The 144,179-nt window shown below is 39.3% G+C and overlaps 1 protein-coding gene across 5 annotated transcripts in view; it reads right to left on the reverse strand.

Moving 5' to 3' along the window:
- Positions 1-135,605: 135,605 nt before the first annotated feature.
- Positions 135,606-144,179, reverse strand: part of LOC106091855 (uncharacterized) — an 18,211-nt gene continuing 9,637 nt past the window's right edge. For 3 of the 5 annotated variants that reach the window (XM_013258539.2, XM_013258537.2, XM_013258538.2), the window contains exons 3-11: positions 142,458-143,136; positions 142,281-142,388; positions 138,311-138,517; positions 138,056-138,242; positions 137,822-137,992; positions 137,634-137,758; positions 136,649-137,532; positions 135,901-136,299; positions 135,606-135,809 (exon numbers count right to left, since the gene is read on the reverse strand). In XM_013258539.2, the coding sequence (XP_013113993.2) occupies positions 135,753-135,809; positions 135,901-136,299; positions 136,649-137,532; positions 137,634-137,758; positions 137,822-137,992; positions 138,056-138,242; positions 138,311-138,517; positions 142,281-142,388; positions 142,458-143,136 (2,817 nt within the window). In that variant the 3' untranslated portion in view covers positions 135,606-135,752. The remainder of the gene's footprint in view (positions 135,810-135,900; positions 136,300-136,648; positions 137,533-137,633; positions 137,759-137,821; positions 137,993-138,055; positions 138,243-138,310; positions 138,518-142,280; positions 142,389-142,457; positions 143,137-144,179) is intronic. The other 2 variants (XM_013258541.2, XM_013258540.2) reach the window with 2 other exon arrangements.

Raw genomic sequence — 144,179 nt, forward strand, 5'->3', positions numbered from 1 at the left:
ATCGGTTCCTAACCTTATATAGCTGTCATATAAACCGATCTTGGGTCTTGACTTCTTGAGCCTCTAGAGGGCGCAATTCTTATCCAATTTGAATGAATTTTGGCACGTAGTATTTTGTTATGATATCCAACATCTGTGCAAAATATGGTTCAAATCGGTTCATAACCTGATATAGCTGTTATATAAACAGATCTGGGGACTTGACTTCTTGAGCTTCTAGAGGGCTCAATTTCTATCCGATTTGGCTGAAATTTCGCAAGACGTTTCTTATTGTTACTTTCAACAACTATGTCAAATAAAGTACAAGTCGGTTCATAACCTGATATAGCTACCATATAAACCGATCTGGGATCTTGACTTCTTGAGCCTCTAGAGGTCGCAATTATTATCCGATTTGCCTGAAATTTTGTACGACAGATCCTCTCATGACTATCAACATACGTGTTAATGATGGTCTGAATATGTCTATAGCCCTATACAGCTCCCATATAAATCGATCTCTCTATTTTACTTCTTGAGCCCACAAAGGGCGCAATTCTTATTCGAATTGGCTGACATTTTACACAGGTCTCCAACATATAATTTAATTGTGGTCCAAACCGAACCATGTCTTGATATCGCTCTAATAGCAGAGGAAATCTTTTCTCATTTCCTTTTTTGCCTAAGAAGAGATGCCGGGAAAAGAACTCGACAAATGCGGTCCATGGTGGAGGGTATATAAGATTCGGCCCGGCCGAACTTAGCACGCTTTTACTTGTTAAAGACTGAAGCGTGATTTCAACAGACAGACGGACGGATCGGACTGTTCGGTCGGAAATGGATATTTCGATGTGTTGCAAACGAAATGGCAAACGAATATACCGCCATCCTTCGGTGGTGGGTATAAAAATAGCTTTGTTGAGGAAACGTGTTGGGTCAAATTGGCCAACCTTCGTCTTCCTCTTGAACAGGCATATTTTAGTCTTCTCTGGGTTAACATTGAGACCCCTGGGTCTAGCCCTGTCATATGCCATATGCAAGACCATTTCGGCCCTTCTGCATAGCTGGTTCGGATCCTTATCCCTTAGAAGTATTATAACATCGTCTGCATAGCAGACGAGTTCAAAGCCCACCTCAGTCAGCATTCGTAAGGCCTCATTTATGGTGGTCACCCAAAGGAGTGGCCCCCCTGTGGTGTGTCTTGTGCCACTTATATCCCTTATATTTATGTCGAAGGATCAGATCCACCCGGTACTGGACCGGGTCCTTCAAAAATTTAATTTTAACAAAATTTTCTAAGAAAAATTTATTTTGACACACATTTCTGAGAAAATTTAATTTTTACAAAATGTTCTCACGACAATGGAATTCGTTTATCACAACCCATCTCTACCCACTTCAATTCTACGCCATTGCCAATCTCATACAGCTCCCCATAAAATTTTTAAAACGCCTCCCCCTCAACAACAGTGCTTTTTTGACATGAGTAGCACATAGAGAGAACAGCCACAACAGCATCAAAAGCAACCCCAAACAAGGATAGTCACAACAAACAAATAACAGGATGTACAGGATGCGCCATATAATAACAAAAGACAGCCTCGACTAAAATTCAATGAAAACAGGCCCACATTCAGACTAAAAGACAAACGAAGCTCCCCGAAAATAAAACAATGGGATTTTATGCAAATATAATTAAATGAAGCACAAATAAAAAGGATCCCCATACGAACGAATGAGCAACGTATATCCTTTGTGTTCAGCTCAACCACTCAATAGAGGGGAAGGGGAAGAGGGGCGCGAAACACCAGCAAAGATTAGCAATTACTAAGAGCTCTTAAACGGAGATGGCACCATCCAATACAAGTGCTGCTACATACAGAAACAATGATTTTGAAAGCGTGCGTTTCAGTGTGTGTGTGTGTGTGTGAGTGTTTAATTGTCCTTTTATTATTGTGAAAAATTTACAATTTGTTTGGATCCAATTTCCGAACATGTGTTAACTTTGACATGTGTTCCTTCTTCGAAAAAAAAAATACTCCAATAGAATTGTAGCCTGAGTGATATTCGAGCAGCCTCGCATAGAGCCGGAATAGGAAAATTGGGCAGGGGTTTGCTTGTTATGTATCTCATAATTATACAATTACAGCACATTTAATATGATTTACTTCGAAAAACGGAAACGGAAATTCAATTTGAATTGGGCTGTTAGCTAGCAACTTCACTGAAGCAGCCTAAAATTTTTGCTGCCGCTACCATGTACTTCCTACTGCCTGCAGCATATCCTCCAAGGACTTGTCTAAAGTATTTATGGGGGTTTTGCACCATATTCTCCATAGAGTGTTTATAATTTGCCTGGCTAAGTGTTTGGTAAACAGCCTTCATTTTGTGCTCTTGGGCGCTAAAGGAAGTGACAAAGTTTTATTAGCATTTAAACGCCGTAACCATTTCATCAGCCAACATGCCCTGCTCGCATCACTCATCCATCCATCCATCCATCCATGCCACATTTGACAAAGTGATAATTGATAATTATAGGGGAGACACGAAGAGCAACATCTAGATAAGCAAATGGCACTCAAACAGCCAGAAAGTCAGTTAGTCAGCGAGCCTGCGAGCCAGCCAGCTAACCATTTTGCCACCATAGTCATTCAGGCCATTCAGTCGGCCGTAAAGCATGAAAGTAAAGTTGCATGGTTTGCTGAAAGCCAAATGTAATTTCATCAAGCGATGTAGCACAGAGATATGAGTATGTGGTAAGGTGGTACTTTAGAAATTAGAAACTTCCCGGGGGAAAGAACGATTTGGGCTAGCAATGAGAAGAAAGTACGCCGTAGTAGCCATTTGAAACAATATAATGTACAATATTCTGAGAATATCGATTGTAAAATGCCGTGATAAAGTGGTAGAAGTCTAAATCTTTTGATTATTTATTGGCAGGTTGACAAATGCTTTTGCATTGGTTTCACCAGTGAAAATCGGGTGTTACATTTCGTCTGAATATCGGTTGATATTTTTCCTATCGATACTATCGGCAAAGTTATTATACCCACCACCGTAGGATAGGGGGGTATATTCATTTAGTCACTCCGTTTGCAACACATCGAAATACCAAATTCCGACACTAGAAAGTATATATATTTCGGATCGTCGTAAAATTCTAAGACGACTTAACGATCACCGTGTGTCTCTCCGTCTGTCCGTCTATCCGTCCGTCAGTCGTTATCACTCTATAGGCTTCAAAAATTGATATATTGAGCTGAAATTTGGCACAGATACGTCTTTTTGATACTCGTTGGTGAAGTTCTTGAACGGGCCAAATCGGACCATATTTGGATATAGTTGCTATATAGACCGATTTCCCATAAAAACTTAATTTTTCATCCGATTTTGCTGAAATTTTAAACAGTGAGCGTTTTAGGCCTCCTGACATCTGAACCAAATATGGTTCAGATCGGACTATATTTAGATATAGCTGGCATATAGACCGATCTGCCGATAAAGGGTCTGAAGCCCATAAAAGCTTTATTTATTGCCCAATATCGCTAAAATTTGAAACAGTGGGTTATTTTAAGCCTCCCGACATCAGACCTAAGTGTGGTTCAGATCGGACTATACTTATATATAGCTGCCATATAGACTGATCTCCCGATAAAGTGTCTGAAGCTTTATTTTTTAACCGGTTTCGCTGAAATTTGAAACAGTGAGTAGTTTTAGGCCTACTTATATAGGACCAAAATAAGCTTCAGATCGGACTATATTTAGATATAGCTGTCATATAGACCGATCGCTCGATAAAGGGTCTGAAGCCCATAAAAGCGCTATTTATTACCCGATTTCGCTGAAATAGTGGGTGGTTTTAGGTCTCCCGACATCCACCTCAAATATGGTTTGGATCGGACTATATTTAGATATAGCTGCCCATAAAAGCATTATTTTTTATCCAATTTCACGGAAATTTGAAACAGTGAGTAGTTTTAGGCCACCCACCATCCGACCCAAATATGATAAAAATAGGACGGTATTTAGATATAGCTGTAATATAGACCGATATGCCGGTTTAGGATCTGAAGCTCATAAAAGCTTTATTCATTATCTGATATTTTGAAATCTGAAATACAAAATTCAAGAGTGACTTATATTTATAAGAACACTCAATGTCCGTTCGAATTTGGGTGAATAAATTATCCAATTTTCATCGGATTGTGACGAAAGGGTGTTTACATACATACCCGAGGTGGTGGGTATCCAAAGTTTCGCCCGACCAAACTTAATGCCTTTTTACTTGTTTTTTTTTTTTTTTTTTGCAAAATATAACCAAAATAAGCGATCCCCCACAGAATGTATCCTATAAGATACATTATGCCTGTAGAGGGCTTAATTTTCATCCGATTGGGCTACAATTTTGTACAATGATTTCCCTCATTACTTCCAAAGACTAATTAAATTTGAATTTAATAGGACTGTGCATTAATATTGCTTTTATCAGACCTATAATGCTATATAGTGTTGTGGTCTGGTGGACGGTGCTTCAAAAGTCCACCTAAAGTCATTACTCAACAGGATCCAAAGGATGACTTGTTTGTGCATCACAGCCGCACTCAGGACTACACCATCTGATGCACTGAATTTAATGCTATATCTTATGCCTTTGGACTTTATGGCTAGTGGGGTTAAGGGAGCTTTCTCTTTGGTCAAGTGGTTATCCTTTATATAATATCCTATGTTCCAGGCAGTGTGGATTACACCTAACCTGAGCCGCTTTTTGATAAAAGGACTGTACCACTATTCCTGATAGAACCGATTGGAACTACGATATCCCTGGTAACAGAAGTTACATAGACTTCTATACGGATGGTTCCAAACATGGCGACAAGGTGGGCTTTGGGGTGTACACTAAAGATCTAGAACTGGTCATATCGAAAAGGCTACCCGACCATATCAGTGTGTATCTAGTGGAGATCCTTGCAATTAAGGAAGTGGTGGAATGGCTAATATATAATGTCATTACAACGATTAGCATATATATCTTCTCAGACAGCCAGGCAGCCATTAAATCACTGGAGAACATACTTCTGAACACAAAAACCGCCCTCGACTATCACAGATCTCTTAATGAGATCGATGAACCATTCAAAATTCACCTGTTCTGGGAGCTGGGCCGCAGGGATATCCCAGGGAATTGTAAAGCGGACGAGCTTGCGATACTAGGAACTTCTCAACACATTCCAGGGATACTGGAATCTGTGGGTATGCCTCTAGCGACATGTAATCTAAGTTTTTAGAACTGGGCCCGAAGTACAACGAATGATAGATGATCACAAAGAGGAGAATATGTGGCCTAATTTAGACTTGAAGAGATATACCGCTTTGCTGTCACTGGCTAGAGCCTAAGTCTCAGTCATTGTATCCGTCATGACAGGTCACTGTCTAATCGTAAAACATGCTGACACACTGAAGGTTGCCAGCAACGACTATTGCAGAAGCTGTGAGGACATCGAAGAAGAAGAGACTATAGAACACCTTCTGTGTGTGTGTCCCGCACTAGCAGTCAGAAGGAGTTCCATTTTAGGTTCTCATTTCTTTGAGAACCTGTCTGATTTAGCGGATGTGAACATTCGTTATTGGGCTATTTAAAGCGATCTGGATGGTTCAACGGTAGGAACTAGAATGCCTCTTACTTCTTCTGTTCCTGTAATATCACAATGGACGAAAATGTGTAAGTGAGTCTAGTGGCAGGGTGCCACTTAAACCTAACCTAAGTGTTAAAATCGGTCTACAAGCTGATATAGCTCCGATATAAACCGATCTCCCTATTAAACTTCATAAGCGCCTGGAAGCCGTAATTTTTGTCCGATTTGGCTGAAATTTTGCACATAGTGCTCTGTTGTAACTTCCAACAACAGTTCTGAGTACGGTCCGAATCGGTCTATAACCTGATATAGCTCCCATATAAACCAATCTCCCGGTTTGAATTTTTGAGCCCCTGGAAGTCGTATTTTTTTGTCCGATTTAGCTCAAACTTTGCACGTAACGCTCTGTAATGACTTCCAACAACTGAGCCAAGTAAGGTCCAATTCGCTCATATAAACCGATATCCCGATTTAACTTCTTGAGCCCCTACATGCCGCAATCTCTGTCCGATTTGGCTGAAATATTGGAAGTGGTGTTCCGTTATGACTACCAACAATTTTGCCAAGTACGGTCCAAATCGGTCTAAAACCTGATATAGCACTCGTATAAACCGATCTTCCGATTTAATTTCTTGAGCCTCTGGAGGCCGCAATTTTTGTCCGATTTGCTTAACTTAACTTAATTTATTTGGTATAAATTTTTAACAGAATCCATGGTGGTGGGTTCCCAAGATGCGACCCGGACGAACTTAGCACACTTTTACTTGTTAATAATAATATCTCAGAATGCTCCAACAGTGCCAAGATTTGTACTAAATATTAGGAGTGGGCAAAGACTAACAAGGTTTGGGAATTAGGATTATTCATCACTAACAAGAGAGATATTAGATTAGGACAGAAAAAAACCCGCCTCGAGGCCCTATATACCCATTTTTCTGGAACTGGAACAGATGTGTAATAATGGAAAAAGGAGAGAGACCTCAGATTATCCAAACCAGTAACGATTTTACAAAATTGGAATTTGAAGCCTTAAGAATTAAATGTCGATGAATCTACATCGCTATGATCAGGCTTAGAAACTACTTCTGCTGTGGAATTGGTTTGGATGGGATTGCTTCTTTATATTCATATTCATCTTTCCCAATCGAACCAATATTGCTCCGTGGTCTAGCATTTCTGAAATGGTCATTAGGTGGTCAAATACGTAACTCCAGACTTTTTTGATTGCCAGAAAGATGGGAACATGGTTTCTTACAAGCGACGGAAATACTTTGAACAATGAACTTGTAGCTTGTATTGAAGGAGGGGCGAAGATTATTCTCAGTTTCCCCGTTAAAACCGATAATATTGCTTATTATACCCTTCACCATAGGATAAGTGTATACTAGTTTCGTCATTCTGTTTGTAACTACTGGAAATATTCGTCTGACACCCTATAAAGTATATATATTCTTGATCGTCGTGACAGATCGCCATGCTCTAACCATGTCCGTCCGTCAGTCTGTCTGTCGAAAGCACGCTAACTTTCGAAGGAGTAAAGCTAGCCGCTTGAAATTTCGCACAAATACTTTTTATTAGTGTAGGTCGGTTGGGATTGTAAATGGGCCATATCAGTCCATGTTTCGATATAGCTACCATATAAACCGATCTGAGATCTTGATTTCTTGAGCCGCCAGAGGGCACAAATCTTATCCGATTGGCACGACGTGTTTTGTTATGATATCCAACAACTGTGCCAAGTATGGTTCAAATAGGTCCATAACATGATATAGCTGCCATATAAACCGGTCTTGGGTCTTGACTTCTTAGTCCACTAGAGGGCGCAATTCTTATCCGATTTGAATGAAATTTTGCACGAAGAAGTTTGTTATAATATCCAACAACAATATCAAATCGGTTCATAACCTGGTATAGCTGTCATACAAACCGATCTGGGGTCTTGACTTCTTGAGCCTCTAGAGGGCGTAATTCTTATCTGATTGGAATGAAATTTTGCACGACGTGTTTTGTTATGATATCCAACAACTGTGCCAAGAAAGGTTCCAATCGGTCCATAACCTGATATAGCTGCCATATAAACCGATCTTGGGTCTTGACTTCTTGAGCCTCTAGAGGGCGTAATTTTTATCCGATGGAGTGAAATTTTGCACGAAGTATTTTGTTGTGATATCCAACAACTTTGCCAAGTATGGTTCAAATAGGTCCATAACATGATATAGCTGCCACATAAACCGGTCTTGGGTCTTGACTTCTTAGTCCACTAGAGGGCGTAATTCTTATCCGATTTGAATGAAATTTTGCACGAAGAAGTTTGTTGTAATATCCAACAACAATATCAAATCGGTCCATAACCTGGTATAGCTGTCATACAAACCGATCTGGGGTATTGACTTCTTGAGCCTCTAGAGGGCGTAATTCTTATCTGATTGGAATGAAATTTTGCACGACGTGTTTTGTTATGATATCCAACAACTGTGCCAAGCATGGTTCAAATCGGTCCATAACCTGATATAGCTGCCATATAAACCGATCTTGGGTCTTGACTTCTTGAGCCTCTAGAGGGCGTAATTTTTATCCGATGGAGTGAAATTTTGCACGAAGTATTTTGTTGTGATATCCAACTACTTTGTCAAGTATGGTTCAAATAGGTCCATAACATGATATAGCTGCCACATAAACCGGTTTGGGTCTTGACTTCTTAGTCCACTAGAGGGCGTAATTCTTATCCGATTTGAATGAAATTTTGTACGACGGATCCTCTCATGACCATCAACATATGTGTTTATTATGGTATGCATCGGTATATAGCCTATTTCACTTCTTGAGCTCCCAAAGGGCGCAATTATTATTCGAATTGGCCGACATTTTTCACAGGTCTCCAACATATCATTTAATTGTGGGCCGAACCGGAATATTTCTTGATATAGCTCTAATAGCAGAGCAAATCTTTTTTTTATCCTTTTCTTGCCTAAGAGGAGATGCCGGGAAAAGAACTCAACAAATGCGATCCACGGTGGGGGTATATAAGATTCCGCCCGGCCGAACTTAGCACGCTTTTACTCATTTTTATATTAAAAATGCCCTTTGCAACCCCTCCTATATTTTTGTTTATCTTTCTTAAGCTTTCCTTCAGTATCGATTTCATATTCATAAATTTATCAAGGACATACCAATAATCCACAATACTATCCATATCATATTTTCCTCATCAAAAAATCCCCCAATTATAAAACACGAAAGTGTTTATTCTCCCTTTCTGCCATTGCAAGAAATCAATGAAAATTAGAATTGGAAAGGGGGCAAAATTTTGGTTGGTTTCATGAGATTAAAAGTTTAACACTTATGTGTCATGTTTATATTATACACATTTAATGAAGCATGAGTAGCCACTATCAACTTGCTCAGGAGTCAAGGGAGTTGTAGTGTCATTATGTTACCCATATTTATGCCACACATATCTTTTGGCAACCAATGCACAAGGAACGCACAGAACAGAAGCAACATCATTAAGTCCTAAGAAACTCAACAACGACATCTACGACTCAAGTCAGTCAACAGCAAATGTGAAGAATTTGAGAATGCTTGAGGTTACAACAGTAGAAATAGCAAACAAGCCTCAGGAGTAGCAATGAAATTCCAAGAGTAACCCACGACAACTGCTAAGGGCCAAGGAGCATTATGAACAGTTTGAACATATGCACGATGTGCTGAAATGGGACTCTTGAAGTCAAATTGAGTGTCAACTAACAATTTGAAGGAACTACAGAAGGACAGACATCTCTTTCTCCATGAGGCCAGATCAAACCCATTGCCACCAACCAACCAACCAAAGAGAGAGAGAGAGAGAGAGGCCAACCATTTGTTTGCCTTTAACCATGTTAACGAACACTCTTCAAGATTTGGGCTAAACACCAAGGCAGACGACAAAATTGAAACGGCCAACTTTGACACTCGAGCCGTTTGCAGTGTCATATTTGGTTGCCAATAAATGATGGACTGGTTGCAAGTCTGCCTGCCTCTTGTTGGGTGACTGACTGCCTGTATGGTTGAATGAATGAATCAATGAATCAATGGGAGTGGAATATAAGCCTATTAGAGATTCTGGCAAAATGAAATGGCCAAATGGAAAATTATATTGTCATAGCCAATACCATCAACAGAAGCAGCACCACCTTCAATGCTGGCGCACAGTGTTTGGATTAAACAAATGCTTGTACAAAAAATAAAACTGAGTTGAAATAAATTTTTTTCCTATCTTTCTTCGTTTGAAGAAAAAAAGTGAACAACTGCAGATTTTAATTGTTGCACAGTGTAATGAATTTGAACACTGAATTTGGAGGCCACCGTAGCGCAGAGGTTAGCATGTCCCCCTATGCCGCTGAACGCCTGGGTTCGAATCCTGGCGCGACAAATCAGAAAAAATTTTCTGGGTGGTTTTCCCTTCCTAATGCTAGCAACATTTGTGAGGTACTATGCAATGTACAACTTCTCTCCAAAGAGGTGTCGCACTGCGGCACGCCGTTCGGATAAAAGGAGGCCACTTATCATTGAGCTTAAACTTAAATCGGACTGCACTCATTGATATGTGAGAAGTCAGACCATACTGAACATGCATGTGGAAGGTCATGGCTGAAGCCATTGTACAAAATTTCTGCCAAATTCGATTAGAATTTCGCCCTCTAGAGGCTCAAGAAGTCAATAACCCAGATCGGTTTATATCGCACCAACATTAGGTTATGTACCGGTTTGCTCCATACTTAACACAGTTGTTGGAAGTCACAACAAACCACCTAAAGCAAAATGTCAGCCAAATCGGATGAGAATTGCGCCCTCTAGCGGCTCAATAACTCAAGATCCAAGATCGGTTAGTATGGCAACTATACCAGGTTATAAACCGATTTGAAGCAAAATCGGGAGATCGGTTCATATGGGAGCTGTATCAAGCTATAGATCGATTCAGACCATATTGAACACGCATGTTGAAGGTCGTGGGAGAAGCCATTGTACAAAAGTTCTGCCAAATCGGATTAAAATTTCGCCCTTTAGGGGCTCCAGAAGTCAATAACCCAGATCGGTTTATATGACAGCAATATTAGATCAGATGAGAACTGCGCCCTCTAGCGGCTCAAGAACTCATGATCCAAGATCGGTTAATACGGAAGCTATACCAGGTTATGAACCGATTTGAATCATACTTACCACAGTTAATGGAAGTGACACTAGAACACCTCACGCATGATAGCAGCGCCCTCTAGCGGCTCAAAAACTCAAGATCCAAGATCGATTTATATGGCAGCTATATCAGATTATGAACCTATTTCAACCATACTTAGAACAGTTATTGGAAGTGGTACCAAAACACCACGTGCAAAATTACAGCCAAATCGGATAAAAATTGCGCCATCTAATCTGAAGAAGTCAATATCCCAGATCGTTTTATATGGCAGCAATATTAGGTTATATAAAGATTTGCGCCATACTTAACATAGTTGTTGGATGTCATAACAAAACACCTCATGCAAAATTTCAACCAAATCGGATGAGAACTGCGCCCTCTAGCGGCTCAAGAACTCATGATCCAAGATCGGTTAATACGGCAGCTATACCAGATTATGAACAGATTTGAATCATACTTACCAAAGTCATTGGAATCCGTACTTGGGTTTTTGGAAGTGATACCAAAACACTACATGCTAAATTTTTGTCAAATCGGACAAAAATTGCGCCCTCTAGAGGCTTAAGAAGTCAAGACACAAGATCGGTTTATATGGCAGCTATATCAAAGTTATACCAAAACACCACTTGCAAAATTTCAGTTCAATCGAACGAGAATTGCGCCCTCTAGAGGCTGAAGAAGTCAAGACCCGCAATCGGTTAATATGGCAGCTATACAAAAACATGGACCGATTTGGCCCATTTACAATCCCTACCGACCTACACTAATGAAAAGTATTTGTGCAAAATTTCAAGCGGCTAGCTTTACTCCTCCGAAAATTAGCGTGCTTTCGACAGACAGACGGACGGACGGATGGACAGACGGACGGACAGACGGACGGACAGACGGACGGAGAGACGGATGGACAGACGGACGGGCATGGCTAGATCAACTTAAAATGTCATGACGATCAAGAAGATAAATACTTTATAGGGTCTTAGATGCCCATTTCGAGGTGTTACAAACAGAAAGACGAAACTAGTATACTCCCATCCTATGGTGGAGGTTATAAAAATGGAAAATAATTCAAAATATTGAAAGATTTCGAAAAGTTTTTACATTCTTATTTCGGTGGTCAAGAATCGAATTAAAAATCAGAAACTGAATATATCTCTGATTTTTGCATTGTGGGATGAAAACGGGAAAAAAAGGAAACAAATAAAAGCGTGTTAAGTTCGGCGAATCTTGGAAACCCATCACCATGGATTCTGCTAAAATATGGGAGCTATATCTGGTTATAGACCGATTTGGAACGTGGCACAATCGTTGAGAGTCATAACATTACACTATAGGCAAAATTTCAGCCAAATCGTATAAAAATCGCGGCCTGTAAGGACCGAAGGAAGTAACAGAACACTATGTGCAAAATTTCAGCCAAATCAGATGAAAATTGAGGCTTTTAAGGGCTCAAGAAGTCAAATCGAGCGATCGGTTTATATCGGAGCTATATCAGGTTATAAACCGATTTGAACCGTACTTGGCAAAGTTGCACCTAGTAACAGAATACTAACACCTAGTAACAGAATACTAGGTGCAAACATTTCAGTTAAATCGGATGAAAAATGAAGCTTTCAAGGACTCAAGATGTCAAATCGGGAAATCGGTTTATAAGAGAACACCATGTGCAAAATTTCAGCCAAATAGGACAAAAATTGCAGCTTCCAGGTGCCCAAAAGTCAAATCGGGAGATCGGTATATATGGGAGCTATATCAGGTTATAGACCGATTTGAATCATACTTAGCTCAGTTATTGGAAATCATAAGAGAACACCATGTGCTCAATTTCAGCCAAATCGGATGAAAATTGCGGCTTCCAGGGGCTCAAGAAGTCAAATCGGGAAATCGGTTTATATGGGAGATATATCAAAATCTGATCCAACATGGTCCATTTGCAATCCCTAACGACCTACATCAATATTAAGTGCAAAATTTCAAGCGGATACCTTTACGCGTTCGACCGCTATAGTGATTTCGACAGACGGACGGACATGGATAGTTCGACTCAGAACGTCGAGACGATCAAGAATATAAATACTTTATAGGGTCCTACATCAATATATCGAGGTGTAACAATCGGAATGACTAGATTAGTATACCCCCATCCTATGGTGGTGGGTATAAAAATAGGAAATATAACTGGAATTTTTAATTACATAGGGTGGGGGTTACACTCTTGTTTTCTTTTTCAAGCATGAGAGGAAAAGTTAGACGATGTTTGTTAATGTTTTACAGTGGGTTGATATTTAAAAAATAGTTAACAAATCTTTTAATTTTGTATGCCAAAACTCAACACTCAGTATATATATTTTTCGAACTATTGCAAAGTGGAATGAGAAAGGCAATATTCCCTGGCATACATATTTTGAAGGGCATAGAGTGGGTGCTTCTTTCCTACCATTGGTTATCAAAGCTTTAACATCATAGGGTTCACATTTTTGGACTCTTGCATAATGGGGTGGAACCAAAAAATTAGAAATAAGAGAGTAATTTTTGAATGGTATAGTGCTTAGGTCAACTTTTTCTGTTTGGTTGCCAAGAATCATAGTTTAAATCAGAGGTTCCATATTTTAGTGATCGTTGCACAGTGGGTTGAAACTGAATAAAGAGGAAATAGTTCAGGTATTATGAATGCTATAAGGTAGTGATTAGCTTTTAAATGTTGGTTATCCAAGAACAGAATAAAAATCGATATAAAACTTCTAAGCTAATTTTTTTTGATCACCGCACAGTGGGACACTAAATAAACTGAAATTTTTAATGGTATAATGGTGAAGTTACATTCTTGATAATGTCTTTATAAATTAAATCATAAAACAGAGGCTGCATATTTTTGTGTGGTACAGTGGCACAGTGGTACAAAAAATAAAAAGTTGCACAGTGGTACAAAAAATATTTAAGTGCAATATTTTTTAATGGAATAAGATAAGGGCTATTTTCCATATTTTGGTTGACAAGAATTATGTTTAATATTTTTGTCATTGGCCATATGAAAGCCTTTATAAGAATTTTTTTGTATTATTTTACTTTTCTTATTTGAGTATTCTTATTTTATATTATTTTTTATTTTTTGCCGCACTGTGTACTCCCACCATGACCAACAGCAGCCAGCTATGCAGTTAGTCAGCCACCAATAATGGTTTGACTTTTTGTGGGTGAAATACGAGGAGATATGCGGATGGCTATTTCAATTCATGTTTAAAAGGAAACCTTTTCTGTTTATCTCTGTCTCGGTGCTGTTGTTTTTTTTTCTCCCTTTTGTTATTTGAACGGCTGTCTATGCAATGGCCAGCTTACTTATTTGGTGTTAATTTTATGCAAAATTGTTCAATTCGTTGTTACAATCGAACGACCCATCAAACATCTGCATTTGTTATGGCACAAAGGCAAAAGGCTAATATTTCGCTTTAAGAAGGAGATTATGAAAGGCAAAAGAGTCCTGGCCAGCACAGGAGGCATGTTTTCCAATTGTTTCCAAAATACGGATGCAACGATAACAATACGACTAACCGACTGACTGTTGGGTGATGAGTTTATTTGGTACTCCTCTCAAACCATGGCAATTGTACATCATGGCTTTGGTATGGTTGGCTCAAATGGCCAGTTTGCGATTTACAGAAATATTGGCATTTGTAAGTTTGTTGCTATTGGCCTTAGCCTGCCCGTTTGTCTGCCTATATATCTCTGTTAGTGTTTATTTGTCTGCTTGTGTTTTTTTTTTTTTTTTTTAATTTTATGGTCCAGGAAACTGGCAGCAGGCAGGCCCAGTAGCAGCATTTCATTTTCAATGATTGTGGTTGGGCGTATCACATTTCAAAGCCTTCTAATTTAACAATATTCTCATTATTCCATGATATTACGACGCATTGTTTTTGTACTAACCGCGTCGTTATAAGCAGCCTAATTCCATAAAGCAACAACAGAACATAAAACTTTTCCCATTTCTATGGCATTGTTGTTGCACGTAGAGGGGGGTGAACAGTGGTATGAAAAGGCTGTAAAAAAAAAATTCATACGAGAAGAAGACAGGCAAATACACGACTTCTGCATGGTGTGACTATCTCTTATAGATACTTAATACCCCTAAGGTCCAATTATTCAGGCTGGAAGTTACCCTCCCCAAGGAAAGGGGTACTAAAACTAAACCTTTAACAAGGGAACCTTTATTAAAACAAAAACTTTACCCAAGGGAAATGGTACTAAAACAAAACCTTTTCTGAAGGTGCAAAACTACCATTTCCATAGAGAAAATGTACAAAAACCCTTTCCTTGAGATAAAGGGTACTAAAACAACCCTTGCTTGGGGAAAATGGTACTAAAACTACCCATCCTTGAGAGAAAGGGTACTAAAACTACCCTTCCCCAAGGGCAAGGGTATAAAAACTATTCTTCCCCAATCAGAAGTGTACAAAAACTACCGTTCCCCAAAGGAAAGCGTGTAAAAACTACCCTTCCCCAAGGAAAAGGCTCTAAATACTATCCTTCCCCAAGGGAAAGGGCATAAAAACTGAACTTCCCCAAGGCAAAGGGTATAAAAACAAACCTTCCCTAAGGAAAAGCGTATAAAAACTATACCCTACCCTTTCCCAAGGGCAAGGGTACTAAAACTACCCTTTCCCAAGGGAAAGGCTCTAAAAACTATCCTTCACCAAGGGAAAGGGCATAAAAACTACACTTCCCCAAGGGAAAGGGTATAAAAGGCAAAGGGTATAAAAACTACCCTTCCTTTAGAGAAACGGTACTTAAACTATCTTTTCCTTACAAAAAAGGTATAAAAACTAACATTCCACAAGGGAAAGTGAACTAAAACAAAACTACCCTTCCCCAAGGGAAAGGGTACTAACACTACCCTTCCCCAAGGGAGAGGGCACTAAACCTACCCGTTCCTAAAAGAAAGGGTATTAAAACGTCCCTTCCTCAAGGGAATGGTACTAAAACTACTCTTCCCTTAGGAAATGGTACTAAAACTACACTTTCCCAAGGGAAAGAGTACTAACACTACCCTTCCCCAAGGGAAAGGGTACTAAAACTACACTTCCCCAAGGGAGAGGGCACTAAACCTACCCGTTCCTAAAAGAAAGGGTACTAAAACTTCCCTTCCCCAAGGGAAAGGGTACTAAAACTACCCTTCTCAAAGAGAATGGTACTAAAACTACACTTTCCCAAGGAAGATGGTACTAAAACTACCCTTCCTCAAGGGAATGGTACTAAAACTACCCTTCCTCAAGGGCATGGACACTAAACCTACCCAAGGGAAAGGGTGTTAAAATTACCCCTTCTTAAGGGCAAGAGAATTAAAACTACACTTCCTTTTGGGATAGGAAGAAAGTAAAACTACCCTTCATTTAGGACAAGTGTACAAAACCACCCCTGCTTTAGGCAAAGCGTGCTTGTTTTAGGGAAAAGATACTAAAATTACCCTTCCTTTTGGGAAAGGTTACTAAAACGAATATTCCTTTACGGAAAGGATACTAAAACGAACTTTCCTTTAGGGAAAGGATACTAAAACTAACATCTCTTAAAGAAAAGTTTACTAAAACTCCCTTTCCATTAAGGAAAGGGTACTAAAACTACACTTCCTTGAGGAAAATGGTACTAAAACTACGCTTACTTTAGTGAAAGGATTCTTAAACTACCCTTCCTTAAGAAAAGGGGTACAAAAACTAACCTTCTATTAGGGAAATGGTGCAAAAACTGGCCTTCCTTCAGAGAAGGTTTAATAAAACTTTGTTACCTGTGGGGAAATGGTAATAAAAATTCTCCCTATAGGGAAAGGGCACTATAACTCAGATCCTTTAGGGAAAGGCTACTAAAACTACCCTTCCTTTAGGGAAAGGGTACTAAGGACTATGTATGCCATAAATGCAATGTAAATGATGGTGTTAACAGTGCTACAGTTACAGAGCAACTGCTGAGAATGGAAGCGAAACTCAACAAGCTTGATCAGCTGACTGAATCTATGAATTTTTTATCATCTAAGTTCGATGATTTAATGAATGGCATAAGTGCTAATAAGAAAAAAATTGATAACGTTGAAAAAGAAAATTTTAAGTTGAAAAACGAAATAAAAACATTGAAAGACTCCGTTAAAATGCTAAACGATCAACGAGTAAAAAACGACTGTATTGTAAATGGTATAAAAACTGATGAAGGAGTAACTGCTGTGAACGCTGTTTTAAAACTATCAGAAGCCGTCGGTGTTTCAATGAATGAAGCTAACATTGAAGAAGCATATTTCCTAAAAAAAAGAAACACAACAAATCCACACCAGTCGTTAGTTGTTAAATTTAGCTCAAAAACTTCTAAAAATAAGCTAATGGAAGCAAAATCCAAACTAAAAGATAATGATAATACCAAAAATTTCTATATTAATGATTTTTTGAGTAAAGAATCGATGGAGTTATTCAATTATGCGAAAACACTAAAAACTGTTGGATACAATTTTGTTTATACAAACGGTAACAGAATTTACGTGAAGAAAAGTTCTATTACACGGCCAAAGCTCATACAGAGAAAGGAAGATGTTGATGAAATCTTGCTACAGGCTACAACAAATACATTTCAATCTCGTAGGTCATTGAGGAAACTACCGCCTCCTGTTGATGATTCAGATGACAATGAAGCTGATGCACAAGGCGAATTTTTATCTCCCAATCAACTATAAATATGTATTAATAAATTATATTGTTTTTATTTGATATATTTCTTAATTATGAACACAAACAATAATTATTTTATAAACATTGAATCTTTTTCGGATCACTTCTTGAGTTTGAATGGAAATTTCTTTAATATCATGTCTGTAAACATTAGAAGCATATCTTCAGTTGTAAAATTTAATGCATTCAAGTCTTTAGTGGCACAATTACCAATCCTACCTAATGTTATTGCAATTCAAGAAACGTGGTTTCAATCTGATTTAACACAAATATATAAAATCCCTGGATACAACGCTGTACATTGTTGCAGATTTGATGGCTATGGAGGCACAACCCTTTATATACGTGAAAACATTTTATATACAACAGAATTGTGTGAGAGTAAGCATTTCATAGAAGCCATACGGATTACTTTGGACAACTTTTATGTAAATGGAAAACCATTAAGAATTGCAACATTTTATCGTTCCCAGCGTTGTGATTCAAGTCATTTCCTACAATTCTTGGAAGATATCTTAAGTAGTCGATGCAATGGTGCAACGATTTTATTTGGGGATGCTAATATTGATTTACTTGACCCTAACTATTCATTGGATCTTTGTACCACCCTGTCATGCTTAAACTTCGAACCTTGCCACACATTAATCACTAGACCAAACAGCGCTAAATGTCTGGATCATGTTTACAGTAATGTAGGAAGTTGTTTATCAAGCGACTCCTTTGAATGTTCATTATCTGACCACAACATCATTTGGACTAAGCTTCAAAGTGAGTTTCCATGCAACAATTATACTACAAAAAGTTACAAATATAGTGATATCGAATCGATTGCCCAAGAATTTGAAAGTTTTGCTAATAGCTTGAATCACTGTGGGAACCCGTCAATTGATACAGCTGCCTTTGTCAATAGATTTTCTGATATAATTGAACAGAATACAGTTGTAAAAGAAACCAGAGTTTTAGCCAAATCATTGCTTACACCGTGGATTAACAAAAATTTGCAATCTTTAATGAGATATAAAGAAAAATTGTTAGCAAAACGAAGAAAATGCGGGCGGAACAGCAGAAATGATTTTTTATTAAAAAATATAAGTAGAATAATTAAAGTAGCTGAAAGAAAATGCATGAATAAATACATTCATGGGAACATTGAAGCATTAAATGCAAATACTCAAAAAACATGGAAGTTCTTGAATGAATGTTTGGGAAGAAAAGAGAAAGCACAATGTATGCTTAGAGACGCAAATGACCAACTAATAACTGATGAAAAGACTAAATGTGACATGTTTAATAACTACTTTCTGAGTGTTCCAATTTTGTTGAAGCGACAAATAAGTCGTCTCCAAGATGATAGTTGTAACAAACTGTGTACGCTTACGCAGTGCAATTCTACTTTTTCGTTCGATTACACCAACAATGATGAAGTTTTGGATATCATTAACAATTTACAGAGTGATAAAAGTCCAGGTCATGACAATATTTCGATCAAAGCAATTAAACGATGCAAAGATACAGCAAGTGAACACATATGCAAAATTTTCAATACCATGGTTAATACATCCATATTCCCTGAAGTTCTTAAGGTTTCAAAAGTAGTACCTATACCAAAAAAATCTTGCTCTCAAACGATTAATGAATTCAGACCGATTGCTTTGCTATCGTGTATTGACAAAATTCTTGAAAAACTTATGCATACCAGAATCTATGGATATTTAACTGAATCTCAACAGTTATACGCAAATCAATTCGGATTTAAGAATGGAAGTGGAACACAAGATGCAGTCGTAAATGTTGTGAACTTTATATGTAAGGGTTTGGATGACAAATTTGGTGGTGTTGGAGCAATTTTCTACGACTTGTCGAAGGCATTTGATTTAATTGATCACGACATTTTGCTAGCTAAACTTCCTTTTTATGGGTTTCAAAATGGTTCTTTGCAGCTATTGGAGAGCTACATTAGAAATAGAAGACAGTATGTAGAAATCAATGGAGTTAAAAGTGATACTTGTTTTGTTCAACATGGAGTACCCCAGGGTAGTGTATTGGGACCTTTGTTATTTACTATATATATGAATGATATACCTAAACTAAAACTATACGGCAAACTTTTTTTATACGCCGATGATATCCTGCTCTTGTATCCCTATCACCATGAGGTAATTCTAAAATCACAAATGGAACATGATGCAGCAATTATAGCAGAATTTTGTCGAATTAGCAGACTTGTTTTGAATTCTAATAAAACAAAAATCATACGTTTTCGACCGCACTGCACAATTGATGATAATTTTCACATAAGAATTGGAAACAGTCTTTTATATGAATCACGGTCAGTAAAGTACCTGGGTATACACTTGCAAAGTAATCTGTCGTGGGATCTGCATATACAAAACATCAAATCTAAAGTAGCACCTGCAATTGGAATTTTATATAAATACAAAAACAAGTTTGATATAAAGACAAATTTTTTGATTTACAACTCATTGATTCACAGTCACCTTAACTACATGTCAATAATGTACGGTTACAAAAAGAGTGGTCAACTAAAGTCATTGCAGCGAATACAGAACAAGGCATTGAGAAATGTTTATAATCTACCACGGACTTATTCAACGATTTCCTTGTATGAAGACTTTGCTAAAGGTATATTGCCAATACATGGACTATATAAAATGCAGATGCTTATATTTATGTTTAAATCAGTACGAAACCTCGTGGCTCTATCAATTATATTTCATAGAAATCAATCAACTTTTAATACAAGAAACAGCTCAAATTTGGAAGTTGCACGATGCCGTCTTGAATTGACAAAACAGAGAATTGAACATAGTGGATGTTCTGAGTTTAACCACCTCCCTCAACAACTAAAAAACATCTTAAGAATTTCAAAGTTTAAAACAGAGCTAAAAGCATATTTATTGAATAATGTGAGAATGCTTCTTATGTAATCAAATTTCTTTTATACAAAAAAATTTTTTTTTCCTTCTTTGCATTTAAATTGTGCGTTTTATTTCAATGGTACTAGACTTGCCAACTCGCCCCAATTATGTCTTTAAGGCGCTGGGGCACATTTTCTACTATTGTAAACACTTTTATTGAATAAATATGAATTACTTAAAAAAAAAAAAAAAAAAAAAAGAATACCCTTCCTTTACGAAAGGAGTACTAAAACTACCCTTCCTTTAGGCAAAGAGTACTAAAACTATCCTTCCTTTAGGTACTAACTACCCTTACTTCAGTGAAAGGATTCTTAAACTAGCCTTTCTTAAGGGAAAAGGAACTTAACTAGCCTTCCTAAAGGGAAAGCGTACTAAAACTACACTTCCTTTAGGAAAAGGGAACTTAAACTACCCTTCCTAAAGGGGAAGGGTACTAAAACTACCCTTCCTTTAGGGAAAGTGTACTAAAACTACCCGTCGTTAAGGAAAATGGTTCTTAAACTATCCTTCATTTAAGAAAAAAGTATTAAGACTACCTTTCCTTAAGGGAAAGAATTCCAAAACTACCCTTTTTAGGGATATGGTACTAAAACTACTCTTCCCCAAGGGAAAGGGTTCTAAAACTACCCTTCCCCAAGGGAAAGGATACTAAAACTACCCTTACTTTAGGGAAAGGGTACCTTAACTCAGTTCCGTTAGGAAATGGGTACTAAATCTGCTTTTTTAGGGAAAAGGTACTAAAACTCAGTTCCCTTAGGGAAAGGTACTAAAACTCCGTTTCTTTAAGGTAAGAGTACTTAAACTACCATTCATTTAAGCAAAGGGTAATTAATCTACCCTTCCTTTAGGGAAGGGGTAATGCAACTACCCTTCTTTTAGGAAAAGAGTACTAAAACTACACTTCTTTTAAGGAAAGGTTCTGAAACTTCCTCGCTTCAGGCGAAGGGTACTATAACTACTCTTCTTTCAGGGAAAGGATACTTAAACTATTCTTCTTTAAGAGAAAGGATACTAAAACCTCCCTTCCTTTAGGGAAAGGGTACTAAAACTACCCTACCTTAAGGGAAAGGGTTCTTGAACTACCCTTCCTTTACGAAAAGAGTATTTAAACACAGTTCCTTTAGAGAAAGGGTACTAAGACTAACCTTCCTTTATGAAAAGAGTACTAAAAGTACCCTTCCTTTAGGCAAAGCGTATTAAAACTACTCTTCCTTTAGGGAAATGGTCCTAAAACTAGCCTTCCTTTAGGGAATGGGTACTAAAACTTACCTTCCTTTAGGGAAAGGGTACTAAAACTACCCTTACTTTAGTGAAAGGATTCTAAAACTAGCCTTCCTTGAGGGAAATGGTACTTAAACTACCCCTACTAAAGGGAAAGGGTACTTGAACTATATATCCTTTAGGGAAAGTGTACTAAAACTACCCGTCGTTAAGGGGAAGGGTTCTAAAACTACCCTTCCCCAAGGGAAAGGATATTACAACTCAGTTCCTTTAGAGAAGGGGTACTAAAACTCCATTCCTTTGGGGAAATAGTACTCAGTTCCTTTAGGGAAAGGTTACTCAAACTCAGTTTCTATAGGGAAAGGGTACTAAAACTCAGTTCCCTTAAAAAAATGTACTGAAACTCTGTCCTTTATGGAAAGAGTACCAAAATTACCTTTCCTTTAAGCAAAGGTTAATACAACTACCCTTCCTTTGGAGAAAGGGTACTAAACTTACCCTTCCTTTAAGAAAAGGTTCCTAAAACTATCCTTCTCCAAAACGGAGAGTACTTTATATGGGACTTTATTCCTTTTCCATAAAAAAACTTAGGTAACACTAACCTTTTATCGCCACTGTGCTCTATTGCTAAGCTCAAATTTATGTTGTGCCACAACCCTGTCTGACATTATCATTCGTAACTCGCAAATCCCAAAATAAAACAAGATAAAGACTTGTTTTACATCTCTGATGTTTTTGGTAACAATTTCCCCCGTTGTGGTTGTTGTAGTTCTTGCTCAAAGATACCAATCAATGTTTGCTGATTGAGTGAATAACTGACTGTGTACAAAAGGAAACAAATGGGCAGCCTCAACGTCCTTGGCCAAAGGGGGTTGAAATTAGAAAATCGTTACAAATTTATTTAATACTCGTTTTTCAAACTCCGCTTTTATTTGCTGTTATGCTTTTTGCCCTAATGCTCAGCTAACGAAGAACGAATGAATGAATGGATGGATGGATGGATGGATGGGCTCCTATTTATTGTTATTGTTATTATTTATGATTATTTGTCCATGGCGTTTGTTGCATGCTTTAGAGCATTCTACTCATGTTTCCCAAAAAACCCAAAAACAGAAAAAAATTTAAACTCAGTTCCTGACTAAATCCGTGGCCGGGTGGCAGTCAGGCTGGTTGGCTGTTTGGCCTTATAATTTGCCATCTTTTGCATGGCAATATTTGTACAGCTTATCTTTGATTGTAACCCAATACGATTTGGCTTGTTTTGAAGGCAACAAAAAATAAATTCCATAGACACACCAGCACCCATGAATGAATGAGAGAAAGGAATTACAATACAAACGGTATGTATGCGCAACATTGGCTGGATTGTTGATTTTAGCCCAAAAACAACAAAACAATATTTAGCTGTGATCGTTATCAGTCAATACTCTTGTGTCCTCTCCTCTACTCTGCACACACTGTGGCAATGTCCTTTTCAATTTGCCTTCAACAACTAACTTGCGTGGATGGCCATGTGATGACCTAATCATCAGCCTAATGATGACAATCATCATTGTCATCGCTCTCCCCGCCTCTAGAATAAGGCATACATGGTAGTTGACTTGGTAGTTTTATTAGCCGATTATGATGTCGAAGATACTCTCAACAAACATTGTTCAGTTGTTGTTGTTCTCCCCCCTTCCCACAACAGAGTTGAAAGAATCGCGCAGATGTTCTTTGGCTCGCAGGCCAAGAATCAAATGTGAATATAAAACTGCTCTTGAAAAGACATCTTAAAGTGTCTTTTGCTGCCATGCCAGAGGAGTAACGTACGACTGACTTTATCTAAAGTGACACCATAACGAGGCTGTTAAAATGCATCATCATAAGCACATTTCGCAGTTTTATGCTAACTGGATTATGAATTCATTTCGTGATTGGCCTAAACAACCCATGATTGTCCTTTCATTTTTATGTCACTACTTTTATGGACTCAAGAAGTGTTTCATCGTAAAAACTCCATTTATGCTAGCCTATAATGGGGGGGGGGGGAAATGGGTTGAGCATGCGCATAAGTTTAACAGTGTTATAAGAAGTGACGCAGGAACAGGTAAAGAACAGAGATCATTAGGTAAAAAGTTTAGGAGAGCGAATGCGGCAGAGGTCTAAGATGAATACCGTGGGTTGAAGAAGTACCCAAGAAACACAGAATGGATAATTTTCACTCGGCGAAGGAGGTAATCGAAGTGAAATACCTTAGGCTAGTCTAGGCTTCCTTAGGCTAGTCTTCGATTCGACATTGTACTGAAAAAAGTATGGCATTGTGAGTCTTTTACTCCTCCTGAAGGATGTTTGTTAAAAATGGGGAAGTAGACCAACAGATGATTTATTTGTTAACCAATACGGCCAAAATGAGGCCAGTGCTGACATTGGTATATCCTAAGGCTATAGAAAGAAGTACTCATACTACAATGTTCAAAAAGTCACAAAGACTGATCTGCTTCAGTATCACAGCGGCAACTGAAGAAAAACGGACAAAATGCTTGCTTATGGCAAAAGGTCATTAAGTACACAGGAACGTAAAGAACAGATTCGGCCGGGCCGAATCTTATATACCCTCCACCATGGATCGCATTTGTCGAGTTCTTTTTCCGGCATCTCTTCTTAGGCAAAAAAAAAAGGATATAAGAAAAGATTTGCTCTGCTATTAGAGCGATACCAAGATATGGTCCGGTTTGGACCACAATTAAAATTATATGTTGGAGACCTGTGTAAAATGTCAGCCAATTCGAATAAGAATTGCGCCCTTTGTCGGCTCAAGAAGTAAAATAGAGAGATCGATTTATATGGGAGCTGTAGCGGGCTATAGACCGATTCAGACAATAATAAACACGTTTGTTAATGGTCATGAGAGAATCCGTCGTACAAAATTTCAGGCAAATCGGATAATAATTGCGACCTCTAGAGGCTCAAGAAGTCAAGATCCCAGATCGGTTTATATGACAGCTATATCAGGTTATGAACCGACTTGTACTTTATTTGACATAGTTGTTGAAAGTAACAATAAATAAAGTCTTGCGAAATTTTAGCCAAATCGGATAGGAATTGCGCCCTCAAAAAATTAAGTCCCCAGATCTGTTTATATGACAGCTATATCAGGTTATGAACCGATTTGAACCATATTTGGCACAGTTGTTGGACATCATAACAAAATACTACGTGCCAAAATTCATTCAAATTGGATAAGAATTGCGCACTCTAAAAGCTGAAGAAGTCAAGACCCAAGATCGGTTTATATGACACCTATACCAGATTATGAACCGATTTTAATCATACTTAGCACAGTTGTTGGAAGTGATACCAAAACAATACGTGCAAAATTTCAGTTAAATCGGTTGAGAATTGAGCTCTCTAGAAGCTCAAGAAGTCAAGACCCTAGATCGCTTTATATGGCAGCTATATCAAAACATGGACCGATATAAACCATACTTAGCGTTGTTGTTGAAAGTGATACCAAAACACTACGTGAAAAATTTCAGTAAAATCAGACGAGAATTACGCCCTCCAGAGGCTCAAGAAGTCAAGACCCAAGATCGGTTTATATGGCAGCTATATCAAAACAAGGACCGATGTAAACCATACTTAGCGTTGTTGTTGATGGTAATATCAAAACACTACGTGCAAAATTTCAAAAAAATCGGATAAGAATTGCGCCCTCCAGAGGCTCAAGAAGTCAAGACCCATGATCGGTTTATATGGCAGCTTTATCAAAACTTGGACCGATTTGGTCCATTTGCAATACCAACCGACCTACACTAATAAAAAGTATTTGTGCATAATTTCAAGCGGCTAGCTTTACTCCTTCGAAAGTTAGCGTGCTTTCGACAGACAGACGGACGGACATGGCTAGATCGACTTAAAATGACATGACGATTCAGAATATATATACTTTATGGGGTCTTAGACGCATGTTGCGAGGTATTACAAACAGAATGACGAAATTAGTATTCCCCCATCCTATGGTGGAGGGTATAAAAATTAATTTGTGTTTGTTTGTCGGTTTGTTTGTTTGTTTGTTCCGTATAGACTCAAAAACGGCTCAACCGATTACCTTAAAATTTTCACCGATTATGTAGGTTTCCCTGGAAGGAAACATAGGCTATATAGTTTTTTGATATCCGCAGGGGGACCGACCCTACCCCTTACCCCAAAAGTACTACCCAAAAATAAGAGTAAACCGATCGGGACAATTTGGAATACAAATGAAAGGTATTCAAGAGTAGAGTACAAATTTCATAATAAAAGTTGGGTCCAAGTACCTGGGGGGCCGCCCCAGCCCCAAAAACCCCTTAAAATAGGTTTATTTGACTATCATGACAATATGGGACTCAAATGAAAGCTTTTCGGGAGTAGATTACGAATATGGTCAGGAAGTAGGAATAGGCTTTATAATTTGTCGATAACGGAAGGGGGCGGACCCTCCCCCTTACCACAAAAACACCATCCAAAATCAAAAGTGGACTGATAAGGACAATATGGGTATCAAATGAAATGTATGCGGGAGTAGATAACGAATCTGGCATAGAAATTCATGTCGAAGTATAGGGGCTCACCCCACCCCCAAAAAAACCCCAAAATGAGCACATTAGCCAATCTCGGATATATGGGACTCGGTTTGTTTGTTCCGTATAGACTGAAAAACGGCAGAACCAATTTTCTCGAAATTTTCGCATATTGTTTAGGTTGGTCTGGCAGCGAAAACATAGGCTATATTATTTGTCAGTATCGCAAGGGGGACAGCCTTCCCCCTTATGCCAAAAACACAACCCAAAATCAAAAGTGGACCGATCGGGGCAATATAGGTATCAAATAAAAGGTATTGGAGAGTAGAATACGAATGTGTTTTAAAACTTGAGTCTAAGTACCCATCGGGCCGCCCCAACCCCAAAACTCCCCCAAACAGACATATTGGAGGTTCATTTCAATATGGGACTCAAATAAAAGGTATTTGGGAGTCTAAGTACCCATTAGGGCGCCCCAATCCCAAAACTCCCCCTAACAGACATATTGGACGTTCATTTCAATATGGGGCTCAAATAAAAGGTATTTTGGAGTAGATTTCGAATCTGGCACACAAAATCAGATCGAAATATAGTGGGTCACGCCACCCCTCAAAATTATACCCATTATGACTATACGATACTTGGCTGAACCGATTTTCTTAAAATTTTCAAAGATTGTGTACGGTTGTCTGGAAGGAAACATAGATATCGGGCGGAGGCGGACCCCTTACCCCAAAAACGCCACCCATATCCAAAAGTGGTCCGATGGGCACAATAAGAGTTTCAAATGAAAGGTATTGGGGACCAGGAAACGAATATCGTATTAAAATTTGGGTCCAATTACCCAGCGGAGGGGATAAACAACGCTTTGTTCGATGTTCTCGCCAGGATTCAAACGCGTTCAGAGTCATAGGCTAAAATGGCACGAATTTAATATCCGCATTCAGGGCGAAGTGTTCCCACCCTAAACAGATATTGGAGAGTTATAGAAGGGACAGCGGAGCGAGCGCGGTTAGGCTAGTTTTCTATAAAATTAAAATTTTTAAGAATTTTTTTATGGAAATCAAAATTTCAAAAAAATAATCTTCAAATATCTAATCAATTCTGGCCAAATTTTTTATGAAATCCAATTTCGACGAAAAGTTCTCCATGTCTTTTGAAATGGCAATTATTTTCTAAGAATTATAACGTTTTCATAAACTTTGTATTGAAGCTCTAATTTAACTTGGACCAAAATATCTACTCGTAGCAATGATATGCTAAATTGATGACAATTGGTATAACCCTCCAAAGAAATCATGAATAATTAGCCAAAATTTCAGCAATCTCAGTAGCTATGGCAACAAAAGCACAGGATGCCCGAAAAGGCTACAAAATTAAACTCTTCTGGGAATTGAGATGAAAGCCATATTCCATACAAGAGGCCAGGAAAACAACCAAAAAAAAAATAACAACACAAAAAGCCAAACGAGATGCCCTAAAAGGATAAAAGAAAGATGTATGCCTTGGCAGTGACGACAACATCAATGTCAGATGAAAACGAGAGACGACTGACTAAAAACCGACCACAATCAAACGCAATTAAAATGAAAGACAAAAAGCCACATGGAAAAATAATCAGGAAAAGCAGCAACAAACGCTGGGGAATACATTCGGAAGCCGTACTACGACGGTTTTGGGCCGTTGGGGATTTACAAGTCGCCTGGCTGTGGTTGTATGTAGCAGGTCTATGGCTGGTGAGGGTGCATGGGCGTATGCCAGGGTGGTTGGACGCCAGCACGACGGACAGACAGACAGACAGACCGACAACATTTTAGCGGTAATTTGTACTTACTTATGCATGTTATTTATTGTTGATTACTAATTATACGAGTATGGCGAGTAAATGACGTACTAACAGAGTGGCCATACGCCGCTTTGACTGTCTGCTGCTGGTGGTCTATGCCACTGCCTCTGCCACCCCCTTTCAAAAATTTTCTATTTTGTATCTTCCTAATGCGTAAGCTTTTGTTTTCAACAAAACCGCTTAAATTGAGGGTTGAACATCGATAACAACAGAACGCACGCAGAGAATGTGTTTGCCAAAGGGTTTCGCCCCCATTTGGTGGGTAGGTGGGTGGCTGGGCCATGCAATCGCACAACAAAAGTCACAAAATGTAATCAATATTCGACAACTTTGCTGTGCTCAGAGACTGTTTCGGGAAAACTTTGCACTGCACACAGTGAGCCAGGGGAATAGATAAATCTTGATGCTTGAAGTTGTCGACCAGACCAAAGCAGTGTGGGGGGTTAGGTAATGAGACCACAATAACAAGGCGATTATGGGATTAAGAAGCGAATAACTTGGCGTGAGACAAATAATTAAATCATAAAGACAAGTCATGTCCAAATAAAGATGTAAGCTTTGCAACAGGGGTATATGATTATGATAGATGAGATGGATGGAGAGCAATGCCAATAGAGAGAGACGAACACAATCGAAAAGCAAGCAAAATTTGTAGGCATACTTACATGGTTCATGGAGACAATATTAAATGAATTAAATTTTTAAATGCTAGTACAGTAAGATCTTCAAATAGTGGACACTATATCCAGCGGGCACCCCAATGAGAAAAAAGTTGACTTTTCTTTTTTATCGCCAATCCAATGGGTGACCACCATAAATGACCTATTACGGATGCTGACTGAGAAGGGATTTGAACCCATCTGCAACTCAGACGATGTTATAATGCTTCTAAAAGGTTAGGATCCGAATTAGCTATGCAGAAGATCCGAAAGGGTCTTGCAGATGGCATACATCTAGGCTATATCCAGGGATCTCAATGTTAACCCAGCGAAGACTGAAAACTGCCTGCTCACGAAGAAGACTAAGATGGGCCATTTTGACGCACCACGTTTCCTTAATAGAACGATTTCGATATCTGACAAGGTCAAATACTTAGAAGTGATATTGGACAGGAAATTGAATTGGAAGTGTCATATTCGAGAACATACTGAGAAGGCTCACAGATGTTGGACTCTATGTAGGTTCTGAGAACATGTTGTCTTGACATAGGCGAAGCAATGAGGACCTCGCCCACTAGGGCATTGGAGACTATTCTAGATATCTGACCAATTGACATACAGATTAAGTGAGAGATAGCCATTGCGGCTATGAGACTTAAGGCGATGGGAGAATAAATAAAAGATAGGAGCCGCTCATATAATCGCGGTATAATCGAGGCATAGAAGACTATTCTAGATATCCGTCCCATTGACACACAGATTAAGTGTGAGACAGCCATTGCGGCTATGAGACTTAAGGCGATGGGAGAATAAATTGAAGATAGGAGCAGCTCGTATCATCGCGGTATAATCGAGGAGGCTGTAGGAAACACGGATGGTTTAGAAGAGATTTTCGATCGAATACCTGAGATGACACTTGAGATCGAGTGTGAAACACTGCTGCCAGAGGCACAGCCTTGGATTGACTGAACTCTGGTATTGCCATCTGGGCGATCATGCTATACAGATGGATCAAACCTCGAGGACAGGGTGGGCCTGGAGGTTTACATTGAGAACCCAGGAACTGAGATCTTTTTTCGACTGACAAACCATTATACGGTCCTGTAGGCGGAGATCTAGGTGATCACGAAATGCGAGAGGTGGTGGGGTGTGAACGCATCAAGGACATCGAGCATGATCATCTTTACGGACAGTAAAATTGCCATAAGGGCAATAACAACCAGGACGCTAAAATCACTTCAGTGATAAAATCGCTTCAGCATAAAATCACCTAAACGATAAAATGGCTTGACATAAAAATCACCTCAGCGATAAAATAGCTCAAGCAATAGAAACACTCCAGCGATAAAATCACTGCAATGCATAGCACAAGCTTTAAAGTCACTCTAATGATAAAATCGCTTCATCTTAAAATTATCTCAGCGATAAAATCGCTTCAGCATAAAATCAATTCAAGGGTTAAAATTGTTTCAGCGATTAAATCCCTCCAGTGATAACATAGCTCAAGCGATAAAATCACTCTAATAATAAAATCGCTACAGCAATAAAATTGCTATAGCGAGAAAATCGCCTCAGCAATAAAATAGCTTCTGCGATAAAATCGTTCCAGAGATAGAATCGCTCCAGCAATAAAATTACTTTAGCGATTAAGTCGCCTAAGCCATAAAATCGCTCCAGAGTTAAAATCGAGCAAGCAAAAAAATCGTTTCAGTGATCAAATCGCTCCAGCGATAGAATCGCTCAATCGACAGAAACACTTCAGCGATAAAATAGATCAAACGATAGAATCACTCCAGTGATAAAATCGGTTCACATTAAAATCACCTCAACGATAAAATAGCTCAAGCGACAGAAACACTTCAGCGATAAAATCATTCCAGCGATAAAATCGCTCCAATGATAAAATAGCTCAAGCTATAAAATCACTCTAGTGATAAAATCGCCTCACTATAAAATTAACGCAGCGATAAAATCGCTTCTGCATAAGATCACTTTAGCGATAGAATCGCTCAAGCGTAAAAATTGTTTCAGCGATAAAATCGGTCCAACGATAAAATAGCTTAAGCGATAAAATCACTCTAGCATCCATAAAATCATACTAGCAATAAAATCGCTACAGCAATAAAATTACTCCAGCGAGAAAATCGACTCATTAATAAAATAGCTCCACTGATAAAATCACTCCAGCCATAGGACCGCTCAAGATATAAAATCACTAAAGCAATAAAATCTCTCCAACAGCAAAATAGCTCAAGCTATAAAATCACTCCAGCGGTAAAATAGCTCAAATCACCTCAGCGATAGAATTGCTCAAGCGATAAAATTGTTTAAGCCATAAAATCGCTCAAGCGATAAAATCGTTCCAACGATAAAATCGTTCCAATGATAAAATCGTTCCAAGGATAAAAAACTCAAGCGAAAAATCATTAAAACGATAAAATTGCTGTAATCATAATATAGCTCAAGCTATAAAATCCCTCTAACGATAAATTCGCTTCCGCATAAAACCACCTCAGTGAAAAAATCTGATCAGCTCAAAGATAGAATCGGTCAAGCCATTAAATAGCAAGCGATAAAATCGCTACAACGATAAAATTGCTCCAGCGATGAAATCGCTCCAGGGATAAAACAGCTCAAGATATAAAATCACTCTCGCGATAAAATCGCTACAGCGATAAAATTGCTCCAGCGATAAAATCGCCACAGCAATAAAATTGTTCCAGCGATAAAATTGCTCCAGCGATAAAATCACACCAGTGATAAAATCGCTCCAGCAATAAAATCCCTCCGGCAAAAAAATTCCACCGGCAAAAAAATTGCTCCAGCGATAAAATTGCTCCAGCGATAAACTTGCTCCATTGAAAAAATCGCTCAAGCGGTAAGAACGTCCCATCAAGTTCAATTCCGTGATGATTTTGCACCTGCAACAAAATCGCTTTGACGATAAGTTTGTTCTCGCAGAACGCTTTCTGTGATCTTTCAAATTTCAACCTGCAGGATAGTGTTTCGATAAGATTATCGAGAGCAAAACTCGGTCCTCTGCCTAGAGATTTACTTTTCTCGGTTTTATGCCGACAGGATCCATATTTGGTTAAAACCGTTTATTTTATATGTATATGTCCAAATCAATATGAAGTGCAGGAAAATAAAAAGCATAATTTGTTCACTAACATCGTGAAGATAGAAAACACTGAAGCACCTTTCGAATTCTATATAAATGATAAGAAAATATTTCGTAACGTCAAAAATTAATGAGGTATCTCCTAAATCTTCACTCTCACCGCTTCCATTGACCTCAGAGTTTGATTTATTAAAACTTTAAGATACAAGTCCTTAAGGTTGGTTAAGATAATCGAGAAAGTCAAAACTCAATGAGAAATCTGCATGGTTCCCCATGGGTTCTATCAACCTTTTCCATTATTCCAACCAGTAGTTTAAAGATTGGTATTACAGTCCCTTATTCTTAAAAGTTTGGTTATGGAAACCAAAGGATTTTTGGAAGGTTTGCAGATGTTATTGGTCGACATAGTATTCCCTTTTTGCGGTAAGCCAGTGGTGCCCCTGGGATAAATCTTACCTTATTAAGTACCACTTACTTACATGCGTCCGTTGTGGCTAAAATAACATTTCCAAACCATTTTGCTTGATAAGTGTTAATCTATATGTTTTCATTCAATAGACAACTCATTAACCCTTGTTCCACAGCAAATCCCCCTTAACTCTTTCCAGCTGCCCAAAAAAGTATTTCTTTAAAATAAAACATTGGTTAAGTAATAACGATTGCAACAAAACCTCAAACATAAACTCAAAAGAGTTGCACCTGGATGGATGGAGTTTTTTTACGGGAAAAATTTCGATGACAAGACATTGTCCCAATGTCATCATTGTCACAAAAGACTCATCATAATCATTTTGACATTATCCCCCAAGTGCCATTATGAAAAATCAAAGAGAGACAAAAGCATGATGACATGGTTGCTTTTCTTGCTTCTCTCCATTTGCTTGGTTTCATCACAAACTAAACAATTACCTACTTATTTATTTTTTTTCTTATGTTATAATACTTTTTTCAGGTATCTATTTGATGATATTATTTGAACAATTAATGATGGTTACATACTTTCTTTTGTTTGTCTCTCTGTGACAGGGAGCCGAAACAATCGGAGAATTAATGAGTGTGTATTTAGGTGTTAGTAGTAGCACTGTAGAGGAGACTACTAAATGCATTTACATGGTATTTGCGCATTACAGTTGGTTGTTCTCCACATACGTGAGAAACTCAAAAAGTTACAGCTTATGCACCCACTCCGTATGCTTCTTGAATCTAACAGAGTACTCTTTCTCGATTTCAAGTATTGCTTCTGCACACAACAAGGAAGAGTTGATAAACATACGAGTATGTTGAACAAATTATAAAGGGATCCACAAATTGGTTGTCAGACAATACGCAAATGTATAATAGAGTCACAAAGATAAAGATTTTCCCATTACCCTTTAGGACAAATAAATTAGGATGTACAAACATTTGAAGCTCTTAAACGAAAAAAGACCTTAACGCAATGTTTCCCTCTGGGACGCATAGTTAAGGAGATACAGCCGTTTTAAGTTTTCCAAGTGAAATTTAGATTTTTAATGGATTTTCAATGAAATTTCGAATTTTTGGATGGTGTCACGAGTTAAGGCCCATTTTCCTCTAGGACGCAAAGTTAAGGAGATACAGCCATTTTAAGTTTTCCAAGTGAAATTTCGATTTTTAGTAGATTTTCAATGAAATTTCGAATTTTAGAATGGTGACACGAATTAAGGCCCATTTCCCTCTAGGACGCATAGTTAAGGAGATACAGCCATTTTAAGTTTTCCAAGTGAAATTTCGATTTTTGATGGGTTTTCAATGAAATTTGGAATTTTTGGATGGTGTCACGAATTAAGGCCCATTTCCCTCTAGGACGCATAGTTAAGGAGATACAGCCATTTTAAGTTTTCCAAGTGAAATTTCGATTTTTGATGGGTTTTCAATGAAATTTGGAATTTTTGGATGGTGTCACGAATTAAGGCCCATTTCCCTCTAGGACGCATAGTTAAGGAGATACAGCCATTTTAAGTTTTCCAAGTGAAATCTGGAATTTTTAATGGATTTTCAATGAAATTTCGAATTTTAGAATGGTGACACGAATTAAGGCCCATTTCCCTCTAGGACGGTTAGTTAAGGAGATACAGCCATTTTAAGTTTTCCAAGTGAAATCTGGAATTTTAATGAATTTGCAATAAAATTTCGAATTTTAGAATGGTGACACGAATTAAGGCCCGTTTCCCTCTAGGACGCATAGTTAAGGAGATACTGCCAATTTAAGTTTTCCAAGTGAAATTTCGATTTTTAATGGATTTTCAATGAAATTTCCAATTTGTGGATGGTGTCACGAATTAAGGCCCATTTCCCTCTAGGACGCATAGTTAAGGAGATACAGCCATTTTAAGTTTTCCAAGTGAAATTTCGATTTTTAATGGATTTTCCATGAAATTTCGAATCTTTGGATGGTGTCACGAATTAAGGCCCATTTCCCTCTAGGACGCATAGTTAAGGAGATACAGCCATTTTAAGTTTTCCAATGAAATTTCGATTTTTAATGGATTTTCAATGAAATTTCCAATTTTTGGATGGTGTCACGAAGGCCCATTTCCCTCTAGGACGCAAAGTTAAGGAGATACAGCCATTTTAAGTTTTCCAACTGAAATTTAGATTTTTAATGGATTTTCAATGATATTTCGAATTTTTGGATGGTGTCACGAATTAAGGCCCATTTCCCTCTAGGACGCATAGTTAAGGAGATACAGCCATTTTAAGTTTTCCAAGTGAAATTTCGATTTTAATGGATTTTCAATGAAATTTCCAATTTTTGTATGGTGTTACGAATTAAGGCCCATTTCTCTCTAGGACGCATAGTTAAGGAGATACAGCCATTTTAAGTTTTCCAACTGAAATTTTGATTTTTAATGGATTTTCAATGAAATTTCGAATTTTTGGATTGTGTCACGAATTTAGGCCTATTTCCGTCTAGGACGCATAGTTACGGAGATACAGCCATTTTAAGTTTTCTAAGTGAAATTCCAATTTTAATGGATTTTCAATGAAATTTCGAATTTTTGGATGGTGTCACGAATTAAGTCCCATTTCCCTCTAGGACACATAGTTAAGGAGATACAGCCATTTTAAGTTTTAAAAGAGAAATTTCGATTTTTAATGGATTTTCAATAAAATTTAGAATTTTTGGATGGTGTCACGAATTAAGGCCCATTTCCTTCTAGGACGCATAGTTAAGGAGATAGAGCCATTTTAAGTTTTCCAAGTGAAATTTCGATTTTTAATGGATTTTCAATAATATTTCCAATTTTTTGATGGTGTCACGAATTAAGGCCCATTTCCCTCTAGGACGCATAGTTAAGGAGATACAGCCATTTTAAGTGTTCCAAGTGAAATCTGCTATTGTTAATGGATTTTCAATGAAATTTCGAATTTTAGAATGGTGACACGAATTAAGGCCCATTTCCCTCTAGGACGCATAGTTAAGGAGATACAGTCATTTTAAGTTTTCCAAGTGAAATCTCGATTTTTAATGGATTTTCAATGAAATTTCGAATTTTTGGATGGTGTCACCAATTAAGGCCCATTTCCTCTAGGACGCATAGTTAAGGAGATACAGCCATTTTAAGTTTTCCAAGTGAAATCTCGATATTTAATGAATTTTCAATGAAATTTCAAATTTTTGAATGGACTTTCAATGAAATTTTGGATGGTGTCACGAATTACGGCCCATTTCCCTCTAGGACGCATAATTCAGGAGATACAGCCATTTTAAGTTTTCCTAGTGAAATCTCGATTTTTAATGGATTTTCAATGAAATTTCGAATTTTTGGATGGTGTCACCAATTAAGGCCCATTTCCTCTAGGACGCATAGTTAAGGAGATACAGCCATTTTAAGTTTTCCAAGTGAAATTTCGATTTTTAATGGATTGTCAATGAAATTTCGATTTTTTGGATAGTGTCACGAATTAAGGCCCATTTCCCTCTAGGACGCATAGTTAAGGAGATACAGCCATTTTAAGTTTTCCAAGTAAAATTCTAATTTTAATGGATTTTCAATGAAATTTCGAAACTTTGGATGGGGTCACGATTTTTAGTGGACTTTCATTGAAATTTCCAATTTTTGGATGGTGTCACGAATAAAGGCACATTTCCCTCTAGGACGCATAGTTTAGGAGATACAGCCATTTTAAGTTTTCAAAGTGAAATTTAGATTTTTAATGGATTTTCAATGAAATTTCCAATTTTTGGATGGTGTCACGAATTTAGGCCTATTTCCGTCTAGGACACATAGTTACGGAGATACAGCCATTTTAAGTTTTCCAAGTGAAATTTCGATTTTTATTGGATTTTCAATGAAATTTCGAATCTTTGGATGGTGTCACGAACTAAGGCCCATTTCCCTCTAGGACGCATAGTTAAGGAGATACAGCCATTTTAAGTTTCCAAGTGATATTTAGATTTTTAATGAATTTTCAATGAAATTTCGGAATTTTGGATGGGGTCACGAATTGAGGCCCATTTCCCTCTAGGACGCATAGTTAAGGAGATACAACCATTTGAAGTTTTCCAAGTGAAATTTCGATTTTTAATGGATTTTCAATGAAATTTCGAAATTTTGGATGGGGTCACGAATTGAGGCCCATTTCCCTCTAGGACGCATAGTTAAGGAGATACAACCATTTTAAGTTTTCCAAGTGAAATTTCGATTTTTAATGGATTTTCAATGAAATTTTGAATTTTTGGATAGTGTCACGAATTAAAGCCCGTTTACCTCTAGGACGCATAGTTAAGGAGATACAGCCATTTTAAGTTTCCAAGTGAAATTTCGATTTTAAATGAATTTTCAATGAAATTTCCAATTTTTGGATGGTGTCTCGAATTAAGGCCAATTTCCTTCTAGAACGCATAGTTAAGGAGATACAGCCATTTTAAGTTTTCCAAGTGAAATTTCGATTTTTAATGGATTTTCAATGAAATTTCCAATTTTTGGATGGTGTCACGAATTAAAGGCCGTTTACCTCTAGGACGCATAGTTAAGGAGATACAGCCATTTTAAGTTTTCCAAGTGAAATTTCGATTTTAAATGAATTTTCAATGAAATTTCCAATTTTTGGATGGTGTCTCGAATTAAGGCCAATTTCCTTCTAGAACGCATAGTTAAGGAGATACAGCCATTTTAAGTTTTCCAAGTGAAATCTCGATTTTTAATGGATTTTCAATGAAATTTCGAATTTTTGGATGGTGTCACGAATTAAGGCCCATTTCCCTCTAGGACGCATAGTTAAGGAGATACAGCCATTTTAAGTTTTCCAAGTGAAAATTCGATTTTTAATAAATTTTCAATGAAATTTCGAAACTTTGGATGGGGTCACGATTTTCAATGGACTTTCAATGAAATTTCAAATTTTTGGATGGTGTCACGAATTAAGGCCCGTTTCCCTCTAGGACGCATAGTTAAGGAGATACAGCGATTTTAAGTTTTCCAACTGAAATTTCGATTTTTAATGGATTTTCAATGAAATTTCCAATTTTTTGATGGTGTTACTAATTTAGGCCCATTTCCCTCTAGGACGCATAGTTAAGGAGATACAGACATTTTAAGTTCTCCAAGTGAAATTTCGATTTTTAATAGATTTTCAATGAAATTTCGAATTTTTGGATGGTGTTACGAATTTAGGCCCATTTCCCTCTAGGACGCATAATTCAGGAGATACAGCCATTTTATATTTTCCAAGTGAAATCTCGATTTTTAATGGATTTTCAATGAAATTTCGAATTTTTGGATGGTGTCACCAATTAAGGCCCATTTCCTCTAGGACGCATAGTTAAGGAGATACAGCCATTTTAAGTTTTCCAAGTGAAATTTCGATTTTTAATGGATTTTCAATGAAATTTCGAATTTTTGGATGGTGTCACGAATTAAGGCCCATTTCCCTCTAGGACGCATAGTTTAGGAGATACAGCCATTTTAAATTTTCCAAGTGAAATTTCGATTTTTAATGGATTTTCAATGAAATTTCGAATTTTTGGATGGTGTCACGAATTAAGGCCCATTTCCCTCTAGGACGCATAGTTAAGGAGATACAGCCATTTTAAATTTTCCAAGTGAAATTTCGATTTTTAATGGTTTTTCAATGAAATTTCGAATGATGTCACTAATTAAGGCCCATTTCCCTCTAGGAAATTTCAATTTTTAATGGATTTTCAATGAAATTTCGAATTTTTGGATAGTGTCACGAATTAAGGCCCATTTCCCTCTAGGACGCATAGTTTAGGAGATACATCCATTTTAAGTTTTCCAAGTGAAATTTCGATTTTTAATGGATTTTCAATGAAATTTCGAATTTTTGGATGGTGTCACGAATTAAGGCCCATTTCCCTCTAGGACGCATAGTTAAGGAGATACAGCCATTTTAAATTTTCCAAGTGAAATTTCGATTTTTAATGGTTTTTCAATAAAATTTCGAATGATGTCACTAATTAAGGCCCATTTCCCTCTACGACGCATAGTTTAGGAGATACAGCCATTTTAAGTTATCCATGTGAAATTTCGATTTGTAATGGATTTTCAATGAAATTTTGAATTTTTGGATAGTGTCACGAATTAAGGCCCGTTTACCTCTAGGACGCATAGTTAAGGAGATACAGCCATTTTAAGTTTCCAAGTGAAATTTTGATTTTAAATGAATTTTCAATGAAATTTCCAATTTTTGGATGGTGTCTCGAATTAAGGCCAATTTCCTTCTAGAACGCATAGTTAAGGAGATACAGCCATTTTAAGTTTTCCAAGTGAAATTTCGATTTTTAATGGATTTTCAATGAAATTTCCAATTTTTGGATGGTGTCACGAATTAAGGCCCATTTCCCTCTAGGACGCATAGTTAAGGAGATACAGCCATTTTAAGTTTTCCAAGTGAAATTTCGATTTTTAATGGATTTTCAATGAAATTTCGAATTTTTGGATGGTGTCACGAATTAAGGTCCATTTTCCTCTAGGATGCATAGTTAAGGAGATACAGCCATTTTAAGTTTTCCAAGTGAAATCTCGATTTTTAATGGATTTTCAATGAAATTTCGAATTTTGGGATGGTGTCACGAATTAAGGCCCATTTCCCTCTAGGACGCATAGTTAAGGAGATACAGCCATTTTAAGTTTTCCAAGTGAAAATTCGATTTTTAATAAATTTTCAATGAAATTTCGAAACTTTGGATGGGGTCACGATTTTCAATGGACTTTCAATGAAATTTCAAATTTTTGGATGGTGTCACGAATTAAGGCCCGTTTCCCTCTAGGACGCATAGTTAAGGAGATACAGCGATTTTAAGTTTTCCAACTGAAATTTCGATTTTTAATGGATTTTCAATGAAATTTCCAATTTTTTGATGGTGTTACGAATTTAGGCCCATTTCCCTCTAGGACGCATAGTTAAGGAGATACAGACATTTTAAGTTCTCCAAGTGAAATTTCGATTTTTAATGGATTTTCAATGAAATTTCGAATTTTTGGATGGTGTTACGAATTTAGGCCCATTTCCCTCTAGGACGCATAATTCAGGAGATACAGCCATTTTATATTTTCCAAGTGAAATCTCGATTTTTAATGGATTTTCAATGAAATTTCGAATTTTTGGATGGTGTCACCAATTAAGGCCCATTTCCTCTAGGACGCATAGTTAAGGAGATACAGCCATTTTAAGTTTTCCAAGTGAAATTTCGATTTTTAATGGATTTTCAATGAAATTTCGAATTTTTGGATGGTGTCACGAATTAAGGCCCATTTCCCTCTAGGACGCATAGTTTAGGAGATACAGCCATTTTAAATTTTCCAAGTGAAATTTCGATTTTTAATGGATTTTCAATGAAATTTCGAATTTTTGGATGGTGTCACGAATTAAGGCCCATTTCCCTCTAGGACGCATAGTTAAGGAGATACAGCCATTTTAAATTTTCCAAGTGAAATTTCGATTTTTAATGGTTTTTCAATGAAATTTCGAATGATGTCACTAATTAGGGCCCATTTCCCTCTAGGAAATTTCAATTTTTAATGGATTTTCAATGAAATTTCGAATTTTTGGATAGTGTCACGAATTAAGGCCCATTTCCCTCTAGGACGCATAGTTTAGGAGATACATCCATTTTAAGTTTTCCAAGTGAAATTTCGATTTTTAATGGATTTTCAATGAAATTTCGAATTTTTGGATGGTGTCACGAATTAAGGCCCATTTCCCTCTAGGACGCATAGTTAAGGAGATACAGCCATTTTAAATTTTCCAAGTGAAATTTCGATTTTTAATGGTTTTTCAATAAAATTTCGAATGATGTCACTAATTAAGGCCCATTTCCCTCTACGACGCATAGTTTAGGAGATACAGCCATTTTAAGTTATCCATGTGAAATTTCGATTTGTAATGGATTTTCAATGAAATTTTGAATTTTTGGATAGTGTCACGAATTAAGGCCCGTTTACCTCTAGGACGCATAGTTAAGGAGATACAGCCATTTTAAGTTTCCAAGTGAAATTTTGATTTTAAATGAATTTTCAATGAAATTTTGAATTTTTGGATGGTGTCTCGAATTAAGGCCCATTTCCCTCTAGGACGCATAGTTAAGGAGATACAGCCATTTTAAGTTTTCCAAGTGACATCTCCATTTTTAATGGATTTTCAATAAAATTTCCAATTTTTGGATGGTGTCACGAATTAAGGCCCATTTTCCTCTAGGACGCATAGTTACGGAGATAGAGCCATTTGAAGTTTTCCTAGTGAAATTTCGATTTTTAATGGATTTTCAATGAAATTTCGAATTTTTGGATGGTGTCACGAATTAAGGCCTATTTCCGTCTAGGACGCATAGTTAAGGAGATACAGCCATTTTAAGTTTTCCAACTGAAATTTCGTTTTTTAATGGATTTTCAATGAAATTTCCAATTTTTGGATGGTGTCACAGACACAGCCATTTTAAGTTTTCCAACTGAAATTTAGATTTTTAATGGATTTTCAATAAAATTTCCAATTTTTGGATGGTGTCACGAATTAAGGCCCATTTTCCTCTAGGACGCATAGTTAAGGAGATACAGCCATTTTAAGTTTTCCAAGTGAAATTTCGATTTTTAATGGATTTTCAATGAAATTTCGAATTTTTGGATGGTGTCACGAACTAAGGCCCATTTCCCTCTAGGACGCATAGTTAAGGAGATACAGACATTTTAAGTTCTCCAAGTGAAATTTCGATTTTTATTGGATTTTCAATGAAATTTATAATTTTTGGATGGTGTCACGAATTAAGGCCCATTTCCCTCTAGGACGCATAGTTAAGGAGATACAGCCATTTTAAGTTTTCCAACTGAAATTTAGATTTTTAATGGATTTTCAATAAAATTTCCAATTTTTGGATGGTGTCACGAATTAAGGCCCATTTTCCTCTAGGACGCATAGTTAAGGAGATACAGCCATTTTAAGTTTTCCAAGTGAAATTTCGATTTTAATGGATTTTCAATGAAATTTCCAATTTTTGGATGGTGTCACGAATTAAGGCCCATTTCCCTCTAGGACGCATAGTTAAGGAGATACAGCCATTTTAAGTTTTCCAAGTGACATCTCCATTTTTAATGGATTTTCAATAAAATTTCCAATTTTTGGATGGTGTCACGAATTAAGGCCCATTTTCCTCTAGGACGCATAGTTAAGGAGATAGAGCCATTTGAAGTTTTCCTAGTGAAATTTCGATTTTTAATGGATTTTCAATGAAATTTCGAATTTTTGGATGGTGTCACGAATTAAGGCCTATTTCCGTCTAGGACGCATAGTTAAGGAGATACAGCCATTTTAAGTTTTCCAACTGAAATTTCGTTTTTTAATGGATTTTCAATGAAATTTCCAATTTTTGGATGGTGTCACAGATACAGCCATTTTAAGTTTTCCAACTGAAATTTAGATTTTTAATGGATTTTCAATAAAATTTCCAATTTTTGGATGGTGTCACGAATTAAGACCCATTTCCCTCTAGGACGCATAGTTAAGGAGATACAGCCATTTTAAGTTTTCCAAGTGAAATTTCGATTTTTAATGGATTTTCAATGAAATTTCGAATTTTTGGATGGTGTCACGAACTAAGGCCCATTTCCCTCTAGGACGCATAGTTAAGGAGATACAGCCATTTTAAGTTTTCCAAGTGAAATTTCGATTTTTAATGGATTTTCAATAACATTTCGAATTTTTGGATGATGTAACGAATTAAGGCCCATTTCCCTCTAGGACGCATAGTTAAGGAGATACAGCCATTTGAAGTTTTCCAAGTGAAATTTCGATTTTTAATGGATTTTCAATGAAATTTCGAATTTTTGGATGGTGTCACGAATTAAGGCCCATTTCCCTCTAGGACGCATAGTTAAGGAGATACAGCCATTTTAAGTTTTCCAAGTGAAATTTCGATTTTTAATGGATTTTCAATAAAATTTCGAATTTTTGTATGATGTAACGAATTAAGGCCTATTTCCGTCTAGGACGCATAGTTAAGGAGATACAGCCATTTTAAGTTTTCCAAGCGAAATTTCGATTTTTAATGGATTTTCAATGAAATTTCGAAACTTTGGATGGGGTCACGATTTTTAATGGACTTTCAATGAAATTTCCAATTTTTGGATGGTGTTACGAATTAAGGCCCATTTCCCTCTAGGACGCATAGTTAAGGAGATACAGCCATTTTAAGTTTTCCAAGCGAAATTTCGACTTTTAATGGACTTTCAATGAAATTTCGAATTTTTGGATGGTGTCACGAATTAAGGCCCATTTCCCTCTAGGACGCATAGTTAAGGAGATACAGCCATTTTAAGTTTTCCAAGTAAAATTTCGAATTTTATTGGATTTTCAATGAAATTTCGAATTTTTGGATGGTGTCACGAATTAAGGCCCATTTCCCTCTAGGACGCATAGTTAATAATAGGTGTCACGAATTAAGGCCCATTTCCCTCTAGGACGCATAGTTTTGGAGGTACAGCCATTTTAAGTTTTCCAAGTGAAATTTCGATTTTTAATGGATTTTCAATGAAATTTCGAAACTTTGGATAGGGTCACGATTTTTAATGGACTTTCAATGAAATTTCGAATCTTTGGATGGTGTCACGAATTAAGGCCCATTTCCCTCTAGGACGCATAGTTAAGGAGATACAGCCATTTTAAGTTTTCCAACTGAAATTTCGATTTTTAATGGATTTTCAGTGAAATTTCGAATTTTTGGATGGTGTCACGAATTAAGGCCCATTTCCTTCTAGGACGCATAGTTAAGGAGATACAGCGATTTTAAGTTTTCCAAGCGAAATTTCGACTTTTAATGGATTTTCAATGAAATTTCGAATTTTTGGATGGTGTCACGAATTAAGGCCCATTTCCCTCTAGGACGCATAGTTTTGGAGATACAGCCATTTTAAGTTTTCCAAGTGAAATTTCGATTTTTAATGGATTTTTAATGAAATTTCGAAAATTTGGATAGGGTCACGATTTTTAATGGACTTTCAATGAAATTTCGAATTTTTGGATGGTGTCACGAATTAAGGCCCATTTCCCTCTAGGACGCATAATAAAGGAGATACAGCCATTTTAAGTTTTCCAATGAAATTTCGATTTTTAATGGATTTTCAATGAAATTTCCAATTTTTGGATGGTGTCACGAATTAAGGCCCATTTCCCTCTAGGAGGCATAGTTAAGGAGATACAGCCATTTTAAGTTTTCCAAGCGAAATTTCGATTTTTAATGGATTGTCAATGAAATTTCGAATTTTTGGATGGTGTCACGAATTAAGGCCCATTTCACTCTAGGACGCGTAGTTTAGGAGATACAGCCATTTTAAGTTTTCCAAGTAAAATTTAAATTTTTAATGGATTTTCAATGAATTTTCCAATTTTTGGATGGTGCCACGAATTAAGGCCCATTTCCCTCTAGGACGCATAGTTAAGGAGATACAGCCATTTTAAGTTTTCCAAGTGAAATCGCGATTTTTATTGGATTTTCAATGAAATTTCCAATTTTTGGATGGTGTCACGAATTAAGGCCCATTTCCCTCTAGGACGCATAGTTTTGGAGGTACAGCCATTTTAAGTTTTCCAAGTGAAATTTCGATTTTTAATGGATTTTCAATGAAATTTCAAAACTTTGGATAGGGTCACGATTTTTAATGGACTTTCAATGAAATTTCGAATTTTTGGATGGTGTCACGAATTAAGGCCCATTTCCCTCTAGGACGCATAATAAAGGAGATACAGCCATTTTAAGTTTTCCAATGAAATTTCGATTTTTAATGGATTTTCAGTGAAATTTCGAATTTTTGGATGGTGTCACGAATTAAGGCCCATTTCCCTCTAGGACGCATAGTTAAGGAGATACAGCCATTTTAAGTTTTCCAAGTGAAATTTCGATTTTTAATGGATTTTCAATGAAATTTATAATTTTTGGATGGTGTCACGAATTAAGGCCCATTTCCCTCTAGGACGCATAGTTAAGGAGATACAGCCATTTTAAGTTTTCCAACTGAAATTTAGATTTTTAATGGATTTTCAATGAAATTTCGAATTTTTGGATGGTGTCACGAATTAAGGCCCTCTCTAGGACGCATAGTTCAGGAGATACAGCCATTTTAAGTTTTCCAATGAAATTTCGATTTTTAATGGATTTTCAGTGAAATTTCGAATTTTTGGATGGTGTCACGAATTAAGGCCCATTTCCCTCTAGGACGCATAGTTAAGGAGATACAGCCATTTTAAGTTTTCCAAGTGAAATTTCGATTTTTAATGGATTTTCAATGAAATTTATAATTTTTGGATGGTGTCACGAATTAAGGCCCATTTCCCTCTAGGACGCATAGTTAAGGAGATACAGCCATTTTAAGTTTTCCAACTGAAATTTAGATTTTTAATGGATTTTCAATGAAATTTCGAATTTTTGGATGGTGTCACGAATTAAGGCCCTCTCTAGGACGCATAGTTCAGGAGATACAGCCATTTTAAGTTTTCCAATGAAATTTCGATTTTTAATGGATTTTCAATGAAATTTCGAATTTTTGGATGGTGTCACGAATTAAGGCCCATTTCCCTCTAGGACGCATAGTTTTGGAGATACAGCCATTTTAAGTTTTCCAAGGGAAATTTCGATTTTTAATGGATTTTCAATGAAATTTCGAAACTTTGGATAGGGTCACGATTTTTAATGGACTTTCAATGAAATTTCGAATTTTTGGATGGTGTCACGAATTAAGGCCCATTTCCCTCTAGGACGCATAGTTAAGGAGATACAGCCATTTTAAGTTTTCCAAGCGAAATTTCGATTTTTTATGGATTGTCAATGAAATTTCGAATTTTTGGATGGTGTCACGAATTAAGGCCCATTTCACTCTAGGACGCGTAGTTAAGGAGATAGAGCCATTTTAAGTTTTCCAAGTAAAATTTAAATTTTTAATGGATTTTCAATGAATTTTCCAATTTTTGGATGGTGTCACGAATCAAGGCCCATTTCCCTCTAGGACGCATAGTTAAGGAGATACAGCCATTTTAAGTTTTCCAAGTGAAATTTCGATTTTTATTGGATTTTCAATGAAATTTCAAATTTTTGGATGGTGTCACGAATTAAAGCCCATTTCCCTCTAGGACGCATAGTTAAGGAGATACAGCCATTTTAAGTTTTCCAACTGAAAATTCGATTTTTAATGAATTTTTAATGAAATTTCGAATTTTTGGATGGCGTCACGAATTAAGGCCCATTTCCCTCTAGGACGCATAGTTAAGGAGATACAGCCATTTTAAGTTTTCCAAGTGAAATTTCGACTTTTAATGGATTTTCAGTGAAATTTCCAATTTTTGGATGGTGTCATGAATTAAGGCCCATTTCCCTCTAGGACGCATAGTTAAGGAGATACAGCGATTTTATGTTTTCCAACTGAAATTTCGATTTTTAATGGATTTTCAATGAAATTCTCAATTTTTGGATTGTGTTACGATTTAAGGTCCATTTTCCTCTAGGACGCATAGTTTAGGAGATACAGCCATTTTAAGTTTTCCAAGCGAAATTTCGATTTTTAATGGATTTTCAATGAAATTTCGAAACTTTGGATGGGGTCACGATTTTTAATGGACTTTCAATGAAATTTCCAATTTTTGGATGGTGTCACGAATTGAGGCCCATTTCCCTCTAGGAGGCATAGTTAAGGAGATACAGCCATTTTAAGTTTTCCAAGTAAAATCTCGATTTTTATTGGATTTTCAATGAAATTTCGAATTTTTGGATGGTGTCACGAATTAAGGCCCATTTCCCTCTAGGACGCATAGTTAAGGAGATACAGCCGTTTTAAGTTTTCCAAGTGAAATTTAGATTTTTAATGGATTTTCAATGAAATTTCCAATTTTTGGATGGTGTCACGAATTAAGGCCCATTTCCCTCTAGGACGCATAGTTACGGAGATACAGCCATTTTAAGTTTTCCAAGCGAAATTTCGATTTTTAATGGATTTTCAATGAAATTTCGAAACTTTGGATGGGGTCACGATTTTTAATGGACTTTCAAAGAAATTTCGAATTTTTGGATGGTGTCACGAATTAAGGCCCATTTCCCTCTAGGACGCATAGTTAAGGAGATACAGCCATTTTAAGTTTTCCAAGTGAAATTTCGATTTTTAATGGATTTTCAATGAAATTTCGAATTTTTGGATGGTGTCACGAATTAAGGCCCATTTCCCTCTAGGACGCATAGTTAAGGAGATACAGCGATTTTAAGTTTTCCAAGTGAAATTTCGACTTTTAATTTCGAATTTTTGGGTTGGTTCTCGAATTAAGGCCCATTTCCCTCTAGGACGCATAGTTAAGGAGATACAGCCATTTTTATTTATCCAAGTGAAGTTTTAAAATTTAATGGATTTTCAATGAAATTTCCAATTTTTGATTGGTGACACGAATTACGGCCCATTTCCGTCTAGGACGCATAGTTAAGGAGATACAGCCATTTTAAGTTTTCCAAGTGAAATTTCGATTTTCAATGGATTTTCAATGAAATTTCCAATTTTAGGATGGTGTCACGAATTAAGGCCCATTTCTCTCTAGTACGCATAGTTAAGGAGATACAGCCATTTTATGTTTTCCAACTGAAATTTCGGTTTTTAATGGATTTTCAATGAAATTTCCAATTTTTGGATGGTGTCACGAATTAAGGCCCATTTCCCTCTAGGGCGCATATTTTAGATACAGCCATTTTAAATTTTCCAATTCAAAGTTCGATTTTTAATGAATTTTCAATCTCGAATTTTTGGATGGTGACACGAATTAAGGCCCATTTCCGTCTAGGACGCATAGTTAAGGAGATACAGCCATTTTAAGTTTTCCAAGTGAAATTTCGATTTTTAATGGATTTTCAATGAAATTTCGAATTTTTGGATGGTGTCACAAATTAAGGCCCATTTCCCTCTAGGACGCATGGTTAAGGAGATACAGCCATTTTAAGTTTTCCAAGTGAAATTTCGATTTTGAATGGATTTTCAATGATATATCGAATTTTTGGATGGTGTCACGATTAAAGGTCCATTTCCCTCTAGGACGCACAGTTAAGGAGATACAGCCATTTTAAGTTTTCCAAGTGAAATTTCGATTTCTTATGGATTTTCAATGAAGTTTCGAATTTTTGGATGGTGTCACGAATTAAGGCCCATTTCCCTCTAGGACGCATAGTTTAGGAGATACAGCCATTTTAAGTTTTCCAAGTGAAATTTCGACTTTTAATGGATTTTCCATGAAATTTCGAATTGTTGGATTGTGTCACGAATTAAGGCCCATTCCCTTCTAGGCCGCATAGTTTAGGAGATACATCCATTTTGAGTTTTCCAATTGAAATTACGATTTTTAATGGATTTTCAATGAAATGTCCAATTTTTGGATGGTGTCACGAATCCCTAGGACGCATAGTTAAGGAGATACAGCCATTTTAAGTTTTCCAAGTGAAATTTCGATTTTTAATGGATTTTCAATGAAATTTCGAATTTTTGGATGGTGTCACCAATTAAATTTCATTTGCGTCTAGGACGCATAGTTAAGGCTCATTTTTCTCTAGGATTCATAGTTAAGGAGATACAGCCATTTTAAGTTTTCCAAGTGAAATTTCGATTTTTAATGGATTTTCAATGAAATTTCGAATTTTTGGATGGTGTCACGAATTAAGGCCCATTTCCCTCTAGGACGCATAGTTAAGGAGATACAGCCATTTTAAGTTTTCCAAGTGAAATTTCGATTTATAATGGATTTTCAATTAAATTTCTAATTTTTGGATGGTGTCACGATTTAAGGCCCATTTCCCTCTAGGACGCATAGTTAAGGAGATACAGCCATTTTAAGTTTTGCAAGTGAAATTTCGATTTTTAATGGATTTTCAATGAAATTTCAAATTTTTGGATGGTGTCATGAATTAAGTCCCATTTCCCTCTAGGACGCATAGTTAAGGAGATACAGCCATTTTAAGTTTTCCAAGCGAAATTTCGATTTTTAATAGATTTTCAATAAAGTTTCGAATTTTTGGATGGTGTCACGAATTAAGGCCCATTTCCCTCTAGGAAGCATAGTTTAGAAGATACAGCCATTTTAAGTTTTCCAAGTGAAATTTCGATTTTTAAGGGATTTTCAATGAAATTTGGAATTTTTGGATGGTGTCACGAATTAAGGCTCATTTCCCTCTAGGACGCATAGTTAAGAAGATACAGCCATTTTAAGTTTTCCAAGTGAAATTTCGATTTTTAATGGATTTTCAATTAAATTTCGAATTTTTGGATTGTGTCACGAATTAAGGCCCATTTCCCTCTTGGACGCATAGTTTAGGAGATACAGCCATTTTAAGTTTTCTAAGTGAAATTTCGATTTTTAATGGATGATGACATTTTGAAGTTTTTGATGGAGTCTCCTATAGTTTAGGAGAATTTTTTGTTGAATTTTTTATGAAATTTTTATTTTTTGATGGAGTCTTCTTTGGTTTTTTTCTCCCCATAATTTTTAAATATAAACCAAAGTGTTTCAGATTTGTTTTGTTTCAATACATTCGCTTTGGTTCGTTTCTTCTGGTTGAAGTCTTTTTTGTTTTTTCTTTAAATTGTTTTCTTTTTTTTGTGATTAATGGATCAAAGTCTTTTGACACGAGCTATGAGTCCGTTTTTTCCCCCCTCCCAAAAGAAGACTAAGGAGAATGCATGAAACGTTGTTATAAATGTTTCAACTTTGGTATTTCTTTCTTTCTCTCTGCTGACGAAGGGGAGGGAAAGTAAACTGAACAATGTTTGCTTTGTTGTTTTTGCTGTGTTGTATATTGTTACAACAACTATTAACAATTGCTCCACAACAAAAGCAAATGTTTTATTGAATAAACTTTGTTTTTGTACCCCAAAAGAATCTGTTTTGTACTCATTTTGAGAGAGCAAGGCGGCAAGTCAATGCTGCAGCATTGCTGTACAACGTTGAATGGCTGGTTGTATGGATGGATGAAAGTGTTTGGATTTGGTCCACATCTATACATCACCGTGTCTATTGTCTGTTCAATGGTCAATAATAAAAACAGTTATTTTTCAAAAAAAAAAAAACAAAAATTGTGGTCAAATTGAAAGACATCTCATATGGTGATGGTTGTGCCCTAACAATGCCGCAAGGGGAAACTGTAGAAGAAAAAGAAAAGACTTCAGTATTTGTTCTAAATTAACTTGGTGATTGACATATTGACCATTCTCACTTAATTTCCGAGAATTATATGCCAGAGGGCTAATTTTTGGAGCCATTTCGAGTAGTCAAAATAAACTTAAAAGCAGATTTGCAAAAATCGACTTTAAACACATAAACAGAGGTCCGTTCGACAGACGAACGGACGGACAGACGAACGGACGGTCAGACGGATGGACGGACAGATGGACGGACAGATGGACGGACAGATGGACGGAAGGATGGACAGACAGACAGACGGATGGACGGACGGACGGACGGACAGACAGATGGACGGAAGGATGGGCAGACAGACGAGAGGACGGACAGACAGACGAAAGGACGGACAGACAGACGGACGGATAAATGGACGGACGGGCGGACACACAGACAGACAGACGGACGTACGGACGGATAGACGGACGGACGGACAGACAGGCAGACGAATGGACAGACAAATGGACAGACGGACGGACAGACAGACGGACGGACAGACAGACAGACGGACAGACAGACGGACAGACAGACGGACAGACGGACATACAGACGGACAGACAGACAGACGGACGGACGGACAGACAGACAGACGGACAGACAGACGGACAGGCAGACGGATAGACAGACGGACAGACAGACGGATAGACAGACGGACAGACAGACGGACAGACAGACGGAAAGACAGACGGACAGGCAGACGGACAGACAGACAGACGGACGGACAGACAGACAGAGGGACGGACATGGCTAGATCGACTTAAAATGTTATGACCATCAAGAATATATATACTTTATGGGGTTTGAGATGCATATTTCGAAGTGTTACAAACGGAATGACGAAATTAATATACCCCCCATCCTATGGTGGAGGGTATAAAAGCAATATAGTTGTAAATATTACTATTTCCAATGATAGTCATCAATCATCAGGTGCCACCGCAGCTCAGAGGCTCGCATGTCGCCCTCTGGCGTTGAACGCCTTGGTTCAAATCCCGGGGGATCAGAAAAAAACCCTTTCTGGCGTTCCTTTCCACCTTTGCGCAGAGGTTAACATGTCCGCCTATGACGCTGAACGCCTGGGTTCGAATCCTGGAGAGAACATCAGGAAAAAAATTATCAGCGGTGCTTTTCCTCTCCTAATGCGACACATGTGGAGGATATCATAGCGCAGAGGCTACCATGTCTGCGTATGACGCTGAACGCCAGGGTTCGAATCCTGGCGAGAACATCAGGAAAAAAAATTATCAGCGGTGGATTTCCCTTCCTAATGCGACATATGTGGAGGCCATCGTAGCGCAGAGGTTAGCATGTCCGCCTAAGACACTGAACGCCTGGGTTCAAACCCCAGCAAGAACATCAGAAAAATTTTCTGCGTTGGTTATCCCCTTACTAATGCTGGCTACATTTGAGAGGTACACGCCGTGTAAAAACTTCTCCCCAAAGATGTGTCGCACTGCGGCACGCCGTTCGGACTCGGCTACAAAAAGGAGACCCCTTATCGTTGAGCTTAAAATGGAATCAGACAGCATTCATTGATATGTGAGAAGTTCGACCCTGTTCCTTAGTGGAATGTTCATGGGCAAATTTGCATTGCACAGTACGCTTGAGAGTATCTTGTATGCGATAGGGAGGAGACTTATTCCTCTGTAGTTGGCACATTCCACCTTGTTTCCTTTCTTGTATACGGGACATAGTATGTTGAGGTTCCAATCCTCGGGTATGTGTTCTTCAAATCAGATTGCGCATTCAAGCCGATGCTTACACATTATCAACGTCTGTAGTTGGCACATTCCCTTTTGTCTCCTATCTTGTGTACGGTACTTAGTACGTTAAGGTTCCAATCATCGGGTATGCATTCTTTTAGGGAGATCGCGCAGACAAGTTGATGCATACGGCTTATTAGCGTGTCGGCTCCGGTCTTAAATAGTTCAGCGGGTAACTCATAGGCTCCTGCTGCCTTGTTATTCTTCAGTCGGGTTACTGCTACTCGGACCTTTGCATATCCTCAGCACATTGTAACTGTATCAGCAACCAGATTTCCTTCTTTTCTCTGCAGAAAGATGTGCCTGCACCAAAACCGTCGGTTCGATGTTTGATTCTTTGGTTAAGTTTATAGACTTCATGCTGTCTCTTTTACATCTCAATTCGCTCACACTCACGTCTTTCCTTGTCCTTTTTATATGCTCCACCAAAAATGGGATATACTAACTTCCCCATTCCGTTTCTAACACATCGAAATATTGGTGTAAGACCCCATAAAGTATATATATATTCCTGATCACCATGACATGTCCTTGCGTCTGACCGTCTGTTTGTCGGTCTGTGGAAAGAACGCTTGCTTTAGATGGAGTAAAGCTAGCCGGTTTAAATTGTGCACACATTCCGATCAGAGTTGGTTAGATCAGGTTGAAGTAGCAGCCATCAGACTCACTTAGAGGTTTTCGTCCATTGTGATACCACAGGAACAGAAGAAGAAAGATGCCTTCTATTTCCTACCGTTGAACCATCCAGACCGCTTTAAAAAGCCCAATAACTTGCGAATGTTCACATCCGCTAAAGCAGACAGGTTCTCAAAGAAGAACCTAAAGTACGGGACACACACACAGAATGTGTTCTATAGTCTCTTCTTCTTCAATGTCCTCACAGCTTTTGCAATGGTCGTTGCTGGCAACCTTCAGTCTGTCAGCATGTTTTCCGATTACACAGTGACCTTTCGTGACGGCAACAATGACTGAGACGTCTGTTCTAGCCAGTGACGGCAAGGCGGTAGACCTCTTCAAGTTTTGATTAGGCCATTTAATTTTGGAATGCTCACTGCTCCCTCTTTGTTACCATCTATCATTCGTTGTCCTTCGGGCCAAGTCCTGAAAACTTAGCTTATATGTCGGTAGAGGCATACCCACAGACTCCAGTATCTCCGGAATGTGTAGGGTAGTTCCTAGCCTCGCAAGCTCATTCGCTTTACAATTCCCTGGGATATCTCTGTGGCCCGGCACCTAGAACAGGTGAATTTTGCACTGTTCAGCCATTTCGTTGAGAAATCTGCGACAGTCGAGTGCGGTTTTTGTGTTCAGAAATACGTTATCCAGGGATTTAATGGCTGCCTGGCTGTCTGAGAAAATATTTATGCTAGTTGTCGTAATGACGTAATATCTTAGCCATTCCACCACTTCCTTAATTGCAAGGATCTCCGCTTGATACACACTGAAGTGGTCGGGTAACCTTTTCGTTATGACCAGTTCCAGCCACCTGGTCGCCAAGTTTGGAACCATCCGCATAGAAGTCTATTTAACTTCTGTTACCAGGGATATCGTAGTTCCAATCGGTTCTATCAGGAATAGTGGTACAGTATTTTTTTTCAAAAAGCGGCTCAGGTAGGGTGTAATACACACTGTCTGGAACGTCGGATAAATTATCAAGGATAACACAGTGTCCATAGCCGCCACATGACCAATGAGAAAGCTCCCTTAACCTCACGGCAGTGGTCGCTGCAATTTGGGTAGCCACAATGTTCAGAGGCATAGGATGTAGCATTAAATGCAGTGCATCAGATGGTTTCGTCCTCAGTGCGGCTGTGATGCACAAACCAGTCATCCATTGGATCCGATTAAGTATTGAGCAGTAGGTGGACTTTTGAAGCGCCGTCCACCAGACCACAACAACATATAGCATTACAGGTGCCAACATTCGTGCCAAATATGGTCTGCATCGATATTACTATTTGAGCTCCTATAGGGCGCAATTCTTATACGATTTGGCTGACAATGACTTCTACTATGGTCTCCAACATCCAAACAAAGTATGGTCCGAACCAGTCCATAACCTGATTTGGCTCCAATACCATGACAATTTTTATCCATTATTACTGGGCAAAGAACCTGGCAAATGCGATCCATGGTGGATGGTTTATAAGATTCGGCCCTGCCAAACTTAGAACGCTTTACTTGTTCTTTCTAAGGAATAGACGTTTCTCCTCTCTCCTTTTCTCCCGAGACTTCTATTACCCAAGTACAGATTTTGCGACATTTTCCAAAAATTTTCAAATTTTGTTAGTTTGGCATAAATTTAAAAATATAAAAAAAATATTTTAAAAAGTAATAATAACAAAAATTTCCCGCTTATTCTAAATTTATGAAAACCTCCCTTCCAAAGAACTTTTTAAGCCAAATCTCCGCTGCAACCACAGTGCATCATTTCATAGTGATTTCTTAAGACAGCAAATGAAGACATAAGCTCCACTTGGTTGAATGGTCTTCAAAGCTGATGTTTTAATGTCAGCCCGATGGCCTGATGCCAATATGCCAAGCCAGGGCACAAGCAATTCCATTGTCTTGCTCTTGTCTAGGCCGTTTAGTTTCAGATCTTTCATTTGTTCAACCACTCTAACTGCAAGCTACTCTCTCCTTCTCTCTCTCACACACACACACACGCAAAAGCCAACTGCAAGTGATCCATAGAAGGCTAAATGATGAATAATAGACCGATCTAAGGCTCGTGTCTTGTCTGTTTCTGTTTTTTGCTGGACTCGTCGTTCATCATTGTGGCCCGTGTCATCTTGGTCTTTTGCCACAGCATCTTGCTCATCATTATTATTAACAGCAACAGCAGCACAACAAACAGAACAAAAAAAAAAACACAAATATTACCAACTCATGGGGCATATGCTGCATGCTGTTTAAACAATTACCTATGACACTTGGATGAGTGTAATCGGCCATTACCGGGAATGAGGTGTTATGCCCAGCTCCATGGGCACGTGGAGCCACCAGCAACAATTCTTCAAAGAGCCATAGTCCGTCTCTATGTTAAGCTAAAAGGGTATTGCAAGGCTTATTTTTGGGAGCTATAACATGATTTTCCAAGCTTCATTTGCTTTTTCTTTAAAAAATGAAGAAAAAAAACTTTGGCATATAATCCAATAGTCATATTTTGAACTTCGTGGCTTACTCACTGGGGCTCTATTACCTATGTGGCCCATGAATAATTACTTTTTAATATGGAAACAAAACAACAATAAGCGGCAGCTAAAAAGCGCTACGCTTTGATCGCCCAAATCGCTCAACAACAACAATACCTGCCAAAATACAAAACAATTTCAAACAAAACCAAAAAAAAAAAAAAAAAACCCAAGACATCAAGACGGACATACCATGCATGGGCTTGGAGATGGATGATGGTTACATGTTGTGGACAACAAACAAAATCCATTCGTAACCATTCCATTCCATTCCATCACAATCATCATCAATGGTAACAGCATCATTAGGCTAGGAAAGACACACAGACTGACTGTCTGTCTGTGTAGGGACGGACAGACGGCCTTAACTGTGAAGCTAACATTCCTTTTGTATGTTGCTCCAAAAGCAAATAAAAAACCGCAACGAATTCAATTCAATTCAACCTCATGGCATCCAAACTAAAGGCAAAGCCTATGATTCTTAGGAGTAGATAAGATGGTGTATTGGAACAGTGGTCTACCATTCAAAGGAGAGAATGTCTGTTAAGAAAAGATATGACGAAATATACAAATACTAAATTTCCCATGAATATTCCATTAAGGAACCGGGGATACTTCCCTCATATCAATGAATGCAGTCCGATTAAAATTTAAGCTCAATGATAACGGGCCTCCTTTGTATAGCCGAGTTCGAACGGTGTGCCTGCGCATAGCTACACTACTTGGTAGAAAAGTTTTAATATGGCAGAATACCTTAGAAATGTAGCCAGTATTAGTAAGAGATAACCACCGCTAAAAATTTTTTTGATGTTCACGACGGGATTTGAACCCAGGCGTTTGGCGGACATGCTTACCTCTGCGCCACGGTGGTCCCCACGATGAAATATAAATATAACGTAATAATAATAATGGGCGAAGTTTTGTAATAATGGGCGAAGTTTTGTAGTACATGGGCGAAGTTTTGTAAAGATTAAATAGCAACTGTGAGAGGTCGGGAGGCTCAAAATGCTCTTGCAACCCGCCTTGCCTCCGGAGAAAGTACGATGAGATATACACCAAGAGTTATCAGCAGACAGAGATTTCAAATAACTCCATAAAAAAAATCGCATGGACTCAAATTTAAAAGCAAGCGCTGAAGATACGTTCCGTAGCAACAAGTTAGAGACCGTAAGAAAAGAATCTCTCGACGGCGAAGGCTCGCTGCCTCCTAGACCAGGTGCGACCCCCGAATCCCACCTCACCCAACTAACCGCTCGGGGGTTTTTTCAAATTAGTAAATTTCTCTGGCCACCGTAGGGCAGAGGTTAACATGTCCCCCTATGACGCTGAACGCCTGGGTTCGAATCCTGGAGGGAACTTCAAAAACAAAATGTCAGCGGTGGTTGACCCCTCCTAATGCTGGCAACATTTGTGAGGTACTATGCCATGTTAAAACTTTTCCCCAAAGAAGTGTCGCAAAGCCGCAAGCCGTTCGGACTCGGCTATACAAGGGAGACCCCTTATCATTGAAATTAAAATTTGAGCCCGACAGCACTCAGTGATATGTGAGAAGTTTTCCCCAGTTCCTTAGTGTAATGTTCATGGACAAATTTGCATTTGCAAGTTTCTCTGGCGCACCCTGTACGTGCTCAGAGAAAGAGAGAGAGAGAGAGAGAGATGAGTCTCAGACTAGGTACCGGATGGTTTGAGACTCAGCTCTCTCTCTCTCTCTGAGCACGTACGGGATGCGCCAGAGAAACTTGCAAATGCAAATTTAGAGAGAGAGAGCTGAGTCTCAGACTAGGTGCCGGATAGTGTGAGACTCAGCTCTCTCTCTCTCTCTCTAAGCAAGTACACCCGAGAAGCTAATGCACAACAATGAAAAATTGTCTGATGGATATGAGGCTTAAGGATAATAAGACAGTGATATTTACACAAGGCTCATTGAATTGAAGGTCGAAACCCTATGTTCGGGAAAGCCAAAAAGTCGGGAAGTCAAAAAAAAGGCTGACTATGGCCTCAGACTACCTGGAACCGAGTTCCATCTTCAGTATACGTATAACCCACAGCTAGATCCTTGAATTACAACTCACTGTACCAACGAAAACGAATAAATGTAATTTATGAGCTGAAGACCTTAAATCGGGTAGATCGGTAGATATGACAGCTATATCCAAATATAGTCCTATAGTACGGATAAGTAAATACTTAATCCAACACCTTGCGCCAAAATTCAGCCAAATCGGGTAATTGTTGTGCCTTTTATGGGCCTAAAATTATAAGATATACTCCAAAACATCTCACCTTCGAACCAGCTGATGACCAAAACAATTAGAAACGCGTCAAGTTCAAACGGCGCGAATCCTGGATACCGCTTAAAACTAACCCTTATTGCAAATGCAAATTTTGCCCATGAACATTCCACTAAGGAACAGGAGCAAACTTCTCACATATCAATGAGTGCAGTCCGATTCAAGTTTAAGCTCGCTGATTAAGGCCTCCTTTTTATAGCCGAGTTCGAACGGCGTGCCTCAATGCGACACCTCTTTGGAAAGAAGTTTTTATATGACATGGCACCTCACAATGTTGCCAGCATTAGGAGGGGAAAACCACCGCTGAAAATTTTTATACCCTCCACCATAAGATGGGGGGTATACTAATTTCGTCATTCTGATTGTAACTACTCGAAATATTCGTCTGAGACCCCATAAAGTATATATATTCTTGATCGTCGTGAAATTTTATGTCGATCTAGCCATGTCCGTCCGTCTGTCTGTCCAAAGCACGCTAAGTTCCGAAGGAGTAAAGCTAGCCGCTTGAAATTTTGCACAATTACTTCTTATTAGTGTAGGTCGGTTGGTATTGTAAATGAGCCATATCGGTCCATGTTTTGATATAGCTGCCATATAAACCGATCTTGGGTCTTGACTTCTTGAGCCTCTAGAGTGCGCAATTCTTATCCGATTGGGATGGAATTTTGCACGACGTGTTTTGTTATGACATCCAACTACTGTCCCAAGTATGGTTCAAATCGGTTTATAACCTGATATAGCTGCCATATAAACCGATCTAGGATCTTGACTTCTTGAGCCTCTAGTTTTTAGATGATCTTGCCATCTTGATTCAAACCCAGGTTTTCAGCGTCATAGGCGGACATGCCGATCTCTGTGCTAACTGTGGTATCACAATGGACTTAAAATTGTCTAAGTGAGTCTGCAAAGGACTGCCACTCTTACCTAACCTAACAATCAAACCGGATATCGACATGCCAACCTCTGTGCTACGGTTACCCTTATTAACTCAGTTTTTTTTATTTGCTTTTTTTTGTTACAATCAAACCGGGTATCGGTTGAGGGCTTCTGATCTCAAGAAGTCATGTCGGGGTATGAGTTTTTAAGGGTTTTTGGGGATTTGGTGTGAATATTGCGGGCTATGAGGGTACTTCACGTGCCAAAATTCAGCCAAAACGGACGAAAATTAAAGCTTCTTGGGGCTGAAGAAATCAAATCTAGGGATCGGTTTATATGGGGGCTATATCATTTTATAGACCGATTCGAATTATGTTTGGCACGGTATAACCTCCAACAACTGTGCTAAGTATGGTCTAAATCGGTTCATAACCTGATATAGCTGCCATATAAACCGATCTCCCGCTAGATTTCTTGAGCTTCTAGAGGGCGCAATTCATATCCATTTTGTCTGAAATTTTGTACATGTCGTTTTGGCATGACTTCAAACAACTGTGCTAAGTATATTCTAAATCGGTTCACAACCTGGTATAGCTGACATATGAACCCATCTACCTATTTGCTTTCTTGTGCCTCTAGAGGGCGCCGTTCATGTCCAATTTGGTTGAAATTTTGCACATGTCAGTTTGGTATGACTTCCAACAACTGTGGTTAGTATGATCTAAATCGATTCAAATGCTGATTAAGCGGCCCTATATACCGATCTGCCGATTAGACTTCTAGAGCCTCTAGAGGGCGCAATTATTATCCAATTAGGCTGAAATTTTAAGTCATTTTCGTATGACTTCCAACAAATGTGCTATGATCTAAATCGGTTCAAAACCTGATCTAGCTCCCATATAAACCGATCTTCCGATTTGACTTCTTGAGCCTCTAGAGGGCACAATTCATATCAAATTTAGCTGAAATTTTGTACGTGTCGTTTTGGTATGACTTTTAACAACTGCGCCAAGTATAGTCTAAATCGGTTCATAACCAGATATAGCTGCCATATAAACTGCTTATCAAACTTACTCTTCAACAAATTGATTGCACTGTTTGGCTTTTGGAACCGTCCTGTTGAAACCATATGTCGTCCAGATCCATATCTTCCAATTAAGTTAAAAACAAGTAAGAGCGTGCTAAGTTCGGCCGTGCCGAATCTTATATACCCTCCACAATGGATCGCGTTTGTCGAGTTTTATGCGCAGTATCTCTTTTTAGGCAAATAAGGAATATTGAATAAGAATATGCTATTGTGTAATATTTCAGTTCATTCGGATAAGAATTGCGCCTTGTAGGGGCTCAAGAAGCAAAGTCGGGAGATCGGTTTATATGGAAGCTGTATCAAGCTATTGATCGATTCAGACCATATTAGACACGTATGTTGAAGGTCATGAGGGAAGCCGTTGTACAAAATTTCTTCCAAATCAGATGAGAATAGCGCCCTCTAGAAGCTCAAGAAGTCAAGATCCCAGATCGGTATATATGGCAGCTATATCAGATTATGTACCATACTTAGCATAGTTATTGGAAGTCATAACAAAACGCCTTGTGCAAAATTTCAGCCAAATCGGATGAGAATTGCGCGCTCTATTGGCTCTAGAAGTCAAGATCCAAGATCGGTTTATATGACAGCTATACCAAATTATGAACCGATTTGAATCATACTTAACAAAGTTATTGGAATCCGTACTTGGGCTTTTGGAAGTGATACCAAAACACTACATGCTAAATTTCAATCAAATCGGACAAAAATTGCGCCCTCTAGAGGCTCAAGAAGTCAAGACCCAAGATCGGTTTATATGGCAGCTATATCAAAACATGGGCCGAGTTGAATCTTTCTTAGCGCAGTTGTTGGAAGTGATACTAAAACACTACATGCTAAATTTCAGTCAAATCGGACAAAACTTGCGCCCTCTAGAGACTTAAGAAGTCAAGATTCATGATCGGTTTATATGGCAGCTATATCAAAACATGGGCGGAGTTGAATCTTTCTTAGCGCAGTTGTTGAAAGTGATACCAAAACACCACGTGCAAAATTTCAGTCGAATCGGATGAGAATTGCGCCCTCTAGAAGCTCATGAAGTCAAGACTCAAGATGGGTTTATATGGCAGCTATATCAAAACATGGACTGATTTGGACCATTTACAATCCCAACCGACCTACACTAATACAAAGTATTTGTGCAAAATTTCAAGCGGCTAGGTTAACTCCTTCGCAAGTAAGCGTGCTTTCGACGGACAGACGGACGGATGGACGGACGGACATGGCTATATCGACTTAAAATGACATGACGATCAAGAATATATATACTTTATGGGGTCTCAGACGCATATTTCGAGATGTTACAAACGAAATGACAAAATTAGTATACCCCCATCCTATAGTGGAGAGCATAATAATCAGTGAGAACGGTGCGGTAACGTTGTTCATTCACGATAACCTGACGATTGGCATGTGCGACGAAGAAGTATGGCCCAATGACGCCGCCGGCATGCAATTTTATTTGTGGATGCAGTGTTGATTCGAGAAGCACATGTGGATTTTCATCTGACCAATAACGCATATTTTGCTTATTGATGAATCCATTAAGCCAAAAATAATCCTCGTCACTAAAGACGATTTTGCTCTTAAAGTAGCGGTCACCGACATTGAATTTCGGTATTAATTTTTATAATTTGCAGACGTTGTTCGTTCGTGTACATTGCCATGATGAAAATGTTGAGTTTACTGAATAAATTGACAGTGGCAGTTCGATGATTGGTGTAAGAGCGCGTTGGAAAACCCGTTATATTATTAATCGTTATGATGTTCCAAATCGATCTAACCATGTCCGTCCGTCTGTAAAAAACACTCTTCCTTTCAAAGGAATAAAGCTAAACAATTGAAATTTGGATCAGTGAGATTTATTGGGCCCCCCTGATATCCGAACCGAATATTTGGATATAACTATCATATTGACCGATCTGCCAATTTAGGGTCTTAAGCAAATAAAAATACAATTACCTAATATTCCAAAATTTGAAACTGTGAATTGAATAAGGCTTCTGGACATATTTGAATATCAATATGTATAGAGTAGAGTTATAATTAAATAGGATAATGAAAAAAACCCAAGTTGGTGGATATTCAAAGTTCGGCGTTCCAAATTTAATGTGTTTTTCCTAAAATTTCATAAAACATTGGATAATTTTCAATAATTTTATTTTTAGTTTTCATTTTCTTTTTCATTTCTATTCTGTAATTACAAGATATGCCCTTGATTTATAAGTCAAGAATAAAGAGTACCAAAACCTATGGGGTAATAATTCCCTAAACCAACCAACACACACACATACATAAGTCAAACAGAGCATGAGAATGTTGGGCTCGTTTTAATTACTAAACCAAGGATACAAGCAGGATAAAAAGTTTTAACTAAATTCATTGGTTGACTACTTGGCTTGGTTTGACTGGCTGATTGGTTCGTATAGGGATTTGGATGTGTAGATTCTTGACTGCCAACATTTAAAGAAGAATGACTGCCTGCCTCTCCAAATGTGGCTGCAAATTGTGAGGGGTTTTATGTTGGTAGAGAGTGTGTCTTTTGTTCTTTGGTTTATGGTTTCAGGCAACAAATGAGCAATATCGCTGCTTGAGTCTACTCCACAGAGGTTTGCTTTATTTTATTCCTTGTTTTTGTGTGTAGTTTTTTTTTTGTTGCTTCTCTTGAGGAGGGTTGCATGTTACATGTCCGCAAATATTGGCCATGAATGCCAAAAAACTCCTAACCATCTTCAGATGCCTTTTCACTTTGTGTTGTATTTCTGATCCTCAGGGGATCAGAAATTATGACGAAAAACGAGTAGCAGTAAAAACACAGCCACCACAGCAACAGCAGCAGCCCATAAGCAAAATTAACAACAACATTTGTTTTGTTGTTGTTGTTTTTGAATCCCTATTACTTGGGTTTTCCTCTTTGGTTAGTATTTTTAGGAAGTTTGTTGCTAAAATTTGTTGACAGCATTCGTTTAAATGTTTGATAATCAATCATAACCCTGTCCGGCCTTTTTTGAGCAAACCAAATGGCCACGATGATTGTGTTTTCTTTGTTTTATTTTAGTCCCGTTTAAATACCTTTTTGGGACCATGGCCCATGTAAATGTGCCTTTTTTTGGTGTGGCACCACTTGGAACATTATGAAATACATCTTTATTTCGAGTGAATTGAATCCAGGAATTGAATTCAAAATTGTCCTGGGAATTATTCGGCATATGTCTCCGGTGCATAACAGAAGGATGGATGATAAGAGGCGTTATTTTCTTTGGCCAAACTAACCGCATTCTACGTAACGAAGAACAAAAGTCGTGGAATTTGATAGAAACCGAATATGAAGGATATATGCCATAAAAATATTTTTGGTTTGGTTTTAATCCACAAAACTGAGATTTATTGAGAAAACTAAAAAAATTTCCTCAAAAAATAAAAATAATTTGTCTCAAAGTTTTAGTAAAAAATGCAATTTATAAATACTTAAAAAAATATAAATGCAAATAATTTTTAAAAATGACAAATTTGACAAATTTTTTCACAGCTTGTGACTCTGTAATTGCATTCTTTCTTCTGTCAGTTATCAGCTGTTACTTTTAGCTTGCTTTAGAAAAAAAGTGTAAAAAAAGTATATTTGATTAAAGTTCATTCTAAGTTTTATTAAAAATGCATTTACTTTCTTTTAAAAAAATCCGCAATTACTTTTTGGGCAACCCAATTTTTAAGGATTTTGGCTTGATTATTTTCTTTTTAAATATCCTTATATTTTGTTAAAATATAAAAAAATATACCATCCACCATGGATCGCATTTGTCGAGTTCTATGCGCGGTATCTCTTTTTAGGCAAACAAATAATATTGAATAAGAACTGTTATGCTATTGGATCTATATCAAGTTATAGTCCGATTCGGACGATAAATGAATGCTGAACATTGTAGAAGTCATTGTTTAATATTTCTGTTCATTCGGATAAGAATTGCGCCTTGTAGGGGCTCAAGAAGCAAAATCGGGAGATAGGTTTATATGGAAGTTGTATTAAGCTATTCATCGATTCAGACCATTTTAGCCACGTATGTTAAAGGTCATGAGAGAAGCCGTTGTACAAAATTTGTGCCAAATCGGATGAGAATTGCGCCCTCTAGAGGATCAAGAAGTCAAGATCCCAGACCGGTTTATGTGGCAGCTATATCAGGATCTATATCGATTTACGTCATACTTAGCACAGTTATTGAAAGTCGCAACAAAACAACTCATGCAAAATTTCAGCCAAATCGGATGAGAATTGCGCGCTTAATTGGATCAAGAAGTCAAGATCCAAGATCGGTTTTTTTTACAGCTATACCAGATTATGAACTGATTTGAATCATACTGTTGAAAGTAATAAAAAAAACACTACGTGCAAAATTTCAATTAAATTGGACGAGAATTGCGCCCTCTAAAAGCTCAAGAAGTCAAGACCCCAGATCGGTTATATGGCAGCTATATCAAAATATGGACCGATTTAAACTATACTTTGCGTAGTTGTTAGAAGTGATACCAAAATACTACATGCAAAATTTCAATAAAATCGGATAAGAATTGCGCCCTCTAGAGGCTCAAGAAGTCAAGATCCAGGATCGGTTTATATGACAGCTATACCAGATTATGAACCGATTTGAACCATACTTGGCACAATTGTTGGATATCATAACAAAACACGTCGTGCAAAATTTCATTCCAATCGCATAAGAATTGCGCACTCTAGAGGCTCAAGAAGTCAAGACCCAAGATCGGTTTATATGGCAGCTATATCACATTATGGACCGATTTAAACCATAATTGGCACAATTGTTGCATATCATAACAAAACACGTCGTGCAAAATTTCAATCCAATCGGATGAGCCTTCTAGAGGCTCAAGAAGTCAAGACCCAAGATCGGTTTATATGGCAGCTATATCAAAACATGGACCGATATGACCCATTTACAATACCAACCGACCTACACTAATAAGAAGTATTTGTGTAAAATTTCAAGCGGCTAGCTTTACTCCTTCGGAAGTAAGCGTGCTTTCGACAGACAGACGGACAGACGGACGGACGGAGATGGCTAGATTGACATAAAATGTCGCGACGATCAAGAATATATATGCTTTATGGAGTCTCAGACGAATATTTCGAGTAGTTACAAACAGAATGACGAAATTAGTATACCCCCCATCCCATGGTAGAGGGTATAATTGCAATGTAAAGGAATGTCCTACAACAATGTATGGCCCTTGAAGCCCCAACACCTACTATCGTTGACAAGTCTTCTAATCTAAGACGAAACTCGTCCCATAGTGTTTGGTGTATTGTGATCTCTGGCTTTCCCTTGCTTGAAATTTTGCACAAATACTTCTTGTTAGTGTAGGTCGGTTGGGATTGTAAATGGGCCATATCGGTCCATGTTTTGATATAGCTGACATATAAACCGATCTTGGGTCTTGACTTCTTGAGCCTGTGGAGGGCGCAATTCTCATCCGATTTGGCTGAAATTTTGCACGAGGTGTTTTGTTATGACTTCCAATAACTGCGCCAAGTGTGGTTTAAATCGGTTCATGTTTTGATATAGCTGCCATATAAACCGATCTGGGATCTTGACATCCTGAGCCTCTAGAGGGCGCAATTCTCATCCGATTTGGAAGAAATTTTGTAAAATTTTGTCTAAAAAGAGATACTGCGCATAGAACTCGACAAATGCGATCCATGTTGAAGGGTATATAAGATTCGGCCAGGCCGAGCTTAGCACGCTCTTACTTGTTTTATGTTCAAATTTGTTTTTTCTTAGGAAATGTATAAAATATTTCTTTTGAAATAACAATGAGTTTTCACAAAAAGATTTGAATTAATGCACAATGTTTTAAAATAAGATTTTTATTTCATATTTGCGCAAGTACCGAATTCCTACGGTTCCAATCTTCTAACGTTAGAATGAAATATACATTAAAATGATCATGAACTAGAACCATAACTAGAATATAGCCTATATGGAATGAATCCCTTTCACAAAAATACAGTTTAATTTTGTTTATGTAACGCCAAGTAGATGGGTACAGTAGGAATAGCGTAGTCCAAAAATTTTAATATAAACGAATTTTGCTTTGTTAAAAAAGAATTACATTTTAAATTTTCCAATAAATTGGAAAAACGGACGCTTTTAGGCAGCTCTTTTTAAAAGAAAATAAATGCATTTTTAATAAAACTTAGAATGAACTTTAATCAAATATACTTTTTTACACTTTTTTTCTAAAGCAAGCTAAAAGTAACAGCTGATAACTGACAGAAGAAAGAATGCAATTACAGAGTCACAAGCTGTGAAAAAATTTGTCAACGCCGATTATATGAAAAATCCGCAATTACTTTTTGGGCAACCCAATATATTTGAACATGACAAAATTTCTGGCGAAATTTACAAGTTTTCCGACTATTTCTGGTTCCACATAAATATTATCTAGACAAATTATGAAACAAATCATGGCACATAAAATTATTACAAATCTTGTTTTTATAGAAAAATGCTAGCAGTATAATTTTCTTAGCAAAATTTTCCTGCAAATAGAAGTTTGTAAAAAAGTTCAACTCCCGACGGAAACTTACAAAGAAAGAAGTCTGACACAAACTGCTGATAGTTGTCAGAAAACAATTTATGTAACGAAACTTTAGGAAAACCAAACATTTTTTACAAGTAAAATATTTATTTATTTCATAATTTTTATCCAATAACAACATCAACACAAAAACCTTATCTTCACTTATTGTATGCAATAATTCGCGATTTGAAATTAAATCTTTTTTAAATACACTCAACCGTAGATGAGAGGTGAAAACATCATTGAAACACAAACAATGACTACCACACTTCAAACTCTTAATAATTGCATTCGAAATCAACTCCATCCAGCCTTCGACATGTCTTACAAATGAATGACAGTTGTTTGGCAACACAGACAGCATCCATCATGAATTCAAATTCTCCCAAAGTCAACACAAATAAGAAGGGGAGTTCACAAACATGAAACTGAGCATGTGCACAAAATGTTCAACTTTTGCGCTGTGCTACTCCTCCCACTTCTTTAACACCTTCATGGAGGCCACCAAACACCCACTCAAGGACACAATGCCAACAGCTTGGCAGTTTGAAATTTGAATGTTGGTAGACATTTTCGTGGAGTATGCAACGAATATAACTCTTCAAAGAGATACCTATGGGAGTAGTCACAAGAGGGAAAGGGCTAATGAGAACAATAGAAGTTCCAAAAATTAAATACAATCCATAGAAAAAGCTTTGCAGACAGTTTTAGATACCGTTTACATGTTGCAATGTTCTCCAATGGACATTGCCATTTTTATATTCATTCATTAAAACTATTACAAATTCCGAAGATATTCGAAATGAAACAAAATCAAGTAAAAGCGTGGTAAGTTCGGCCGGGCCGAATCTTATATACCCTCCACCATGGATCGCATTTGTCGAGTTCTTTTCCCGGCATTTCTTCTTAGACAAAAAAAAAGATTTGCTCTGCTATTAGAGCGATATCAAGATATGGTCCGGTTTGGACCACAATTAAATTATATGTTTGAGACCTGTGTAAAATGTCAGCCAATTCGAATAAAAATTGCGCCCTTTGGGGGCTCAAGAAGTAAAATAGAGAGATCGATTTATATGGGAGCTGTATCTGAGCTATAGACCGATTCAGACCATAAAACACGTATGTTGATGGTCATGAGAGGACACGTCGTACAAAATTTTAGGCAAATCGGATAATAATTGTGACCTCTAGAGGCTCAAGAAGTCAAGATCCCAGATCGGTTTATACGACAGCTATGTCAGGTTATAGACCGGTTTGAACCTTACTCAGAACAGTTGTTGGAAGTCATAACAAAACACCTAATGAAAAATTTCAGCCAAATTGGATAAGAATTGCGCCCTCTAATGGCTCAAGAAGTCAAGATCCCAGATCGGTTTATACGGTAGCTATATCAAAACATGGACTGATATGACCCATTTACAATCCCAATCGACCTACACTTATAAGAAGTATTTGTGCAGAATTTCAAGCACCTCCTTCCAAAGTTAGCGTGCTTTCGACAGACGGGCGGACGGACATGGCTAAATCGACTTAAAACGTCATGACGATCAAGAATATATATATACTTTATGTGGTTTCAGACGATATATTTCGAGGTGTTACAAACGGAATGACGAAATTAATATACCCCCATCCTGCGAACTAAAAGAGAGTGAACCCCTTTTGGGTTAGGTTTATAATTACTTTAAATGCTTGGATGGAGTATTGAGGCTGAACGGCTATAATTTTGTTTTGATTCGGAAGTGACCGCTGAGAGATCTGATTGGCAAGAGGGTGCACGCTGATTTACTTTTGGGTACTGGGGTTCTTTGACAAAAAGTAGACGCTGGAACGCACTTTGCTAATACATGCGATCTTTGGGGGCGGACAGCAACAAGCAGACACACCCTAATGTCATGTACTGGTGGGGCCCACCTGCGATCATGCCACGAGGAGACTGTAGGGCACTCGATTGGTAAACATTTGGGTTAGGGCGCGGTAGCAAATGAGTCGCACTGTTCACACGTCATCGCGATACTAAGAGACAAGAGAGCACTCTGTACGCACTAGACACTGGGCAAGAGACGGCACCCCCTGATGTGTTAGAGGTAGTAAAGCACCCTTTAATCTCTACTCACCACATTGTACGGCTTCTAACTCCTTGGTTGACTGTCCCTTCGAAGTCACATCCAAACTTCTATAGTTATTTTGTTCGTCGTCCTTCTTTAAGGTATAAACCCAGAATACCAGTAACGATGTCACCATTTTACATAACTTACGTTTGGAGGGAAAAAGTAAGTCCCGAACTCCACCTAGCTTTTGCTGTCACTCTTATGGTCCCTGATCGGGCGCCACTTTAACGAATGAACAAGCGATGAAAGGGACGAATACAAGTAATTTAGTGGTCCAGGTTGGAGAGATGCTCTACCAAAGATTCACAACATCCAAACTAGCCCAAACAAAACTGCTTGTTCCGAACTCCAACTTGCTATTGTTTTACTCTCTACTTTCCTGCTCGGGAGTTACATTAAGCCGAGGTTAATAAGGACACGACGTGAAGTCAATGAGTTGAAGATGAGCGGGCAAGAGAAGTATGAGTGTTTTAATGTTAAAAACGACCGTTGAACCTATATATCATCAACACATCACATTCCGTTCCTGCTCGGGCGCCACTTTGACGAATGGACAAACGACGAAAAAAACGGATACAAGAAATTTAATGGTCTAGATTGGCGAGATTCTCGACCAAAGATTGACAACACCCAAACTAGCCCTAACAAAACCGCTTCATCCGAAGTCCAACTTACTATTGGGTTGCCCAAAAAGTAATTGCGTCTTTTTTAAAAGAAAGTAAATGCATTTGTAATAAAACTTAGAATGAACTTTAATCAAATATATTTTTTTTTACACTTTTTTTCTAAAGCAAGCTAAAATAACAGCAGATAACTGACAAAAGAAAGAATGCAATTTTTTCACACAAGCTGTGAAAAAATTTGTCAACGCCGACTATATGAAAAATCCGCAATTACTTTTTGGGCAACCCAATATTTTTATACCCTCCACCATAGGATGGGGGATATACTAATTTCGTCATTCTGTTTGTAACTTCTCGAAATATTCGTCTGAGACCCCATAAAGTATATATATTCTTGATCGTCGCGACATTTTATGTCGATCTAGCCATGTCCGTCCGTCCGTCCGTCTGTCTGTCGAAAGCACGCTAACTTCCGAAGGAGTAAAGCTAGCCCCTTGAAATTTTGCACAAATACTTCTTGTTAGTGTAGGTCGGTTGGTATTGTAAATGGGCCATATCGGTCCATGTTTTGATATAGCTGCCATATAAACCGGTCTTGGGTCTTGACTTCTTGAGCCTCTAGAGTGCGCAATTCTTATCCGATTGGGATGAATTTTTGCACGACGTGTTTTGCTATTATATCCAACAACTTTGCCAAGTATGGTCCTAATCGGTTCATAACCTGATATAGCTGCCATATAAACCGATCTTGGGCCTTGACTTCTTGAGCCTCTAGAGGGCGCAATTCTCATCCGATTTGGCACAAATTTTGTACAACGGCTCCTCCCATGGCTTTCAATATACGTGTGCAATATGATCAGAATCAATCTAAAGCATGATGCAGCTCCCATATAAACCGATCTCCCGATTTCGCTTCTTGAGCCCCGAATCGGACTATAACTTGATGTAGCTGCTCCTCCGTCCTTATTCATTATACTTTGTTTGCCTAAGAACAGATACACCGCAAAGAACTCGACAGATGCGACCATGGTGGAGGGTATATAAGATTCGGCCCGGCCGAACTTAGCACGCTCTTACTTGTTCACTCTCTACTTTCCTGCTCGGGCGCCACTGTATCGTATGGGCAAACTATCAAATGAACGAACACATGTTTGCAGCGATGCTCGACCAAAGGTGGACATCACTGAAACTAGCCTTACCAAACATCTTTCTTATAGATTGCGGCATTTATTACAACAATACATTGCAAATACAAATTGGCCCATGAACATTCCATTGAGGAACAGGGGCAAACTTCGCACATATCGCCAAGTGCTGTCCGATCCAGGTTAAAGCTCAAAGATAAGGGGTCTCCTTATAGTCGAGTCTGAACGGCGTTTCGCAGAGTGACACCTCTTTGGGGAGAAGTTTTTACATGACAAATTAACCCACAAAGGTCGCCAGCATTAGAAAGGGTAACCAACGCTGAAAAAAATTGTCTGATGTTTTCGCTACTAATCGAAATGAGGCATTCAGCATCATAGGCGGACCTGCTATCCTAACAATGACCCCCTACAACAATATATTAAGCCAAAGTTAATAAGCACACCACGGGAAGTCGGTGAATTGAGGATGAGCGGAAAGAAGAAGTATGGGAGTTTTCGTGTTAAAAATTGATCAGCTATATCATCAACGCATCACCAATTTGGTTTAATTCTAAGAATGTAGGATTTCATCGAAGATCCCAAAACTTGGACAAATAATCCAAAACAACCATCATTTTTCAATAAAAAAAAAATCATTGTAACTCCTTAACTCAAATTGTGATCACAACATTATGAATTGTTTGCAGCCACCTGAGAATCAATATTAATTTATTTTTGCAATTCATGAAATCGTTTGAAACATTTTAAAGATCTTAACAACGCAAGAATTTGTTTACTGATAAGTTAAGCCTTCTCCAAAATGGTAGTCACATACTTACTGAAAAAATGCTTTGAAAAAATAAAATTAAAATCTAAATTTTACTTTCAAACGATTTATCATATTCGGGTTAGACAACAACAGCAGCTGGATATCTGATTTCTGGATTTTGGCCACAGCTACACTGAAAAAACTTTGAAAGTGTGGCCCTTGTCCAGCAATGCCACCTTAGCCATGGGCTGCTCACCAACCAACCAACTATGGCAGTATTAAGGGTCATTGTGATTTCAACTGTCATAGATCGATAGCCTCTTTTTTTTTTGTTTCGGATACAAAACCCAAATCTCACCAAAATCCCATAAGATGGAAAACGTTGTTAAGTTTATTTTCCCAAACATTCAACAATCGGCGATTTAAGAAGCCATACCAAAAACAGCGGGTGTTCCAACCAATTCGTTCGACAGCAAAAATTGATCGAATTTTTGTTGGGGAGGGGGAGCCCACCATACATCTTCATCCTTGTCCAACTTCTTATTTCTTTTTTATTGGGTAGCCCATCCTATGGAGATTAACGAAAACAAGAGTGACCTGAGCACACCGTACCAAAGCAAAATGTGGGGAATTAATTTGTTTGTCACTTTTTAAATGAACATACGCATGACAATGCTCCCATGGTGTTGCATGGAACAGGAGAAGCAGGCAAGGAAGACGTTGTTATTGTTAACAAATCAGTCTTGTCAAAAGATTTAAACTCAATTTTGCATAGTTTTGATGAAATTTAAGCAGATTAAAAACACTAAAACAGCACAAATGAGAAACCTTTGTATGATAACAACGACATAGCATTTAACACTATTTTGGGTTGATGGAGAACTGGTTTAACCCATGGCAGGCTGTTGTAGACACTAGGGTGAAAAGTAGTTTGAAATGAAACCAGAGTGCATATAAATATGGAATCAAAGACAGGCGGACCATAAAATAGCACTCAAAGGAAAAAGTTCCCTAAAGTCAGCTATTTCTTTTGGGATACGTAATCTCAACAATATGATGATATTTTACTCATAATCCCAATTCTTAGATCATGCTATTTTGCACTCATCCATAAGCGTAGGATTATGGGCTAAGCACCCCCCAGAATAGTTTTAGCTCCTCCCGGAATTTTTTAAGCTACACTGTTTTCGACAAAATTTCGTAATATTTGTGTCTCTAAAAGGGGTTAAGCCCCTTTTGACGTTAATGCGCTCCTCTCTTCTGCGACAGAATATAAGATTAATAGCTTTATCGTATCCTGCAGAGATTTAGATCAAACTTAAACTTTTTGTTACAGCAATGCTGATTTAATGGAAGTGGCCCTGGAGAGGTCGAACAAATGATTACTGGACATAGTTTCCATGTATCTACCGTATAGAGAAGACGACCCCCCATTCAGACATGGTCCGGGCGATGGTGCGAGTCCATGGAGTAGGATGCCAAGATACACCATAGTCTATGAGACAGCACCGATACGAAAAATAGAGCCGAGTCACTTTTTGGCTAATTTTTGTCCTCAAACTTGGCTACCTGCAACAGGGGGAATACCCCAACACACTACAACCGGATCAGGAAACAGATTATAGATGTAACGCTCGTGAATAGCAGTGACACGATCGAAGTCTTTGTTTTTCGGACCACTACAAGTTGAGCACGCGATGGGAAGGGGAGAGCCGCATAGAAATCCGAGGAAGACTAAGTGGACTCCAAATCCCTTGCGGACGATATAGGCCCCTCTGGAGACAAAAACCTCTGCATATATTTCGGAGTGCGTAAACGAGGCCTTTCGGAAAGCATGCCCAGAAAAAGTACTTTCTCGTTCCTAGTAGACACAGGAGTTAAAGGTTGTGATGTACGCGTGAACGATTTCTTACTCATGCACGCCCACGACAAAAAAAAAAATTTTACTCACTCACAACTTTGTTTGTCGACTCACGTTCACGCACTTTGACGAGACAAAAATTTTACTTACGCACATAAATCACGACTCACGTAGTTGGCGCATGACATTACAACTCACGACCCAGGGCACACCTCTATTTAAAGATACTCAAAAGGAAAAGTAGGAGGACCTTTAACAAGGCGAAAAGGGAGAACACAGCAGAGGGCTGGGGTAAATATTTTGGGGCCCTGAGCAGGTTCAAGAAGGGAACGAAGAGAGCAAAGAGATGTTCCCACAGTAAGCTCTGAGAGAAATTGGAAGCCTCTAGTGAGGCATCTAGGTTGCGCGAAGTGCTCTCATCACGGCAAGCTCTCTCGAGGAAGACTATTTGGGTTAGGTTCGGGGAACATATGCACAGACTTGCGTCTCCAGGGGAGCCTATATCGTACGCAAGGGAACTGGAGTCCACAGTGCGTGAACGAGGCCTTTCGGAAAGCATGCCCAGAACAAGTAGCCTCTTGTAGGAGGAACCGTTCCTGGAAGACACAGGAGATAATGGTTGAAATGTGCGCGTGAGCGATTTCTCACTCACGAGTAAAAAAAATGTTACTCATGCACGACTTTTTTTTATCGACTCACGTTCTCGCACGCTCACGAGACAAAAATTTTACTCACGCACAAAAATTTCGCCTCACGAAACACTCATGTGATTCGCCCGTGACACTACAACTCACGACCCACATGCACAACTCTAGTTAAAGGTACTCAGGAGGAAAAGTAGGAGGACCTTTCAGAAGGCGAAAAGGGAGAACACAGCAGAGGACTGGGATGAATATTTTGGGGCTCTGAGCAGGTTCAAGAAGGAAACGAAGAGAGCAAAGAGAAGTTCCTCTGAGGGAAATTGAAGGCCACTAGTGAGGCATTTCCAAGTTTTCTTCAAAGCTCTCTGCGAAGCGAAGACAGGGAGGAAAGAACAAAAACAAAAAGTCATATCTTACGCGGAGAGCAACCAGGAGATGGTGGAACTTCTAATGAAGACGCAATTTCCACATCGCCAGTAAGAGGTCAGCAATCGGAATATCCACAGTAGTTGCACCTATAAAAGACCCCATCGACGAGGAGAAGTTAGTGTGGGCTATACGCACCTTCCAACCATTTAAATCGGCCGAAGTGCCTTGGATGAAACGAATTTTAAGGCGAGCATTGTCCTGCATGCCAAAGGCATGGAGAGAGGTCAGCGAGGTCTTCATGCACAAGGCGAAAAAGATAAAACACAGCACGACAAATGATTAATGGCCCATCTTTTTCTCATCGTTTGTGCGTGACTGAATTAATGTTCTTTGTGAGTGCCTCGTGATTGTCTTGTGAGTCGTGTGTTTTTCGTGAGTATCTCGCGAATCATGATTTTTTCGTTAGTTGTGCGAGAGTTATCCAAATCTAATGACGTGATCGTGCGTGACCGTGATTGAAATAAAGTTCATCGTGAGTGCATCGTGAGTCGTGATTGTCTTGTGAGTCGTGAGTATCTCGTGAATCGTGATTATTTCATGAGTCGTACGAGAGTAACATTTTTTTCTCGTGAGTGAAAAATAACTCATGTGCACATCTCTAATACAAATCAAGGGTGTCAAGTGTCAGGGTTGCCAACCTAGCTCTAAAACCTGCTTAAACCGGATAAATACACCGATCGGAACAATATGAAACTTAAACAAGCAAAAGAGAGCTAAGTGAAAAATCACTCAAGTGCACATCTCTGATAAAACATCCTTAAAGCGAATAAATACACCGATCGGAACCATATAAAACTTGGGAACCAACCACCATGGATTCTGCTAAAATATGGGAGCTATATCTGGTTATAGGCCGAATTGAACCATATTTGTCGCAGTTGTTTAGAGTCATAACAGAACACTGTATGCAAAATTTCATCTATATGCAAATCGGATAAAAATCGTGGCTTGTTAGGACTCAAGAAGTCAAATCGGGATATCGGTTTATATGGGATCTATATCTTGTTCTTGACCGATTTAAGCCGTACTTAGCACAGTTGTTGGGAGTCATAAAAGAACACCCTGTACAAAATTTTAGCCAAATCGAATGAAAATTGCGACTTCCAGGGGCTCAAGAAGTAAAATCGGGAGATCGGTTTATATGGAACCCATAACAGGTTATACACAGATTTAAACCGTACTTGGCACAGTTGCTGGAAGTCATAACAGAACACAATGTGCAAAATTTCAGCCAAATCGGGCAAAAATTGTGGCTTCAATGGGCTTAAGAAGTCACATCGGGAGATCGGTTTATATGGGAACTATATCTAAATCTGTACTGATATGGCCCATATGCAATCCCCAACGACCTACATCAAAATAAAGCATTTGTGCAAAATTTCAGCCAAATCGAATGAAGATTGCAACATCCAGGGGTTCAAGAAGTAAAATCGGGAAATCGGTTCATATCAGGTTATACACAGATTTAAACCGTACTTGGCACAGTTGCTGAAGTCATAACAGAATACAATGTGCAAAATTTCAGCCAAATCAGACAAAAATTTTGGCTTGCATGGGCTCAAGAAGTCAAATCGGGAGATCGATTTAAATGGGAGCTATATCCAAATCTGTACTGATATGGAAAATTTCAAGTGGCTAGCTTTACGCGTTCGATCGCTATCGTGATTTCGAGAGACGGACGAACATGGCTAGATCGAATCAGAATGTCGAGACGATCCAGAATATTTATGGGGTCGCAGATTATTATTTCTAGGTGTTACAAACAGAATGACTAGATTAGTATATCCCCATCCTATGGTGGTGTGTATAATGAAAGGTACATGGGAAATGAAATGAATGAATTAGATCTACGAAGTAAAGGGACAAGTCTTAGTGGCCCGCCCACCTTCGAAATCATCGACACTTAGTACCTAACTTTTATATTCATTCTCTATTACTTCTACTACCTTTCATTAAAGTCCCATTTAGAACCGATCGGTACATCTACCGGTTTGTGGGATTTTAAGGTGAGGATGGCAACCCTGATAACCGACCCCTTCTTTTTATATTACATTCGTACTCTACTCCTAAATATCTTTCGTCTAAATCTCATATTGTAACGGTCGGTCGATAAGGCCGTTTTGGGGGTGTTTTTGGGGTGGGGCGTTCCCCTGCTGTCCTATCACCATAATTTGAATTTCTCAACCCCAGATGGCCTTTGGTATAAGAGAATAAAAGTTTTACTGAAGATCAAAATATCGTTGATGGTTAGGAATTTGACTTTGGATAAGGAAAATATTGAAAAATTTTTTGGTAGCGGCAATCATATTATTGTACGGTGTAGGGTCTAGAAAGGGTTAATGAGGCCATAGGGCCATATGTCACACATATTTGAAAGACACTAATTCGCAGTTCCTTGAAGACGCTCCCTAAATTCTAAAACAAAGCTTTGACACTTTTTACAAAATCCCTTAGATAAGATATGCAATAGACCCAAAATAGGATTTACACAAATCACCCCCAAGAAAAAAAAAGAAGCTCCAAACAAACAAAAAAAGCAAAGCTTCAACAAAAGATTCACACATCACAAAGCATAGGCAACATGGGAATCAAAGAAAATGAAAGAACTGACAGACGGACGGACATTTATCACAAAAACATAAAACGTTGAGCAAATTTGTTAAAAAAAAAGGAAACCTGTTTGCCAGAAATCTGCATAAAAATTTTAATAGAGTTATTTAATTTGAGCAAAATCGGACAACATCAACAATTCAAAAAAAAATATGACAATAATATTTTTCCATTGAATATCAACATAAGCTCAAAAAACAACAAAAAAGGCAGTGATGCCATAAAAAAAAACAAAAATTTATTGAAAAAAAAGAACCTTATAGAATGAACGACAATAATGCCAATCTACAGCTTATTAAGGCAACATTAATAATAAAAACAAACCGAAAAAATGGGCATCTTTAAGGAAAAAAAAAAACAAACCGCATCGAATGGCAAGAAACCGATTAAATATAACTTAACGCAGATCACACCAAACAACATACCCCCACTTATGTCTATTGGCCAAAGCAACAGTCAAATGACAAAATTTTAATACTTGGCCAACAATCACAGTGAAGCCGACAACAACTCTCCGTCTACAGCAGGCAATCCAAAAGACTTGGATTTTAGACATCACTGCAGGCTGCAGTGTTCTTATCCGCCTGCTGCCTTATGACTTTCAGTGATGAGGCTTTTGCTGCCTGCTCTTGATGAAGTCAACGACAACGACAATGTCATTGTCATTTTAGCGGTGGCATTTGTAACCAACAAACAAATCCCTCTACTTACCACGTTAATAGGTTCTGTTCAAAATGTTACTTTGCAGCAAGGCTCTTAAGGAAAGCATGGAATGCATTTTATGCAGGGGTTAGGTGCCAAAAAATCCAAGAAACCGAATAATCGGTTTTTTAGCAGGCAAAACAAGTAAAAGCGCTTTAAAATCGGCCAGGCAGAAATTTATTCTTATTTGAATGACAAATGGACCGTGCTTATCACGACTTTTAGAAATTATAAAAAATCACAGAAAAAATGACTCCTTTAAAACCTCAGCCAAATAATTACGACCCCTAGAGGGACAAGAAGTCAAATCGGCCTATAGGTTTATAAGGGAACTATATCAGTTTACAGACACTATACTTGGCACTGCTGTTGCAACCCATAACAAAATTTACGTGCAAAATTTTAGCCAAATCGGGTGGTAATTGCGCCTTCTAGAGGCTCAAGAAGTCAAATATGAAGATCGGTTTAAATGGCAGCTACATTAAAACATCGACCGATTTGGACCATACTTGAAACAGTAATTGAAAGTCAGAACGAAAGACATCATGCGAAATTTCAGCCAAATCGGTAAAGAATTAGAGGCTGAAGAAGTCAAGTTCCGAGATCGGTTTGTATGACAGCTATTTCAAACCATAGACCGATTTAAACCATTCTTGACAGAGTTATTGAAAGTCTGAATATAACACCTCCTTCGAAGTTTCAGCCAAATCACATAAGAATTGCGCCCTCTAGAGGATCAAAATGTCATGATCAGAGATCAGTTTGTATGGCAGCTACATAAGAGTATGAACCGATTTTAACCATTCTTGACACAGTTTATTAAAGTCAGAATAAAACACCTCATGCGAAGTTTAAGCCAAATCACATAAGAATTGCACCCTCTAGAGGATCAATGTCGAGATCAGAGATCAGTTTATATGGCAGCTACAACAGATTATGAACCATTTTTGGCACAGTTATTGGAAGTTAGAATAAAACACCTCATGCGAATTTTCAGCCAAATCAGATAAGAATTGCGCCCTCTAGAGGACCTTAATGTCTAGATCCGAGATCAATTTATATGGCAGCTATATCAGGTTAAGCAACAATTTTAAACATTCTCAACACAATTATTGGTAATCGGAACAGAACACCTCATGGTAAGTTTTAGCAAAATCGAATTAGAATTGCGCCCTCTGGAAGCTCAAGAAATCAGGATCTGAGAAAACGGCTTATATGGCAGCTAGCCAGCTTCAGCTTCTGGCAGAAGTCCAGATCAAAGATCGGTCCATAGGGCAGCTGTATCAAAACATGGACCTATTGGGACTATTCTAGACACAGTTATTAAAAGTCAGAATAAAGTACCTCACTGCAAAATTTAGCCAAATCAGAACCGAATTGCGCCCTTCGGAGGCTGAAGAAATCAATTTCCGAGATCAGACGGCAGCTATTACAAAACAGCGATCGATTTCAACAATTCGTGGCATAGTCAAATGTTTTGTTCTCATGCGAAATTTCAGCCAAATTGGATAAGAATTGCTCCCTCTAGTGGCTCAGAAGTCAAGCTCAATCTCGGAGCAGCTCTATCATGTTATGAACAGGTTTGGACTATTCTTGCCACAGTTATTGGAAGCCAGAACAAAACACTTCTTGCAAAATGTCAGCCAAATTGAATAAGAATTTCGCCCTCTAGAAGTGAAGTGCGAGATCGGTTTATATGGTAGCTATATCAAAACATGGACCGATATGGTCCATTTACCATCCCAAAATTCCATCTATACGTCTATCTGTGGAAAGCACGACCTCTAGAGGGCATAACTACTTTGCAAATTGATTGTTTCTACGACCTATAACATTCCAAATATGGTCTGAATCGGTGCATAATCAGATATAGCTCCATAAACCCATCTCCCTATTTTACTTCTTCAGCCTCCAGAGGGCGTAATTAATATCCGATTTGGCCGAAATTTTGCACAGTGACTGGTTCTTTGACCTAAAACATATCTGTCAAATATGGTTTGAATCGGTCTATAACTTGATATAGCCCCCATATGCACCGATCTACCGGTTTTACTTCATGAGTCTCTCTAGGGTGTAATTCTTATCCGATTTGGGTGAAATTTTGCACTAGGACGTTTTCTATGACATTCAACAGATGTTCAAAGTACAGTCCTACTCAGTCCAAAACCTGATATAGCTTCCGTATAAACCGATCTCCCGATTCAACTTCTTCAGCCTCTAGAGGGCGTAATTCACATGGGATTTGAACGGAATTTTGCACAGTGACTGGCTCTATGACCTTAAACATACGAGTCAAATATGGTCCGAATCGTTCTATAACTTGATATAGCTCTCATATGAACCGATCTGCCGATTTTATTTCTTGAGTCCCTACAAGGTGTAATTTTTATCCGATTTGGCTGAAATTTTCCACTATGACGTTTTCTACGACATTCAACAGATGTTCCAAGTACAGTCCGAATCAGTCCAAAACCTGATATAGCTCCCATATAACCCGATCTCCCAATTTTACTTTTTTAGCCTCTAGAGGGCGTAATTCATATCCGATTTGACCGAAGTTTTGCACAGTGACTGGCTCTATCAAATCTAACATGCGTGCCAAACATTGTCTGAACCAGTCTATAACCTGATATGGCTCCTATATTAACCGATTTTCCGATTATACTTCTTGAGTCCCTACAGGACGTTATTCCAATCCGATTTGGCTCAAATTTTGCACAGTGATTGTTTCTATCAACTCCAATATGCGTGCCAAGCATGGTCTGTATCTGTCCATAACTTGATATAGCTCCTATATAAATCGATCTCTTCACTATACTTCTTGACCCTCTCGAGGGCTTAATTTTTATCCGATTTACCTGAAATTTGCACTATGACGTTTTCTATGGAACTCAACAGAGGTTCCAAGTATTGTCCGACTCAGTCCAAAACTTGATATAGCTTCCATATAAACCGATATCCCAATTACACTTCTTGACCCTCTAGAGGGCGTAATTTTACTTCTTCAGCCTCTAGAAGGCGTATTATACCCACCACCGTAGGATAGGGGGTATATTCATTTATTCTTATTTGATTTGGCAGAAATTTTGCACAGTGACTGTTTCTATCACCTCTAACATGCGTGCCATACACGGTCTGTATCGGTCCATAACCAGATATTGCTCCTATATAAACCGATCTCCCAATTTTACTTCTTCAGCCTTTAGAGGGCGTAATTAAAATCCGATTTGGCTAAAAATTTTGCACGTTGTCTATTTCTATTACCTCAAACAAACGTGACAAGCATGGTCTGAATCGGTCCATAATCTGATATAGCTCCCATATAAACGGATCTCCCAATTTTACTTTTTCAGCCTCTAGAGGGCGTAATTCATATCCGAATTGACCAAAGTTTTGCACAGTGACTTGCTCTATCAAATCTAATATGCGTGCCAAACATGGTCTGAACCAGTCTATAACCTGATATGGCTCCCATATGAACCGATTTTCCGATTATACTTCTTGAGTCCCTACAGAGCGTTATTCCAATCCGATTTGGCTCAAATTTTGCACAGTGATTGTTTCTATCAACTCTAATATGCGTGCCAAGCATGGTCTGTATCTGTCCATAACTTGATATGGCTCCCATATAAACCGACTTCTTGACCCTCTAGAGGGCTTGATTTTTATCCGGTTTGACTGAAATTTGCACTATGACGTTTTCTATGGATTTCAACAGAGATTCCAAGTATTGTCCGACTCAGTCCAAAACTTGATATAGCTTCCATATAAACCGATCTCCCAATTACACTTCTTGACCCTCTAGAGGGCGTAATTTTACTTCTTCAGCCTCTAGAAGGCGTAATTCTTATTCGATTTGGTAGAAATTTTTTTGAAGTGACTGTTTCTATCAACTCTAACATGCGTGCCAAACACGGTCTGCATCGGTGCATAACCTGATATTGCTCTTATATAAACCGATCTCCCGATTACAATTCTTGACCCTTTAGAGGGCGTAATTTATATCCGATTTGACTGAAATTTTGCACAATGTCTATTTCTATTACCTCTAACATACGTGACAAACATGGTCTGAATCGGTCCATAACCTGATATAGTTCCCATATAAACCAATCTCCCGATTTTACTCCTCCAGGCTCTAGAGGGCTTAATTGTTATTCGATTTTCGACCTCCAACATCCTGATATAGCTTCAATAGAACAACAATTCTCATCCTTTGTTTGCCTATAAAGAGATACCAGGCAAAGAAGTTGACAAATGCGATCCATGGTGATGCATTCGGCCCGGTCGAATATAGCACCATTTCACTTGTTTATACTTACCAAAAACCTAAGCTCCAATTAGAAATTCGTAGTAGGAAATTTATTCCCCTGACCCACAGGGCCTATATTTCGAGGTCCTGTAGGACAAGATAATGATGGTGTAAGTATATTTCCTACAAAAACCGCACCGTTGTCTAAATCTTATAACCGACTTATCAAAGGTTTCAAATAAATGCAGCATCACTACCCAAAGTTAAAGCCTTTGCATGTATGTGTGTGTGTGTGTGTGTGTGTGTGTGTGTGAATGAATGATACTGAAATGTTTGTATTGAATATTAAATGATTTCATTTTCATTCTCGCCGCCGCCGCTGTCGCTGTCACCGCTGAATAAGACCAAGAAGCGGTATAAACGAAAGATTAAAATCCATAATTATTAAAAACTGCAGCGGAGGCAGCATGCCTGTCGCTTACTTACAGCCAACAAACACCGACCGTCCGTCCAACTGTTTGTATGGCTGTCTTTTGGCTCTGATTGCTGCTTGATGATGTCTTTATTTGGACTGAAGCTGATTCTGATGTTGTTGCGGCTATTTTGAACTGTGCATCATTTATCTGGATCTGGACCTGTATTTGTGGCCATTGTAAACACCCAGTCTTGTCAGCCAGTCCATGGTGGTGGAAGGCATGGTGGATGGACCTTGTCCACATTGCTGTTGCTGTTGCTGTTACTGTTGCATTCATATTCATTCTACTAGTAGTAGTCTCATCTTAATAACACAAAATAATATTGTTGATGTTGCATCAAACGTACCGCTCGCTTTACGTTGCGGCCCATTGTCGCTTTGGCTTTAGCATAATTTTCTTTGGGTACACTTTAAGTAACAAACAACACAATGCATAATGCTCGAATGACTTCATTCTGTACATTGGCCTTAATGTCTGTCTGTCGGTCTGTCTGTCCTTCGGTCAGGCTGATATGTTGACAACACAAGAAAAGCACAAATGATTACACACCTGAAGATTAACCAAAGACACCAGGAGAAATGAAAAAAAGAGTGGAAAACATTGTGTTCCCCCAAACATGGTTGGGTCACCTTAAAACCCCAGACACCCAAATTAAGATGTAAGAATTTAATGCATAACCGTCTGTCCTTCACTCGCTCGCTCGCTCTAAATCTTGGTCTAACACAGTGTGAACCTCAGTTTGTGTACAATAGTTGTGACCCTTGTCTCATTTTCCCCCCCTCCCCCTACTCCCTTATAATTATTGTAGTTAATATAATCATTTTGACCATCACCATCATCATCAACAACATTCTCATAAGCGTGATCATGTATATCTTTGGCTGCTGCGGTGCATCACCATCAGCCTCATCCAACTGACTCACGAGACGAATGACAATGGTCAATGAGGGGAGATGATTTTGACAATAACAGCCGCGACGACAGCATAATATTTGGATGAAAAGAAAAATGCTGCATTGAAATGTGAATGTGATCGAAATCAAAATGACAACAACACCTAATATAACATCTTCATTTGGGGCAATCAAAGCCATGGGTCTTTCATACAATATACCCGTAAGATAGAGTGGGGGGGAAGAGAAGGTAAAGGTTGCCAGATTTGAAAAAAAAGATATTTGGGTAGTGGCACTGAATTGCTTAGCTAAGCATTTTTAGCTTATTGATCCCCAAATTAGGTGCAAGAATTTTTGAGGTAATAAAATTTGTTTATAATTTAAAGAGAGAAGACCCTGGCCTTAAGCTTCCTAGGGTATAAGAAGGCAACATTAATCCAGTCAACATCCTATTAAGGATGCTTGATTTATGTAGAGATAAAAGATAACAAAAATACGATATTGAGATAAAAGATACGGATAAGAAATGAAAAGGTCAGTAAAAACAACACACAGTACAAAAAAAAAGTTTCATACGGACAAAAGTCTCGCCAGCATTAGTGAAGAGGGGGAGTTTTGGTTTAAAATATACAAATTGCAAATTTCGACCATGAACATTCCACTAAGGAACAGGGGCAAACTCTTAACATATCAATGAGTGCAGTCCGATTTAAGTTTAAGCTCAATGACAAGGGCCTCCTTTTTTATAGCCGAGTCCGAACGGCGAGCCGCAGTGCGACACCTCTTTGTAGAGAAGTTTTACATGGCATAGTACCTCACAAATATCGCCAGCATAAGGAGGGGGAAAACCAACGCTGAAAATTTTTTCTGATGGTCTCGCCAGGATTCGAACTGAGGCGTTCAGCGTCATAGGCGGACATGCTAACCTCTGCGCTACGTTGGCCTCAAAACATGATTCCCAAAAATGTTGCCAAAAATCCCCAATATATTCTTAAATGGAGAATTATGTTTGTAATTTGGGACTTTTTCAATTTTGGATATTCGTTAGGGTTACTGCATCGCTAATTCGATATAAGCTTAAAGGGGAAAACTGTTATACAACAAAAGCAAAAATCGAATTCCCAAATTTTTTTCAAAAATCCCCAAAGTTCCCTTAAATGGGAAAAACGATGGTAAATAAGTATTTTGTACAAATTGAAATTTACAAAACAAGTGTAAGTCATATTGCCAAAACGAGGAAAGAAATCTCCAAAACACCCTCAAATAGGATTTACGTTGATATTTAAGAAAAACGATAGTTAATTAAAAATTCCCAAAATTCCCGTTAATGGGAAATTATGTTAAAGTGGGATTTTCTTTTTTAATTGTCGATATTTTTGAGGGAGGCCACCATGGCGTAGAGGTTAGCATGTTCGCCTATGACGCCGAACGCATGGGTTCAAACCCCGACATGAACATCAAAAGAAAATTTCAGCGGCGATTATCTCCTTACTAATGCTGGCTACATTTGTGAGGTATTCTTCTAAGCTAAATCTTCTCTACCAAATGGAGTTGCCATAATGGAATTTTCATGGGAAATTAGGTAGGATATTTATAACGAGGTCAAAAGTAACAAGATGGCAACGAATATACAGCTGGAAAAACTTCGTGGATGTGAAAACTTTGAAGAGTGGAAGTTAGCAATTGAGGCATATTTCCAAATCAAAGGTTTGTGGAAATCTTGGGTCTCTGGAAATAAATTAATGTTATTGGTTGATAAATCTGTTAATCACCATATCCGAAAGAAATTTAGACAGTATAAACCACAACTTATAAAGACAACGGTTCGGTAAAAAGAATTGGATTAATTCCAAAATTGTGCTCAACATTGAAGAATATGTGAAAGAGATAATCAACTCCGTCTATAAATTGCGAGCTGTTGGACTTCATATGGATGAAGAATGAATTGGATCAATGCCTCTGGCTGGTTTACCTGACGAGTATAATCCAATGATTATGGGAATTCAAAGTTCGGGTATTAAGATTACAGGACATGCCATGCAATTAAAGATATTGCAGGATGTTAAGAATGAAGGACCCGAAAAGAAGATTGGCAAATATAACAAAGGACCAACATGTTGCAATTGCAACCAATATGGTCATATTGCTGCCAAAGGGAACAGTTGTTGGAAGTCATTCCTCAACGTAATGTGCAAAATTTTAGCGAAACCGGATAAGCATCGCAACCTCTAGAAGCTCAAGAAATTAAGGTCCAAGATCGGTTTATAAGGCAGCTACATCAGGTTATAAACCGATTTCAACCATACTTAGCGTATGAAATGAAATGAAATAAAACAAGTAAAAGCGTGCTAAGTACGGCCGGGCCGAATCTTATATACCCTCCACCATGGATCGCATTTGTCGAGTTCTTTTCACGGCATCTCTTCTTAGGCAAAAAAGCATATAAGAAAAGAGTTGTTCTGCTATTAGAGCGATATCTAGATATGGTCCGGTTTGGACCACAATTAAATTATATGTTGGAGACCTGTGTAAAATGTCAGTCAATTCGAATAAGAATTGCGCCCTTTGGGGGCTCAAGAAGTAAAATAGAGAGAACGATTTATATGGGAGCTGTATCGGGCTATAGACCGATTCAGACCATAATAAACACGTATGTTGACGGTCATGAGAGAATCCGTCGTACAATATTTCAGGCAAATCGTATAATAATTGCGACCTCTATAGGTCAAGATCCCAGATCGCTTTATATGACAGCTAAATCAGGTTATGAACTGATTTAAACCATACTTGGCACAGTTGTTGGATATCATAACAAAACACGTCGGGCCAAAATTCATTCAAATCGGATAAGAATTGCGCACTCTAGAGGCTCAAGAAGTCAAGACCCAAGATCGGTTATATGGCAGCTATATCAGGTTATGAACCGATTTGAACCATTCTTGGCGCAGATGTTGGATATCATAACAAAACACGTCGGGCCAAAATTCATTCAAATCGGATAAGAATTGCGCACTCTAGAGGCTCAAGAAGTCAAGACCCAAGATCGGTTATATGGCAGCTATATCAGGTTATGAACCGATTTGAACCATTCTTGGCACATATGTTGGATATCATGACAAAGCACGTCGTGCGAAATTTCATTTCAATCGGATAAGAATTGCGCACTCTAGAGGCTCAAGAAGTCAAGACCCAAGATCGCTTTATATGACAGCTATATAAGGTTATGGACCGATTTGAACCATACTTGGCACAGTTGTTGGATATCATAACAAAACACGTCGTGCTAAATTTCATTCCAATCGAATAAGAATTGCGCCCTCCAGAGGCTCAAGAAATCAAGACCCAAGATCGGTTTATATGGCAGCTATATCAGGTTATGAACCGATTTGAACCATACTTGGCACAGTTGTTGGATATTATAACAAAACACGTCGTGCCAAAATTCATTCAAATCGGATAAGAATTGCGCCCTCTAGAGGCTCAAGAAGTCAAGACCCAAGATCGATTTATATGGCAGCTATATCAGGTTATGAACCGATTTGAACCATTCTTGGCGCAGATGTTGGATATCATAAACAAATACGTCGGGCCAAAATTCATTCAAATCGGATAAGAATTGCGCCCTCTAGAGGCTCAAGAAGTCAAAACCCAAGATCGGTTATATGGCAGCTATATCAGGTTATGAACCGATTTGAACCATTCTTGGCACAGTTGTTGGATATCATAACAAAACACGTCGTGCTAAATTTCATTCCAATCGAATAAGAATTGCGCCCTCCAGAGGCTCAAGAAATCAAGACCCAAGATCGGTTTATATGGCAGCTATATCAGGTTATGAACCGATTTGAACCATACTTGGCACAGTTGTTGGATATCATAACAAAACACGTCGTGCCAAAATTCATTCAAATCGGATAAGAATTGCGCCCTCTAGAGGCTCAAGAAGTCAAGACCCAAGATCGGTTTATATGACAGCTATATCAAAACATGGACCGATATGGCCCATTTACAATACCAACCGACCTACACTAATAAGAAGTATTTGTGCAAAATTTCAAGCGCCTAGCTTTACTCCCTCGGAAGTTAGCGTGCTTTCGACAGACAGACGGACGGACAGACGGACGGACATGGCTAGATCGACATAAAATGTCACGACGATCAAGAATTTATATACTTTATGGGGTCTCAGACGAATATTTCGAGAGGTTACAAACAGAATGACGAAATAAAAGGAAATAAAAGAGTTGGATACCCAACCAGCGTCGATCAACACCATCGGTCTCCTCTGAATCAGGTCAAGTAGCTCCAAGGAGTCCCCACACATACATGGGAGATATATTCCATCTTAGCCTGATGTAGGTTGTTTATATATTGAAAAGATCTCACGAGGTGAAGTATTTCTTGCAACGCTTAAGAAAGCCCAAACATTTAAATGCTTCTTTCGAAACTTCGAATATATATTTTGGCCAGGGCTGCGGAGTCGACTGGAGTCGACATTTTGAGACCGGTGTCGAAATCAGAAGCGGACCATTGAGCCAGAGTCGGAGTCGAACCGCTCTCCGATTCCAGCTTAATACCCTGACTCCGACTTAGCTCTGACACGAGGGACAGACCCCTTAGCCCTGGTTTTGCCCAACGGACCGTCGATAGATTATGACGATCATAAAGGGTCTGTGAATCGTTTATGTGACAACAAATAGCACTGGGTCCTACGTGCATAAAAATCCTTTCTGTTCAATCGACCGGCCCTTCAAACAAAATAAACCTCAAAAGAAAATGTGGGACGATCGAGATAGAGACATGGCACTGGGCACCAGCTTCATAAGATTAAAAAAAAAAACAATAAATTTCTTTGTAGCATCTCCACCTCCACTATATTCCCTCATTGTCCAGTTAACAAAATTTTCCGATTTCGGTCCGACATTGGTCCGCCAATCGAATGAATCACACTTTCAAATGTTTGGAATCACATTGCCAAAAGTGCATGGAGAGGTTACTTTGGTGTACGCATATATTTACCCATGATTAGACCATAATGGAAGATGCTTGCATTAAATACACTTGGAGCCCCCTACCCCTTTGCTATGGTGTTGATTCGAATAATGGGTTTTGTATGTTTTTTTCAGGTCAGATCTGAATAAAAACATAAAACCTATGCACATGCGTCATATTTATCGTGACTTGAACACAAATTTGTAGCTTCTTGGTTGTAAAGATTTCAAAGGGAATGCTTTGTGCTGAGACACATTGACCAGAAATGACCATGCCGACAGTCATTCATTCAGTTGCAGCAAATTTATAGGCAATGGTGTAAACAAGCAAACAAAACAAAATGTTGGTGACAACATCGAGCTTAAGTAGCCTTATCAGTTCATCAGCATTTGGAATATATATCCCAGATTCTATTGTCAGCCAAAGGTTATATTAAAGAAAGACAAGTAAAGGAGTGGGGGGAGAATAGTTTTGTCTCTAGCCGAGATTCAATGCAGGCAAGCATTCCATTTAAATGCCATAGAGAGAAGTCATTTATTTGGGATTTATTTACCCATCTTTCAGTGGCCATTGTTGGCGACTTACAAAAACTCGAACTGAACTGAAAAAATTATAATAATATGGGGAAAAACTGATGCAGATGATGATGATGGGTTTGGGCCCTGCCTAAATAAGCCATCAACACACATTGTGATTAGACTAAACTAAAACACCGCATATCATATGAATGGCTTGCGATGAAAAGAGGCCTGCTATGAATATCTTCTAATTTACGAGCCTTTTCTTTGGGGGTTTTTAGCATAATTTCCATTCAAGTCAAAGCGTCAACACATTTCAAAAAGAATAAAGAAATAAAAAACCAAAAAAACCCGGCTGGCTACAAAGTGTCGATACATTTCGATAACATTCATATTCAGATCTCAATAATTGCTTACATATAAATATTTGTGTGCTACTTGGCTATAATGCTGTCGGCTGCTGGCCAAACAAGCCACCACCAAAATCAACAAAACCAACAAAACGAAGAAAAAGAGTTCCACAAAGGCCTCAAACTCGCTCGCATATGCTTACCGCTCCCCTTTTATCAGCACCAAAAGCTATTAGCCAAGTTAAGTTAAGCCTCATTTCTTTCTTAACCAAATTAACCATGGAGCGACCCAACGATTGGCTCAATGTTGTTGTCGTTGTCGTTTAGTTAAATGGAGATTTTAAAGGAACTTGGACTTGTGCGCCCACTTTCACATGGCCTTTGAGGCTAACCAGAAAAATGGATTAAATGATCAGATGGACGGCCGGCTGAATGGCAGGCCTGCATCGGTTAATGTTCTTTGAATTTTAAATATTTATGCATTTTTATAATTTTTATGGATTTTATGATTTTTTAAAAACTCAAAACATTATGGCTTCGTTAGCATAACTCTCCGTTACCAACTGTCCCCAAAGTGAGTCTCCTTTTAGTTTGTTTTTTTTTTTTTTTGTATGCTTCTCGCCTCTTTGATATGGAGGAAATATTTAACATTTCACTTTGTTATGTGCCGCCTTGACACCATGGGAAGATTTGCAGGATTTTGTCTTTGGAGTGACAAACTTAGAAAGCTAAAACTGGTATTACCAGTTTACCAGACAGGGTTTACCACAAATATTCTGTGCCAAATGGTCATAAAATATTAAAATATTGGGTTGCCCAAAAAGTAATTGTGGATTTTTTAAAAGAAAGTAAATGCATTTTTAATAAAACTTAGAATGAACTTTAATCAAATATACTTTTTTTACACTTTTTTTCTAAAGCTAGCTAAAAGTAACAGCTGATAACTGACAGAAGAAAGAATGCAATTACAGAGTCACAAGCTGTGAAAAAATTTGTCAACGCCGACTATATGAAAAATCCGCAATTACTTTTTGGGCAACCTATAGTTTTATAACCTCCACAATAGGATGGGGGTATACTAATTTCGTCATTCCGTTTGTAACACCTCAAAATATGAGACCCCACAAAGTATATATATTCTTGATCGTCATGACATTTTAAGTCGATATAGCCATGACCGTCCGTCTGTCCGTCCGTCCATCTGTCTGTCGAAAGCATGCTAACTTTCGAAGGAGTATAGCTAGCCGCTTGAAATTTTGCACAAATACTTTTTATTAGTGTAGATCGGTTGGGATTGTAAATGGGCCAAATCGGTCCATGTTTTCATATAGCTGCTATATAAACCGATCTTGGGTCTTGAGCCACTACAGGGCGCAATACTCATCCGAATTGACTGAAATTTTGCGTGTGCTGATTTGGTATCACTGCCTACAACTGTGCTGAGTATGGTTTAAAGCGGATGAGCTTGCAAGACTAGAAACTACCCTACATATTCTAGGGATATTGGAATCGGTGGGTATGCCTCTAGCGACATGTAAGCTAAGTTTTCAGGATCAGGCCCGAAGGACAACTAATGATAGATGATCACAAAGAAGGGGGCTGTGAGCATTCCAAAACTATATGGCCTAATCTAGACTTGAAGAGGTCTACTGCTTTGCTATCATTGGCTAGAACACACGTCTCAATCATTTTGTCCGTCACGACAGGTCACTGTCTAATCGGAAAACATGCTGAAGATTGCCAGCAGCGACTTTTGCAGAAGCTATGGGGCATCGAAGAAAAAGAGACTATAGAACACCTTCTGTGTGTGTGTACCGCACTAGCAGTCAAAGGAGTTCCACTTTAGGTTCTCATTTCTTTCAGAACCTGTCTGATTTAGCGGAAGTGAACATTCGCAAGTTATTGGGCTTGTTAATGCGATCTGAATGGTTCAACGGTAGTAGCTAGAAGGCATTTTCCTTCTTCTGTTCCTGTGGTATCACAATGGACGAAAACGTCAAAGTGAGTCTGATAGCAGACTGCCACTTAAACCTAACCTAACCTATGGTTTAAATCGGTTCATAACCTGATATAGCTGCCATATAAACCGATCTTGAAAACGCATCTATGATACAATTACCACATTAACCAAGCTCGACAACTCTGCTTATTAGCTGTACTTTAACCCAATGCATGTATTTTTGTGTAATGACAGACATTCTTTCTGTGACAAATTACACTTCTTCCGTACTACACTTGATTTTGTTCATCTGTTGGAAGTTGTATTGATGGCTTCGAATGCTAAGACAACGGCAATGGCTGTCGCTGTTGCTCCATGTGCCCAGGTTCGAAAAACAATAAAGTTTTTTTCAATGGTTAATATTTGTTTTTGGGTTCTCTAATCCCGAAATATAAAAGGCAACCCTCGTATAGCCCTCATATAGACTAATCCCCAGGTTTCAGGTATTATTGCATTTATTACCCGATTTCGCTGAAATTTTACACAGTGAGCTGTGTTTTGCTCTTTGTTATCCGTGCTGAGTATGATATACATGTGACTATTTTTGGGTATATCCATCATATAGACTGATCTCCCGGTTGAACGTCTTTCTCCCATAACTCCGAGATTTTGCTGAAATTTGATACAGTCAATTGTGGCGATTTTGGTCCTGATGCATATTTCACCAGATTTCGACGAATTACTCGAAGTAGGAGGCCACCGTAGCGCTGAGGTTTGCATGTCCACCTATGACGCTGAACGCCTAGGTTCGAATCCTGGCGAGGTCATAAGAACGATAATTTCTGCGGTGGTTTTCCCCTCCTTATACTGGCAACATTTGTGAGGTACTATGCCATGTAAAACCTTTTTCCAATGAGGTGTCGCACTGCGGCACGCCGTTCGGACTCGGCCATAAAAAGAAGGCCCCTTATCATTGAGCTTAAACTTGAATCGGACTGCACTCATTGATATGTGAAAAGTTTGTTCGTTAGTGGAATGTTCATTGGCAAAATTTGCAAATTTGCATTCTACTCGAGGTGGTGGATGTCAAAAGTTCGGCGCGACGAATTGTTAATATAATGTTAGTTTCTGAATTTGGTGAGCTTATTTTGTTTCAATTTTTTTTTTGTTATACCCTCCACCATAAGATGGGGGGTATACTAATTTCGTCATTCTCGAAATATTCGTCTGAGACCCCATAAAGTATATATATTCTTGATCGTCGTGACATTTTATGTCGATCTAGCCATGTCCGTCCGTCTGTCCGTCCGTCCGTCCGTCCGTCTGTCTGTCGAAAGCACGCTAACTTCCGAAGGAGTAAAGCTAGCCGCTTGAAATTTTGCACAAATACTTCTTATTAGTGTAGGTCGGTTGGTATTGTAAATGGGCCATATCGGTCCATGTTTTGATATAGCTGCCATATAAACCGATCTTGGGTCTTGACATCTTGAGCCTCTAGAGTGCGCAATTCTTATCCGATTTGAATGAAATTTTGCATGACGTGTTTTGCTATGATATCCAACAACTGTGCCAAGTATAGTTCAAATCGGTCCATAACCTGATATAGCTGCCATATAAACCGATCTTGGGTCTTGACTTCTTGAGCCTCTAGAGTGCGCAATTCTTATCCGATTGAAATGAAATTTTGCACGACGTGTTTTGTTATGATACCCAACAACTGTGCCAAGTATGGTTTAAATCGGTCCATAACCTGATATAGCTGCCATATAAACCGATCTTGGGTCTTGACTTCTTGAGCCTCTAGAGTGCGCAATTCTTATCCGATTGGAATGAAATTTTGCATGACGTGTTTTGCTATGATATCTAACAACTGTGCCAAGTATATTTCAAATCGGTTCATAACCTGATATAGCTGTCATATAAACAGATCTGGGGATTTGACTTCTTGAGCCTCTAGAGTGCGCAATTCCTATCCAATTTGGCTGAAATTTTGCATGACGTATTTTATTTTTACTTTCAACAACTGTGTCAAATAAGGTTCAAATCGGTTCATAACCTGAAATACCTGCCATATAAACCGATCTGGGATCTTGACTTCTTTACCCCTAGAGGTCGCAATTATTATCCGAAATGCCTGAAATTTTGTACGATGGATCCTCTCATGACCATCAACAAACGTGTTTATTATGGTCTGAATCGGTCTATAGCCCGATACAGATCCCATATAAATCGTTCTCTCTATTTTACTTCGTGAGCCCCAATGGGCGCAATTCTTATACGAATTGGCTGAAATTTTACACAGGTCTCCAACATATAATTTAATTGTGGTCCGAACTGGACCATATCTTGATATCGTTTTAATAGACCATATCTTGATATCTTTTCTTATATCCTTCTTTGCCTAAGAAGAGATGCCGGGAAAAGAACTCGACAAATGCGATCCATGGTGGAGGGTATATAAGATTCGGCCCGGCCGAACTTAGCACGCTTTTACTTGTTTTTATATTTTTTTTATAGTTTTTATCTCTTTTTATATTTTTCTCTCCCACTGTGTCTCTTTGTCATTTATAATTATAACATCAAATATATGCATATGACAATCCTAATGACCACAATCAACTTGATATCATTTAACGTCTTTATTCATTTAAATCTCTGCATTGTATAGTGTCCGTCAGCCTGTCTACCCGCCTATATATTGATATTATTTGCGTAGTCGTAAAAAACTTTTGATAAGAAAACCCATCATCCATCCCATTCAATTCATCTTCAATGGGACAGCGATGATAACAACAAATTTGTTCATCACTCCCAGCCATGTACCAAACTTTGGCATTTTCGTAAAAACCGAAAACAACAGCAAACAAAACAAAATTGTAACACAATAAACTTTGTTGAGAGTTTTTTGATGTGGCTAGCGGCCAGGGGCAATCTTGGATTGCTTTCAGTTGATGAAGAGATAAACTTTAATGGCTATAAAATTACCTTAAAATAAATACAGACTTGAGTTTATTTACATAAATAAATGTGAATAGATAAGTGAACGATTTGATGCGTTAATGAAGCATCATCAATGTTTGGGAATAAACCACAAGCAATAGAGATGTAGGTCCTCTTATGGAAAAAGGAAGAAATATGACAATTTATATTAAAGATACATATAATTTAGTTGGTGAGTATAGATATTAGTTACCAAGTAAAGGCTCTGAGTTATATATGAAAAATGCCAGATCAATGTTGGTTCAAAATATTCCTTTCAACTGTGAACATTTGCCGTTTTGTTGAAATTCCTACTGTCCCCAACTACTATCCGAAATTCTTGCAAAAAAAAAAATAAATAAAAAAATGGACAGATTCAATTGTTCGATTCGGGCGAACTAAGAATTCTCTCTATAATGCATTGTGCGATCCGCTAGCCAATCAACTACAAACGGGTGTGAGTTCGTGGAATGTCTAGTATCCCTGACATACATCCTTACATCAGGAATAAGAAGACGAATATCAGATGAACACACACCATGAAAGTACCGATAGAACATCGCCAAACAACCCACATTGCAACGATGATTAAGGGAGGCAATAGAGTTGGATACCCCACTGTCCCAAATCAATGCCATCGCTCTCCTCTGTACACGGTCCAATAGCTCCAGGGATGATTTTGAAGCTCCAGCCCATACATGTGAGTTGTACTCCATTTTTGGCCTTATGAAAGTGGTATAGATGTTAAGAAGATCAGACGGAGTGAAGTAATTCTTACATCGTTTAAGGAAGCCTAAACACTTGAATGCTTCTTTCGACACTTCATACACATGTTTAGCCGAACGGACATCGCTTGGTATTTTCATGCCCAGAACATCAAGAGCTTCTGATTGCTCAACATCTACACCGTTGAAAGACAAAGATAATCGGAATGGGTCAGCGAATCGTTTGTGCACTCAATTCATTTGAACCCACTCAGAAATGGCCAGCAACTCCTGGCAGAGTGTATCATCCATAATCCGTCTCTTGTCCTCAATATCTCGAAAACTCGGCCTATGGTCGAATGAGTATGAATGACAGAGATTACTGTCATCCGCAAATGATGAAATTGGATTCGATGTCTGACCCAACAGATCGTTGATGAGAATGAGAAAAAGAGAAGGAGAAAGAACAGAGCCCTGGGGTACACCTGCGGTCAATTTATGCTCATTGGATGAGAACCCATCTATAACGACTCGAATAGTGCGATCTCTGAGAAAGCTCGAAATAAATCGGCCTCGTTCGATTTACGACACCAAATGCGACAAGCTTTGATATTAGTGCACCGTGCCAGACCCTATCAAACACCTTGAAGATATCCAGGGCCACAACCTTACTCTCACCAAACTGGTGGCTTGAGCTATAACGACTCGAATAGTGCGATCTCTGAGAAAGCTCGAAATAAATCGGCCTCTTTCGATTTACGCATTTGGTGTCGTGACAAGCTTTGATAGTAGTGCACCGTGCCAGACCCTATCAAATGCCTTGAAGATATCCAGAGCCACAACCTTACTCTCACCAAACTGGTGGCTTGAGCGACTCCAACGTTCGGACAAAAGTGCCATGAGGTCGCCCTTAGAACGATTTCTGCGGAATCTCTAAATACCTCACAAGATGGTGATTAACCATGCTCTCCATGACCTTGAAGAGAGCAGAGCATATCGTAATTGGCCGATAATTCGCAGGGTTGTTTGCCTCACCCTTCTTGGGTATTGGCTGAACGTGCGCAATCTTCCAAAGCGCCAGGAAGAATCCCGCAGGGTAGGCAAGGTTAAACAAGTAAAAAGGCGTTAAGTTCGGCCGGGCCGAACTTTGGATACCCACCACCTTGGATATATATGTGAACCACCTTTCCTCAAAATCCGGTGCAAAATTCATACCTTATGCCCCATAGCAGCTATGTTCCGATTTGAACCAGATGCTAATAAGTAAAAGTTATAGTTCAATTGTATGTAACAAAATATTGGTCTTTTTAGTAGTTATATCTAAAAATAAACCGATCTGAACTAAATATATACCACACGGATGTCGAAAAGCATAACATAAGTCAGTGTGTCAAATTTCAGTGCAATCAGATTAAAAATGCGCCTTTTATGGGGCCAAGACTTTAAATCGAGAGATCGGTTTATATGGCAGCTATATGCAATTCTTGATCGATCTAGACCAACTTGCAGAAATATGTGGAGGGGCTTAACTTAACTCTTTGTCCCAATTCCCATTTCGGCAACATCGGACATTAAATGCGCTTTTTATGGCCCCAAAACCTAAAACCAAGAGATCGGTCTATATGGCAGCTATATCCAAATCTGAACCGATCTGAGCCGTATTGACGGAGGACGTCGAAGAGCCTAAGACAACTCACTGTCCCAAATTTCAGCAAAATCGGGTAATAAATGTAGCTTTTATGGACTTATGACCCTAAATCGGAGGATCGGTCTATATTGCAGCTATATCCAAATCTAAACCGATCTTGGCCAAATTGACGGAGGTTGTCGAAGGGCCTAACACAACTCACTGTCCCAGATTTCAGCAAAATCGGATAATAAATGTAGCTTTTATGGGCCTAAGACCCTAAATCGGATGATCGGTCTATATGGCAGCTATATCAAAATCTAAACCGATCTGAGCCATATTGACGGAAGATGTCGAAGTGCCTAACATAACTCACTGTCCCAAATTTCAGCAAAATCGGATAATAAATGTGGCCTTAATTGGCCTAAGACCCTAAATCGGCGGATCGGTCTATATGGGGGCTATATCAAGATATAGTCCGATATAGCCCATCTTCTAACTTAACCTGCTTATGGATAAAAAAAGAACCTGTGCAAAATTTCAGCTCAATATCTCTATTTTTGAAGACTGTAGCGTGATTTCAACAGACAGACGGACATACGGACGGACATGTCTAGATCGTCTTAGATTTTTACGCTGATCAAGAATATATATATTTTATAGGGTCGGAAATGGATATTTCGATGTGTTGCAAACGGAATGACAAAATGAATATACCCCTATCCGTCGGTGGTGGGTATAAAAAGGTTGCGTAATGGACGAGCGAGTGTTGAAGAACACCTGCAAAAGGCAAGTATTGATATGCCATCCGAGAGCGGGGATTTATTTACGTCTAGATTCTCAAGAAACCTTTTAATCCACGAGTTCGAAAAAATATTTGGGGCATGACGCTAGATAAATTTTCGATTGAGGGGAGTTATTGATTGCTATCCGGCAGGAAAGAGTACGCTGCAAATATATCAGCCAACAGGTTAGTCTTATCAACGGGGTCAGTGAACGTTTGATCATCCTTAACAAGAGGAATGGAATAGATGATGAACTACCCTTTTCACGAACGACCAAAAGCTTTAACTTTCTCTTATAGAAGCAAAAACCTTAGTACGCAGACGCTGTTCGCTAAGAAGTTATTCGCGCCTAAGCACATTGGCACTTGAAGATCTTGCCTTCTTGCGCAGCAGTTTAGTAATGGCATTTTTATCCATGCGCCAGTTCCTGAATGCCACCTCTTTCGATCTGACAGCATCTCTGCATGTCTGGTCAAACCAACTTTTGTTGTCTGATTTAGCCGTTATAGTCTTAACTGGAATAAATGTCCTCATTCCATTTAAAATTATCTTCTAAATCATTTGAAGTTTTGGAGAAGATGGAGGAAACTATTCAAACCTTTTCTAATGAAAAGTACTTCTTCACAACACCTACTGGCAAATTTAGTGTATCAACATTTCAATCACCTAGTTACCGCTCACGGCAAACATGATATGTAACATTCATGTTCTACGCAATGCAAACATTGTCTACCCCTGGCTTTGTTCATATTTTTTTGGGCCATACTATCCATGCAATATGAGTGGGAGTTGGCAATGTTAATTGTTTTACATTCATAAAAATATTTATAGCTTTGCAATAATTTATGATACAAGTTTTTTATCTTTGCGATAAATAAAATGTCTTAGAAGTCCATTAAAATAAAATAAATCAGCATAGTTTTAATTCAAATGGAAAGATCAAGTGATGGGAGACACCTCGAAACTGGGTGTCAGAGATTATAAAATGAGCGCAGAAGATGGAGGCGCTTGGAAGGCTATTCTACGTTCGACTTGTGGAACAAATGTTCTGTCATAGTCAATTAAAGTAAGCAATAGTTTAATTGTTGCGTACAGGTGTTGCTTGTGGTAATTGATTAACTTGCCTCTTTGTTGAAATTTTTATTAGGAACTTAAACAAGTAAAAGCGTGCTAAGTTCGGCCGGGAAGAATCTATTGGTTTGCCCAAAAAGTAATTGCGGATTTTTCATATAGTCGGCGTTTCACAGCTTGTGACTCTGTAATTGCATTCTTTTTTCTGTCAGTTATCAGCTGTTACTTTTAGCTTGCTTTAGAAAAAAATGTAAAAAAAGTATATTTGATTAAAGTTCATTCTAAGTTTTATTAAAAATGCATTTACTTTCTTTTAAAAAATCCGCAATTACTTTTTGGGCAACCCAATAATATACCCATGGATTGCATTTGTCGAGTTCTTTCCCGGTATCTCTTTTTAAACAAACAAGGGATAAAAAAAATGAGAATTGCTATGCTAATTGAATTGAATGTTGGAGACCACAGTAGAAGTCCAAGTGTAAAATTTCAGCCAAATCGAATACGAATTGGGCCTTTTAGGGGCTCAAGAAGTAAAATAGGGAGATCGGTTTATATGGGAGCTGTATCAGGCTAAAGCCCGATTCAGACCGTATTTTACACATATGTTGGAAGTCATGGGAAAAGCCGTTGTACAAAATTTCAGCCAAATCGGATAATAATTACGCCCTCTTGAGGCTCAAGAAGTCAAGATCCCAGATCGGTTTATACGGCAGCTATTGGGTTGCCTAAAAAGTAATTGCGGATTTTTTAAAAGAAATTAAATGCATTTTTAATAAAACTTAGAATGAACTTTAATCAAATATATAATTGCCATTTTGTTGGATAACCTTTTGTCATCTTCCTGGCAAATTTTGTATTCCACGCTCATAGAACTTCTGGCCTATATCTGCAAAAAACTGATCCAAGTGCAATTTTATAGCCTCATCATTGCCGAAAGTTTTACCATTTAAGGAGTTCTGGAAAGATCGAAATAAATGGTAGTCTGATGGTGCAAGGTCAGGGATATATGGTGGATGCATCAAAAGTTCCCAGCCAAGCTCACTCAGTTTTTGGCGAGTGACCAAAGATGTGTGCGGTCTAGCGTTGTCCTGGTGGAATATGACACCTTTACGATTGACCAATTCTGGTCGCTTCTCCTTGATGGCTGTATTCAATTTGTCCAATTGTTGACAGTAAACATCCGAATTAATGGTTTGGTTCCTTGGAAGCAGCTCAAAATATACCACACCCTTCCAATCCCACCAAACAGACAGCATAACCTCATTTTAGTGGATATCAGCCTTTGAAGTGGTTTGAGCTGGTTCACCATGCTTGGACCATGATCGTTTTCGACTAACGTTGTTGTAAACAATCCATTTTTCATCGCCAGTTATGATTCGTTTTAAAAACGGATCGAATTCATTGCGTTTAAGGTGCATATCACAAGCGTTGATTCGTTGATTTTGGTATATTTAACTTCTCTCCTATCTCACGCTCAGTTACATGACGATCCAATTCGATTAATGCTTTGATTTGGTCATCATCAACTTCATTTGGCCGACTTGAACGTGGCTCATCTTTAAGTGAAAAATCTCCAGAACGGAATTTGCGAAACCAATTTTGACACTGTCTTCCTTTTAAGGCTTTATCACCATACACATCTCGTAACTTTTTAGCAACCTGCTCCGCGTTTTTTCCTTTACGGAAATAATAAAGTAAAATATGACGAAAATGCTCTTTTGTGGGCTTCATATTAAAATTGACGCCAAACAAACAAATGTAAACAAAATTTCGCGCACTTCTTTCTAAAGCAAGTTAAAAGTAACAGCTGATAACTGACAGAAGAAAGAATGCAATTACAGAGTCACAAGCCGTTGAAAAAATTTCTCAACGCCGACTATATGAAAAATCCGCAATTACTTTTTGGGCAACCCAATATATGGGAGCTATATCTAAATCTGAACCGAGTTTGATTAAATTTAGCACACTTCGAGGACTTAATGAACCAAAATTGTAGCTTCTATAGCCTTAAAGGCCCTATCGGATAAAAGATATATATAGGACCTATATCTAAATCTGATTCGATTTTGATGAAATTTCGCAAATGTAATGGGACATCAAACCGAACATATCGTACTAGGTTTTGCTAAGATAAGACTTAAATTATGGCTACTACAGCCTAGAAAGGTCATATCGGATGAAAGATATATGTGGGAGCCATATCTAATTCTGAACCGATTTTTACTAGCACATGTATTGGAACGTAAAATAAAACCTCTCATGCAAAATTTCGCAAGGATCGGTTAAAAATTGGGCTACCTAAGCCTTAGGCCATATCGGATGAAAGATATATATGGGAGCTTTATCTAAATCTGATCCGTTTTTTTTTTTCAAAATCAATAGTGTTCGTTCTTGAACCAAGAAAAGACTTTAGCAAAATTTCATGACAATCGGACAACAAATGCGACCTATACCTTGATCACAAGAATACATGGACAGAGAGACAAACGGACATGGCTAAATCGAATCATGAAGTGATTCTAAGCCGATTGGGTCAAGCTCATCTCCATCTTCGTTGCAAACAAATGCACAATTTTATAATACCCGGTACCACAATGATGGTGTAGGGTATAATTTTGAACAATATCTTAAGCCAGCTCAAGTGGTGGTCGAATTTGCTCAAAACCTTGGAGGTTGGGTTTTACACTAACTTATCGTCACTGCTTCAAATCAAGATGATCATTATTCATGACCAAGCTAAGCCCCACATTCGCTACCGCAAATCAAGAGCTCGAAAAGAACGTTATCATGATAAAAGGTAGTTACTCCAAATTTGTATACCCTCAAAAACAAAGTTATAGTTACAGGACCGTTTATAGAGAGATCGGTCTCTATAGGCACTATGGTCCGATTTTGCCGAGTCATGAACGACACCTGTATATGTCCTTTATTTGCAATTTCAGTAAACTGAATAAATACAATAAAATATGGCCAATAGTAAACTGTTCAGTGTGAACAAAGGGCATCAACAAGTATCCACCGTCAAGAAGCCTTGAGGTAGATCTACATGATCTAGAACGTCAGGTTCAGCTCTACAAGAGAAAACCGGCATATCAAGTGTGTCTAGACAACATTCATGCAGACACGGTAGCAGATGCGGTAAATAGCTACCGGGTGAATGTTGTCCTTGGAGAACGACAGTCTCCAGTAGCACCTGAATAAATTGACCACCACCGTCAAACCAGAGTAGTTTTGACTCAATTACGTTTCGACAGATGCAGCCGCCTCAATTCCTATAGAGCAAGGATTGATGCAGACATACAAGATGTATATCCCGATTGCGATCGGCGACCACACAACACACATCACCTGTTTAGCTGCCAAGCCAGACCAACTCGACTCAGACCCAGATACCTCTAGACGTACCCCATTTTAATCACAGAGTTCCTGGATCTGGGTACTCAACAGAATTAAGCAGAAGAAAGATATAACACAACAAACTGCAAACAACAACAACAAGCTCTCGCCATCGAGCACTATCGTTGGCCAAAGCCTCGCCTTGATTCCACGATATATGGGTTGATTCCAACTTTCTTTTCGTACAGCGGATCCTGGTGTTGTTCAGGTGTCCCTCCCTCGATGTCTTTGCGGGTTCCAGTCTAGGAAAATTTTCGCTATATCAAGATATGACCCAACCAAGTCCGCTTCCTCTTCCGGATTTCTACATCGACAAGGGAAGTGTTTGTTGTACCCACCACCATAGGATGGGGTGGTGGGCATAACAAACACCACCTCGAAATATTAATCTAGGACCCCATAAAGTATATATATTCTAGATCGTCTCGACAATCTGAGTCGAAATAGCCTAGTCCATCCGGCCATCTGTTGAAATCACGATAGCGGTTGAACGCGTAAAGCTAGCCGCTTGAAATGTTGCATAGATACTCAATATTGATGTAGGTCATTAGGTCATTGGGGATTACAAATGGGGCATATCGGTTCAGATTTGGATATAGCTCCCATATAAACCGATCTCCCTATATGAATTCTTGAGCTCCTGGAAGCAGCAGTTTTCATCCGATTCGGCTGAAATTTCGCATGTAGTGTTCTGTTATGACTGCCAAGTACGGTCCAAATCATTGGGGATTACAAATGGGGCATATCGGTTCAGATTTGGATATAGCTCCCATATAAACAGATCTCACGATATGAATTATCCTGGAAGCAGCAGTTTTCATCCGATTTGGCTGAAATTTCGCATGTAGTGTTCTGTTATGACTGCCAAGTACGGTCCAAATCGATCTATAACCTGATATAGCTCCCATATAAACCGATCTCCCGTTTTGACTTCTTGAGCCCCTGGAAGCCACAATTTTGTCCGATTTGGCTTAAATTTTGCATGTAATGTTCGGTTAAAACTTTTAACTACTATACAAAGTAAAATCTAAATCGGTTTATAACATGGTATAGCTCCCATATAAATCGATCTCCCATTTGACTTCTTGAGCCCCGGGATGTCGCAAAATTTTTGCCCAAAGTGTTTTGTTATGACTTTCAACAACTGTACAAAATAAAGTCCAAATCGGTCGACTACCTGGTATAGCTCCCATATAAACCGATCTCCCAATTTGACTTCTCGAGACCCTAGAAGCCAAATTTTTTTGACCGATGTGGAAGAAATTTTGCATGCTGTGTTCTGTTACGACTTCCAACAACTGTGCCAAGTACATGGTTGTGGGTACCCAGGCGTTCAGCGTCATATGCGGACATGCTAACCTCTCCGCTATGGTGGTCTCCACCCCATCTAGGACAAGTCCACTCAAAACACTCTGCCTTGCCCTCCTGGTGAAATGTATTAGCAAAGTTTTCCTGCGTTTTATGACCAGTGTTGCCACTCAAGAAAATTATTTCCTACCAAAATATAAGAAAAATCTACCAAATGTTCGACAAACCAAAGAGTTGGCCATTTAGCATTCTATTTGGAACACATCAAACTATACATTTTTATACCCAGCACCATGGGATGGAAGTGTACTAATCTAATCATTCCGTTCGTATCACTTCGAAATATTTATCTGCGACCCCGTAAAGTATATTTTCTGGATCGTCTCGAGTCGAAATAATAGACTTCCAACATCCATGTCCACCATGATTCGAATCAGTCTATAAACAGATATATCACCCATATAAACCGATCCCCGGATTTGACTTCTTGAGCGCTTAGAAGCCTCAATTTTCTTCCAATTTTGCTGAAATGTAGATCAATGACTTCAGATATGACTTCCAACATCCATGCCAAGTATGATCCAAATCGGTCTTTAAACAGATATAGCCCCATATAAACCGATCCCCGGTTTATGTGGGGGAGCCTTAGAAGCCTAAATTTTCACCAGATTTGGCTGAAATTTGGCCCAAAATGCTATCTTATGACTTACAACACAAGTGCCAAGTTTTATCCGAATCAGTCAATAAGGTGATAACGGCCCCCAAGTACCGATATCCCGATTTGACTTCTGGAGACCAAAATAATTCAGTTAACAAGGATACATTTTTAGCGGTATCCATGGATTCGCCCCGGGCAAACTTAGTACGCTTTTAATTGTCAAGGCTACAAAGTACTAGATCGTCGTTATTCATATAGGATCTAGACATGTCGGTCTCTATATAGGTTGAAATCACTCAAAGATGGCTTATATTTATCTTGATATAGCACCCTTTATTCCTATCTCTCGATGAGAAATCTTGAGTTCATAAACTCGTATTTTTGTAGTCGTATTTACGACACAAAGTAAATTAATTTTGAGTCCTCCCCGACAACTTTTTCGGTAATTGACTTGGTATTAATATGTTGGAAGAACCAAAAATTGGGGTCAGCCTACCAACCTACCAAGAGAATAAAAATCTACCAATTTTGGTAGGCAATACTGTTTACGGCAAGCCCGTTGGTTGGAAACGACCAGCCACCATAATGACGTCGTCATCCACGCAGGAGACGACATTCATCAGTTGTTGATTTTAGATGTATGTCCATAGTAGCATGGGACGGATTAATATCCACCCCATGCGGATATTACTACTTGGCCGAAATATTGCATATGAAGTTTTGTTATGACTTGGCGCGAATCCTTTCATTACCTTATATTTACGTACCATATGAACAGATCTCTAAATTTGATTGAGCAAATATCGAGCTCAACTTCACAAATACCATCCATGTTGGAAGATATATCAGAAATCCTTTCTCTAACATATTGAACATATGTTCAGTAGAAAACACAAAGCCATCCATAGCTCCAAAGTACATCTGCCTAATGATAGATTATCATATCAGCAATACTCTCTCTAAGAGAGGAGCTCAAAAGAAATCTGTCAATAGTTTTCTATAAAAAAAAAAAATACAAAGAAGTTTTTCCAAAATAACACAAGAATCGTATGGATTATTTACACCTTTTCACTAATCATGCATTATCGTGCCAACTCCCCCCTTATTGAATTTCTTATCTAACCCATTAGCAAAATGGAACGGCAAATCCTTTTTATCCTGTTTTTTACCTTCAATAACTCTAAGATCGAGTTACTAGTTTTCGTCGATAGTTTTTAGCAACCACATGCGAAGGCGAAGAAAATCTAGGATTACAAAGGAGTTATGGGGAGTTCAAGGGATGGCCGCCTTTAAAAATGAGTTGAAGATTGAAGACAAAGGACCTGTTCATTTCTTCATCATATGCCATATATCTGATTACTTAATCGCAATCAATTTGGCAAGAAAGAGAAGAGAGAGAAAGGAAAATAGTTAGGCATTGTAAAAAGATCAATACAAAATAGAATCGATTGTTTGCTCATTGTATTCGCCGATGAGGCACATTAGCGAATTGTATGAAATGACAGCTAGCCTGCTTTCTCTCTGTTTTTTGCCACCTTACACCAACGATCATGGCTTGGAGTCTATAAATCCAACTAATTTCTCTCATTGCTTTTTCCACTACCCCTAACTCATGGTCCTTTCAAATAAGCCGCTCTTTGCCATTGTCTGAGCCACAAAAGCCATAGTGCTGCTACTGCTGATGATGATGAGGGAGATGACAGGCAAGCCTGGCAGCAGCAATTTGATGTAAGATAACTCATTGTCGAGATGGTGTTTGAAATTTTGGAAATATTGGTAAATTCGGCACCTTTTGGTAAACATGAGACCTTTTTCATTGTAACCCCCTCGCCTACTGAGCAACGATGGTCGGTGTACAGTAGCTGTTAAGGTTTCAAAAGGATATTAAGGATAATTGCATGCTCGGTGATGTGAGATCATTTTACTAGGCGGCTCACATATGATTAAATATCAGCGCCATAGAAAAGCAATAAAGGATACTAAGAGGAAAAGGGTTTATGGGTAGACTAATTAGCAAAACTCCTACTTTTTTGCTGCTTTTGACTAAAAAAAAAAAAGCAAAAAACAAACAAAAGGACTTTGTATCAAATCTAGTAAGGCATATGTGCTGTAATCATGGACTCTAACACATATGGTCTCATATTCCTCTAAGCATTTTCCATAGCACACATGTGGCCCATCTCTCAAGCATATAAGCTACGAGTTTTTCCTTATGCCCTATACCATTGTTGCTCTGTATATTCCCTGTATTACAAAACAATTCCACAACCTGTTTTCCCAACAACCATTCAAATATTTTGACTCACTTTTCTATTAAGGAGTTAATAATTCAAAGCTGCTTCTAGCTGCTAGCAATTTGAAATCAAGACTCTTCAAAAGGACATGGCATGTTGTCGTTTTGCTCTAGGATGACCTTTGATGTCCTGTAAATATCACAGGTGATTGGAAAACTTTGTGAATTCTTTTCCATTTTAATGGGAAAGCAATTTTCATAAAGAAACTTTACAACAACAAAATACCAGGCAGAGAAAGAGAGAAACTTGCTGGCTACCATGGTTGAAGAAAATCGGGGGTAAAAATGTCCCCCCTCCTCTGTTACGCTATTTATTAAAATTATACAATAAAACACACTGACAAGGGGAAAACATTTACAAACATCCCAGCGATTGTGTTCACTGTGTTATGATGATGTCCTAGGAATATTATTAAAAAGGATAATAATTGATGACACTGATGACCCGATGCGAAAATTTCCATATGTGACTCAAGCTAAGCAATTTGGTATTTATTTTATTCCCCCTGCATATCTACCAACACATAAACTTAAACCATACACCATAGACCATCAATGCAAAGGACATGCAATCCTTTATAGACTTGTATGCGAGTTGTCAAGCATTAAATAGCCCAATAGTCACTCAGTCAGCCACGCAAAACGTTGTCTTTCTAGTCTAGTCTTTTAACAAGGGTGTTGGTTTGCTTAAAACCAAGGGATATATCCACCCTCTCCCCCTTCTTACTTGCTACTACTAATGAAGATGGCTTGTTGCGGTGTGAGTCCTTATTTCATATATTCACACCACACTGCCATAGTCACGCTACAGGTACCTCTACTACATAATGATTTTAAATTGTTCCACTTGTGCTCAATCATATTTCTGGGAAGTAATTTTCTTTATACAGTTTTTAAAAACCGGGTATGACCATCCTTGGGCTCCTTTGGAAAGGAAAGCTACAGGAAAAATATAGGCAGAGTAGTATTTATATGCAAGACCGGATAAATAAACCTCAACACAACACAGGACTTACAAGTCCATAATTTTTACTCAAAACGTGAATAAGACTGATCGGCCTTAAAGTGGTAGAAAGAAGACAAACACAGCAAAACTTGAGTGGAGAACAATACCGATACCTGATGTTCAGTCAAAACGGCTCCTTTGGAAAGGAAAGCTACAGGAAAAATATAGGCAGAGTAGTATTTATATGCAAGACCGGATAAATAAACCTCAACACAACACAGGACTTACAAGTCCATAATTTTTACTCAAAACGTGAATAAGACTGATCGGCCTTAAAGTGGTAGAAAGAAGACAAACACAGCAAAACTTGAGTGGAGAACAATACCGATACCTGATGTTCAGTCAAAACGGCTCTCCACAAAGTTGTTTGAAGTGTTAAAACTTCTCTCCATAAAAATGAGAACCACCATAACCATGAGAAGATCGGAAGTCTAAAGATTAAGCGGGTATCACTGGAACTTGGCAAAATTTATCATAAAAAACTTAAAATGCTTGTATTTCCTTAGGTGGCCATGAGAAGATCCGAAGTCTATGAAGTCTATATTGGAATATTTGTCAAAAAACTTAAAATGCTTGTATATCCTTAGGTAAAAACTTTATATCCTGGTATTACCATATATACCCACAACGGTTGATTGCTAAATGCTTTGCTCGATTTTCGCGGATTACTCCTAGATGAAGTTGAGGATGGATTTAAAATATTGTCTTTCAGGTAGGGGTATAGTCGTTATCTTATTCTTGGAAAGCAATTAAAAATGGCTCTCTCTGAAGTTGTTCGAAGTGTTGAGACTTCCCTCGCACGAAGGGAAAACACAAAGACATTCTCTTGGAGCTTCCAGAAGTTCGACTCCTCTTATTTTCGCTGCGCCGTCAAATACGTTGCTTTGAAATAATCAGTCAACATAGCAGTTCGAAGCTATGTTTCCTCAGCTCCAAAAACTCACAGCATCGGTCTTGCCTCATTTGCGCGGCAATATAGAAAGCATCTATCCTAATAAGGTGTACCTGATTCAATAGCATGATCACAAGTCATCCGCGATACTTTCCTGGCTAGCTCGTCAGACGCCTCAATCCCCGCCACCTCTTGTGGCCCTGGAGTTGCACCTGATTCAATATCATGACCACCGGTCATCCGCGATATTTTCATGTCTAGTTCGTCAGTCGCCTCAATGCCCGCCACTTCTTGTGGCTCTGGACTCAGCAAAGCCTTCCCCATGGTATGCAGTAGCTCTTTGCAACTAACTAGTCTCACCTTGCATTAATCAACGCCAGAGCCTTCTGCGCCCCTGACAGTTCATGTGTATTGTAACAGCCCGATAGGGCAGGCGCTACCGCATTGACATCGTTTCTAGAGCTTTCATCACCGTGAAGACTTTAGCCTGGAAGACGCTACTCTCGCCATGAAGTCTATATGACCCTATAGTTCCCAAGAACTTAATGTAGACTGTTATCGAAGTGCCCATTTCAATCTGAATCAACTCGACAAGAAGGAAAACTCGCCTTTGTACATAGCCTGACGCGCTGCATTGGTAGCCTCCAACATGACCTTTCCCAGGCGTCTTTTCAGACCTCAGTCCGGACCTTCAGAGAGAAAGAGACGAGACGAGACATATCCCCTGAAAACACCAAACTTCTGCCTTCTGAATAGAGAGACAGATAGATTCCTCATTTGAAAATAAACGAGGGTCGAACACTATTCAGAAAGTTCCAGTTCATCAGAAAAGATTTAAGAATCTGTTCAGCCCTGACAACTGCAAAGATCCCCGCCTGGAAGAAACTGCAATCGTCCCTCGTACAATGGGAGACATCCGACCGTAGCTCCGCGCAGCGAAATCCGAAACCCGTTCCGCTTTTCATATTCGATCCATCTATAAAGCCTGACCCGCCCTTTCTGCCACTCCGCCAAGGTATTGTAGACTAGTGTCCACAATATTCACTCTCGTCAGGTAGCCAGTGTGCAGGTCAGCCATATCCCTATCGAATATATTTATATGTCTGGCCGGTTAGCTCCGAAGTGATAATCCAACAGTGCCCTCTGGGCCGATACCCTGACGTATAAGTCAATATAATATACCTAGTAACACCTCCGAGGACCTGGTCGCGGTATTACTCATAACTACACTTATAAATCTCGAAACCGCCCTATTTACACTAACCAGGTCCCGCACATGCGACGCGAACTCAGTCACCGGTCACCAGATCTGACATCCATAGGTCAGAGACAGCCGCACCACCGTATACCCTATCTACTGCCAACAAGCCTCTGACACGAATTGAGAGCAGCGAAAGCCCTGTTCATACTAAACTCTCTATTTGAGCCTCAATTCAATTTACTTGGACCTAGGCAGTCTCAATGTTGTTCCCTGCAGCCTGTGCAGTCTTAATCCGGGCACCTTCCTCGTGAACAACATTAACTCAGTCTTCCTTGGGATAACCCCCAGACCACACCCAGTGGCCCAAGAAACCGTGGAACCGAGGTCGTGCAGAACCCCAGACAGGGTATCCAGGAACTTTCCGGTGGCAAGAATAACTAGGTCATCAGCATAAGCGCATACCTTCACCCCTAGGGTGAAGACTGAAGTCTCCATAAAATCTCCTCGACCACAAGAATGCATAGCAATGGGGAAATAGCACCAACCTGTGGCGTGCCCCTGGTAGCATTCACCTTCACAGAATGGGTCCCAATGCTGGCCGTTATCTCCCTTCATAAAAGCATACTCATTACCCACTCAGTAATACTATTCTCCACACCCGCAATCCTCAGAGTTGCCCCTATGGCAGACTGATGAACATTATTAAAAGCCTCTTCAATTTCCGGAAACGCTGTCAACGCAAAATCCTATAATTAAAGAGTTCTCTCTAGAAGAGGAACGACATTATGAAGCGCAGTATCAACCGACCTGCCCTTAGTATAAGCGTGCTGACACCTGAAAAAGTGATCTCCTCGTAGCTTACTTCTTATGCGATAGTCCAGATTTCGCATGAAAAAGGAAGAGAGAGAAGAATCGGCCATAAAGGCCACCCTTTCCCTATTCCACGATAAGGGCACATACGAGTACTTGAAACACGCCCAAAACAATGCTACGTACCTGTCTGCCACATGTACCAGGACCAGGAAACTTATAGGGTTCTAAGGTGCCCAATGAACACTCTCTTGGGACACCCAATCCTCCTCCAAGGCGTCTAAGCTATCACCCTCTACCGTCTCTAATCCCCTTCCATCCTGACCCGCAGCACCACAGGCAAGAAAGTGGTCAAAGTATAGCCGGGCGATTCCGTCCATTCCCACTCTGGCCTCTGTAAATTACCTGTATACAGAGCGCCTCTGCCATTAGTTTCCCAAAACTTCGAAGTGTTTTTGATACTCGACAACTCCTCTATCAGCCTTACAAAGTCCTTCCTCTTTGACCTTCTCAATTCCTTCGTAAAAACTCTTAGTTTCTCCCTATATACCTTCCATAGTTATCTGCTGCCACCGCCGTTGGCCGCATTGAATGCCTTTCTGGCATCCGTTCGGGTTATCCTTGTTGCACTATCTTTTGTCCTTCCTTTTCCTAGGCCCGTTGCCGGGCAAGCTGCATGACAACCTGTCACTGAGGCAGATTTGAGATGGAAACTTAGCAATAATCATTCTCAACGGGATAGTATGGGCGGCGGGTGGTATGTTTGAGGACTCAATCTTCACAAATTGCTCCAGGGTGTATTTGAGGAGGGGATAGGGGATCTCTCCGAGAGCACAATCTTTCAAGTGGAGGTCTAGCCGAAATCTAGTTCCTTAATTTTATTCTTTCGCCCTCCAAAATCAGAACTTTTATGTAAAGTATGGGGTGCTCAAAACCTTAAATTTGAGAATGGTTTGCTAAAAGTCCGTGATGGATCATTGAGAGCCCCTATACAAACTCCAAGCTGCAGATAGCGGTGTATCGGATTTGCGGTGCAACGCAACTAGCGCAACCATTCCAATCAACTAAAACGCTTTCTTCAAAAACACAATGATTTTGCATTGGTGCCAATGTGTATGTGTATGCAACCTGAGTTTAAACTACCACCGTAAACACTTATGCTCATATGTCTTTTATACATGCGGTGGTATGATGAGTGTATGGCAAAAACACCGCAATTTATTTAAACATAAAAGAGTTAAAAAAAAAAACAAATAATAAAAAAAATTTATACAGGAATGAAATAAAATATTAGCACCATATTTTTGTTGACATGAATTGGCTTTCTCATCGTTACAAATGCAACACCGCAATTATGATACGAGCCAATGTGTTGTCTTGATGCGGTATATGCGGTGTTTCCATTTTCGTCTTACATTCACTCATAACACCGCCATGGGTAAAGACGATGTTAAAAGCGGTGGTATGCGTAGCATTAAAATGAATGCATCAATAGCGGCGGCGATAGATACTTACACCGCATTTTTATGAGTATACCGCAATTCAGAAAAATACCACCGCTTTTAGTTCTCTAACTCCAAGCTCATAAAAATTGCCCAAATTGTTTCTGTTGTTCTTACCAAAAATTATAACCAGGCCTTCCAGCATCATAAACTCACATCGACTCACTTTGATGAACGTCATTGGCCAACACTAACTCAGGCTCTCTCAACCTGGACAAAGTCAGACAATCCATAAATAAATCAAAAGCCTATTTTACTGTAAACCCTGCAGCTAAAATTTAAAGGACATGGGACATATATTAATGTTTATGTACTCCCATTGAGTTATATAAAATTCCAGGAGAAGCGTCCACACTTTCTGTCCAACATCCTTACTCCCTTTTTGACATAAATTTCCCGTTATTTTTCTTTTACACATTCTTTCATTGAAAGTCGTAGTTAAACCCCAATTTCACACTCCTTCTTCAGATAGTCTCAATGCTGCACAAACTGCGTAGGCGGTCATAACACAAAATATCCTTGGTGACTTTGGGGAATTGTGAATTATGCCAATTTAAGTCATTAGCTGCAAATACATTGACGTAAATAAAACAATGCTAATCCTTTGGAGTTATGTTTCCTTAGAACGAGTGTTGGCGTTTTATTATGCATTCAACTGCTGCGGCTGCCGCTATGGCACTTGGCTCCCATTTCAATCCCTAGGGAACAGTGTCAGATGGATGAATGACTGGGAGGATGGTTGTTTGTTGGTTCAATTGTTATGTGTGTTTTGGAAAAACAACCAGAAAGAGTGGCAAAAATGTGTTTTGGGGTGGTAGTAATTGTATTGTTTGTGGCAAATATTCCATTGGCTTTTGAAAGTTTAGCAGTGATACAAGATGTGAAGGTAATGTTGATGATGGTAAGGGGTTGGGGGTAGGTATGATGTTATAGAACTTTTCACTAGAATTGAAATTTATATTTCCTTTAAAATATAAAGGAAGTAATTTTTTATAGATCATAACCAAAATAGAGCTTCTATATAGAGCGATCGCCCGGAAAGGTAGATCTCCCGAAGATAAAGCAATTTTTTATGTGATTTGGCTGAAATTTTTGTGCTGGGTGTTCTGTTATGATCTACCACATCCATGGTAAGTATGGTCCAAATAAGAATGGTGCACCAGTGCAGTCTGCACCACTCCTTCCTCCTCTGGAACCAACTTCTTCTACCACTCCATAACTCTCCAGTCAACATTGCCTTCATTCAGGAACCTTATGTTGTTTGAAATAGGGTGTCTGGGGGCAATAGGAACTACGCTGTCTTTACTCCATCCTCTGGGTATAAGATAGGGTAGGGAAAGTTTAAACTTTATTCTTCAATCAAACTGACGACTGTGAGGTTGGAGGCCAAAAACTCTGGTCCCTTGCTGATCTCATCGGTTTACCTGCCTTACGATGAGACGGACCCGCCTAACGGGGCAGTGCGAAGGTTACTGTGCGAGGACGATCGGAGAATGCGGTTGATCTTGGATTGCGACAACAATGCGCACCACTCACAACGGGGAAGTACGGACATCAACAAGAGTCGATTTATTAGTTTATTCTGAATTTCGGCCTGCGTGTATCCCTAGATACGTAATAGGTCAGAGGTGATAGACAAAACTTTGACGAATCTGGATGACACAATTTTAAGCGCTTCGAATCTGCTGACAGGGACCACGTTGAGTATATATGAAGAGAACTCTCCTCTGACATATCCGAGTAAAGCATCGCAACCTTTTTGGTGGAACGGGGACTTGAGGAGCCTTAGACAGACTACTACGAGGCTCTATAACAGGACAAACAAAACCTCGGACTGTGGCCAAACAAGTACAAGAGCGAGGTGAAATAGTCCATGTGGGCCTCGATACAGGGAGTGAATGGTTCGTCCAGATTCCGGAGATTGCTTTCCAAGGATCCGAAAACTCTTGGAAGCGTTCCAACTCCAGAAAAGATAACTGAAGCCGCTATGCGGACCATAAGCACCTCGCTTGGCGATAGAAAGGAGCTTGAAATGGCAGCGAATCTGCCGACAGGAACCACGTTTAGAAGGAGAACTGCCCTCTGTCTAAGCCTACCCAAGTTCTAGTTCCACCAAACAGTTGCGATCTCTTACCACGTAAGAGATCGCAACCTGTTTGTTGGAATTGGTACTTGGGGAGGCTTAGACAGGCTACGAGGAGACTCTATTATGGCGCAAACAAAACCAAGCAGCATGCGGACTAGGACCTGTACAGGGAGTCCTTAAACAAGTACAAGAGCGAGGTAAAATTATCCAAGAGGTCCTCATGGGTGTATTTTTGCGAGTCCATGGAGGTTGTAAATGAGTCCTACAGGTTCCCCAGATTGCTCTCTAAGGATCCGAAAACTCTTAGAAGCATTATGAGAGCTGACGGAACCTAAACGAAATCTAGCTCTGATATGCTCGAGCTACTGGCTGCTATGCACTGCCCTCGGTGCTCGGACTTGTGCGGTGGGTCATTTAACTCGGTATATATGACCCTCTGATACAACAAAGTGCCTAGTCAATGTGCGTGGTTGAAGACATGATTACGGAGGGGAAGATAGGCTAGGCGGTGAATTCGTTTGAACCCTACTAGTCAACGGGACCGGATGGCTTACTGCCTGCTATGCAGCAAAGAGCAGGACAGATTAACATGCGACTCCTTGGTAAGATTTTTAAGAGCTGCGTTTTGTTCAGTTACGTACCGACTGGGTGGCAAGAGGTTAGGTTGGTTTTTATTCCGAAAGCGGGAAAACCGAGCTATTCTCTACCCAAGGCCAATAAGGCTCTCATCCTTTTTTTAAGACTTTGGAGACACTTATTGACATTTATATTAGGAACCGTCACTTCACTGGTATGTGGCTATCAATTTAGGTGTGCATGACTTTACTTTGGCGGCCTTCTTGAACATGGAAGGGGCTTTTCATAACGTGAAATTGGAGTCCATACATGGCTCTCTGGTGGGCATGGAGTTCGCTCCTCTTTTGGTTAATTGGGTTCATAAGATGCTGTAAGGCCGAATTATCAAAGCACCACTAGCAGAGGGCTAGATAAGGAAGATTGTGACCAGAGAAACTCCGCAAGGAAATTTCTCCTCTATTAAGGATTTTTGTGATTAATGGGTGAAAGTCGTTCCTTACGCGGTCGACGTCGTCATCATGGTGGGAGCCCGTTTCCTCTCTACTATTACAGACCTCATTCAGGAAGCATTGACGAAACTGTCTGGATGGGGGAAGACCAACTGGTTTGGCATAAATCCCAGAAAGTCTGAACTGGTATTTTTCATCACGAGGCGAAAGTTGGGTGTTTTCAAGGGACTTTTCCTGGATCTTCGCAGGCCAAGTACTTGAGAGTAAGTTTTGACCAGAAACTAAATTGAAGATAAAATGTCGAAGGAGGGTTATAAAGGGGACTGAATGCGCCCTACTCCTGTCCCAACTAGAGAGGAAGGAGTTGGGGCTGAGGCGGACGGGGACGGCTCACTGGATGTTTACGGCGGTCGTTCGACCAATTCTCACCTTTAATTGTTTGGCGGCCTTCTTAGACATAGAAGGAGATTTTATTAACGTGAAGTTGGAGTCCACACATGGCGCTCTAGTGGGCATGAAGTTCCCCCTTCTTTGGGTAAATTATATTGATACGATGCTGTAAGGCCGGACTATCAACGGATCACTGACAGAGCGCTAGATAAGAGAAATTGTGGCCAGAGGAACTCCGCAAGAAGGAGTTTTATCTCCTCTATTGAATAGTTTTGTGACCATTAGGATTCTGAGCCCTTTCGATATGGAGAGAGTGAAGGTCGTTGCCTACGCGCACGACGTCGCTATCATGGTGGGCGGCCGTTTCCTCTCTGCTATTACGGACCTCGTGCAGGGTGCTTTGAGGAAGCTGTCCGGATGGGCGAGAGCCAACGGCATAAATCCCAGAAGGACTGAGCTGGTTCTTTTCCCCAGGAGGAGAAAGCTCGGTGCTTTTAAGGGACCAGTCCTTGACGGTTTGGAGCTACCGTTCTTCTGGGAGTCCAAGTTGAGCGTGATTCGTGACCAGAAACAAAGTTGAAGAAGAAACCTCGAGAAAGCGTCAAAATGGGGCTGAATGTGCTCTACTCCTATCGCAACTTGATAGGAAGAAGTTGGGGCCGGGGACGGCGCACTGGATGTTTACGGCGGTCATTCGTCCAATTCTCACATATGATTGTCTGATGTGGCACTTTGTAGAATGTTCAAGAAGGTACAGCGTACCGCGGTAGTACTAATTTCTGGGGCAAGGAGAAGTGCCCGAGAGAAGCGCTAAATGCCAGTCTCGATGTTATGTTGGGTGTACGGCAACAAAGATCGCTATGAGAATGAGAGAGTCAGGTACATGGGGCCCCTCTAACTTGGGCCATTATATTATATACCAGGGCAGTCCTTCTTGTTGATGAATTGGAAGTCGTTTTCCCGAAAATGGATCTTTGGGTTGGGAACACCCCGCAATTCCCGGGAACTTCTGTATACACGGATGGGTCTAAACTGGATGGGGGCACTGGAGCAGTAGTCATCATTGAATTTCTTGGAATTAGAGAACCTCATAGACTTTTGAACGGGTGCAACGTCTTTTAGGCGGAGGTCTTCGCGATCCTGAAGGTCGATATGCCGATATGTCGTCGGACGCGTGAGTTGAAAACTGGTTAGAAAGATTCAAAGAGCGTCTTCGAACCATGGGAAAGGCTGTCAGGCTCTGCTGGGTCACAGGCATTATACTCACAGGCGGCAGAAGAGCTGCCCAGAAATGGATCGCTGATTGCTGCAGATCGCTGTGGAATCAATAAGACCTCCATTGTGTGAGCTTATTGGTAGGGTGGGAAGGTGGGTGGGATGGTGGGAGGCCTGGGATGTCGCTGTAGGCTATAGGGAGTCAAAGGCACTGTGGTCGAATATTCGCGAAACCTGGAGCTTGTCCTCAAGCTGAGAAAGAATGACTTGGGATTGCTAATAGGAGTCCTGAATGGTAATCGCAGCGTCAGATTTTTTGGTGGCGCAGGAAGAGGATGTGCGATAACGAGAAGGAGTTCGAGACGGTCGGGCACTTATTGTGTAACTCCACCGCAATTTCGAGAAGAAAACACAGAATCATGAGAGAACACCTTTTTCCGAGCCTGGATACCCTTCATCTCTTAGTCCTCTTATCATTTTGCAATTCTGTAGAGTTTTGAATTGTCTGCCTGGACCATACTCTCGGCGGTGAGTTTTTTTCTTCTTGTCTTAAGCGTTATTTTCGCTTTGCTATTCTTATTTGATGGCTTTTATCGTTCTCTGGTTTATGTATATAAAATTTTTCTTAAACTTTTTCCTTTCTACTTTCTTTTAGGGTGAGTACAATGGACCTAAGGTCTCTGAGTAAAGCGGCTCATAACAGAGGTTACTAATCGCTTGCCCTCCAACCTAACCTAACCCGTAGTCCGAATTAATTCATAAACACCCAAACCAATGTACCTATTTAATTTATTTATCCACTAGGTGGCACTAGTACTATGCGATTTGAAATTTGGTGTACCTAGAGGTCGCATTTCCTATACCATTGGAGTTCTTGAGCCGATAGAGGGGGTATTATTATTTGCTTTGGAGGAGTTTTCGTTCCTAATGTTCTGTTATGACTGCGAAGAAACATGCCAAACATGGTCCGAATCGCTTAACAACCAGATATACATAGCTGCCACATAAACCGATCTTCCTATTTGAGCCTTACATAACGCCTGGAATATTCTTTTTTTTTTTTGTCTAATTTCGCCTAACTTCCTCGGCCAAAAACATAATACAGTTGCCATATAAGCCAACCTGCCAAGTTGACGTTTTGAGCCTCCAGAGGCGCATTTTAATACGATTTAGCTCAAGTTTGGCTGTCATCTGTGGTCCAAATCGTTCCTAAATCCATGTGTGGTCCAAATTATTAAAAACATGATAGAATTCCAATGATGAACGATTTACTTATTTCAGCCGCAAGAGGGCGCCCTTATCATCTGATTTCGCCGAAGTTTTGCATGCGATGTTCCTATTGACTTCCAACATCCATGCCAAGTATGATTCGATTCTTTCAAAGCCTGATGAAGCTCCCATATAAGACCATCGCCCAATTCAACGTGATGAGCCCTAGAGGACGTTATTTTTATTCGGTTTTACTGAACCCCCATAGAACGCAATCATTAAATTATTTGGCTTTTTGAGTTCTTAGAACAAATTCTTAGTTTTGGCCCCCTTTTTGACACAACATTGTCCATTTCTGTTATTATTTTTAAACCAAACACGAAAGGCATTTATAGAAATATTTTAAAATCTAGACTATTGATTGTAAGTTGGTTAGAAAATATTCCCCCACACTCTTCCTGCTAACACCCACTGACACCCTCTTTCTATGTGATTTAGTTTTTTTGTTTTTCTTAAATAATTATAGTGTAACTACGCGTTGTGGTTAACGGGGGGCCTTCTTCCACCCCTACGTCAGTAAACTACTCAGCATGAACGGTAGACAGCCAGTTAGGGTTGTGGGTGCTGGCAGGGAAGAAGAGTTTCCGGTAATTTGTTTATTTCCAAACTAACAATTTGAAAAGTTAAAAGTAGTGTTTATCGTGTGTGGGTTTTTTGTACTGGGCTAAGAAGAATCCTCCTTCTGGGACACGCAAGTTAAGTCTAAGAATTTTGAAAAAGGATTTTTAAGTCTTTGTTGGGCTATGCAACAGAACTTAGGCGCAGGATGTTATAAACTAGTAGTGAAAATGTTTGTAAGGCCCTTTGAAGATGATGATGATCCTATCCTGGATCATCGTTAAAATGTAATAAAAAAAATAAATAAAACAAATTAATAAAATAAAAAATAACAAAATAAAATTATGTATAATAAAATAATATAAAATAACGAAAACACGAGTGAAGCGAGCTAAGTTCGGCCGCTCCGAATCTTGGGAACTCACCACCATGAATTACGCTAAAAATTTATACAAAATAAATTTAGTTGAAGGGTATAGTTTTATTCTATTGGTTGCCCAAAAAGTAATTACGGATTTTTTAAAAGGAGGTAAATGCATTTTCAATAGAACTTAGAATGGAATTTAATCAAATATACTTTTTTTACACTTTTTTTCTAAAGCAAGCTAAAAGTAACAGCTGATAACTGACGGAAGAAAGAATGCAATTACAGAGTCACAAGCTGTGAAAAAAGTTTTCAACGCCGAGTATATGAAAAATCCGCAATTACTTATTGGGCAACCCAATACATACCGAACTTCTGTTAAACCAGCAAAAATTAAAGCTTCTAGGAACCGAACAAGGATAATCTAGAGACCGGTTTAGAAGGGAGGTATATAAGGTAATATACTGATTTGGACCGTATTTGGCACGTTTGTTGGAAGTCGTAACAGAACAACGCATGCAAAATTTCAGCCAAATCGGCCAAAAATTGCGGCTTGTAAGGATTCAAGGAGTCAAGACGGGAGATCGGTTTATATGGGAGCTATATCAGGTTCTCGACCTATTTAAACCATCCTTGACACAGTTGTTAACAGCCATAACAGAACTCCACATGCTCAATTTCAGCCAAATCGGACAAAAATTGCGGCATGTAAGGGTTCAAGAAGTCAAATCGGGAGATCGGTTTATATGGGAGCTATATCAGGTTATAGACCGATTTGAACCGTACTTAGCACAGTTGTTGGATGTCACAACAAAACACCAGGTGTAAAATTTCAGCCAAATCGGACAAAGATTGAGGCTTCCAGGGGCTCAAGAAGTCAAATCGAGAGATCGCTTTATATGGGAGCTATATCAGGTTCTCGACCGATTTAAACCATCCTTGACACAGTTGTTAACAGCTATAACAGAACTCCACATGCTCAATTTCAGCCAAATCGGACAAAAATTGCGGTTTGTAAGGATTCAAGAAGCCAAATCGGGAGATCGGTTTATATGGAAGCTATATCAGGTTATAGACCGATTTGGACCGTACTTTACACAGCTATATCAGGTTATAGACCGATTCAGACCATACTTGGCACAGTTGTTCGAAGTCATAACGGAACACTACATGCAAAATTCCGCGCAAATTGGACAGAAATTGCGGCTTGTAAGAGCTCAAGAAGTCAAGTCGGGAGATCGGTTTATATGGGAGCTATATCAGGTTCTTGACCGATTTAAACTATCCTTGACACAGTTGTTAACAGCCATAACAGAACTCCACATGCACAATTTTAGCCAAATCGGACAAAAATTGCGGCTTGTTAGGGCTCAAGAAGTCAAATCGGGGGATCGGCTTATATAGGAGCTATATTAGGTTATAGACCGATTTGAACCGTACTTAGCACAGTTGTTGGATGTCACAACAAAACACCAGGTGTAAAATTTCAGCCAAATCGGACAAAGATTGAGGCTTCCAGGGGCTCAAGAAGTCAAATCGGGAGATCGGTTTATATGGGAGCTATATCAGGTTCTCGACCGATTTAAACCATCCTTGACACAGTTGTTAACAGCTATAACAGAACTCCACATGCTCAATTTCAGCCAAATCGGACAAAAATTGCGGTTTGTAAGGATTCAAGAAGCCAAATCGGGAGATCGGTTTATATGGAAGCTATATCAGGTTATAGACCGATTTGGACCGTACTTTACACAGCTATATCAGGTTATAGACCGATTCAGACCATACTTGGCACAGTTGTTCGAAGTCATAACGGAACACTACATGCAAAATTGCGCGCAAATTGGACAGAAATTGCGGCTTGTAAGAGCTCAAGAAGTCAAGTCGGGAGATCGGTTTATATGGGAGCTATATCAGGTTCTTGACCGATTTAAACCATCCTTGACACAGTTGTTAACAGCCATAACAGAACTCCACATGCTCAATTTTAGCCAAATCGGACAAAAATTGCGGCTTGTTAGGGCTCAAGAAGTCAAATCGGGGGATCGGCTTATATAGGAGCTATATCAGGTTATAGACCGATTTGAACCGTACTTAGCACAGTTGTTGGATGTCACAACAAAACACCAGGTGTAAAATTTCAGCCAAATCGGAAAATGATTGAGGCTTCCAGGGGCTCAAGAAGTCAAATCGGGAGATCGGTTTATATGGGAGCTATATCTAAATCTGAACCGATATGCCCTTTTGCAATCCCCAACGACCAACATCAGTATTAAATATTTGAGCAAAATTTCAAGTGGTTAGCTTTATGCGTTCGACCTCTATCGTGATTTCGACAGACGGACGAATGGACATGGCTAGATCGACCCATTTAGTAAGTTCTTTGCCCGGTGCCTTGTTTTGTTTGAACCGTTGACTGGAGCGGACGTTTTGTTATTTCGCTCCGCAAGAATTTTTCTGTAATTCGTAATAGGTCATTATTTTTGAAAAAAAAATTAAGTCACTCAAGGGTAGATACGATAGTGGTATCCATTAGGCGGTTGAAGAGCTGCGTCTGTTTACAGAGGAACGGCAGATCTAGAGCCTGGGAGTAGGCTTAGAATAGACTCCAAAAACCCAACAGCTGCGGTGGTGGTATCAGGCCGTAGCATCTTGTCTGCTACTAAAACCTCGACTGGTGAAGCGGCTGCTCCAGGCTCCACTAACCGACAGACGACTGGTCAACAGGGGTATTTGCAAAGACACCTGATTCACATCTTAAGGACAAGGCTGCAAAATATTCTATCTTCGTATTCTTATAATTTGCCTAGGCCATCGGCCTTCCCCTGCAAAACGACACGCTCTTTAAGAGGTTGGAATAATAGGAGGCGCATTGCTCTCATGTTTATTGACAGGCTTGGTGCGAATGATGCTAAGACTCTCACTGTTAGGAAGAAAGACTCCCTAAATTAGGCTCGGGGATTCGCTGCACAGGTTACCCAAAAAATTGCACGTCTAGATTCGAAAACTGCACCACAGTCAGCCAAAAGGCTGCGGTCAACTGGAGGGCATCCCATGCCTAAAAGAACTAAGGCGATCAATAGTAAGACGGGTCAAAAAACCTTAGCTAGTATCGCTTGGGATAATTTGGTGATGGCAGTTGTCGACAAGGGAGAAGAACAGGACTGCATACCTAGAAATAATTGGAGTGGGATAATCAATGGACTGTCGTCAGTATACTTCGATGTTTTTGCGGAATTTCCTGGATCTTGTCCAATTTGTGACGATGCAGGCTGGTATCGAGGCCGATACAAACTAATTGCCTTCGGGGATCAACGCTCAATTGAAATGTATCGTTGGGCCCTAAAAAAGATTGGTGAGATCTGGCCAGGCGCAGCACTGGATTTAGTCAAGAAGGAAGATATTCCTTTTCGACCAATGGCGCACGCTTGGATACCAAGGATTCCCTCGGATACTGAATCCATACTCGGAAGACTAAACAAAACTACTACTAAATTTTCCCATGAACATACCATTTAGGAACAGGGGATACTTCTCTCATATCAATGAGTGCAGTCCAATTAATGTTTTAAGCTCAATGAAAAGGGGCCTGCTTTTGTATGCCGAGTTCGAACGGCGTGCCGCATAGCGACACCACTTGGAAGAGTAGTTTTAACATGGCAGGATACCTCACAAATGTAGCCAGCATTAGTAAGGGGAAAACCACCGCCAAAATCTTTTTTCTGATGTTTTTGCCAGGGTTCGAACCCAGGCGCTCGGCGTCGTAGGCGGATATGGTAACCTCTGCGCCACGGTGGCCTACTTGGAAGACTAAGGGAATGTAATCCCAATCTTTAAACCACCGACTGGAAGATTGGTAGATTGGATGAGGCTGATGGTGACCGGAGACATGTAGTATTCGTACTGAACTTCGGCTGTCTCCCAGTCCTTAACAAGTCTGAAGGAGATGTATCCTACGAATTCAACAATTTAAAACTGAGGGTCTAGAGAAGTGGTAGGTTTTGGGAATCAGGAGACGACTCAGCAGCTGTTGCTGAACACTATCGACCACATCGCTAAAGTCTGGCGGATTGCAGGAGACCGAAAATCCTCCGGCCACGATCGAAGCAGGAGGGGAAGGCATCGAAACGGGACCCGACAAGCCTAGTGTGGGTGGGTCATCCGATTGGACTGGGCTCAAGGTGTACGTCAGAGGGAAAGGAGGGAAATCAAAAAGTAGTGAAGCATCTAAGCTAGTGAAGCATCTAAGGAGGAATCGTCCACGCCACAAGTGTCCAGTGTCCTGAGGAGAAGTGGCTCCACTAGTCTATCATCTAACGAATCTTGTGCGGATGAACTCCTGGCGAAATCAGAAGACAAAGCTAACGCAACACTAAAAGATGCATTACGGCAGATTGGGATCTGTGGATCTAAAATGCTGGCTCAGCAGAGGAACACCTCAAGGTGGTGTACTGTCCGGTTGAAGGAGATTCCAGACTTGCGCTGGAAACTCGCGGTGGGCTTGCCATGACCATTGTGCGCGAATGGAGCGATGGTGTTAGTGTTGACGTCGCGGAGTACAAAACCGTGACGGTGTTTCTCAAGGGCATCTCGTCGCGGAATCGTCCATCCACGATTCGATCTGGTGGAGCTAGCAACAGGAACGTAGCGCTCGTAAAATATCTGGGTGTGACTGTTCCAGAGGGAATGGGAAGGAAGGTCCATTTGAATCGGGCGAAGAAAAAGATGACTGGAAAAGCCTGAATGGTTCTGAGAAGTGATTGGGGTCTTTGTTGTCGCGCTGTTCGGTCCATACATGGTGATCTATTTGTTGCTTTCGCAACTTATGGAGCCCCTGTATGGCACGGAATTGCTGCGACAGTTTTAGGACGAAAGAAGATCCTCTCTTGTCAGAGGGTGGGAATGCTGGCTTGCTTGCCTGTGTGTAGGACTGTTTCGACAGATGCACTACAGATATTGCTTGGAACGGCCCGCTTGATTTACTCGTGAGTTACATCTGTTCTGTATAATGTGGGAAAGTGGATTCCATTAATGCGTGAGGATTGACTCACTGCTTCTGAACTGGCAATTAGGGATATTAGGCGGCTGAAGGCACTCCTTTTGGATCGTCTTGATGACAGGTGGAAGACTAGATGGACGAACAGTGACAATGGTCGGGTGACTTACGAATTTATTCGTGACGCGACGTTCGTACGAGAAAACCTGGACTTTGTCTTCAGCCTAAGTCTGCCTTTATACTGACGGGACATGGCTCCTTTAATGCATTTTTGAATCAGAGGAACTTTTCCGCGACTGATCTTTGCGACTGTGGGAGACCTGAGGACTGATGGCATGTACTGACGGAATGCCCGTACTATGCAGACATTAGAGATTTAGGCGCGATGGGGATTAGCTAGGATGTGTGGGATTTCAGTAGGGCCCTTGAAGACGATACGAGTGTATTCATTAGGAAGTATTTATTAGGGGAAGTATTTATTAGGAATCGGAAAAGACTCAGTGGAGGCATGAATACACACTAGTTGTCCATGACGAGGTGTTGATGTACTGGTGCAACCGGGTGATTTGTTGCTGCGTATAACATGGACTGGCACCTATCTTGCCCATGTTAATGCTGCGGCGTTTGCCCATCGTTGTTACCCGGAGCTTTTGTGGTCGTGTTCGGTCATCCATGGGGGTCCCATGATTGTTGATTATTGAATCCAATGTTGGAGCTAATACGTGTGGCGTAGCCCGTGAGGACTGCCGTTTCCGATTTGTGTTTGTGTATATCGTCATGAAGTACGTTGTTTTGATGTATATTCTTGTATGCTGGATCTATAGCCAGCATACGATTTTTTTTTTTCTCCCAGGTAATCAGTCCGAAGCTGTTTGGGGTTCAACTGGTAGTAGTCTTTTAAGGCTACCAAGTCTGACCGGAGACTTTAATCTTTATACTGCTGTTATCAGACCTACATTGCTATATGGGGTTGTGGTCTGGTGGACGGCGCTTCAAAAGTCCACCTACTGTACAATAGTAAACCGGATACAAAGCATGGCTTGTTTGTGCATCACAGCCACTCTGAGGACGACACCACCTGATGCACTGAATTTAATGCTACATCTTATGCCTCTAGAAATTGTGCCTAGACAAATCGCTGCGACCACTGCTGTGAGGCTAACGGAGCTTTCTCTTTGGTCATGTGGCGGCTATGGACCCTGTGCTATCCCTCATGTTATTAAGGATAGCACAGTGTTGTGATGTTCCAGGCAATGTGGATTAAACCCTGCCTGAGCCGCTTTTGGATAAAAAAAATACTGTACCACTATTCCTGATAGAACCCATTGGAACTACGATATCCCTGGTAATAGAAGTTACATAGACTTCTATACGGATGGTTCCAAACTAGACGACCAGATGGATCGTCCCGACATTCTGAGTCGATCTAGCCATGTCCGTCCGTCTGTCGAAATCATGATAGAGGTCGAACCCGTAAAGCTAACCACTTTAAATTTTGCGCAGATACTTAATTTTTGGTATAGGTCGTTGGGGATTGCAAATGGCTCATATCGGTTCGATATAGCTCCCATATAAACCGATCTCCCGATTTAACTTCTTGAGCCCCTGGAAGACTTAATTTATGTCCAATTTGGCTGAAATTTGGCATGTAGTGTTCTGTTATGACTTCCAACAACTTTGTAAAGTACGGTTCATATCGGTCTATAACCTGATATAGCTCCCATATAGGCCGATCTCCCGATTTGACTTCTCGAGCCCCTGGAAGCCTAAATTTTCATCCGATTTGGCTGAAATTTTACACATTGTGTTTTGTTATGGCTTCCAGTTACTGTGCTAAGTACGGTTCATATCGGTCAAGGACCTGATGTAGCTCCAATTTTAACCGATCTCCCGATTTGACTTCTTGAGCCCCTGGAAGACTTAATTTATGCCCGATTTGGCTGAAATTTGGCACGTAGTGTTCTGTTATAACTTCCAACAACTTTTTAAAGTACGGTTCATATCGGTCTATAACCTGATATAGCTCCCATATAGGCCGATCTCCCGATTTGACTTCTTGAGCCCCTGGAAGCCGCAATTTTCATCCGACTTGTCTGAAATTTTGCATATAGTGTTCTTTTATGACTTCCAACAATTGTGTAAAGTACGGTCCAAATCGGTCTATAACCTGATATAGCTCCCATATAAAACAATCTCTCGATTTGACTTCTTGAGCCCCCGGAAGCCGCAATTTTTGTCCGATTTGGCTGAAACTTTGCACAAAGGGTTTTGTTATGACTTCCAGTAACTGTGCTAAGTACGGTCCATATCGGTCAAGAACCTGATGTAGGTTCAATTTTAACCGATCTCCCGATTTGACTTCTTGAGCCCCTAGAAGCCGCAATTTTCATCCGATTTAGCTGAAATTTTGCACATAGTGTTCTGTTATGACTTCCAAAAACTGTGCCTAGTACGCTCCAAATCGGTCTATAACCTGACATAGCTCCCATATAAACCGATCTCCCGATTTGGCTTCTTGAGCCCTTACATGCCGCAATTTTCATCCGATTTTGCCGAAATTTCAAACATAGTGTTCTGTTATGACTTCCAACAACTGTGCCTAGTACGCTCCAAATCGGTCTATAACCAAATATGGCTCCCATATAAACCGATCTCACGATTTGACTTCTAGAGCCCTTACAAGCCACGATTTTCTTTCGATTTGGCTGAAATTTTGAATATAGTATTCTGTTACAACTACCAACAATTGTGCCTAGTACGGTCCAAATAGGTCTATAAACAGATATGGCTCTCATATAAACCGATCTCCCGATTTGACTTCTTGAGCCCTTACAAGCCGCCTTTTTGTTCGATTTAGCTGAAATTTTGAATGTAGTGTTCTGCTACAATTTTCAACCACTGTGCCAAGTACGGGTCAAATCAGTACAGAACCTGATATAGCTCCCATATAAACCGATCTCCCGATTTGACTTCTTGAGACCCTGGAAGCCTAAATTTTCATCCAATTTGGCTGAAACTTTGCATATAGTGTTCTGTTATGACTTCCAGCAATTGTGCCAAGTAAGGTCCAAATCGGTGAAGAACCTGATATAGCTCCCATATAAACCGATCTCCCGATTTGACTTCTTGAGCCCTTACAAGCCGCGAGTTTTATTCGATTCGGCTGAAATTTCGGACATAGTGTTCTGTTATGACTTCCAACAACTGTGCCAAGTACGGTCCAAATCGGTCCAGCTATGGCTCCCATATTTTGGCAGAATCCATGGTGGTGGGTTCCCAAGTTTCGGCCCGGCCGAACTTAGCACTCTTTTACTTGTTTGTTGTACAAATCGCCTCCTCGAAACGGCCACCCACATTTCAATTTGGCCACCATCAATTCTTTTTGGAATTATGAGGACATTTTTACAACCAAAATTGTGGCTTATCATTATGTTTCCATAAAACAGTAAACCAAAGAAGTGACCCCTTCAAATACTCCCATAGAGCGACCACACACAGCAGATCAAGCCATCAAAGGCCGAGTAAAATAGTTTATAGAAAATTGAGACATCAATGTCATCACTATCCAAAGCAATAAAAACCCATGTTAGATGAGCTAATCTAAGGGCTAATCAGCAAGACTACCTAAGGACAACACCATTAAGGAAAAATTGTCATACTTAGTGACAAAAAGTACTAAAGTTGCTGGAGGCTTCAGTTTAAAGTATCCTTAGAGTAAGCTACCAAACAAACTCCCTCCTTCTCTTTCTTTTTACCATTTAGAACACACACACACATGCTACAAACACTTCATTAGGACACATTAACGCCTGCCACTGTTGTTGGCAGGACATCAGTTTCTTATCTATGCCGCAAAGCAGCAATAAAAGAACAAACCGACAGGCAAAAAGAGTCCTGCCGAGCTCAAGAGATTTCTGTATTTTGCATTATTCAAACTGTCATCGTGATTTTAGTGAATTTTCCAGAGCCTTAGAGCAGCAGAGTTTGGAGAGCCCAAGATCTGCGATAAGCTCTGTAGGATACAAAATATTTTTTCATGTCCTCTCAAATGATTAAAGTATACATTTCAGTTTTATCCTTTGTTCCCTTGTTGATGTTACTGTCTGCTTCATAGGCTTGCCTTTGAAGATGAGCGCACCACTTCTTTACCAGCTTCAGAATGCTCTCTGATCTAACAACGTCGATAAAATGCTATTAGGCTGGTAATGATTACAAACAGACATGGACACACACATGCTTTGGCCTCATAGAGGAGATATTTGATATCGAATAAAGTCCTTTATTAAACATTAGTTAGGTAACTAAAAGGGGTTCAATACAAACATTACGATATTTAATTAAAAGGAGAATTTCTTTCAAAATTTTATTTGCTATGAAAGTTTTAGGGAAATTTAAGATTTTTGAGGACATTTCTCCAAAATTTTGATTTTCGTCCAAATTAATATTAAACAGCTATATCAGGTTATCAACCGATTTAGAACATGTTTGGAACAGTTGTTGAAAGTCATACTAAAATGCAAGTCATATGAAAAAACTCAACCAAAATTAGATAAGAATTGCGCCCTCTAGATGATCAAGAAGTCTAATCGGGATATCGGATTATATGGCGGCTATATCAGGTTATGGACTGATTTCGACAATACTTGCAGCACAGTTTTAGGAAGTCATTCCTCAGCGTTATGTGCAAAATTTCAGCCAAATCGGATAAGAGTTGCGCCCTCTAGAGGCCCAAGAAGTTAAGACCCAAGATCGGTTTATATGGTAACTATATTTAAAAACATGGACCAATATGGCCCATTTACAACCCCTACCGACCTACTCTAATAGGAAATGTGTGTGTAAAATTTCAAGCGCCTAACTGTACTCCTTTGAAGGTTAAAATTGCTGCTGACAGACGGACGGACATGGCTGGATCGACTTAAAATGTCTTGGCCATCAAGAATATATGTTAATTATGGGGTCTAAGTCCTATATTTCCATATATTACCAACGGAATGGCGAAGTTAGTATACCCCCATCTTACGGTGGAGGGTATTAAAAAGTTGCCTAAATTTGAGTTTTCAGAAAATATACGTCGTATTTTGATTTTATGGAAAAAAAACTTTTAATATTAAGAAAAATTCCGACTAAATTGCATCTAAAAATTAATGAAATTCAAATGAGAGTTAAAAACTGACATTCGCTTGAAATATTTAATATATATTGGGTTGCCCAAAAAGTAATTGCGTATTTTTCATATAGTCGGCGTTGACAAATTTGTTCACAGCTTGTGACTCTATAATTGCATTCTTTCTTCTGTCAGTTTTCAGCTGTTACTTTTAGCTTGCTTTAGAAAAAAAGTGTAAAAAAAGTATATTTGATTAAAGTTCATTCTAAGTTTTATTAAAAATGCATTTACTTTCTTTTAAAAAAATCCGCAATTACTTTTTGGGCAACCCAATATATATGTATATTAAATACACGCGACATCTAACGGCAATGGTGAGCAACTAATTTGAAACTGCTTTATATTTCTGTTGGCAACGTAATAGGTTGGTGTCTCTGGTTTATCGTAAGTCAAATTGCTGAACATCGTAAAAAAACGCACTTAAACAGAAGCAGATGGCGCACTTGTAGATGTAGATGTCTTGATCAGAGTTGCCCCTTAAGAAAATTATTTCCTACCAAAATTTAAGAAAAATCCAACCAAAACTACCAATCGATTACGTATTTGGCTGTCAGTGAGTGTACATCGCTTTTTTTGGTCTTTGCGAATATTACTGTTTCAACTGCATATACACACATACATACACACACGTTTGTACTTTTTCGTGCTGGTGTCTTTTGTTCTGGAAGCGTGATTTTGCGGTGCTGAGTGGCTTTTGGAGGATTTTGGTCTGTGGTGTGGCTGTTGGTGGAGGCTTCTGCTGGAGTGGTGTGAATCCAGGAAGCTGTCGTTGGGAGTGAAGAAGAAAGAAAGCGCCATGGCGGCTAAGCCGCTCATTTTGGCGCATGTGGTGTCTGATAATTTCAAGTTGATTAAGACTAAGGAGAAATCGTATGATGTCAATAGGAGAATGCTTGAGGAAAATATGGATGAAGCGTGTGCAAGTGAAATGATTGCTGAGGGTGCTGCTATTGAATGTACCGTTGGGAGTATTGGAAGTGTTGGTGCGAGCTGCGACAAGATATTGGAAAGCAATGTTGCTAGTGGTATGAGTGGTGAGATGTGTGCTGGTGTGAGTGCTGCGACTGGAAGTAGAAGGATGAATGCCGCTAAAACAGGTAACGGGGTATCTAGAGGACGGGAGGGGGAAGATGAGATGCAGAATAAGAGAAGAAGAACAGAGGAGAATGTGATAATTACTTATAATGAGGGGCATGTTGGTGACTTTGCTGTCCTTGTCGATACATCGAAGTCTGATGAAATTAGAAATACGAGAAGAAGAAATGGTCTATATCTGTACGAGAAAATTAAAGATATTATTTCTGCTAGTGATGGCATTGATGAGATTAAGGATGTGGGGCGCACAATGTATAAGATTAAGTTCTTTACTGCGGTGGCAGCCAACAAGTTTGTTAGTAACAAGAGATTGGCTGAGAGAAATTTGAAGGCGTTCATTCCACGTAATTTTGTGGAAACTTTTGGTGTGCTCAGGGATGTACCTCTGTCGATTACTGAGGACGAAATTGCTGCTGATGTAAGAAGATGCTTAGCAATAGAGGATTCTCCTCTTAAATTGATGTCTGTACAGAGGTTCACTAGAAGAGATTTGGATGATAGAACAAGGATGATTCCTACTGGGTCGGTGAAAGTTGGTTTTAGCGGGGGTGCACTCCCAAGAGATGTGAAGGTGAATTATACGAGAACAATGGTGCATACGTTCTATCCGAGTGTAAGGCAATGCAGGAAGTGTGGAAGGCTTGGGCATTTGGAGATGGGCTGTAAGTCCAGCAGAAGATGTCTGAAATGTGGCGTAGAGGGCGATCAATGCGGAGGAGACTGTGAGATCATCAGGTGTGTGCTCTGTAGGAAGACTGGCCATCTGGCGTCTAACAGAGATGTGTGCCAAGTTTGGCAGAAAGAGACAAGGATCAACAAGTTGATGGCTGAGAACAAGATGTCGAGGTCGGAGGTTTTGGATTCGTTTGGACAAGTAAGAACTAATAGATTTGAGGAGCTGATGGACAATGAGGATTTCCCGCAGATGCAAGGAGGAGGAAGGAATGTTAGAGATAGAGTCAGAGAGTCTAACAGGATTTTGACACCGTGGGCGTATAATGCGGTTGCGAAGAAGGTTTCTAACGCGCGTAAGGAGGTGGCTGTGGCGCAGGGCGCGCAGATACATCCGAGAATGTTTGATGAGGTGTCTCCCTCTCAGCCAGTATACCAGTACCCTGGCTATAGCAGGGTGAGTGAGCTGGAGAAGATCATGCAAGAGCTGTTGAAATTTATGCGAGATCATTTTACGCAAGTGGGCAGTGATGCGGGCCTGGTGGCTGTCAGGCATTTTTCAGAGCGTGTTAATAAAGTTGGAATTAGTAATGATGTTCAGTTGATTTCTACGGCCAGTAACAATGACAATCAAAATATTACAGTATAATGTGCAATCGCTGAAGAAGAACAAAGCTACATTAGAATATTTGCTAAACAAGGATGGTTTTGATATTTGCTGCTTATGTGAGACTTTTTCTCATGAGGACGTTAACAAGAATAATAAAATTTTTAACTTTAACCTGGCGGAAAAGAGACGTGGTGATGGCTACGGAGGCGTGGCCATTGGCCTAAGAAAATATATTAGTTTTAAAACTTTAGACTTTGTTACTGACTTGGATATTGTGATTGTCAAAACTCTGAACTTAAAGAAGAACTTTGTCTTTTGTGCTGTTTATTGTCCTCCGTCTATATCGGTTCCTGCTTTCGAGCTTGAGATGTCGACTCTTTTGAACTACCTGGAGACTTTGAATGATGTTGTACTGCTTGGTGACTTTAATGCGAGATGCCTGGCTTGGGGTGACAGTGTCACCATGCCTAAAGGTCGGATCCTGCAGCAGCTAACTGACAATGCTGGCTTTATTTGCTTTAATAATGGTGCACATACCTTCAAGAGATCCTTGGCTGATGATAATGGTACTGTTTTAGACCTTTGTTTTGCTAATGGTGCGTCGGAGATGGAATGGAGCACTTTATCCTTTTTAATTGGTGGAAGCCATCACTTTCCTATTGAGATTACAATTAAGTCGGATAGGATTTCCTATGGCAAGTTTGTAGCGAAGAATTTGCTGGCGGACGCCTTAAGTCGAACTTCTTTTGGGCCTGATATGGATGAGATTGAAAAGTCCTTTTTGAATGAAATAAATAGTGCTACTTTCAAGATTAAAGATAACAGGGTTCCCAAGTTCTGGTGGCAGAAGAACTTGGATGTCTTATTTAGATCTCAAAAAGCTGCCTTTAAGAAATGTGAAAGATATCCTACGCTGGAGAATATTGAAGCGGCGAGCACTGCTAGGAAAGAGTGGAAGTTGGCAGTTTTGAATGCAAAGAGAGAAAGTTTTAAGGCTAACCTGGCTGGTCTGAATGCTGACCCGGGAACGAAACAGGCTTGGAATTTCGTAAAAAACGTGGTTGGGAGGCGCAAGATCGGTGCTACCAGCTCGTGGAATGCTGAAAATAATGAGGCATATTTGAAATTTCTCAAGGAACAAGTGCCGTGTGATGATGATGTAGCTGTAATGGATCTGGTGTGCCCAAGGGCTGTAAAGTTTGAATATGAGGATTTTGAAAGAGTGCTGAATGGCAAAAGAAAGGCGTCGGCTGGTGGCTGTGACGGCATTACGTATGACATGATCAAAGCACTTCCGGATATCTCTAAGAGCGTGTTGTTTACTGCCCTTAATAATTGCTTTGCGAATAATCTAATCAGAGATGGCTGGAGAAGGATCAAGATTGTGCCGGTGCCTAAGCCGGGCAAAGATTTGAAGGATTATAGGAATTTCAGACCAATCTCTTTAATAGCTGTCTTCCTGAAAATGATTAATCTTATGGTTAAGGATAAGGTTGCTTGCTTTCTGGACGCTATGGGTTTCTTGCCTGAGCGATGCTTTGCATACAGGAGGGGGAGGTCTACCTCATCCTGTGTTAATGATTTATTGCACCGTACTGCGGTTCTTAAGGCGAATGGTTTTAAAGTTATGATTGTGGCCCTAGACATCGCAAATGCTTATAACTGTGTCAAGATTGAGGTACTGAGCAAGATTTTGGTTGATTGTGGTTTGGAGATGCATTATATAGCGTGGATACGCAATTTTTTGTCAAATAGGATTTTGTGTCTTGGCAAAAGCACAACCACTGTTGTCGATGGTCTGCCGCAAGGGAGCTGTTTATCCCCGCTGCTATTTAATGTTTACACGAAGAACCTACACGGAATAGAAGATTGGTCTAGCTTGGTTTACCAATATGCGGATGATTTCTTGATAATGGTGTTTGATAAAGACTTTAATGAAGCGGAGAAGAAGCTTCAGATGAAGGTGCAAGCCTTTTATGATCTATGCAAAGAATTAAATCTTTCCTTTCAGGCGGATAAATCCCAGATTATGTACTTGGCGAAGGGCAGCAGGAAGAAGGTGAGCCTGTCTGTTAATGGAGCTGTGATTCAACAAGTCAAGACCCTTAAGTATCTAGGAAGGACGATAACTGCATCGTTATCCGTTAAAGACCACTACACTCGAATTGCCAAGGAAGTTGAGTCAAGAAAAAATGTTTTTAAATTTCTGACACCTGTTAAGGGAGGTCTGGATCCAGCCGTAGCTCTTAATCTATATCGTTCTCTGATAAGATCGAAGCTGGAGTATGCGAGGGCTACTGCAGCCCATACTCCGATGAGTATAAATAAGAAGATTATGACAACTCAAAATGCCACTCTGAGAAGATGTTTGGGAGTGACGCCCTCTACGCCAATTCATGTGATCTATGCCCTTGCAAATGAGATGCCTGCCGCGGAGCGCAGTTTGTGGCTGACGGCTAGGGAGTTATTAAGAGTGAAATCTATGAACCCAGATTTATACGCAATGGTTGCGGAAAACCCGTATGTACGCTCCAGCTATAGTCATGTTTATCACATGTTTCAGGAGATTTTTGATGTGATTTCTGTTGTAGAGGAAGAGTGCAGGCCTGTCAGTCTGACGGTGCGGTCTTCGATTGTTTGTGGAGACAGAGCCAATGTTGCTAAAGAGATTTTTCAGAAAATGTATTGCAAAGAGATAGCGGAGTATAAAGATGATGGTTTTGTTGTGTTTGCCACGGATGCATCGGTGAAGGCTGGGAGTGCTGGATGTGCCGTTTTTAATGCCACGCGGGATCAGCGGTTCCTGTTTAGAATTCAGGGGAAGACGTCAAGCCTCTTCTCTGAGTTAATAGCGCTGCTTAAGGCAGTTGAGATTGCGGTGGAGGATGGCTGCTGTGAATTTGTTGTCTTTACGGATAGTCTAAATGCCTGCAGACTGCTGAGTGCCCCTCGTACGAAGAATCACCTTGTTGCTGGAATTTTTCGGAAGCTGAATTTCTCTAATATCAACAAATGCCATATTGTATGGGCACCTGCCCACGTTGGTATTAAAATCAATGAGACTGCTGACTGGCTGGCTAAGTATGCAGCTGATATTGGTGCCCCTGTTAATTTTGATTACACCCTCGAGGAAGGGTTAAGGCGTATAAAGGATGAGATATATGATATTTGGAATCGTGACTATCGTTTGAAATCTACTGAAAAAGGCAGAAAGTTCTTTGAGCTGTTTCCTGATATTCCCTCCCGTCCCTGGTTCCTAGGGGCTGACTTGGAACCTGCGGAGAAAAAGATACTTAATAGAATGTTTACAGGACACACCTATGATAAAACCTATTTGCATAGATTTAACCCCGGTTTGTCATGCTTTTGTGACATATGTGGCTGTCGGGAATCTGTGGGGCACATGATTTTTGAGTGCCCTAAATATCGCTCACTGAGATCTCGTTTTAGTATTTTTAGTAAATATACCAATCTCAAGGACCTGCTTGAGTGTAAACAAGTACCTGAATATAAATGTTTATTGTGTTTCATCCAAGAAGCTAAAATTGATGTTTGATGAATGAATCTGATCGCTTCATGTATGCTGTTACATGTTCGCTTCTTTATTTGATGCTTTGTTTGTCCATACCACCATCTCATTGTACACTCACCTTACCACTTTACTTGGAGTAGTTTAATGGATCTGTGATATATGCCCTCTTGGGCGAATGTGATATTTAGATGCTAATTTCTTTTTCTATTGCATCTTCTCGATTAATAGCATAAGCACCCTCGACGTACAACAATCCTGACGATAGACTCAACCACTTTCAACACTTCTTGACGAAAAAGGAACATATAATTGGAATTAATACGAGCTTTTTGGAGGATTTAGCACCTACATCACTTTGTGATATCGTTTAAGTTTGGCAGTGTGGACGGCTGCTCCTGGATATAACCTGGCATATGTGAGACTTGTCTCCGCCATTCGTTCTGAAAGTCCAAAAAAAAAAAAAAAAAAAAAAAAAAACTACCAATGATCTGCAAGCTAAAATGCGGCATATGTTTTTATTCATATCACCCACTCAAGAGTTGGTAGTATTGTCATTCCATTTGAATCACATCAAATTATACAATTTCCACCTTACAAAGTACACATACCATATATACGATGTAGCCATGTATGTCCATCTGTATGTTGAAATAACTCTACAGCCTATAGTTCAAAGATGGGCTAGTTTTAGGAAAGGATAGTTTTAGTACTCTCTCCCGAAGGAAATGGTAGTTTTAGTACCTTTTCCCAAAGGAAATGATAGTTTTAGTAACTTTTCCCAAAGGAAATGGTAGTTTTGTACCCTTTCCCAGAGAAAAGGGTAGCTTTAGTACATTTTCCCAAAATAAAAAGATAGTTTTAGTACTCTTTCACAAAGGAAAGGTTAGTTTAAGTACTCTTTCCCAAAGAAAAGGGTAGTTTTGTACCATTTCCCAAAGAAAAGGGTAGTTATAGTACCCTTCCCAAAAAAAAGGGTAGTTTTAGTACCTTTTCCCAAAGGAAAAGGTAAATTTAGTACCCTTTCCCAAAGAAAAGAGAAGTTTTAGTACCCTTTCCCAAAGGAAAGGGTAGTTTTAGTACCATTTCCCATAGGAAACGATAGTTTTAGTACTCTATCCTATATCTATATGATAGTTTTAGTACCCTTTCCCAAAGGAAAGGGTAGTTTTAGTACCCTTTCAAAAAGGAAAAGGTAGTTTTAGTACCCTATCCCAAAGGAAAGGATAGTTTTAGTACTCTCTCCCAAAAGAAATGGTGGTTATGTATAGTATATTTTCCCAAAGGAAGTTTATGTACACTTTCTTAAAGGAAAGGGTAATTTTAGCACGTTTTTCCAATGGAAATTTTAACTTTAGTACTCTTTTCCAAAAAAGGATGGTTTTAAAAGGGAAATGATAGTTTTAGCACCCTTTTCCAAAGGAAAGGCTAGTTTAGTACCCTTCCGCAAAGGAAAGGGTAGTTTTAGAGCCCTTTCCCAAAGGGTAGGGTAGTTTTGGTATCCTTCCGCAAAGTAAAAGGTATTTTTCAAACTCTTACCCAAAGGAAATGGCAGTTTTAGTAACCTTTTATAAAGGAAATGATAGTTTTAGTGCTCTCTCCCAAGGAAAAGGGTAGTTTTCCCAAAGGAAATGGTAATTTTTGTACAGTTTTAATACCCTTTTATAAAGGAAATGATAGTTTTGGTGCTCTCCCCCAAGGAAAAGGGTAGTTTTCCCAAAGGAAATGGTAATTTTAGTACCCCTTCTCAAAGGAAATGGTAATTTTAATACCCTTTCCCAAAGGAAATGGTAATTTTAGTACCCTTTCCCAAAGAAAATGGTAATTTTAGTACTCTTTCCCAAAGGAAAAGGTAATTTTAGTACCCTTTCCCAAAGAAAAGGGTTGTTTCAGTATCTTTTTCCAAAAGAAATGGTAGTTTTAGTACCCTTTTGCAAAGGCAAGGATAGTTTTAGTACCCTTTCCCAAAGAAAATAGTAGTTTTAGTACCTTTTCCCAAAAGAAATTACAGTTTTAGTACCCTTTTCCAAAGGAAAGGATAGTTTTAGTACTCTCTCCCAAGGGAAACTGTAGTTTTGTACCCTTTCTTAGAAAAAAAGGTAGTTTGAGTTACCTTTCCCAAAGGAAAAGATGGTTTTAGTACCCTTTTCCAAAGAGAAAGATAGTTTTAGTACTTTTTCCCAAAGAAAATGATAGTTTTGTACCCTTTCCCAAATAAAAGGGTAGTTTTAGTACCTTTTCCCAAAGAAAAGGATAGTTTTAGTGTCCTTTCACAAAGGAAAGTTTAGCTTTAGTAATCTTTCCTAGTTTTAGTACCCTTTCTAAAAGAATAGTTTTGTACTCTCTCCCAAAGGAAATGGTAGTTATAGTACCTTTCCCAAGGGAAATGGTAGTTTTGGTACTCTCTCCCAAAGTAAATGGTAATTTTAGTACCCTTTCCCAAAGGAAACGGTAATTTTAGTACCCTTTCCCAAAGAAAAGGGTTGTTTCAGTACCTTTTCCCAAAAGAAATGGTAGTTTTAGTACCCTTTTGCAAAGGAAAGGATAGTTTTAGTACCCTTTCCCAAAGGAAATAGTAGTTTTAGTACCCTTTCCCAAAGAAAAGGGTTGTTTCAGTACCCTTTTGCAAAGGAAAGGATAGTTTTAGTACCCTTTTCCAAAGGAAATAGTAGTTTTAGTACCTTTTCCCAAAAGAAATTACAGTTTTAGTACCATTCCCAAAGGAATAGGATAGTTTTAGTACCCTTTCCCAAAGGAAAAGGTAGTTTTAGTACCCTTTCCCAAAGGAAAGGGTAGTTTTAGTACCCTTTCCCAAAGGAAACCCTTTTAAATTTCACATCTGTGAAAAACTATAAATTTATTATTAAGTGAACAAAAGATCGCTTAAACATTTAAAAATAATTTGCATATATAGGTATAGTACAAGTTGTTTGTTCTTTTTTTTAGTTTTTGTCTTTTGTTTTGTTCATCGTTGATCATTACGAAGCCTTAATATCAGTCTTAAGTTTACGATCTACAGTTGTTGTTGTTGTTTCCTGCAGTAGAAGATAAAATTTAAAATGAGTAAAGAATCTCTTCCTATCTCCAAGTCTACAATGTAGACTCTACACATATACAAAAACTTACATGACTTTTTATTTGCGTTTTATGTTTGGTGGCTATGTTGGAGTTGTTGTTGCTATTGGGTGAAGTTGTATCCTTATTGGCAGGTTGATTTTTTTGATGGTGGTTCAGATTTCGATCGACTTTAAGTTCGTTAGAAGGGTTTTGGGAATTTTTCATATCTATTGTGGCTGTAGCAGTGGTGGTGGCGTTGGTGTGGGCGGAAGTGTTTAACTCGTTGGCATTCGTTGTATCTGAAACCTGCGTAGATGCTGGCTCCGCTGTATCATTGTTAATAACATCCATATCACTTGAGGCAGTTACATTGGTCACAGCATTTGCATTGGCATTGGGGTCAACGCCTGGCGTTTCTTCCTTTTTCGCATGTAAGGCATCAATTTCGTTGTGTGTGCCAGAGGGTTCCTAAAAAAAATTAACGCTATAAAAATTGAATTTCGACAAAATTTAGTTTGAAAAACTTTTTTCAATTTTGGCGAATGTTTCTTTTCATTTTCAAGTTTTTTGCTTATTAGGGTGAAGGCCATTAAATTTTACAATTTTTGTTTGTTTCTCCTTCGAGACGAGCTCAATGATCGGAGATTTTCTTTTGTATTTTTTTTTTTTTTTTGTTCTAGAACAATCAAAAAATTTACATTTCACCAAAATAAAATGTCGACGAAATTTTCTATGAAATTCAAACAGTAGGACGACTTTAATACCACCTACATCCTATTCTGTTAAATATGTGGTGGGTTTTAACTTTTCAACTCACTTTTGCCAGACCAGCTTCGGAGACTATTAAATGATAATTGTTGCTACAGTGACCTCTCAGCACTTCAATACCTTTCTCACGACAATGGCCATAACGATGTTCCCAAGCATCCAGCAGACGATTATAGTAGCGCGGACTATCAACAAATTTCAAATATGGAAAAGTATTGGCAGTAGGAAATATACGCTCTAGGGGACTGCAACGATTCAGCTCATCCTCACTCAGCAGCAAACAACGCACATCATCTGGCTGCAGATGTTCCAGTATGGCATCTAAATAGTCTTCACGCATTTCTATGGAACGATTGGTGAAGAGATTGTGTTTGCGTATCTCTTCCTGGCGCAGGCAAGTGGAGAACAGACGTTTATCATGGCACAAAGGGCCTTCAAGTTTAAGCTCTTCCAAAATTTCTTTTTGTTGTTTCTCCGTTAGCTTGGGAGGCACTTGATATAGCGCTGTATTTAGAACTGCCTGTATCAAAGGTCCCTTGACATGCAAATCAAGCGGCAGATCGGAATGAAGCGATGGCGATACATTGATCTCCAACAGCCAGGGTATGAGATTCTCATCCAGTAAGACATCAAAGCCAAATAGCTCAAAGCAATTATAGCGAAAGTTTACATTTTGACGATACATGCGATTCAGTCCGGCCTCACCACTGACCAAAGCTCTTATTACCAAATTGCGTAGGGTGGCCCACAAACGTTTGGTGTTAACACCACGTTCCTCGAGACAACACCACAAAGATTGCAAAGTCCATTTGTGGCCTTGGCAGGCATTGACATCCTCGTTTTTGGCATAATTCTCCGAGAATTTGTTAATGCTGTAATTGGTGAGATGCATGCAACGCTCATCCAGGTCGTTGAATTCCGAGCTGTATTTAACTAAAAGAAGAAAAAAGGAAAATAAAAAGAAATTGAAAACTCTCGGAACTTCTATAGACTCTATCAAATTTTGGTTTCATGACAACGAATTTTCTACTTGCCAGAAGCAAAACGCGCCAAACCATCCTTGTACATGTACAGCCGCATAGGATTTATGGAGGTCAATATGACATAGATGCGCATATCAAATTTATTCTCATTTATCAATAACGGTCGTTCAATGTATCTAAAAAAAAGGCCAAAAAACGGTTAGCGAAAATTTTTTGTAAAATCACTTCAGCCCTCTTACTTTTGTACTACCAATGGCCTATCCTTGGGAAATTGTGACCATTTATTTACAATACTTATGCCTGTACCTCGGGCACTGGCAGGAGGTTTGATTATCCATTTGGTACGTCGAGCTGCATTACGAGGCCATGCTTTTCTCAGGTCTTCCAACTGTTCTGGCATAATGTAGGACCTATGGAAGTATTAAAGATTTGCTATTACTTTGTGGACAACTTCATCGTCTTCACAAACTTACTTTTGCATAAAGCCAAATTCCTTAGTACCGAATTTCTTCACATTCTCATTTATGCTACGCCATATGCTGTCCTTGCGCCCTATGCGTATTGAACCCGGCATGTGATTGTATTTCTGATGGGAGCGTATAGTTCGAAATCCTGGACTTTTCATATGCCTCTCCCATACAGCCATCCAATCGGTGGTATCTGGAAAAGCAAGAAAAGAATCCAATGAATTTGTTTATTTTGTTGTAAAGCTTGAAAAGCCCACTTACTTTTTATAATGCGAAATCCTGAGTTTAGAACAACTCGTTTCACAATTTTCGGCATGGCAGGACTTAGCTTCCATTTTAAGACTTTATGTAACGTCGCTGGCATTGATGGACCCTGATCTAGATGTGAAGAATAATTCAAGTATGGTGCAACATTGGGAAAGAGACTTGGTGAGAGTATACACCTTGGGGTGTAATGCACGTAGGGCTCTGTAAGGGAAAAAGAAAAATATTTTTTACTAAAACAAAAAATTCAAGATGTTCTACATCGGATCTGACACTTAAATTTAGCACACCTATCTACGGGTCAGAATGAAATACTTTATATTGAATTGTGACAACATTTTTTTGGTATAACAGCATATTTGCAAAAGGGAACCAGTCCTTCGCCAGAAGTGACCTTGAGGCGATCCCAGAACGTAAACCCGACTGCAGTGAAGATTTATGTCAAGATTGTTAGATTAGTTTGAAAAATAATAGTGCAAAATTCTTCAATCTTAAGTGTCCTTGGCCCAAGGTAAGATTCCAAGTACTTTCTCCGCTGCTCCCGGTATAACCAAACTTTAGTAGCTCACAAATTCACCGTCAAGCTAACGATAGCGTACATATAGCACTGTAGTACATTAAAACGATCAGAAGGAGTACGAATCCGTAGGCTTTTGTTGAGGAATTTTCTCCTCACAATACTGGGAGGAAGTTGGAAGGTTATTAGTATGGCTTTCAGTATCATAAGAGTACGAGCGCACATATGCAGAATAGATGCAGCAAGTCACGGCGTGCCTAGGGCATGTGGGGAAAGATGAAATAATGTAACATTCCTAAGTCAATGTCTGGCTTTCACTCGCTGATGCGTTTCCCAACGTCTTCTCTATGCAAATTACAAATTTTGCCCATGAACATTCCACTAAGGAACAGGGGCAAACTTCTCACATATCAATAAGCACAGTCCGATTCAAGTTTTAAGCTCAATGATAAGGGGCCTCCTTTTTATAGCCGAGTCCCAACGGAGTGCCGCAGTGCGACATCTCTTTGGAGAAAAGTTTTACATGGCATATAACCTCACAAATGTTGCCAGCATTAGGAGGGGAAAATCACCGCTGAAATTTTTTTCTGATGGTCTCGCCAGGATTCGAACCCAGGCGTTCAGCGTCATGGACGGACATGGTAACGGTGGAGTTCTTCTGAATAGACGGGCTTGGCATAAACCCCAGAAAGACTGGCCTGGTACTTATCGCCAGAAGGAGAAAGGTGGATGTTTTCAGGGAAACTGTCCTAGAGGGGGTAGAATTGCCACCAAGGAGGTGGAATTGGTACAGCGCATGTTTCAGGAGGTTGTTTGGCAGATTTTCACCTATGAAGGATGGTGCCAATGAGCATTTTCAGAGGTAAAAAGTCAATTTTTAAAACTTAGCAATCTTCATAAAGTGAAAACAGTGTTTTATGCCTACGAGTTCGGAAAGCCCAAAAACAAAACATTGGACCTAGGTGGCAACACTGTATTGAGAAATATCACGTAAAGTTGTTGTTGTTGTTGTAGTAGCAGTGTGTGGTACACTGAGGCGGCAGCCCTTGCCGATGAAGGAATTCATCGGGTCAATCCGGTACATACAACCGGCTGCCATGGGATTGTAGTAATATTTTTATTTTTAAGTGGCGATCCTTGTCAAGATCCTTTGTGAGCAAGCCCTCATTATTTATGCAAGAGCTGGTGCCGCCCGGCCTCTCACTGAGACACTCCGCTCGATATCGCTGATTATCCGCGACTGCAACCTGTGAACGCGACCGAAAGCTGCCAACTAAGCTTATCGTGATAACGAAGAACATCACACATATTGAAGGAAGTTCAAAGTTTCCGCCTATGTGATGCTCATAGTTATCTCGTGCCGGGAACTTGATATCTTCAAGGTGTGCGATGACGAAGAGGAGTTGGAGAGGGTCGAACACCTATTTTATCACTGCCTCGCACGGCGAAATTTCTTCTGGGGCGAACACTATGCACTCAAGGTATCCGAGTGAAGCGGCTCGTAGCCGAGATTGCTTGTCGCATGCCCTACAACCTAACCTAGTGTAAAATAACCTAGCCTGACCCAATCCAGTCTAACCTTACCTGATTGTACGTAACCTAATCTAACCTAACCTAGTCTTACCTACCCTAGTCTAACATAACCTAGTATAACCTAACCTAGTATAACCTAACCCAGTATAACCTAACCTAGTATAACATAACGTAGTATAACCTAACCTTGTATAACCTAACCTAGTATAATCTATCCTGGTCTATCCTAACCTAGTGTAACCTAACCTAGTCTAGCCTTACCTGGTCTAACCTAACCTAACCTAGCCAAGTTCATATTTCCTTAAGTCAAAATTATGAACTATCTTTATATTGATGCAGTTCGCGGGGAATTGCAAATGGATAGAGATGGACATCTACACAATCAATACCCAATAAATTCTCACGCAGTGGGTATTTTTAGGGAATTTACCGGGTAAATACCCCATAAGTACCCAATGTGTTGAAATTTATTTAGTATATGAGCACCTCTATAAATGGGCCATATTAGCTCATATTTGGATATGTCGCTTATTGCCGTATTAAACTTTGGTATGTGAAGTGCCCCTATTCCCATCCACACCTGTATAAAGTGTGTTATCGATAGTAGATTCATAAATATATATGGGCCACATATGAATTGATTCCACGAGTTGACCTTTTTGGAATTTACTGGATAAAGTATAGTAAAGGCTTCCAACATCCACATCAAATACAATCCCGATTTGACAATGTGAAGCCCGGCAAGGGATAATTATGAGCATCACACAGGCCTGAACTTTGAGCTCCAATATCAGTGAGAGGACGAATGGCACCAGCTCTTACTTAAATACTGGGTGCCTATGATGCTCGATATGACAAGGCGAGTTAATGGCGCCTTTAAATAACCAATGACGAGCTTGACGAGGATTGCCACCTCCACATGCAAATGTGGCTACAACAACAATATGAGGCTCTGTTGGACTCAATTTTTCTCCTATTTGTCAGAAAATTGATTCATGACGTAGATGCAATTGAAGGCCACCGTAGCGCAGAGGTAAGCATGTTCGCCTATGACCCTGAACGCCTGGGTTCGAATCCTGGTAGGAACATCAGAAAAAATTTCAGCGGTCATCGTCCCCTCCTAATGCTGGCGACATTTGTGAGGTACTTTGCCATGTAAAAACTTCTCCCCAAAGAGGTGTCGCTCTGCGGCACGCCCTTCGACCTCGGCTATTAAAAAGGAGGTCCCTTATCATTGAACTTAAAATTGAATCGGAAAGCACTCATTGATTTGCAAGAAGTTTGCCCCACTTCCTAAATGGAATGTTCATGGGTAAATTTGCATTTGAAGTAGATGCAAGAGGAAGTTAGGGTCATCGATGTGTTACTTTAGATCCTACAAGCTTTTTATTTATCCTATGTGGCTGAAATTTGGTAAGTAAAGTTCAATTAACCCCACCCACACCCGATCAATTACAGTCGTTAGACCGGCACGGTATAGCTATGAGCACCACACAGGCTGGAACATAGAGGTTCGATCTGTGTGGTGTTCAATGCTGTCACGAGAAGATTAGCTGCGAGCTACCGGATAAATCCACAAGTTGCAGATAGTGGAATGCTGCATACGTACTGGCTGCAACGGCAGTCGCGGACAATGAGCAGTACCGAGCGGAAAGTCTCAGTGAGAGTCCGGGCGGCTCTTGAACAAATACTGAGTGCTTATGATGCTCGATATTACAAAACGAGTTATTGGCACTTTTAAATAACCAATGGCCAACTTATTCCCGCGGCGATCGGTTCGAAACGAGCTAGCTCGCCTGCAGGAGCCACCTCCACATGAAAATGTGGCTACAACAACATCAACGGAATGTAGTCTCTATAAATGACTCGGCCATGCAATTTGGGTCTCTTCATATATTTTTAATATATTGACCTTACTTGTTTTGCTTTGCAAAGTTTCATCGCCATCTTCCTTCAAATAAAACGGTTCCCCTACATAGTCGTCTTCCAAATCACTATCGCTGTCCAGATGTACACCATCAATGGCTAAAAGAAAGGAACAACAAATTTACCATAATTTTAATATTTTTTCCAAACATTAAATTTCTCAATTACCTGAACTTGGGTCATCATCCACATCTTCAGCATGTCCATTTTGATTATCATTTACCACTTGGTGGTTTGCTAAAGAAACACCAACATAATTAGTAGATTCTCCATTGGCAGTTGGTCGTGTCATACCATTTGAAATGTTATTTAAATTTTTGTGTGCATCACCACCATTCAAATAATGGGCAGCATAGAAGCTGGCTTCGTTAGCAGTGCTCGTTGGTGTAGGGGCCAAGCCATTTAGGGTTAGTATTTTTTCTATTTCATCCAATTTTTTGCCATTTAACAAGCTGCTGGCATGGAATTGATTAACAATAATCTTGCTGTTATGCTTGGGACTGGCGGGTGTAGCGGTAGTGGGTGCAGTTTTTATATTTACACTATTAGCTGGGGCCTCGTAAGCATTGGTGTTTGCTGTTGGTGATGACAGTTGAGCCGCCGTTACCACTGCACTTTTGGTGGTAGTATGACGTGTAGTGTGATCTAAGCTAGGTCCAGGCAGTTTAGTAGTCGCAGTCGCATGAGTTGTGGCACTGTGCCCTGAACGCTTTGCATTCGGATGACTGGAGGAGAAATTGGAAGTAGTGGTTCGATTAGCTCCACCACTACCAACAACACCACCACCAACATTGCTGCCAACAGCCGTTTTAGTAGGCGTTTCTTCACGCGGTCTCTTTAAATGCAACTTTGATTTGTTAGTAAAGCAACAAAGCGTGACAAAGCATGAGCGCACACAGAAAACATAGAAAAAGTAATGAATGATGTAAGGCATGAATGTTAGAAACATTTCTAGGGCATTAACTTTTTGTAGTTGGTTTTAATTGTTAGTCATAAGTGATTAGAACAAAGGGATTAAAAATTTTGCACAAATTTTATTTTAATTGAGAATTTTTGAAATTTAAATTTTAGTAAATTTTAATGTAAAACCGACGTCAATCATAAAGGAGCCAGAGTTTCTAGGCATAAACTCTCCCGTAAGAAAGTTTATTGATAACTTACTTACTAAAAAATGCATTACGGCAGGCTTGGGAACTGTGGATCTAAAAAGATGGGTCAGCAGAGGAACACCTCTGGGAGTTGTATTGTCTCTTCTACTATGGAACATAGCCATTAACAATATATTATTGTCTCTGGAGGAAAAAGGTTTAAAAATGGTCACGTATGCTGATGACGTGGCAATTGCGGTTAGGGGAAAGTTTCGCAGCACTCTGAGAGATATACTTCAGGAAGCTCTACGTGCAACAGCAAAGTGGGCTACCGAAAGTGGTCTAGAATAAATCCAAGAGATACAAGTTACCTACAGTGGAACCTGTCAGGAGAGAGATGTCTCCTTGGCATGAGAGAATGTTCCATTTACAGAAAGCGCTAAATACCTGGGTATTTTGCTGGACAGGAAATTGAAATCCAACATTTTAGAAAGGGCAAGAAAGGCAACTCTTGCCACTGACACTTGCAAGAGAGCCATTGGCAAAAGTTGGAGGCTAAGACCGCATGTCATGCATTGGGTTTATACTGCAGTTGTCAGACCTATAATGCTATATGGTGTTGTGGTCTGGTGGACGGAGCTTCAAAAGTCCACCTACTGCTCAATACTTAACCGGATCCAAAGGAAGGCTTGTTTGTGCATCACAGACGCACTGAGGACGATGCACTGAATTTAATGCTATTGGGTTGCCCAAAAAGTAATTGCGGATTTTTCATATAGTCGGCATTGACAAATTTTTTCAA

The sequence above is a fragment of the Stomoxys calcitrans genome, chromosome 3 (assembly GCF_963082655.1).
Source record: "Stomoxys calcitrans chromosome 3, idStoCalc2.1, whole genome shotgun sequence".
NCBI classification, from domain to species: domain Eukaryota; kingdom Metazoa; phylum Arthropoda; class Insecta; order Diptera; family Muscidae; genus Stomoxys; species Stomoxys calcitrans.